Below are 142577 nucleotides of genomic sequence, written 5' to 3'. Positions count from 1 at the left end.
CCACCAGTATAGAGCCAGTGTTTTATAGATATGTAATCTATAAATTTGTCTAGAATATTGTTTGTCCACCAGTATAGAGCCAGTGTTTTTATAGATATGTAATCTATAAATCTGTCTAGAATATTGTTTGTCCACCAGTATAGAGCCAGTGTTTTTATAGATATGTAATCTATAAATTTGTCTAGAATATTGTTTGTCCACCAGTATAGAGCCAGTGATTTTATAGATATGTAATCTATAAATTTGTCTAGAATATTGTTTGTCCACTAGTATAGAGCCAGTGATTTTATAGATATGTAATCTACAAATCTGTCTAGAATATTGTTTGTCCACCAGTATAGAGCCAGTGATTTTATAGATATGTAATCTATAAATCTGTCTAGTATTGTTTGTCCACCAGTTTTTTTTATAGATATGTAATCTATAAATTTGTCTAGAATATTGTTTGTCCACCAGTATAGAGCCAGTGATTTTATAGATATGTAATCTACAAATTTGTCTAGAATATTGTTTGTCCACCAGTATAGAGCCAGTGTTTTCTATAGATATGTAATCTATAAATCTGTCTAGAATATTGTTTGTCCACCAGTATAGAGCCAGTGATTTTATAGATATGTAATCTATAAATTTGTCTAGAATATTGTTTGTCCACCAGTATAGAGCCAGTGATTTTATAGATATGTAATCTATAAATCTGTCTAGAATATTGTTTGTCCACCAGTATAGAGCCAGTGATTTTATAGATATGTAATCTATAAATTTGTCTAGAATATTGTTTGTCCACCAGTATAGAGCCAGTGATTTTATAGATATGTAATCTATAAATAATCTATGTCTAGAATATTGTTTGTCCACCAGTATAGAGCCAGTGATTTTATAGATATGTAATCTATAAATCTGTCTAGAATATTGTTTGTCCACCAGTATAGAGTAATCAGTGAATTTTTTGTCCACCAGTAGATATGTAATCTATAAATTTGTCTAGAATATTGTTTGTCCACCAGTATAGAGCCAGTGATTTTATAGATATGTAATCTATAAAGTTGTCTAGAATATTGTTTGTTCACCAGTATAGAGCCAGTGTTGTTATAGATATGTAATCTATAAATTTGTCTAGAATATTGTTTGTCCACCAGTATAGAGCCAGTGATTTTATAGATATGTAATCTATAAATATTGTTTGTCTGTCTAGAATATTGTTTGTCCACCAGTATAGAGCCAGTGATTTTATAGATATGTAATCTATAAATATGTGTCTAGAATATTGTTTGTCCACCAGTATAGAGCCAGTGTTTTATGTATAGATATGTAATCTATAAATATGTGTCTAGAATATTGTTTGTCCACCAGTATAGAGCCAGTGTTTTTATAGATATGTAATCTATAAATCTGTCTAGAATATTGTTTGTCCACCAGCATAGAGCCAGTGTTTTTATAGATATGTAATCTATAAATTTGTCTAGAATATTGTTTGTCCACCAGTATAGAGCCAGTGATTTTATAGATATGTAATCTATAAATTTGTCTAGAATATTGTTTGTCCACCAGTATAGAGCCAGTGTTTTTATAGATATGTAATCTATAAATTTGTCTAGAATATTGTTTGTCCACCAGTATAGAGCCAGTGATTTTATAGATATGTAATCTATAAATTTGTCTAGAATATTGTTTGTCCACCAGTATAGAGCCAGTGATTTTATAGATATGTAATCTATAAATAGATATGTAATCTGTCTAGAATATTGTTTGTCCACCAGTATAGAGCCAGTGATTTTATAGATATGTAATCTACAAATTTGTCTAGAATATTGTTTGTCCACCAGTATAGAGCCAGTGTTTTTATAGATATGTAATCTATAAATCTGTCTAGAATATTGTTTGTCCACCAGTATAGAGCCAGTGTTTTTTATAGATATGTAATCTATAAATCCACCAGTGTCTAGAATATTGTTTGTCCACCAGTATAGAGCCAGTGATTTTATAGATATGTAATCTATAAATTTGTCTAGAATATTGTTTGTCCACCAGTATAGAGCCAGTGATTTTATAGATATGTAATCTATAAATTTGTCTAGAATATTGTTTGTCCACCAGTATAGAGCCAGTGATTTTATAGATATGTAATCTATAAATTTGTCTAGAATATTGTTTGTCCACCAGTATAGAGCCAGTGATTTTATAGATCTATAAATCTGTCTAAATATTGTTTGTCCACCAGTATAGAGCCAGTGATTTTATAGATATGTAATCTATAAATCTGTCTAGAATATTGTTTGTCCACCAGTATAGAGCCAGTGTTTTTATAGATATGTAATCTATAAATTTGTCTAGAATATTGTTTGTCCACCAGTATAGAGCCAGTGTTTTTATAGATATGTAATCTATAAATTTGTCTAGAATATTGTTTGTCCACCAGTATAGAGCCAGTGTTTTATAGATATGTAATCTATAAATTTGTCTAGAATATTGTTTGTCCACCAGTATAGAGCCAGTGTTTTTATAGATATGTAATCTATAAATTTGTCTAGAATATTGTTTGTCCACCAGTATAGAGCCAGTGATTTTATAGATATGTAATCTATAAATCTGTCTAGAATATTGTTTGTCCACCAGTATAGAGCCAGTGATTTTATAGATATGTAATCTATAAATTTGTCTAGAATATTGTTTGTCCACCAGTATAGAGCCAGTGATTTTATAGATATGTAATCTATAAATTTGTCTAGAATATTGTTTGTCCACCAGTATAGAGCCAGTGTTTTATAGATATGTAATATAAATTTGTCTATATTGTTTGTCCACCAGTCCAGTATTTTATAGATATGTAATCTATAAATTTGTCTAGAATATTGTTTGTCCACCAGTATAGAGCCAGTGATTTTATAGATATGTAATCTATAAATTTGTCTAGAATATTGTTTGTCCACCAGTATAGAGCCAGTGTTTTTATAGATATGTAATCTATAAATTTGTCTAGAATATTGTGTATCCACCAGTATAGAGCCAGTGATTTTATAGATGTGTAATCTATAAATCTGTCTAGAATATTGTTTGTCCACCAGTATAGAGCCAGTGATTTTATAGATATGTAATCTATAAATTTGTCTAGAATATTGTTTGTCCACCAGTATAGAGCCAGTGATTTTATAGATATGTAATCTATAAATATTGTCTAGAATATTGTTTGTCCACCAGTATAGAGCCAGTGATTTTATAGATATGTAATCTATAAATTGTCTAGAATATTGTTTGTCCACCAGTATAGAGCCAGTGATTTTATAGATATGTAATCTATAAATTTGTCTAGAATATTGTTTGTCCACCAGTATAGAGCCAGTGTTTTTATAGATATGTAATCTATAAATTTGTCTAGAATATTGTTTGTCCACCAGTATAGAGCCAGTGATTTTATAGATATGTAATCTATAAATTTGTCTAGAATATTGTTTGTCCACCAGTATAGAGCCAGTGTTTTTATAGATATGTAATCTATAAATTTGTCTAGAATATTGTTTGTCCACCAGTATAGAGCCAGTGATTTTATAGATATGTAATCTACAAATTTGTCTAGAATATTGTTTGTCCACCAGTATAGAGCCAGTGTTTTATAGATATGTAATCTATAAATTTGTCTAGAATATTGTTTGTCCACCAGTATAGAGCCAGTGTTTTTATAGATATGTAATCTATAAATTTGTCTAGAATATTGTTTGTCCACCAGTATAGAGCCAGTGATTTTATAGATATGTAATCTACAAATTTGTCTAGAATATTGTTTGTCCACCAGTATAGAGCGAGTGTTTTCTATAGATATGTAATCTATAAATGTAATCTATGTCTAGAATATTGTTTGTCCACCAGTATAGAGCCAGTGATTTTATAGATATGTAATCTATAAATCTGTCTAGAATATTGTTTGTCCACCAGTATAGAGCCAGTGATTTTATAGATATGTAATCTATAAATCTGTCTAGAATATTGTTTGTCCACCAGTATAGAGCCAGTGATTTTATAGATATGTAATCTATAAATTTGTCTAGAATATTGTTTGTCCACCAGTATAGAGCCAGTGATTTTATAGATATGTAATCTATAAATTTGTCTAGAATATTGTTTGTCCACCAGTATAGAGCCAGTGATTTTATAGATATGTAATCTATAAATTTGTCTAGAATATTGTTTGTCCACCAGTATAGAGCCAGTGTTTTTATAGATATGTAATCTATAAATTTGTCTAGAATATTGTTTGTCCACCAGTATAGAGCCAGTGATTTTATAGATATGTAATCTATAAATTTGTCTAGAATATTGTTTGTCCACCAGTATAGAGCCAGTGTTTTTATAGATATGTAATCTATAAATTTGTCTAGAATATTGTTTGTCCACCAGTATAGAGCCAGTGTTTTTATAGATATGTAATCTATAAATTTGTCTAGAATATTGTTTGTCCACCAGTATAGAGCCAGTGATTTTATAGATATGTAATCTATAAATTTGTCTAGAATATTGTTTGTCCACCAGTATAGAGCCAGTGAATTTTATAGATATGTAATCTATAAATTTGTCTAGAATATTGTTTGTCCACCAGTATAGAGCCAGTGATTTTATAGATATGTAATCTATAAATTTGTCTAGAATATTGTTTGTCCACCAGTATAGAGCCAGTGTTTTTATAGATATGTAATCTATAAATTTGTCTAGAATATTGTTTGTCCACCAGTATAGAGCCAGTGCTATAAATCTGTCAATATTGTTTGTCCACCAGTATAGTGTTTTATATTTTATAGATATGTAATCTATAAATTTGTCTAGATTGTTTGTCCACCAGTATTGTTTGTCCACCAGTATAGAGCCAGTTTTTATAGATATGTAATCTATAAATTTGTCTAGAATATTGTTTGTCCACCAGTATAGAGCCAGTGATTTTATAGATATGTAATCTATAAATTTGTCTAGAATATTGTTTGTCCACCAGTATAGAGCCAGTGATTTTATAGATATGTAATCTATAAATCTGTCTAGAATATTGTTTGTCCACCAGTATAGAGCCAGTGATTTTATAGATATGTAATCTATAAATTTGTCTAGAATATTGTTTGTCCACCAGTATAGAGCCAGTGATTTTATAGATATGTAATCTATAAATTTGTCTAGAATATTGTTTGTCCACCAGTATAGAGCCAGTGATTTTATAGATATGTAATCTATAAATTTGTCTAGAATATTGTTTGTCCACCAGTATAGAGCCAGTGATTTTATAGATATGTAATCTATAAATTTGTCTAGAATATTGTTTGTCCACCAGTATAGAGCCAGTGATATTTTATAGATATGTAATCTATAAATCTGTCTAGAATATTGTTTGTCCACCAGTATAGAGCCAGTGTTTTTATAGATATGTAATCTATAAATTTGTCTAGAATATTGTTTGTCCACCAGTATAGAGCCAGTGATTTTATAGATATGTAATCTATAAATTTGTCTAGAATATTGTTTGTCCACCAGTATAGAGCCAGTGTTTTTATAGATATGTAATCTATAAATTTGTCTAGAATATTGTTTGTCCACCAGTATAGAGCCAGTGTTTTTATAGATATGTAATCTATAAATTTGTCTAGAATATTGTTTGTCCACCAGTATAGAGCCAGTGTTTTTATAGATATGTAATCTATAAATTTGTCTAGAATATTGTTTGTCCACCAGTATAGAGCCAGTGTTTTTATAGATATGTAATCTATAAATTTGTCTAGAATATTGTTTGTCCACCAGTATAGAGCCAGTGATTTTATAGATATGTAATCTATAAATTTGTCTAGAATATTGTTTGTCCACCAGTATAGAGCCAGTGATTTTATAGATATGTAATCTATAAATTTGTCTAGAATATTGTTTGTCCACCAGTATAGAGCCAGTGATTTTATAGATATGTAATCTATAAATTTGTCTAGAATATTGTTTGTCCACCAGTATAGAGCCAGTGATTTTATAGATATGTAATCTATAAATCTGTCTAGAATATTGTTTGTCCACCAGTATAGAGCCAGTGATTTTATAGATATGTAATCTATAAATTTGTCTAGAATATTGTTTGTCCACCAGTATAGAGCCAGTGATTTTATAGATATGTAATCTATAAATCTGTCTAGAATATTGTTTGTCCACCAGTATAGAGCCAGTGATTTTATAGATATGTAATCTATAAATTTGTCTAGAATATTGTTTGTCCACCAGTATAGAGCCAGTGATTTTATAGATATGTAATCTATAAATTTGTCTAGAATATTGTTTGTCCACCAGTATAGAGCCAGTGATTTTATAGATATGTAATCTATAAATTTGTCTAGAATATTGTTTGTCCACCAGTATAGAGCCAGTGTTTTTATAGATATGTAATCTATAAATTTGTCTAGAATATTGTTTGTCCACCAGTATAGAGCCAGTGATTTTATAGATATGTAATCTATAAATTTGTCTAGAATATTGTTTGTCCACCAGTATAGAGCCAGTGTTTTTATAGATATGTAATCTATAAATTTGTCTAGAATATTGTTTGTCCACCAGTATAGAGCCAGTGATTTTATAGATATGTAATCTATAAATCTGTCTAGAATATTGTTTGTCCACCAGTATAGAGCCAGTGATATTTTATAGATATGTAATCTATAAATTTGTCTAGAATATTGTTTGTCCACCAGTATAGAGCCAGTGATTTTATAGATATGTAATCTATAAATTTGTCTAGAATATTGTTTGTCCACCAGTATAGAGCCAGTTTGTCCACCAGTTTTATAGATATGTAATCTATAAATCTGTCTAGAATATTGTTTGTCCACCAGTATAGAGCCAGTGTATAGAGCCAGTTTTTATAGATATGTAATCTATAAATTTCTAGAATATTGTTTGTCCTAGATATGTAATCTATAAATTTGTCTTATTGTTTGTCCACCAGTATAGAGCCAGTTTGTCCACCAGTTTTATAGATATGTAATCTATAAATCTGTCTAGAATATTGTTTGTCCACCAGTATAGAGCCAGTGATTTTATAGATATGTAATCTATAAATTTGTCTAGAATATTGTCTAGAATATTGTAATCTATAAATTTGTCCACCAGTATAGAGCCAGTGATTTTATAGATATGTAATCTATAAATTTGTCTAGAATATTGTTTGTCCACCAGTATAGAGCCAGTGTTTTTATAGATATGTAATCTATAAATTTGTCTAGAATATTGTTTGTCCACCAGTATAGAGCCAGTGTTTTTATAGATATGTAATCTATAAATTTGTCTATAGAGCCAGTGATTTTAATATTGTTTATTGTTTGTCCACCAGTATAGAGCCAGTGATTTTATAGATATGTAATCTATAAATTTGTCTAGAATATTGTTTGTCCACCAGTATAGAGCCAGTGATTTTATAGATATGTAATCTATAAATTTGTCTAGAATATTGTTTGTCCACCAGTATAGAGCCAGTGATTTTATAGATATGTAATCTATAAATCTGTCTAGAATATTGTTTGTCCACCAGTATAGAGCCAGTGATTTTATAGATATGTAATCTATAAATTTGTCTAGAATATTGTTTGTCCACCAGTATAGAGCCAGTGATTTTATAGATATGTAATCTATAAATTTGTCTAGAATATTGTTTGTCCACCAGTATAGAGCCAGTGATTTTATAGATATGTAATCTATAAATTGTCTAGAATATTGTTTGTCCACCAGTATAGAGCCAGTGTTTTTATAGATATGTAATCTATAAATTTGTCTAGAATATTGTTTGTCCACCAGTATAGAGCCAGTGTTTTTATAGATATGTAATCTATAAATTTGTCTAGAATATTGTTTGTCCACCAGTATAGAGCCAGTGATTTTATAGATATGTAATCTACAAATTTGTCTAGAATATTGTTTGTCCACCAGTATAGAGCCAGTGTTTTTTGTAGATATGTAATCTATAAATTTGTCTAGAATATTGTTTGTCCACCAGTATAGAGCCAGTGATTTTATAGATATGTAATCTATAAATTTGTCTAGAATATTGTTTGTCCACCAGTATAGAGCCAGTGATTTTATAGATATGTAATCTATAAATTTGTCTAGAATATTGTTTGTCCACCAGTATAGAGCCAGTGATTTTATAGATGTGTAATCTATAAATCTGTCTAGAATATTGTTTGTCCACCAGTATAGAGCCAGTGATTTTATAGATATGTAATCTATAAATCTGTCTAGAATATTGTTTGTCCACCAGTATAGAGCCAGTGTTTTATAGATATGTAATCTATAAATTTGTCTAGAATATTGTTTGTCCACCAGTATAGAGCCAGTGATTTTATAGATATGTAATCTATAAATTTGTCTAGAATATTGTTTGTCCACCAGTATAGAGCCAGTGTTTTTATAGATATGTAATCTATAAATTTGTCTAGAATATTGTTTGTCCACCAGTATAGAGCCAGTGTTTTTATAGATATGTAATCTATAAATTTGTCTAGAATATTGTTTGTCCACCAGTATAGAGCCAGTGTTTTTATAGATATGTAATCTATAAATTTGTCTAGAATATTGTTTGTCCACCAGTATAGAGCCAGTGATTTTATAGATATGTAATCTATAAATTTGTCTAGAATATTGTTTGTCCACCAGTATAGAGCCAGTGATTTTATAGATATGTAATCTATAAATCTGTCTAGAATATTGTTTGTCCACCAGTATAGAGCCAGAATATTGTTTGTCCACCAGTTTTTTATAGATATGTAATCTATAAATTTGTCTAGAATATTGTTTGTCCACCAGTATAGAGCCAGTGATTTTATAGATATGTAATCTATAAATCTGTCTAGAATATTGTTTGTCCACCAGTATAGAGCCAGTGTTTTTATAGATATGTAATCTATAAATTTGTCTAGAATATTGTTTGTCCACCAGTATAGAGCCAGTGATTTTATAGATATGTAATCTATAAATGTAATGTCTAGAATATTGTTTGTCCACCAGTATAGAGCCAGTGTTTTTATAGATATGTAATCTATAAATTTGTCTAGAATATTGTTTGTCCACCAGTATAGAGCCAGTGATTTTATAGATATGTAATCTATAAATTTGTCTAGAATATTGTTTGTCCACCAGTATAGAGCCAGTGATTTTATAGATATGTAATCTATAAATCTGTCTAGAATATTGTGTGTCCACCAGTATAGAGCCAGTGATTTTATAGATATGTAATCTATAAATTTGTCTAGAATATTGTTTGTCCACCAGTATAGAGCCAGTGATTTTATAGATGTGTAATCTACAAATCTGTCTAGAATATTGTTTGTCCACCAGTATAGAGCCAGTGATTTTATAGATATGTAATCTACAAATCTGTCTAGAATATTGTTTGTCCACCAGTATAGAACCAGTATTTTTATAGATATGTAATCTATAAATTTGTCTAGAATATTGTTTGTCCACCAGTATAGAGCCAGTGATTTTATAGATATGTAATCTATAAATTTGTCTAGAATATTGTTTGTCCACCAGTATAGAGCCAGTGATTTTATAGATATGTAATCTATAAATTTGTCTAGAATATTGTTTGTCCACCAGTATAGAGCCAGTGATTTTATAGATATGTAATCTACAAATTTGTCTAGAATATTGTTTGACCACCAGTATAGAGCGAGTGTTTTTATAGATATGTAATCTATAAATTTGTCTAGAATATTGTTTGTCCACCAGTATAGAGCCAGTGTTTTTATAGATATGTAATCTATAAATTTGTCTAGAATATTGTTTGTCCACCAGTATAGAGCCAGTGATTTTATAGATATGTAATCTACAAATTTGTCTAGAATATTGTTTGTCCACCAGTATAGAGCCAGTGATTTTATAGATATGTAATCTATAAATCTGTCTAGAATATTGTTTGTCCACCAGTATAGAGCCAGTGATTTTATAGATATGTAATCTATAAATTTGTCTAGAATATTGTTTGTCCACCAGTATAGAGCCAGTGATTTTATAGATATGTAATCTATAAATCTGTCTAGAATATTGTTTGTCCACCAGTATAGAGCCAGTGATTTTATAGATATGTAATCTATAAATTTGTCTAGAATATTGTTTGTCCACCAGTATAGAGCCAGTGATTTTATAGATATGTAATCTATAAATTTGTCTAGAATATTGTTTGTCCACCAGTATAGAGCCAGTGTTTTATAGATATGTAATCTATAAATTTGTCTAGAATATTGTTTGTCCACCAGTATAGAGCCAGTGATTTTATAGATATGTAATCTATAAATTTGTCTAGAATATTGTTTGTCCACCAGTATAGAGCCAGTGATTTTATAGATATGTAATCTATAAATTTGTCTAGAATATTGTTTGTCCACCAGTTTAGAGCCAGTGATTTTATAGATATGTAATCTATAAATTTGTCTAGAATATTGTTTGTTCACAAGTATAGAGCCAGTTTTTATAGATATGTGATCTATAAATCTGTCTAGAATATTGTGTGTCCACCAGTATAGAGCCAGTGATTTTATAGATATGTAATCTATAAATTTGTCTAGAATATTGTTTGTCCACCAGTATAGAGCCAGTGATTTTATAGATATGTAATCTATAAATCTGTCTAGAATATTGTTTGTCCACCAGTATAGAGCCAGTGATTTTATAGATATGTAATCTATAAATTTGTCTAGAATATTGTTTGTCCACCAGTATAGAGCCAGTGATTTTATAGATAGATATGTAATCTATAAATTTGTCTAGAATATTGTTTGTCCACCAGTATAGAGCCAGTGAATATTTTATAGATATGTAATCTATAAATTTGTCTAGAATATTGTTTGTCCACCAGTATAGAGCCAGTGATTTTATAGATATGTAATCTATAAATTTGTCTAGAATATTGTTTGTCCACCAGTATAGAGCCAGTGATTTTATAGATATGTAATCTATAAATCTGTCTAGAATATTGTTTGTCCACCAGTATAGAGCCAGTGATTTTATAGATATGTAATCTATAAATTTGTCTAGAATATTGTTTGTCCACCAGTATAGAGCCAGTGATTTTATAGATATGTAATCTATAAATTTGTCTAGAATATTGTTTGTCCACCAGTATAGAGCCAGTGTTTTATAGATATGTAATCTATAAATTTGTCTAGAATATTGTTTGTCCACCAGTATAGAGCCAGTGATTTTATAGATATGTAATCTATAAATCTGTCTAGAATATTGTTTGTCCACCAGTATAGAGCCAGTGATTTTTTATAGATATGTAATCTATAAATCTGTCTAGAATATTGTTTGTCCACCAGTATAGAGCCAGTGATTTTTATAGATATGTAATCTATAAATTTGTCTAGAATATTGTTTGTCCACCAGTATAGAGCCAGTGTTTTTATAGATATGTAATCTATAAATTTGTCTAGAATATTGTTTGTCCACCAGTATAGAGCCAGTGTTTTTATAGATATGTAATCTATAAATTTGTCTAGAATATTGTTTGTCCACCAGTATAGAGCCAGTGATTTTATAGATATGTAATCTATAAATTTGTCTAGAATATTGTTTGTCCACCAGTATAGAGCCAGTGATTTTATAGATATGTAATCTATAAATCTGTCTAGAATATTGTTTGTCCACCAGTATAGAGCCAGTGTTTTTATAGATATGTAATCTATAAATTTGTCTAGAATATTGTTTGTCCACCAGTATAGAGCCAGTGATTTTATAGATATGTAATCTATAAATTTGTCTAGAATATTGTTTGTCCACCAGTATAGAGCCAGTGATTTTATAGATATGTAATCTATAAATCTGTCTAGAATATTGTTTGTCCACCAGTATAGAGCCAGTGATTTTATAGATATGTAATCTATAAATTTGTCTAGAATATTGTTTGTCCACCAGTATAGAGCCAGTGATTTTATAGATATGTAATCTATAAATTTGTCTAGAATATTGTTTGTCCACCAGTATAGAGCCAGTGATTTTATAGATATGTAATCTATAAATTTGTCTAGAATATTGTTTGTCCACCAGTATAGAGCCAGTGATTTTATAGATATGTAATCTATAAATTTGTCTAGAATATTGTTTGTCCACCAGTATAGAGCCAGTGATTTTATAGATATGTAATCTATAAATTTGTCTAGAATATTGTTTGTCCACCAGTATAGAGCCAGTGTTTTATAGATATGTAATCTATAAATTTGTCTAGAATATTGTTTGTCCACCAGTATAGAGCCAGTGTTTTTATAGATATGTAATCTATAAATTTGTCTAGAATATTGTTTGTCCACCAGTATAGAGCCAGTGATTTTATAGATATGTAATCTATAAATTTGTCTAGAATATTGTTTGTCCACCAGTATAGAGCCAGTGATTTTATAGATATGTAATCTATAAATTTGTCTAGAATATTGTTTGTCCACCAGTATAGAGCCAGTGATTTTATAGATATGTAATCTATAAATTTGTCTAGAATATTGTTTGTCCACCAGTATAGAGCCAGTGATTTTATAGATATGTAATCTATAAATCTGTCTAGAATATTGTTTGTCCACCAGTATAGAGCCAGTGATTTTATAGATATGTAATCTATAAATTTGTCTAGAATATTGTTTGTCCACCAGTATAGAGCCAGTGATTTTATAGATATGTAATCTATAAATTTGTCTAGAATATTGTTTGTCCACCAGTATAGAGCCAGTGTTTTTATAGATATGTAATCTATAAATTTGTCTAGAATATTGTTTGTCCACCAGTATAGAGCCAGTGATTTTATAGATATGTAATCTATAAATTTGTCTAGAATATTGTTTGTCCACCAGTATAGAGCCAGTGATTTTATAGATATGTAATCTATAAATCTGTCTAGAATATTGTTTGTCCACCAGTATAGAGCCAGTGATTTTATAGATATGTAATCTATAAATTTGTCTAGAATATTGTTTGTCCACCAGTATAGAGCCAGTGATTTTATAGATATGTAATCTATAAATTTGTCTAGAATATTGTTTGTCCACCAGTATAGAGCCAGTGTTTTATAGATATGTAATCTATAAATTTGTCTAGAATATTGTTTGTCCACCAGTATAGAGCCAGTGATTTTATAGATAGATATGTAATCTATAAATTTGTCTAGAATATTGTTTGTCCACCAGTATAGAGCCAGTGATTTTATAGATATGTAATCTATAAATTTGTCTAGAATATTGTTTGTCCACCAGTATAGAGCCAGTGATTTTATAGATATGTAATCTATAAATCTGTCTAGAATATTGTTTGTCCACCAGTATAGAGCCAGTATTGTTTTTATAGAGATATGTAATCTATAAATATGTCTAGAATATTGTTTGTCCACCAGTATAGAGCCAGTGATTTTATAGATATGTAATCTATAAATTTGTCTAGAATATTGTTTGTCCACCAGTATAGAGCCAGTGATTTTATAGATATGTAATCTATAAATTTGTCTAGAATATTGTTTGTCCACCAGTATAGAGCCAGTGATTTTATAGATATGTAATCTATAAATTTGTCTAGAATATTGTTTGTCCACCAGTATAGAGCCAGTGATTTTATAGATATGTAATCTATAAATTTGTCTAGAATATTGTTTGTCCACCAGTATAGAGCCAGTGATTTTATAGATATGTAATCTATAAATTTGTCTAGAATATTGTTTGTCCACCAGTATAGAGCCAGTGATTTTATAGATATGTAATCTATAAATTTGTCTAGAATATTGTTTGTCCACCAGTATAGAGCCAGTGATTTTGTTTGTCCAGATATGTAATCTATAAATCTGTCTAGAATATTGTGTATCCACCAGTATAGAGCCAGTGATTTTATAGATATGTAATCTATAAATCTGTCTAGAATATTGTTTGTCCACCAGTATAGAGCCAGTTTTTATAGATATGTAATCTACAAATTTGTCTAGAATATTGTTTGTCCACCAGTATAGAGCCAGTGATTTTATAGATATGTAATCTATAAATTTGTCTAGAATATTGTTTGTCCACCAGTATAGAGCCAGTGATTTTATAGATATGTAATCTATAAATTTGTCTAGAATATTGTTTGTCCACCAGTATAGAGCCAGTGATTTTATAGATATGTAATCTATAAATCTGTCTAGAATATTGTTTGTCCACCAGTATAGAGCCAGTGTTTTTATAGATATGTAATCTATAAATTTGTCTAGAATATTGTTTGTCCACCAGTATAGAGCCAGTGATTTTATAGATATGTAATCTATAAATTTGTCTAGAATATTGTTTGTCCACCAGTATAGAGCCAGTGATTTTATAGATATGTAATCTATAAATCTGTCTAGAATATTGTTTGTCCACCAGTATAGAGCCAGTGATTTTATAGATATGTAATCTATAAATTTGTCTAGAATATTGTTTGTCCACCAGTATAGAGCCAGTGATTTTATAGATATGTAATCTATAAATCTGTCTAGAATATTGTTTGTCCACCAGTATAGAGCCAGTGATTTTATAGATATGTAATCTATAAATCTGTCTAGAATATTGTTTGTCCACCAGTATAGAGCCAGTGATTTTATAGATATGTAATCTATAAATTTGTCTAGAATATTGTTTGTCCACCAGTATAGAGCCAGTGATTTTATAGATATGTAATCTATAAATTTGTCTAGAATATTGTTTGTCCACCAGTATAGAGCCAGTGATTTTATAGATGTGTAATCTATAAATTTGTCTAGAATATTGTTTGTCCACCAGTATAGAGCCAGTGATTTTATAGATATGTAATCTATAAATCTGTCTAGAATATTGTTTGTCCACCAGTATAGAGCCAGTGATTTTATAGATATGTAATCTATAAATCTGTCTAGAATATTGTTTGTCCACCAGTATAGAGCCAGTGATTTTATAGATATGTAATCTATAAATTTGTCTAGAATATTGTTTGTCCACCAGTATAGAGCCAGTATTTTTGTCCACCAGTATAGAGCCAGTATAGATATGTAATCTATAAATTTGTCTAGAATATTGTTTGTCCACCAGTATAGAGCCAGTGATTTTATAGATATGTAATCTATAAATTTGTCTAGAATATTGTTTGTCCACCAGTATAGAGCCAGTGATTTTATAGATATGTAATCTATAAATTTGTCTAGAATATTGTTTGTCCACCAGTATAGAGCCAGTGATTTTATAGATATGTAATCTATAAATTTGTCTAGAATATTGTTTGTCCACCAGTATAGAGCCAGTGATTTTATAGATATGTAATCTATAAATCTGTCTAGAATATTGTTTGTCCACCAGTATAGAGCCAGTGTTTTTATAGATATGTAATCTATAAATTTGTCTGGAATATTGTTTTTCCACCAGTATAGAGCCAGTGTTTTTATAGATATGTAATCTATAAATATGTCTAGAATATTGTTTGTTCACCAGTATAGAGCCAGTGTTTTTATAGATATGTAATCTATAAATTTGTCTACAATATTGTTTGTTTACCAGTATAGAGCCAGTGATTTTATAGATATGTAATCTATAAATTGTGTCTAGAATATTGTTTGTCCACCAGTATAGAGCCAGTGATTTTATAGATATGTAATCTATAAATTTGTCTAGAATATTGTTTGTCCACCAGTATAGAGCCAGTGATTTTATAGATATGTAATCTATAAATTTGTCTAGAATATTGTTTGTCCACCAGTATAGATATGTAATCTATAAATCTGTCTAGAATATTGTTTGTCCACCAGTAGAGCCAGTGTTTTTATAGATATGTAATCTATAAATTTGTCTAGAATATTGTTTGTCCACCAGTATAGAGCCAGTGATTTTATAGATATGTAATCTATAAATTTGTCTAGAATATTGTTTGTCCACCAGTATAGAGCCAGTGATTTTATAGATATGTAATCTATAAATTGTGTCTAGAATATTGTTTGTCCACCAGTATAGAGCCAGTGATTTTATAGATATGTAATCTATAAATCTGTCTAGAATATTGTTTGTCCACCAGTATAGAGCCAGTGATTTTATAGATATGTAATCTATAAATCTGTCTAGAATATTGTTTGTCCACCAGTATAGAGCCAGTGATTTTATATAGATATGTAATCTATAAATTTGTCTAGAATATTGTTTGTCCACCAGTATAGAGCCAGTGATTTTATAGATATGTAATCTATAAATTTGTCTAGAATATTGTTTGTCCACCAGTATAGAGCCAGTGTTTTTATAGATATGTAATCTATAAATTTGTCTAGAATATTGTTTGTCCACCAGTATAGAGCCAGTGATTTTATAGATATGTAATCTATAAATTTGTCTAGAATATTGTTTGTCCACCAGTATAGAGCCAGTGATTTAATCTATAGATATGTAATCTATAAATTTGTCTAGAATATTGTTTGTCCACCAGTATAGAGCCAGTGATTTTATAGATATGTAATCTATAAATCTGTCTAGAATATTGTTTGTCCACCAGTATAGAGCCAGTGATTTTATAGATATGTAATCTATAAATCTGTCTAGAATATTGTTTGTCCACCAGTATAGAGCCAGTGTTTTATAGATATGTAATCTATAAATTTGTCTAGAATATTGTTTGTCCACCAGTATAGAGCCAGTGTTTTTATAGATATGTAATCTATAAATTTGTCTAGAATATTGTTTGTCCACCAGTATAGAGCCAGTGATTTTATAGATATGTAATCTATAAATCTGTCTAGAATATTGTTTGTCCACCAGTATAGAGCCAGTGATTTTATAGATATGTAATCTATAAATCTGTCTAGAATATTGTTTGTCCACCAGTATAGAGCCAGTGATTTTATAGATATGTAATCTATAAATTTGTCTAGAATATTGTTTGTCCACCAGTATAGAGCCAGTGATTTTATAGATATGTAATCTATAAATTTGTCTAGAATATTGTTTGTCCACCAGTATAGAGCCAGTGATTTTATAGATATGTAATCTATAAATTTGTCTAGAATATTGTTTGTCCACCAGTATAGAGCCAGTGATTTTATAGATATGTAATCTATAAATCATTGTTTGTCCACCAGTATAGAGCCAGTGATTTTATAGATATGTAATCTATAAATCTGTCTAGAATATTGTTTGTCCACCAGTATAGAGCCAGTGATTTTTATAGATATGTAATCTATAAATTTGTCTAGAATATTGTTTGTCCACCAGTATAGAGCCAGTGATTTTATAGATATGTAATCTATAAATTTGTCTAGAATATTGTTTGTCCACCAGTATAGAGCCAGTGATTTTATAGATATGTAATCTATAAATCTGTCTAGAATATTGTTTGTCCACCAGTATAGAGCCAGTGATTTTATAGATATGTAATCTATAAATTTGTCTAGAATATTGTTTGTCCACCAGTATAGAGCCAGTGTCCACCAGTTTTATAGATATGTAATCTATAAATTTGTCTAGAATATTGTTTGTCCACCAGTATAGAGCCAGTGATTTTATAGATATGTAATCTATAAATCTGTCTAGAATATTGTTTGTCCACCAGTATAGAGCCAGTGATTTTATAGATATGTAATCTATAAATCTGTCTAGAATATTGTTTGTCCACCAGTATAGAGCCAGTGATTTTATAGATATGTAATCTATAAATTTGTCTAGAATATTGTTTGTCCACCAGTATAGAGCCAGTGATTTTATAGATATGTAATCTATAAATTTGTCTAGAATATTGTTTGTCCACCAGTATAGAGCCAGTGATTTTATAGATATGTAATCTATAAATCTGTCTAGAATATTGTTTGTCCACCAGTATAGAGCCAGTGATTTTATAGATATGTAATCTATAAATTTGTCTAGAATATTGTTTGTCCACCAGTATAGAGCCAGTGATTTTATAGATATGTAATCTATAAATTTGTCTAGAATATTGTTTGTCCACCAGTATAGAGCCAGTGATTTTATAGATATGTAATCTATAAATATTGTTTGTCCACCATAAATTGTGTCTATGAATATTGTTTGTCCACCAGTATAGAGCCAGTGATTTTATAGATATGTAATCTATAAATTTGTCTAGAATATTGTTTGTCCACCAGTATAGAGCCAGTGATTTTATAGATATGTAATCTATAAATTTGTCTAGAATATTGTTTGTCCACCAGTATAGAGCCAGTGATTTTAAAGATGTGTAATCTATAAATTTGTCTAGAATATTGTTTGTCCACTAGTATAGAGCCAGTGATTTTATAGATGTGTAATCTACAAATCTGTCTAGAATATTGTTTGTCCACCAGTATAGAGCCAGTGATTTTATAGATATGTAATCTATAAATTTGTCTAGAATATTGTTTGTCCACCAGTATAGAGCCAGTGATTTTATAGATATGTAATCTATAAATTTGTCTAGAATATTGTTTGTCCACCAGTATAGAGCCAGTGATTTTATAGATATGTAATCTATAAATTTGTCTAGAATATTGTTTGTCCACCAGTATAGAGCCAGTGATTTTATAGATATGTAATCTATAAATTTGTCTAGAATATTGTTTGTCCACCAGTATAGAGCGAGTGTTTTCTATAGATATGTAATCTATAAATCTGTCTAGAATATTGTTTGTCCACCAGTATAGAGCCAGTGTTTTTATAGATATGTAATCTATAAATCTGTCTAGAATATTGTTTGTCCACCAGTATAGAGCCAGTGATTTTATAGATATGTAATCTATAAATCTGTCTAGAATATTGTTTGTCCACCAGTATAGAGCCAGTGTTTTTTGTCCATAGATATGTAATCTATAAATTTGTCTAGAATATTGTTTGTCCACCAGTATAGAGCCAGTGATTTTATAGATGTGTAATCTATAAATCTGTCTAGAATATTGTTTGTCCACCAGTATAGAGCCAGTGATTTTATAGATATGTAATCTATAAATCTGTCTAGAATATTGTTTGTCCACCAGTATAGAGCCAGTGTTTTTATAGATATGTAATCTATAAATTTGTCTAGAATATTGTTTGTCCACCAGTATAGAGCCAGTGATTTTATAGATATGTAATCTATAAATCTGTCTAGAATATTGTTTGTCCACCAGTATAGAGCCAGTGTTTTATAGATATGTAATCTATACCAGTATAGAGAGCCAGTGTTTTATAGATATGTAATCTATAAATTTGTCTAGAATATTGTTTGTCCACCAGTATAGAGCCAGTGTTTTTATAGATATGTAATCTATAAATTTGTCTAGAATATTGTTTGTCCACCAGTATAGAGCCAGTGATTTTATAGATATGTAATCTATAAATCTGTCTAGAATATTGTTTGTCCACCAGTATAGAGCCAGTGATTTTATAGATATGTAATCTATAAATTTGTCTAGAATATTGTTTGTCCACCAGTATAGAGCCAGTGATTTTATAGATATGTAATCTATAAATTTGTCTAGAATATTGTTTGTCCACCAGTATAGAGCCAGTGATTTTATAGATATGTAATCTATAAATCTGTCTAGAATATTGTTTGTCCACCAGTATAGAGCCAGTGATTTTATAGATATGTAATCTATAAATCTGTCTAGAATATTGTTTGTCCACCAGTATAGAGCCAGTGTTTTTATAGATATGTAATCTATAAATTTGTCTAGAATATTGTTTGTCCACCAGTATAGAGCCAGTGATTTTATAGATATGTAATCTATAAATCTGTCTAGAATATTGTTTGTCCACCAGTATAGAGCCAGTGATTTTATAGATATGTAATCTATAAATTTGTCTAGAATATTGTTTGTCCACCAGTATAGAGCCAGTGATTTTATAGATATGTAATCTATAAATCTGTCTAGAATATTGTTTGTCCACCAGTATAGATATGTAATCTATAAATTTGTCCAGTGAGCCAGTTTTTATAGATATGTAATCTATAAATTTGTCTAGAATATTGTTTGTCCACCAGTATAGAGCCAGTGATTTTATAGATATGTAATCTATAAATTTGTCTAGAATATTGTTTGTCCACCAGTATAGAGCCAGTGATTTTATAGATATGTAATCTATAAATATTGTTTGTCCACCAGTATAGAGCCAGTGTCTAGAATATTGTTTGTCCACCAGTATAGAGCCAGTGATTTTATAGATATGTAATCTATAAATTTGTCTAGAATATTGTTTGTCCACCAGTATAGAGCCAGTGATTTTATAGATATGTAATCTATAAATCTGTCTAGAATATTGTTTGTCCACCAGTATAGAGCCAGTGATTTTATAGATATGTAATCTATAAATCTGTCTAGAATATTGTTTGTCCACCAGTATAGAGCCAGTGATTTTATAGATATGTAATCTATAAATTTGTCTAGAATATTGTTTGTCCACCAGTATAGAGCCAGTGATTTTATAGATATGTAATCTATAAATCTGTCTAGAATATTGTTTGTCCACCAGTATAGAGCCAGTGATTTTATAGATATGTAATCTATAAATCTGTCTAGAATATTGTTTGTCCACCAGTATAGAGCCAGTGTTTTTATAGATATGTAATCTATAAATTGTCTAGAATATTGTTTGTCCACCAGTATAGAGCCAGTGATTTTATAGATATGTAATCTATAAATTTGTCTAGAATATTGTTTGTCCACCAGTATAGAGCCAGTGATTTTATAGATATGTAATCTATAAATTTGTCTAGAATATTGTTTGTCCACCAGTATAGAGCCAGTGATTTTATAGATATGTAATCTATAAATTTGTCTAGAATATTGTTTGTCCACCAGTATAGAGCCAGTGATTTTATAGATGTGTAATCTATAAATCTGTCTAGAATATTGTTTGTCCACCAGTATAGAGCCAGTGTTTTTATAGATATGTAATCTATAAATCTGTCTAGAATATTGTTTGTCCACCAGTATAGAGCCAGTGATTTTATAGATATGTAATCTATAAATTTGTCTAGAATATTGTTTGTCCACCAGTATAGAGCCAGTGTTTTTATAGATATGTAATCTATAAATTTGTCTAGAATATTGTTTGTCCACCAGTATAGAGCCAGTGATTTTATAGATATGTAATCTATAAATAGAATATTGTTTGTCCACCAGTATAGAGCCAGTGATTTTATAGATATGTAATCTATAGAATATTGTTTGTCCACCAGTATAGAGCCAGTGTTTTATAGATATGTAATCTATAAATTTGTCTAGAATATTGTTTGTCCACCAGTATAGAGCCAGTGATTTTATAGATATGTAATCTACAAATTTGTCTAGAATATTGTTTGTCCACCAGTATAGAGCCAGTGTTTTTATAGATATGTAATCTATAAATCTGTCTAGAATATTGTTTGTCCACCAGTATAGAGCCAGTGTTTTTATAGATATGTAATCTATAAATTTGTCTAGAATATTGTTTGTCCACCAGTATAGAGCCAGTGTTTTTATAGATATGTAATCTATAAATCTGTATTGTTTGTCCACCAGTATAGAGAGTGTTTTATAGATATGTAATCTATAAATCTGTCTAGAATATTGTTTGTCCACCAGTAGAGCCAGTGATTTTATAGATATGTAATCTATAAATTTGTCTAGAATATTGTTTGTCCACCAGTATAGAGCCAGTGATTTTATAGATATGTAATCTATAAATTTGTCTAGAATATTGTTTGTCCACCAGTATAGAGCCAGTGATTTTATAGATATGTAATCTATAAATTTGTCTAGAATATTGTTTGTCCACCAGTATAGAGCCAGTGTTTGTTTTATAGATATGTAATCTATAAATCTGTCTAGAATATTGTTTGTCCACCAGTATAGAGCCAGTGATTTTATAGATATGTAATCTATAAATTTGTCTAGAATATTGTTTGTCCACCAGTATAGAGCCAGTGATTTTATAGATATGTAATCTATAAATCTGTCTAGAATATTGTTTGTCCACCAGTATAGAGCCAGTGATTTTATAGATATGTAATCTATAAATTTGTCTAGAATATTGTTTGTCCACCAGTATAGAGCCAGTGATTTTATAGATATGTAATCTATAAATTTGTCTAGAATATTGTTTGTCCACCAGTATAGAGCCAGTGATTTTATAGATATGTAATCTATAAATCTGTCTAGAATATTGTTTGTCCACCAGTATAGAGCCAGTGTTTTATAGATATGTAATCTATAAATTTGTCTAGAATATTGTTTGTCCACCAGTATAGAGCCAGTGATTTTATAGATATGTAATCTATAAATCTGTCTAGAATATTGTTTGTCCACCAGTATAGAGCCAGTTTTTTATAGATATGTAATCTATAAATTTGTCTAGAATATTGTTTGTCCACCAGTATAGAGCCAGTGATTTTATAGATATGTAATCTATAAATTTGTCTAGAATATTGTTTGTCCACCAGTATAGAGCCAGTGATTTTATAGATATGTAATCTATAAATCTGTCTAGAATATTGTTTGTCCACCAGTATAGAGCCAGTGATTTTATAGATATGTAATCTATAAATCTGTCTAGAATATTGTTTGTCCACCAGTATAGAGCCAGAGTTTTTATAGATTTTATAGATATGTAATCTATAAATTTGTCTAGAATATTGTTTGTCCACCAGTATAGAGCCAGTGATTTTATAGATATGTAATCTATAAATTTGTCTAGAATATTGTTTGTCCACCAGTATAGAGCCAGTGATTTTATAGATATGTAATCTATAAATCTGTCTAGAATATTGTTTGTCCACCAGTATAGAGCCAGTGATTTTATAGATATGTAATCTATAAATCTGTCTAGAATATTGTTTGTCCACCAGTATAGAGCCAGTGTTTTTATAGATATGTAATCTATAAATTTGTCTAGAATATTGTTTGTCCACCAGTATAGAGCCAGTGATTTTATAGATATGTAATCTATAAATTTGTCTGGAATATTGTGTGTCCACCAGTATAGAGCCAGTGATTTTATAGATATGTAATCTATAAATTTGTCTAGAATATTGTTTGTCCACCAGTATAGAGCCAGTGATTTTATAGATATGTAATCTATAAATCTGTCTAGAATATTGTTTGTCCACCAGTATAGAGCCAGTGTTTTTATAGATATGTAATCTATAAATTTGTCTAGAATATTGTTTGTCCACCAGTATAGAGCCAGTGATTTTATAGATATGTAATCTATAAATCTGTCTAGAATATTGTTTGTCCACCAGTATAGAGCCAGTGTTTTATAGATATGTAATCTATAAATTTGTCTAGAATATTGTTTGTCCACCAGTATAGAGCCAGTGTTTTTATAGATATGTAATGTATAAATCTGTCTAGAATATTGTTTGTCCACCAGTATAGAGCCAGTGTTTTTATAGATATGTAATCTATAAAATTGTCTGGAATATTGTTTGTCCACCAGTTTTTATAGATATGTAATCTACAAATCTGTCTAGAATATTGTCTATCCACCAGTATAGAACCAGTATTTTTATAGATATGTAATCTATAAATTCGTCTAGAATATTGTTTGTCCACCAGTTTCGAGCCAGTGATTTTATAGATATGTAATCTATAAATTTGTCTGGAATATTGTTTGTCCACCAGTATAGAGCCAGTGATTTTATAGATGTGTAATCTATAAATCTGTCTGGATTATTGTTTGCCCACCAGTATAGAGCCAGTGATTTTATAGATGTGTAATGTATAAATCTGTCTGGAATATTGTTTGTCCACCAGTATAGAGCCAGTGTTTTATAGATATGTAATCTATAAATTTGTCTAGAATATTGTTTGTCCACCAGTATAGAGCCAGTTTTTTTATAGATATGTAATCTATAAATCTGTCTAGAATATTGTTTGTCCACCAGTATAGAGCCAGTGATTTTATAGATATGTAATCTATAAATTTGTCTAGAATATTGTTTGTCCACCAGTATAGAGCCAGTGATTTTATAGATATGTAATCTACAAATCTGTCTAGAATATTGTGTATCCACCAGTATAGAACCAGTATTTTTAGAGATATGTAATCTATAAATTCGTCTAGAATATTGTTTGTCCACCAGTATAGAGCCAGTGTTTTTATAGATATGTAATCTATAAATTTGTCTAGAATATTGTTTGTCCACCAGTATAGAGCCAGTGATTTTATAGATATGTAATCTATAAATTTGTCTGGAATATTGTTTGTCCACCAGTATAGAGCCAGTGTTTTTATAGATATGTAATCTATAAATTTGTCTAGAATATTGTTTGTCCACCAGTATAGAGCCAGTTTTTATAGATATGTAATCTATAAATCTGTCTAGAATATTGTTTGTCCACCAGTATAGAGCCAGTGATTTTATAGATATGTAATCTATAAATCTGTCTAGAATATTGTGTATCCACCAGTATAGAGCCAGTGATTTTATAGATGTGTAATCTATAAATCTGTCTAGAATATTGTTTGTCCACCAGTATAGAGCCAGTGATTTTATAGATATGTAATCTATAAATCTGTCTAGAATATTGTTTGTCCACCAGTATAGAGCCAGTGATTTTATAGATATGTAATCTATAAATTTGTCTAGAATATTGTTTGTCCACCAGTATAGAGCCAGTGATTTTATAGATATGTAATCTATAAATTTGTCTAGAATATTGTTTGTCCACCAGTATAGAGCCAGTGATTTTATAGATATGTAATCTATAAATTTGTCTAGAATATTGTTTGTCCACCAGTATAGAGCCAGTGATTTTATAGATATGTAATCTATAAATTTGTCTAGAATATTGTTTGTCCACCAGTATAGAGCCAGTGTTTTTATTATTATAGATAAAATGTAATATTGTTTGTCCACCAGTAAGATATGTCTCTAATATTGTTATTGTTTGTCCACCAGTATAGAGCCAGTGTTTTTATAGATATGTAATCTATACATTTGTCTGGAATATTGTTTGTCCACCAGTTTTTATAGATATGTAATCTACAAATCTGTCTAGAATATTGTGTATCCACCAGTATAGAACCAGTATTTTTATAGATATGTAATCTATAAATTCGTCTAGAATATTGTTTGTCCACCAGTTTCGAGCCAGTGATTTTATAGATATGTAATCTATAAATCTGTCTAGAATATTGTTTGTCCACCAGTATAGAGCCAGTGATTTTATAGATATGTAATCTATAAATTTGTCTAGAATATTGTTTGTCCACCAGTATAGAGCCAGTGATTTTATAGATATGTAATCTATAAATCTGTCTAGAATATTGTTTGTCCACCAGTATAGAGCCAGTGATTTTATAGATATGTAATCTATAAATCTGTCTAGAATATTGTTTGTCCACCAGTATAGAGCCAGTGATTTTATAGATATGTAATCTATAAATTTGTCTAGAATATTGTTTGTCCACCAGTATAGAGCCAGTGATTTTATAGATATGTAATCTATAAATCTGTCTGGAATATTGTTTGTCCACCAGTATAGAGCCAGTGATTTTATAGATATGTAATCTATAAATTTGTCTGGAATATTGTTTGTCCACCAGTATAGAGCCAGTGTTTTTATAGATATGTAATCTATAAATTTGTCTAGAATATTGTTTGTCCACAAGTATAGAACCAGTATTTTTATAGATATGTAATCTATAAATTTGTCTAGAATATTGTTTGTCCACCAGTATAGAGCCAGTGATTTTATAGATATGTAATCTATAAATTTGTCTGGAATATTGTTTGTCCACCAGTATAGAGCCAGTGATTTTATAGATGTGTAATCTATAAATCTGTCTAGAATATTGTTTGTCCACCAGTATAGAGCCAGTGATTTTATAGATATGTAATCTATAAATCTGTCTAGAATATTGTTTGTCCACCAGTATAGAGCCAGTGTTTTTATAGATATGTAATCTATAAATTTGTCTAGAATATTGTTTGTTCACCAGTATAGAGCCAGTGATTTTATAGATATGTAATCTATAAATCTGTCTAGAATATTGTGTTTCCACCAGTATAGAGCCAGTGATTTTATAGATGTGTAATCTATAAATTTGTCTAGAATATTGTTTGTCCACCAGTATAGAGCCAGTGATTTTATAGATATGTAATCTACAAATCTGTCTAGAATATTGTGTATCCACCAGTATAGAACCAGTATTTTTATAGATATGTAATCTATAAATTCGTCTAGAATATTGTTTGTCCACCAGTTTCGAGCCAGTGATTTTATAGATATGTAATCTATAAATTTGTCTGGAATATTGTTTGTCCACCAGTATAGAGCCAGTGATTTTATAGATATGTAATCTATAAATCTGTCTGGAATATTGTTTGTCCACCAGTATAGAGCCAGTGATTTTATAGATGTGTAATGTATAAATCTGTCTGGAATATTGTTTGTCCACCAGTATAGAGCCAGTGTTTTTATAGATATGTAATCTATAAATTTGTCTAGAATATTATTTGTTCACAAGTATAGAGCCAGTTTTTATAGATATGTGATCTATAAATCTGTCTAGAATATTGTGTGTCCACCAGTATAGAGCCAGTTTTTATAGATATGTAATCTACAAATCTGTCTAGAATATTGTTTGTCCACCAGTATAGAGCCAATTTTTGTAGATATGTAATCTATAAATGTCTAGAATATTGTTTGTCCACCAGTATAGAGCCAGTGATTTTATAGATGTGTAATCTATAAATCTGTCTAGAATATTGTTTGTCCACCAGTATAGAGCCAGTGTTTTTATAGATATGTAATCTATAAATTTGTCTATAATATTGTTTGTCCACCAGTTTCGAGCCAGTGATTTTAATGTTCTTGTTTGTTTTTAATTATTTCTTATATTCAAATGTTCTTGCACCATTATTTGCTATTACAAAGTAACATCAGGTTGACTTTTGGTATTAACTTTTTATAAAGCACCTTGCAATAGTTGTATGTTACTGTTATATTAGCTTTTACTTAATTCTTATGAAGCAATTTAAGAAGAGTTGTGTATTTACTGTTATCACTTGTTTTGTTGATACTTTTATCCAAGTGTATAGTACACATATCACTAAAACTATTTTAATATTTTCGTACATAGTTTGATGTTTACCTTTTTTTTTTAATATGTGATTATAACATTAGAAGGCCATGGGTCACGATGGGGCCAAGCCCTCAAGAATGGGATTTTCTAGGATGAGTGAATGACAGTACCCTCTGAGGAATGAGGTGAGGAAGAGGCTGGCATTAGCTAAATTTCTAGTGTTTTAATGACAACATTAGTCAACAGATGGTAGCAGCAGACCAAATTTAAATCATTTAGATGTAAGTGGGAGTGACAGAAGGACCTAAAGAAACTCCTTTATCTTAAAAACAAAAGGTAGACAATACTTACTGAAACAGTTGGTGAATGAAAATTAACGGTAATTCGTTTTCTTGAGTTTTTAACATAGCTTTAAAACAAATATAATAACATAGGCCATACTATGTGTGCTGTGCTACTTTTTGGAAAATATACAGTGAATGTTTTCATTTTATTTTATTGAAATGTATGGTCACATTGGGGTCATCCCATGTCAACTCACCTAGGGTTTCTTTAGGATTTTGCTGGTGAATCAATCACAATGAAATTTTTTTGATTGATTTTTTTCAAAGAATATTATGGTATGAACTGGATGGTACTGTATAGTTTGAGCTTTGTTTATGTGGTAATAGGAACTGTAAGGAAAGATTGTTTGTTTACTGAATAAAGCAAAATTCAAACATTAATTAAATTTGACAAGTGTGTCTTTGTTAAAGTAGTTTGAAATTGGCTAAAAAATGTCAGTAATAAAAAAGAATGGTTCTATCATCAGATTATTAATATGTTGTTTTAGTTACTTTTGTTATCCATTTTTATCAGTTCTCCAGTGGCTTGACGGTAGTTTGTGGGTTTTGATATCTATGGTGGGATTAACACATATAGCTCATTGTGTAATTTTGTGCTTAACTATAAACAAATGAGCATTGGTTATTTGAAACTCCTCCATATTAATTACCATGTTTTTTCAAGCATTGTATCCTAATGATAAGCTGTTTTTCATTCTAAATAATTTGCATTTGTTTGTAATTCAATTTTATCACTTCTGTTAGATTTTAATTGGAATATTTCTTATTAATTGATAGCTTTATCAAGAACCAGCACATGAAGCAAGAACAAAGCAGAAGTACTTTAAAATTTACCCTAAAAGTGGTAATATTAAAACAGATGGAAATTTCCCCATTTATGTAAGCTAAGCCTAAATGAATCTAATTTTGTTTAGTAGTATAGTACGAAATGCACTTTTTTATGCCTGATGTGAGAAATTAATCACATAACAACATTTTGTTTTCTTTTGAGAAATTCGTATTTTCATTAAGCTTTGTAAGATATTTCAAATAAAACTCGTGGGTATCAGGTTGTCATGAGAACTGAGATCAAACCCCGAAATGTTTTGTTGTGCACACAATTGGAGTCCAGTGTTAGAACATGGTTCAGGTGTCTTATATTTCAGTACAATTCTGTATTATTATCAGAAGAATATTAAACAGTGTTTTCAGTCTGGTGTAGCATGTTATATTTATTATATAATGTTTAAACTAGCTATGAAAATGGAGACATTCATTTTGTTTATATCTTACTTTCAAATATTGTGTTACTTTATATGAAGTTTGCATTCTGTAAAGAAACATTTATCTGATATTGTAATACTGATAATTTGATGGTTATCTCTTCTACAGTTGGAGGATTAACATCTGTGGGGCTGACAGGATTTTGATGTTGTTTTGTTTGTACAACATCAAAAGCTCAACACCAGAAACAACTAAGCTTGGCTATGGCTGTTTGTGTACTGTATGCGTTCTTTAATAGGCCCGGCATGGCCAGGTAAGTTAAGGTGTTCAACTCGTAATCTGAGGGTCACAGATTTGAATCCTGGTCGCACCAAACATGCTCTCCCTTTCAGCCGTGGGGACGTTATAATATGATGGTCAATCCCACTATTCGTTGGTAAAAGAGTAGCCCAAGAGTTGGCGGTGGGTGGTGATGACTAGCTGCCTTCCATCTAGTCATACACTGCTAAATTAGGGATGGCTAGTGCAGATAGCCCTCGAGTAGCTTTGCACAAAATTAAAAAAACAAACAAACGTTCTTTGGTTGATGGAGAACTGTTTATAATACTAGGATTTCTTTTTAATTCTGTTGTATAGCTTGGGTAAACTTTTTTGCTTAGAAGAGATGTATGTGAACAGTGGTGTTATGGAAGTTTGTGTCTTTCATGGTTTTTTTAAGGTTTAAAATAAAGGTTTCTTGGGGATTTCAGATACATAGTTATGATTTCTACTTATATACTAAACAGTTAAACCCATGTAAATCCATTTAAAAAAAAATTTTCTGTATTAGTTAGTAAGTGTTTATAAAGTTTTACAGAATGAAATTGTTATTAATTTTCAAATAGATAAGTTTGTTAAGAAAGGTTCGTATGTAAGTAGAAAGTACGACAGTTTACTTTGGAACAATATACTTAAGAATCTTGTAAAGTTAACCCTAAAACTGCAATGTTTGGGTAATGATTATGAAACTTGAAGTTTGGCTGCATTTTAGTGGACTAGTATTTTTTAAAATACAGTCACATTTCAGTTATATATACTTATACATTATTGCTATATAGAAATAAACACTTAAACATATTTTTCTTGAAATGTGGAACAGTAAATAAAGAAGTAAAGCAAACAGCTATCTCTTCTAGTTACAAACTTTATACTGACTGCTGCTTGCCATAGGTTAGCTTAGCCTTATCAAATTTTCCACATATGGAAAAGGTGAAATGAAGTGATTTTTTAGGTTTTATATGTATGTTTGAAATAATCAAATATCATAAATGACTATATCAGTACCACAGAATTCCACTGTAATTTATCAAACTTAGTAACTAAGTTGTATGTGGGACTAAAAAATTAAATTTCGAGTTTACTAAAGTGTGTCTTTAAATCCAGAGTGAAAAGAAAGTATTTTCCATGCAAGTAATTTGCAAAGGCTCAGAGAACCAAGTTGGAAACATTCTGAACTTTAGATTGATTATTTACACATTACAGACAGAAGTAAGTTTGCAAAACCAAGTGCCTTGCAAAATAGAAAGTGATGTGCAAGGCCATTGTGTTTGATTCAGTACATAAGCCAAATCTGAGCAAAATAAAAAGATGAGGTTCTTATTTTGTATTCTAGTTTGTCAATATTATTAATTTGAGTTCATAATTCATACAAAACTATAGACTTATTATTTTGACATCACAATCTTCTAATTTGAACCAGTGCTGCATTCAACATACCATGTTAAACAAAATTGTGTTCTTTTAATTTAAGAAATTAACTATTGTATAATACTAAAATTTGAATATACTCCACAGTTTGATTCCAGACTTATTGACATAAATTCATAAAATAGTAATTCAATAAAATTTTGAATGCAAGTCAGGTGATGACATGGCCTTTGACTTGTGACCCGTGGAGATAGGGTTAACAGCTATTACTGCTTTTGGTTTTTAATTATAAATTATAATCAAAGTAGTACTTGTAAATATTTAAAATTAGTAGAGAACGTTTATTGAATTTGTTATTAATGATTCAATAAAAATAATTGTTTTAATAGTTAAACCCTGCATATTTTGAAGCTTAAATATATGACAAACATTATTATCAACATAAATTAGAGAACCAGTCACATGATGTATATTCTGGGATGCTGTTAAAAGCTTGCATTCCTTATTTTAGGTTCTATCAGCTGCACTCGAGTGGTTTTTCTGAAGTCCTTTCTTTTACTTTGCCAAGAAAGGTTTGTTTTTATGACAGTCTTCAATATTTAAATTAAAATAACTTTGGAAAAAAAAAAAAGTAGAATTATGTTGTATGGAATGTGAAATAATTTATCCAGGACTAATAATAAGCTATACTAAACAAACTTAAGTATATGATTTTTTAAAAGATTAAAAGTATTTTTGTGTGAAAGATCCAAATGTTTTGTTACACAATTTGCTTCAACCTTTTGCCCAAAAATACTTTTGACCTTTTTAAAGGTCATATACTCAAGTTTGTTTAGTATAGCTTATCATTACTCCTAGACAAATTCTCCTGGCTGTTTTTTAATCAGTACTTTACAAATGAAATATTTTATCATACATGATTGATTTAAGTATGCTAGATGACAAAGATGTTATTTTCAAGAAACTTAAAAGATAAACACTGAACATTTCCATCTTGTATCTGTTTGGTTTGTACTTTATGTTCTGTGCAAAAAAAAAAACTTTAAACAGACAAATTTTTATATATTATATAAATGTTTAACTAAATAAATTGTTTGGCATCATAATTTTTAAAAATTTAAAGTTTATTTCTCTGTCAGCATCATGAAATGTCACTTTTTTTTTTAATGAACTGCAAACTCTACTGACAGTAAACGATTAGAGTAGGGTGGATATAGTCTTAAACATAACTTCCACATTACTATGATTACTTTAGCACCAATCCAGTTTTAAACTTTCTACCTTGACATTTAGAAATGTGGCTCATCCTTGCAGTTATTTTCAGACTGTTTTAAGCCTAATTTACAAAAAGTGGAGGGGATTTAGCCACATTAGCATACTGGGCTGCACTTCTTAAGGTTTGAGAAATGGTGCTGCTGAACAGTTTGCACTTTCACTGATGAGTATAAAATGTTGATTCCGTGTTCAATTATAGGGGTGGTTATACATCTTGTGGCTCATTTAATCTGTGTGTGCATGAAATGAACTTTCAATTTAACCCTTCCACTGCCTTACATTTAAAGCTGTTACTGAATTTATTTTTCACTACAGGACTGTTTAAAAGTTTTTAAAAATGCACACATGTGTATAAACATACTTTTCAAAAATACTTTAGTGCTGGTGATTATGTCTTAATTATGTATCATCTCAGTACTGTTCATCTATCATCAAAATTTGGGCCTCTAGTTGGCTGAGCAGTAGACACAAGGGTGAATAATGTTAAAAACTGGGTTTTGATGCCTATGGTTGTTAGAGCATAAATAGTCCATTGTGTAGCTTTGTGCTTACCAACACCTCATTAAAATAGGTGTGTTTTTATTACATACTAAAACAGATGGGACTCTACATGACAAAAAGTGAAGCTGACAGCATGAACATATTATGATTCAAGTATATCACTTATTGTTGCTCTTGAAGACACTATATACTGTGCACGTTTACGAGCATAATAACTTATTTTTATTTAGCAGCTGGATTGATAAAGTAGATGGCTGCAGTATTTATTTTCTGTAAGAAAATAAATTATTATTTATTTTCTGTAAGAAACAAAAAAAGGAGGAACTTGGTGAAAGTTGACATCAGAGTCTTTTAGGTTTTTCATATTTTGTGCAGGAACTTTGGTTTTTAGGGTACCTGCTGTGACACCACAGGTAACTTCCACACAGTCTGACCAGTTCCGAAATGACTTATATCTACTAACAGCTGCTTACCTCCACACAGTCTGACCAGTTCCAAGATTACCCATATCCATGAACAGCTGTTTACATCCACGCAGTCTGACCAGTTCAATAATGACCTATATCTACTGACAGCTGTTTACACCACACAGTCTGGCCCATATTCACTAACAGCTGTTAACCTCCACACAGTCTAACCAGTTCCAAGATGACCTGTATCTACTAACAGCTGTTTACACACACAGATTGACCTGTATCCATGAACAGCTGTTTACCTCCACACAGTCTGACTAGTTCTCAGATGACGTATATCTACTAACAGCTGTTTACACCACACAGTCTGACCTGTATCCACAAACAGCTGTTGACCTCCATACAGTCTGACCAGTTCCATGATGACCTATATCCATTAATGCAGCTGATGTGGCAGCCATTTTTGCCGAGGAAGGGACAGAAGGAAAGGATGTTGTCCCAGTTCTGGTATAATAATTGGTTTTGTTAATATATACACACACTTCTTTTTGGTTAACATAATAGACCTTTTTATAGACACCATAAAGGAAGCATTTCTTTTTTATATAGAATACTCTTTGTTTCTTATTTGTACACATTAATTAGAAATATTATTATACAATCAGTTACTTTAGAAATATTAACTGTAAAAAATGTATAAATAAAATTAATAATAAACACTTTACATTCTGATGTAAAATTCTGTTGTACAATTATCAAACTGTTGTTGTTTTTTTTAACCAATGTTAAGTACAAATTTGTCCCTTTGATGACATGTTGTTGAAATATATTATAAAGAAGAAACTGTCTACTCAAGATCCCATCTTATGCATTTCTAAATTTCACTAAAAGAAGGATATGCACCTAGCCAGAAACAAGAGTCGAAAATTTCAAAGAAATCAAACATTCTAAACAAAGCGGCATCTAAATATAATGAACCAAAACTAGCCTTCCCCAAACGTATAAGTGGTGCATTCTAAAGGTTTCTGTCATATTTATAATCCTATTGTTGACACACTGTATATTTGTTGTTTGCTTTGAAATTTCTGTAAACTTCTAGTGATATGCATGATAAGTGGAATGGTTTGGATTTAACCTGTGAGAAAGTGAAGAATTACACTAAGTGGTTTAACTGAAATTATTCAAAGTTGACATACCTTTCATAATAACCTTTCAATGTATTGATTATGTTGTATAAATTAATAAAAATTGTTTTTCTTCCCATTTCTGCTTTTTAAAAACATATACCAAAAATGTGTGTGTGTTCTACAATGCCATGTTTTATAATTTTGTGTAAACTGACTGTCAAGTTTTGGAAAAGTTTCAATTTCCTTTGTAATATCTATGTAAACAAAAACTTTATACCATTAGAAATCTGTATTTAGCCATGGATGTTTAGGTACCAAAGTATAATTGCAGGTGTTTTGTCTTTTCATTTTTTCACATCTACAGTACACATTTTACCTTATGTGAATAACTGATATTTATTATATAAATTTCTCAACAAGTGGGTATCTCGACATCACTGATTTTTATTAGCACAGAGAGCCCTAATTAGGGATGTTATTGTCCCAGTTTTGTCAGGAATAAAACAAAAAAAGGTGAACACAAAAATTACCACGTAATTTTTACAACATAAATTTTACCAATTTAAAATTGTGCAATGGGATAACTTGTTTTGTTTGTTTGTTTTGGAATTTCGCACAAAGCTACTCAAGGGCTATCTGTGCTATCCGCTCCTAATTTAGTAGTGTAAGACTAGAGGGAAGGCAGCTAGTCAGCACCACCCACCGCCAACTCTTGGGCTACTCTTTTACCAACGAAAAGTGGATTGACCGTCACATTATAACGACCCCACGGCTGGGAGGGCGAGCATGTTTTGGCGCGACTCGGGCGCGAACCCACGACCCTCAGATTACGAAGTGCACGCCTTAACGCGCTAGGCCATTCCAGGCCCAGCAATGGGATAACAGGATAAAACTGAGCATAAATTTTAGGTTTTTCGTCACTTGTTTATTTGTATATGAAATGTTTACATTTTCCTGTATTTTCAAGGAAGTTCTGTATGCAAGTCACGTATATGTGCCAGAAAAGCAAGTTTGTTTGAAACGATTTTAGATCTTTTAAAACGAAACTGTAAGAAATGTAAATATTAAATTAACCTAAATATTTCTTGTTATTTTATACATTACCAGTGATTTTTAAGATAATATTTTAGTAACTTGTGACTGTGAACTTCATGAAAGGTCTTAAAAAACTGATTAGTGACTTAAACTTGTCAATAATGGATTATATTCATGAAAAACTGCATTTCTTTATAGTAATATTCACTGTCTTCCAATATCTTTACCTCTTCGTTGATAGAGGCAACACTCGCAGTTCTGAAAAAGTATTAAAAATGTTAGGAAAAAAACTCATCATAAGCCTACTTATTTATCTTTAAATCACCTAACCGCTTGATGCAAAGGTGAAACTTCTGTTAAAATTAATCCTAAGTGAAATTTGTAAAAAAATAATTTTAAATTATGTCACGTTAACTACGTTACATATTACAATAAAACATAAGATTCTAGTCAAGAATAGGCTAAAGTTTGACCTACATATATGTGAATAATCACGCTATTTAACATCAACAAAAAGTAGTTCGAATACAATTTTTATGCAGGTGCACGCAAAAAGTATTTAGGAAACGTTAATGATAACAATAATTAAAAAAATAAACTCAATTTTCTTACAATTACTTAAATTTTCCACACAGCAACCATCTAATTATTTTAATTTATGCCAGATTTAATTAATTTTACTTTTATGTAATAAATAAACACTTGCCAGAAGTGATTATTTATTACTTCTACTTCAAGTTGTAGTGAATCATTAGTACGTTGTTTTTTCCTAATATTATTACAAAACTACACAATGATGGTTATGGCCATGGGTTCGAATCTCCATAACACCAAACATCCTCGCCCTTCCAGCCGTGAGGACGTTATAACGTAACGTTTAATCTCAATATTCGTTTGTAAAAGATTAACCCTAGAGTTGGTGGTGGGTGGTGATGACTAGCTCCCTTCCCTGTAGCCTTACACTGCTAAATTAAAGATGGCTAACGCAGACAGCTTTTGTGTAGCTTTGCGCGAAATTCAACAAATTACGCGATAGGCTATATGCGCTCTGTCCACCGCGAAAAATCGAAACCTGCATTTATCTCTATTAGTTTGTTTGTTTTTGAATTTCGCACAAAGCTACTCGAGAGCTATCTGTGCTAGCCGTCCCTAATTTAGCAGTGTAAGACTAGAGGGAAGGCAGCTAGTCATCACCACTCACCGCCAACTTTTGGGCTACTCTTTTACCAACGAATAGTGGGATTGACCATAACTTTATAACGCCCCCACGGCTGAAATGGCGAGCATGTTTGGCGCGACTGGGATGCGAACCCGCGACCCTCGGATTGCGAGTCGCAAGCCTTAACACGCTTGGCCATGCCGGGCCCCTCTCTATTAGTAGTAAATCACCAGTACATCATGTGGAACAATGTATATTAGTTCTACTGACACCCGATTTAGCAGCAAGATGTGTTGAAAATATTAATTCTAACACTTAAGGTGTTTCCAGATGCACATCTCAAGTGTTTTGTAAGTTAGCAGTAAATTTATGCCAAATATAGATTAATTATATAATCTTCAACAACATTTTAATGACTATATGATTAAATAATGTAATAAAAATAGTCTGAGAATAATAAAATGTTGGTCATTTTCCAAATCTGTAAGAAAACAAGTATAAACTTGAATAGGGTTCACGCCTTTTGATATTTAAGTTCGTAACCTTTCAAAGTGATTGTTTTTTAAGCAGGAAGTATTTCAAAAAAGATATTTTTAGTATTTCCAATACTAAAAACGATTAAACAAGATATAATAATAATTGATATCATGATTGATGTTTCCACAATATATATATATTTAAGAAGTCCCGAAGTGTTTGGCGACAGGTTTAACACGAGTGTAAAAGCGAACAATATAAAAATTAAAATACGGTTGGTCAAAACTGGAATTGTAGTTTAAATGAAGTTGCTTAGAGGACTAAATTGTGTATTTTGAAACAAAAAACATGCACATGGTTTTCAAATTATGTAAACTTGTGCAAAATGTTTTATCATATACTAAATAATAATATCTAAAAAAAATACAAGTTAATAAAACAATCAAATAAATAAAACTTAACTCACCGACATCTTTAAGGAAACACCTTTAACATGTAAGAAAAATACGACAATCATCTCGCACAGTTGAACGGTAGAACCTTTGTGATTCATGGTGATAGAACGTCTGGTTACTAGTATCCCTGTCGAACCACCTTAAACAGGTAACATATATTCATGGTTTCACAGGTAAAGCTCCCAGAGCGAGCTTCGAAGTGGTAGAGTTTACACGAGGTTATCACAGGAAGCTGATTAATGACAGAAAACTTTTGTTATTCAAACATATTTACAAGTTATATCCTTCCAACGTCTACGTGATAAGAAAGTTATAGTTGAACTTTTTCTTTTTTTTCTAGCTATTAAAAATCGAAATGCACGTGACTTAGTAACGCATCGAGATAGTGAAAAAACATTGTTTAGCGACACTCAGCTGCTCGACGCAAACCGCTGTTTTAACTTTCGTTTTCGGACAGAGGTGCAAGAGGCAGCCATTTTGTAAATTTTAAGTTTCAATAGCTTAAAAAATCCGTAAAACGACAACAACTATTAAATTCTAGATATTTTTTTTATAATTGTGCCTGTCACCATCAGCTCCACCTAGACTTTTTAAGTTATGTTTGTTTGGGAACTACAATGTGTGCTTCTCGCATGGAAGGAATGCAGGAGACGTCACCAGATTACCAAACGCTCCATGACGACCTGGAGGATTATATAAGAGAAATGGAAAATAGAACACAAAATAGTAGTGATTGCGATGACGTAATTGCACAACTTGCTCAGAAAGAACAAGATTTAATTTTGGCTGCTCAGTTAGGGAAGGCCCTTCTTGAGAAAAATGAAGAACTCAGTTTGATTAATGAGAAACTAACAGAAAATTATTCAAACAAACTTGAGGTAAAACACTGATATGGATAAGTTATTGTTTTAAAAAGTGCTTAGTTTAGCTGTGTAACTTAATAAAGTAATCACGTCTTATTTTTAAAGTATCCATCAATATAAGATCATACTTTTAACACTAGTATTCTTATGCATTTCAGATCCTTAACATGGAACTATAAATTTTCGAATTATTTATATAACGTTTAAAGATGTATATTTTAACCAAAACGTATTATTCATCTTAATATTTTGATACTAAAACTGATTTTTTTGGATACATAATATTTTTATGAATATTTCAATATGCCTTTTATTTTTCTTATGCAAAGCCACATTGGGCTATATGTTGTGTCTGCCGCAGGGAATCAAACGCCGGATTTTTGTGTTGTAAGTCCGTAAACTTACCGCTGACATCCTGGGTGGGCTATTCTACAAGATGCTCCAACTTGGTAAACAGGGGCACATAACTAAACAAGTTGGTTCACCAGTAGCTGCGATGTGGAGCTTAAGACCTTAAATTGCACATTTGTAACACGAAGTTATTAATGTGTAATTATGGAACGTTGTTAAATTTACCTTTTTGACTCAAAAATGATCAACTTTAAAATACGATGGAGACAAGTCCACTTGTCAAAAACTTGGTCACTTTGATGGAATTTGAAGTCATTTTGATATTACTTCGTTTCTACTTTTATGATAATAGACATCAGTAGTGTACTCGATGTGATCTCTGGACTCTTTGCATTATCTTTACTCGCAGTCCAATAAATCTATTTAATATTTAACTTTCAAAGATTCTTTAGTGCCCATAAAACCACAGCCTACATATTTTAAATAACAAATCATAGAAAAAAACTGTTAGAACATTGAGTTTATTTTCAGCCTAGACCTTGAAATTACTTTGGAAATATAAATGTTATATACCATTTGTTCCATCGAAGAAGTCAGTGAATTTGAAAACGTTACATAGATGTATATTTCAGTTGTTTTTTTAATTTCGTGCAAAGCTACACCAGGGCTATCTGCGCCAGCCGTCCCTAATTTAGCAATGTAAGACTAGAGGGAAAGCAGCTAGTCATCACCACCCACCGCTAACTTTTACCAACGAATAGTGGGACTGTAATAGTTGTAACTTTATAATACCTCCATGGCTGAAAGGGCGAACATGTTTGGTGTGACGGTGATTCGAACCCGCGACCCTCATATTACGACTCTAGTGTCTTAACCCACCTGGTCATACCGGGCTATTTCAGATCTTATCACAGTATTTGGATTTTAGTATTGCGTAAACATAAACTACTAGTTGTGGTTGCAATATTTTTCACTGTTGTGTTGTACAAATTATCATTATAAGAATTGTATTTAAAATTACACATGTTCTTAAAAGCAGGAAAACTCGTTATAAAATCTTTTATAGGTGTAACAAATCATCGATATTTTCACACTTGGCCTTGGGCGAAACTTCCCACGATCTACATCAAGTTCAACCTGAAAGTGCCCCACCTAGCTGTCTACTCAATAACTTCTGGGAATCTTTCTTCCACATCTCAATTTATCTTCTGAGAAACTTGTTTGAAAGCTGTTATATAACGATTGGCTTTTCTAACGTCACGATATATGTGATAGACTTTTCAAAATTAATTGGTATATATGGTACGCAAAGTGGCCACCAGTTACAAAATTAAAATAAAGAAAAGAAGGTACTGTTTTAGAGCGAAACCACATCTGGCTGTCTGCTGTTTCCACGACGAGGAATCGAACCCCGTATATTAACGTTGTAAGTACGTAAGTTTACATAGTCATAAAATGAAACCATGGTGCATATACATATATATTAATGATTATCTGACAACAGTTTGTGTCCGCTTATAACTGGTGAACTGCTGGATCGATTATCACCAAACCTAACCAGTGCTTCTAGAAAGTCCAGGAAAAGTTTATGGGGAAGGGCGTTCTGGTATAACCCGTATGTCACCTCTTGTGGGCTTCTATGTCTTCCTCGTGCGTTGAACGTGTACGTCAGCTAATATTATGTGATTGTTCTTCTTTTTTTTTCATCCAACTTAAGGTCAAAATAAAATTTATTAATTGGAGTTAGTGGACTTTCATAAAATTATTTTAAACGTGTTTGTAAAACAACAAGAAAGACCTGATGAAGGACCCGACATAGAACCCGAAGCATAAAACGTTAATTAACAATACCGTATGGCTATTGTAGGTGGAGGTCTGGGGGCGTGTCCCTCATAAAATGTTTGAAAAGTTAATGCTGTTCGTTGTCTATCTGAATGGGTATTTGGGTATTGATGTTTGTCTACCCAGGAGGGTTTTTGTTTTGTTGTTTTGAATTAAGCACAAAGCTACACAATAGGCTATCTGTGCTCTGCCCACCACGGGTATCGAAACCCGGTTTTTAGCGTTGTAAGTCCGCAGACATACAGCTGAGTCACTGGGGGGCTACCCAGGAGGGTCAGGTGTTCTTAACCTCTTCCTCCTTCCTTCAAATTTTGTTTTTTTTCAACTGTCAAGTGTATTTATATGTGGTACACGAGCGCCAGAGTAACCCGCACTTACTCAGGCCCCTTTAAGGGCAATGTCCACACACAATATATACATACACGTGGTGCAAATAAAACATTTCTCTTATAATTCCATAGATTATTTTCACTTTCATCAATTAGATATTAATTAGAAAACGTATTGTAATTAATCTCTAAACTAATATGGAGTCTAGTTAATAGATGGCTTATTATTATTATTTTTATTTAGAAAATATATATTCACTGGGGAAAGCTGCTTAGGTCTATCATCATCATGTAAACAATACTTGTCAAGTTCGCTCACTAGTTCATTTTTTCTCCAATTTTTATTAAAATAATTTATTGTTTGTTTTTTTTAATTTCGCGCAAAGCTACTCTAGGGCTATCTGCGCTAGCCGTCCCTAATTTAGCAGTGTAAGAGTAGAGGGAAGACAGCTTGTCATCACCACCCACCGCCAACACTTAGGCTACGCTTTTATCAACGAATAGTGGGATTGACCGTAATATATAACGCTCCCATGGCTGAAAGGGCGAGCATGCTTGGTGTAACGGGAACTCGAACCTACGATCCTCTGATTACGAGTGCAGACCTATGTTATTAGTGTAAAATACACAAAATATTAGTACAGGTACTGGAAAACTAATTTTTAAATTTTCTTGTGACTTTTTCAATTCTATACAGTCTTCTGGAGAAGAAAGAAAAACCCATACTGTTTACATGAATCCTGATTTCTTTAGTACACATGTGATTAGAAATCAGTTTAACTGGAAGTAATCTTTAGGGTTAATATAAAACTCGGTTCTCTTTTATTTTTTTACAGCTTTCAGATATTCTTGTTTTTTTATTTTCGATTTCATAATTCCATTTGACTGATGTCCAGCTCATATGATGGTCAAAGCCTTTTATATGGTGAAATCTTGCATTATTGGCAGTCCAGATTTGGATGTACCTTTTAAGTTCTAATATTATTCTGTTTTAATTAATTTCTGTTTCATTAACAAAGGCTTTTTCACGTGATTACGTGGATTTTATCTTCTTGTATAGTTTCGTTTGAAGCTAAGTTATTTTGAATAGTATTGGGCTAAGGTTTCTTACACACAAGACAGAAGGGGCACGTGCTCCTTACATCTTTCAGTCAATTGACGGACACACACAATTATTAACAACTATGTTAAATTGGCTTAGCTTCCCTACCCTTCCTTAGTAATTTGCAATAACGTCATGTCATCATGGCCCTGAGAACTTGAAGAACGCCATTTTCCTCTAGGATTCTTCCCACTCCCCAAGTGTGTAAGTTTACGGTCTCTTAAAGATATGATTCGTGGTGGTAGACCGCAGATAGTTTATTACATAGTTTTGTGCTTGAACAAATAAATCCTCTGCTTTATGATACTTTTTATAGGTTCATATTTTGCATTTTGGTTCAAGCAAAGTTCTTCGTGTTTTTAAAAAGTGATATTCTGGTTTTTAGATTTTGCATTTTCGACAATTAAATTGGATATTACCGATTCTTCAAAATTGAAATGATGCTTTGATTTTCTTAATTTAATGTCGAAGAAGAGCATATTCTGTAGGTCTTCCTGAGGGAAATTCAAATAATAATTAAAGTGGTACTAAATATGGTATTTTTTTAAATGGCGTTTATTTTTAAGCACAATTAATACGAATTAGGTGGAGCCTATTTTACCCAATCTTAGGGGATCGTTTTATACATTTTTTTTTCAGTATCTGGAAAACATTGATGTCCAATCTTTATATTAAGTATAAATTACATTTATAACAAAGCATGGCTCATTTAAAAACCTTTTGCTTGTTTGTGAGGTACACTCTAACTGATGAATACTATATTCAAATTTCAGGTAACCGGCCGTGTTACCCCACCACCTCTTATTGAAAATACAACTTAACTTTCGAAAGCGCTCGAGTTACATTTTTACTGATTTTTGATTTACCTACTTTTAAGTCATGTACTTGCTATCTTAGAATCCTTCTTTATTTGTAGTTACGCGCAAATCTACACAATGCACTTATTGTTTTAGGATCATCACTAAGTATTACATAGTAATACATCTAGTTAAAAAAACTCACATTGAGTTCCTTGTTTTTGTTTGCATAAAGTTTCTAAATTTTGTTTTGGCCCCCCTAGTTCAGCCCTAAGTTTGAGGGCTTATGACGCTGAAACTCAGGATTGGAATCATGCGATGAGCACACTGTAGATAAATTATTGTGTGGCTATATTGCTTAGTAAAAAACAATCACATTTATTCCCGTAATTCGATGTAAATATAAAAATCTAGATTAAGTGCGTTAGGTTTGTTTCAGAATTTCCACGCGAAGCCACTACACAAGGGTTTATTTGTGCACACGTTCCTAAATTAGTTTGTTATGAATTTAGCTATCTGCACTAGCAGTCAAATAAAGTCATTACCACCCACCGTCAACTCTGGAGCTACTCTTTTACCAAAGAATAATGTGGTTGACCGTCAGTCACATTATTACGTTCCTACAGGTATGTTTGGTGTGACGAGGATTCTAACCAGCCAGCTGCAGATTGCAAGTCGAGCGCCCAAGCCACCTGGTTCTGCCAGGCCTTCTAAATGACGGCTGATAGACTAGACGAAGGTGACTAGTCAACAGAATCTGCCGTCAACTTTTGGGCTACTTGTCTGATCACATAATCGAATTTCACTGACACTTTTATAGCCAGTTTACGACTACAGAATGGGGAGTAAACCCTGAAACTTGCAGTTCCAGTACACCAACCAGTAAATAACATTTGATCCGGTAATATACTAGATTCATATATGTATCCATGATATCTAAAAGCTCAAGAGGACTTAGCTCTATGATAAATGTTAGGGTTAACTATTTGTATTTATTGCAAAAGTACTGAGGCTATCTACCACCGCCTCTAATTCTGAACTATAGATCTCTCTAGAAGGAAGGCAGCCAATAAGCAACACCCTGCTACCCCCACCCATGCTAAGGGATTGACTGTCACTTTTACAACGCATTCACAGCTTAAAGTGCAGGGAATATTCTGTGATATCGCACAGATTCCAAAGCAGGGCCATTGCTGTTACCATAGTAATAGTTTTTACAGTGGCCAGGTCTCAGCATTAACCCTTTTTTGGACTTCACACACACACACACACACAAACGTTTCAGTTTGAATTTTACTTGCTATTAAGTAAACCATTTGCAAATGGAAAAATTATTATACACTTTATGTTCTCTTCAAACGAGCTATTCGTTTCTATGTATCATTATTTTGTGATATTATGCAACGTCTTGAAACTAAATAGTACGTATTGTAATATTGAAGTTTGCAAGGATATTTTAAGCCACATTCCAGGAATCTTGTCGACTACACCTATTTGGGGGGGTCAATAAATGAACTGTTCTGTGGTGGAATGTCGTGTGTAAGTAAAACCGTGTGGATATAATTATATCTGGTTACAAGAGAACTGAATGTTTGCAGTTTAACATTTACCAACACGGACTATAACTCACAACTTATCAGGTATATAATAATGTGAAGTTCACGTTTACATCCGTCACGTTATTTTTACACGAACTCTCATACAACGTCATTATACCACAACAAAATTGCCCCCTCTCTCCGGTGGCACAGCACTACGTATGCGAACTTACACTGTTAAGAACCTGGTTTCGATACCCGTGATGGGCGTAGCACATATAACCCTTTGTGTTGCTTTGTGCTTACTATCACACAACAACCACCTAATAAAATTGTTCAGAGAATATAAACCCTCTCATTTAGAGTTCGAAGAAGTATATGAAATAGAAAATGAAAAATATATCTTCTTTGAAAAGCTGAAAACAGCTCTAAAAAAGGAAGATATGTAGAGTAGACAAATTTTCTGTTTTTATTTTAAAACAATATGTTTGTATCATAGTCATTAGTCTTAATTCAATCTATTGCTATCAACAGCTGAACAAAAATAATAATTAATTAAATAACGTAATGATACTGGAATCTGAGCATTTAACCTGAAACCTGATTTAGAGTGAAAGAATTTGTGATAATTAATATCCGTAAAATATACTTAGGACATACTGTATTACAGTTGTAGATCTAAGGGCTTAGAAAATAAAAAAAATCAGATTTCAATATCCGCGGTAAGCAGTGCACAGACTGTCCATCATGTACCTTTGCTCTTAACAACAAACAAACTGATAACGGTGGTATAAGGAACTGTTTACCGACAATGGTTAGTTAGTCTATTTGTTTGTTTTTGAATTTCGCGTAAAGCTACATGAGAGCTATCTACACTAGCCGTCCTTAATTTAGCAGTGTAAGCCTAGAGGGAAGGCAGCTGGTCATCACTACCTACCGCCAACTCTTGGGGTACTTTTTTACCAACGAATAGTGGGATTGACCGTCACGGCTGAAAAGGCGAGCATTTTGCTGTGACTCTCAGATTACGAGTCATGTGCCTTAACCACCTGGCCAAATTGGGCCTTTTTTTTTTTTTTGAGTGAACCAAGAGATTTGCCATATACCAGGTGAATAATTTACTACTTACGCTAAAGAGTTGACGCATTTGCAACTGCTATTAAAGTTTATATTTAACAATTAAAACTACCCCATTCTTCCCCTCTCACATTTAAGGTTTGTCTTCGAGCATTTTTTTTTTCAATAAAGATTGGTCTCAATCTTAATGCTGGCACTCAGTACCCGGACCTATTTGATCTCTAGTGCCCCGCTGGTACAGCAGTAAGTCCACAGATTTACAACGCTAAAATCAGGGGTTCGATTCCCCTCGTTAGACACAGCAGATAGCCCGATGTGGCTTTGTTATAAGAAAACACACTATTTGATCTGCTTTTCGTTCAATCTGAATACCTACATATAAATATCTGGCTTCTAATATTGCTTAAAGGAGGCAAAAACTAAATAATTAACAATAATAATAATAAATGAGTCTTTAACAAAGAGGCTCGGCTGAGAGCTTGTGGTCAACAAAAATACATTAAACTACGTTAGGTTGGCCATGCTAAATTGTTCAGTTTTTAGATTTTTTTTAATTGACATTGGTCTCAACTCTATTTGTTTGTTTAGAATTAAGCACAAAGCTACACAATGGACTATCTGTGCTCTGCCCATCACGGATATCGAAACTATATTTCTAACGGTGTGAGTCCGCAGACATCCCTCTATGCCACTGGGGATCCTCAATTATATAACTGCTTATACATTTCGCACACTCATACTTGATCACGCAGAATTTGTTTACTGACACAGATGTAGACTTGGTTCGGCAAAAAAATTATTTTAATAATTTTATTGTTAGTAAAATCCTCACAAGTGTGTTTTAAACGTAATAGTTTAATGAGACGAGTTGCTTCAGCCGAAGTGAGAAGCTTTACGTGGTGATTTTTTTAAACAGATCAAAATTTTCTGAAATTCCGTTGCTGTATTTAGTGCTCGTGACACCTACCTATCATGATTACAATTTACAGAAACCTTGCAAAGACACGTGCAAACAGAGTTCTTACATCGTTCCGCACATCAGAACAGTGGGTGCGCTGAAAGTGTGACGGCCATTTCTCATCATTCGTTCAGACAAGAGTTAACAATGGGTATTGATGGCGAGCTTCCATACCTTTTGTCTATTCAGCTAGAAATTAGGTATCGTCACGTGCAGAAAGCTCCTTGTATGGCTTTGTCTGAAAATTATGATAATCGTTTGGCATTTGATGATTGGTCAGTTTATAATGTAATGTAAATTGAAAATGTGTAATTATGTGTTTAATAATATCTTAATTTTTGGTTTAACAAATGCGTATTTTTTTTCTTTTTATGGTTATTTAACCTTCATGTCCCCCAATGGCATAGCGGTATGTATGAGAACTTACGACGCTAGAAACCGGGTTTTGATACCTGTAATGGGCAGAGCACAGATAGCCCATTGTTTAGCTTTTTGCTTAATTCTAAACAAACAAATTAACCTTCATGACTATAACTTTATCATTTAATTAAAAAAACAATAAAACATACACTTTATTTTTAATAAATGGCCCGGCATGGCCAAGCGTGTTAAGGCGTGCGACTCGTAATCTGAGGGTCGCGGGTTCGCATCCCCGTCGCGCCAAACATGCTCGCCCTTTCAGCCGTGAGGGCGTTATAATGTTACGGTCAATCCCACTATTTGTTGGTAAAAGAGTAGCCTAAGAGTTGGTGGTGAGTGGTGATGACTAGCTGCCTTCTCTCTAGTCTAACACTGCTAAATTAGGGAGGGCTAGCACAGATAGCCTTCGAGTAGCTTTGTGCAAAATTCAAAAACAAACAAAACATTTTAAATAAATACATGTATGAGTGAATGTTCCTATTATATACGGTTAGGTGGTTAAGGCGCTCGACTCTAATCCGAGGGTCGCAGGTTCGAATCCCTGTCACACCAAACATGTTTGACCTTTCAGTCGTGGGGGTGTTATAATATAATGATCAATCCCATTATTCGTTGTTTTAAGAGTAGCCCAAGAGTCGGCGATGGGTGTTGATGACTAGCTGTCTTCCCTTTAGTTTTATACTGCTAAATTAGGGATGGCTAGTGCAGATAGCCTTTGAGTAGCTTTGTGCGAAATTCAAAACAAACCAAACCAAACTATTATATACATAGGTATGTGACTGTACGTGCATTTCAAGTGACAAAACATTTCGAGGCATCTTACAGCGTTTTACAAATAAAATAATTACCATTTATTGTTTATTTTTATATAGAATGGTGAATGTTCCTTACTGCGCAGGTCACATTTCTCTCGCGTGAAGGTGCACAAAACGATAGTTTATTGTTGATAAACGCATCTGTTAGTCAAATCGACAATTTTATTGTTAACATATACTTTACACGAATAAATTCTACGCAGACTTGACGCGTTTTGGTAAGTTTGAGTTAACATTTAATTTAGAATATAGCGTTGTAGTCCTGTATAGTTATAGATGATTCACTAGACATCTGGCCCGGCATGGCCTAGCGCGTAAGGCGTGCGACTCGTAATCCGAGGGTCGCGGGTTCGCGCCCCCGTCGCGCTAAACATGCTCGCCCTCCCAGCCGTGGGGGTGTATAATGTGACGGTCAATCCCACTATTCGTTGGTAAAAGAGTAGCCCAAGAGTTGGCGGTGGGTGGTGATGACTAGCTGCCTTCCCTCTAGTCTTACACTGCTAAATTAGGGACGGCTAGCACAGATAGCCCTCGAGTAGCTTTGTGCGAAATTCCAAAACAAACAAACAAACACTAGACATCTAATAAATACAATGTATATTTAACCTCACATATAAAAGAAATGTATGCAAAATCAGAATGTCTTGTGTGGAAAAACAAACAGTAGGCCTAGCCTATAAAATGAAATTATGTCGTTTGCCATAAAATATACTACTTGAAAAGAGTAAGCCTTAAATTATAATACTTCTGTGAAATGACATTAAAGTCAAATCAGCGTAACTGGTATTATAGTTCATGATCGACAACTAACTGTGCCTATATTGCTATATTCTAAATTAAATGATAATTCAGACTTAACAAAAATCTCCAGTTTGCCTTTAATTAATTTGTGTAATATATATGCTAATGAAACATTATCGGTCCGGCTAGCAGACGATAGACGCGTATATCAATGGAAATTTATTATTTTGCTCACTTTCACGTGAGGGAAGCTGCGCAGCGAACCTGGCGGACAAACAAGCAAGCAAGCAGAGACATTTTGAGTTTTATATATAGATATATCATTATGATCAAATATAATTTTCTTTCAAAAATGTGTAGTGTGAGGTGAAATCGTTTTAGGGGCACATGTGAATAAATTCTTGGATATACATTGTTTTAATTTTTTATATTTATATTTCTGAGGTTCGTACCCACGCATAACGATACATTTATATGTTTACGGATATAAATATTTATTTGTACATCCATTTCACTTGAATAATTTGTGGTTCATAATAACAAAATGAACTCAACTTGCTGAGACTAAAGGTTTAATACTAACCAACTTAAGTTAACTGACTAAATTGGTAAGCTGGCTTTCATCCTTCTAGACCAATCTCTTAACACTACAGTAACTTATGAGCTTTAAAGAACATTTCTCTAAACTGTTTATGCACTAAGTTACATGTTGGTCCATGACTTTGTTGGTTACAGATTTCCTAATAACACGAGTCACATATAAAAATTGTAAACAAATGTAAGATAAATATCATAACTAATCCAACTAATTACTGCTGGTTCCCATATTTACTTTACCAAATAAACAAGTGTTTTACCGAACGTTTTTTTTTAAACCAGTTCTTTACATAAAGTGTTGTAATATGCCAAACATACGACGACATTAATTAGAATAACAAATATATATGTATGTATTTTTAACACTCTCAGACTTAGCCCTACACGCATATCTGTTTATTAATTGTATTAGCAACGTTATTCCAAGATGAATTAAGAACTTGCATAGCTTTACAGTTCATGTGAAATGAAGTATGCTTTAATACAGTTTACTACAGAAATCCAATACGTGGTCCACTTCACTGTAACAAATCCCAGAAATCTGTACGAATATAAAAAAATAAACGACGAATGATACACAGCACTTGACTCATCTAATTGTTGTAAATCTTATAAAACAGGTTGCAACACGTAAGCATGCGTAAATAACTGAGTAAACAAAAATGTTTGCTAAATTTCAGAGTACAGTCATAATACTTGATTTTCGTAAGCCTAACAAGGACCAGATCATGATGCTTGTACGCATAATCTAGCAACTTTCAACTTTGATACGATTATTTAAAGTTTTCCACCCTGTTAAAATCTTGTATCACTTCTATAGCTTTGCTTTGCTTCATAACAACATTTTAAAATATTGTTGTAGGCTGTGTTTTTAATATTGTAATTTCTGAAGTTCGATACAAGAGTTTTAACGTCATGTAAATAGCTCTTAACTGGATGATTAGAATTCGTGAGGTGAGAAGCAGGCCTAGTAAAAAGTTGATTGAGTAGTGAGACTGTACTAGCTTGTTTGGGACCTCAAATTTTTACTTACTGTTTCATCGATAGTACTAAAGAATTAGATGCACGGGATAAGTCAACACGTAACTGACTAGACTGTTTATTTGTGAAGTTTATGTTTTCGTCGATTCTCGTTAGTTACGTTAAAGACTGTGAAATTTGTATAACTTTAAGTTGAAGAAATAAAGGCCTGGCATGACCAAGCGCGTAAGGCGTGCGACTCGTAATCCGAAGGGCGCGGGTTCGCGCCCGCGTCGCGCTAAACATGCTCGCCCTCCCAGCCGTGGTAGCGTATAATGTGACGGTCAATCCCACTATTCGTTGGTACAAGAGCAGCCCAAGAGTTGGCGGTGGGTGGTGATGACTAGCTGCCTTCCCTCTAGTCTTACACTGCTAAATTAGGGACAGCTAGCACAGATAGCCCTCGAACAGCTTTGTGCGAAATTCCAAAAAACAAAACAAACGAAGAAATAAAACGCGTTGCTTTGCTTTCGTTTAGTGAACTGGACTTTTCATTGCTTTTACCGAGTAATCAAAAAGTTTATTATAATATAGCTAGCATCCCGTTCAGTAGCGTGACTGAAGAAAAGGATCTTGCAGAGTTGTAAAAAAGTCACTCAAACCATCGAGGCAACACTTTGTTGCTAATAGTAAAACTAATATAATTTTAGGATGTACTTCTAGACTTGGTAATTAAAACTCATCTCTATTAACAAATCAGTACTCAGGCCACACTTTATATTGATTTATTAAAAATGGCCCAAAGGAGGACTCAAGAGAAAGAAGGGCTTATCTTATCGGAATAGTTAAAGGTCTCCAACTTATTGTCACTTGATTGTTGTTTTTGGAAACAAAGCAACTCGAGGGCTATCTGTGGTAGCCGTCCCTAATTTAGCAAACTCTTGGCTGCTCTTGTACCAACGAATAGTGGGATTGACCGTCACATTATAACGCCCCACGGTAGTATGTGATGTTATTAAAGTCCACAAGCTATTCAAGTGATTGGTAGGATGAAGAGTTTAATATCTGGATAATAACTTATTTGTGACCTGAACCAGGTACGAGTTTAATAAATCGTGGTTATTTTTTATTAGCCGCGACATAGCGGCTCGTAGATTACCACTGAGTTTGTTTTTTTCTCACACACAAAGTTTTAGCTCATATCTCAGTTACCTTTTGCCCAATTAGAGATCCAATAACAGTTTTGAACTCAGGAAGTCAAATCCTTTCGCTTGATGTATTTGACTCAAAGTCTTATAGATTAACGTCATGCCTAAAATAATTTCAATCTGAGGGTAGGTAGGTAGAGATCTTGATGAGTAATAAAATCGAATCGGGTATACGAGTGCCCCACATTTGATATTGCTGGTGCACAGAAATATATCTGATAAGGAAAAAAAATCTCATAGATTAATCTACTCTAGTTCTCCTTAGAATAATTTCAAGTGGCACGACTATTGAGGATTTCACTATTGTTAAAACATCTATAGACTCAATGGATATAGTTTAATTCATAGCTCTTTCACGAAAAGTGTGAGAAAGCATAATGTGAAAGAACCTGTTAGGCTAGAATGAAATGGGAAAATGTGTTTATAACCCTCACACGCAGTTTCTGAACATGGCAGATTTATAGTAGTACAGATAAGACAGATAACACTTTAGAGTCAGTATTATTGTACACATCAAAAATAAATTCGTACTTGTTTGTTTTTTTAATTTTACGCAGGGCTATTTACGCTAGCCGTCCCTAATTTAGCAGTGTAAGAATAAAGGGAAAGCAGCTAGTCATCACCGCCCACCGCTAACTTTTGGGCTACAATTTTACCAACGAATAATGGGATTGATCGTTATGTTATAACGCCCCTACGGCTGAAAGGACGAGCATGTTTGGTGTGACGGGGATTTGAACCTGAGACCCTCGGATTACGTATTAAGCGCCCTAACTACCTGGCCATGCCGGTCTAATTCATACTTACTAGTAATAATGTGTTGTTATATGCACTTTTATTTATTTACTTGTCCCTATCAGTTGGCTCAGCAACACGTCTGAGGGCTTATCACGCTAGAGTTCGAATCAGGTTTCGATTCCAGCAATAACCTATTGTGTAGACTTTGCACATAACGACGACAAAAATATATTTGCATTAATTCTTTTAAAATAATCTATATCGATTAAATGGTATATTTATCAAATAGGTGTACATAATAAATATATTAATATTGCTTATTTGTTATTAAGTACAAAATTGCACAATGGGGGTAGCTGTATTTGAGTCCACCACGAGTATCGAAATGTGATGCCTGTAGTCTTACCGCTTACCTACTGGAAGGCTAAAAAAACAGAAAAACGTTTTTGTTGGTTTGTTTTGAATTTCGCACAAAGCTACTCGAAGGCTGTCTGTGCTTGCCATCCCTAATTTAGCAATGTAAGACTAGAGGGAAGGCAGCTAGTCATCACCACCCACTACCAACTCTTGGGCTACTCTTTTACCAACGAATAGTGGGATTTACTGTAACATTATAACGCCCACACGGCTGAAAGAGCGAGCATGTTTGGCGCAACGGGGATGTGAACCCGCGATCTTCAGATTACGAGCCGCACGCCTTAACACGCTTGGCCATGCCGGGCCAAAGAAAAAAAAGTCTAATATCCCAATTCTATCTCCATTTCTAGCCTTAAGGGCTACGTAAATCTTTTTGCGACCCACCCCCAATATGATAGCGTCATAACTTTACGTTTACCTTATCTTGAGCGATCTAGTTAACTAAAGAAACATACAGTGTGACCACATACTTAAAGGATTATCGGCAGCCACGCATTTACTCCCCTCCCGCCTGTAACATTTTACTCTGTTTTTCTTCTTTCTTTTTTTATCAGAAGTGGGTTCACTAATTACCAATTTCAAAACGCGTTAGTTCCGCTAGCCCAGGGGGATCGCTTAGCCTTGTTAGAATTAGCTTGGAATAACATTAATTTTATTTCATCAATTACATTTTCAAGTCGCGAGTGCCAAAAGGTTGGGAACTCCTGCGCTTGCCCGTTTGTCGTTCGTTAATTCTCGTGAGAGAACGAGACCCGTTCGCCAATTCTCGGTTTAAATTCGTAACGAGTTGTTTGATAAAACCATCCAAAACAATACATAAAACACTCTTCAAAATAACGCATATACTCCACATTAATGCGTAAAAACAAGAAGATATACACTGACACACACACACAAATTTCAAATAAATAACAAAAGGAAAAAAAACTTTTCAAACATCAAACGAATATGAGCTTTTTCAAAAAAAATGAAAGTTTCATAAACTAAAAATAATAAAAATAATTTTCACTTCTCTTCCCTACTATTACGCCACCTGTTGTAGAAAAAATACCGATGAATAGGTTACTTTCACACATCTGTTGTTGTTTTGAATTAAGCACAAAGCTACACAATGGGCTATCTGTTCTCTGCCCACCACGGTTTTTTGCGTTGTAAGTCCACAAACATACCGCTGAGCCACTGGGGGGCCCACACACTTGTTCACTGAACAAATTCCCATGTCAGAAATACAACATAGTATGTAAAAGGTCCAAAACAAATCCACAAAATAGACAAATCAATATTTATCATTAATTGTATTTTATCCAAAAATTTTTTTTTCGTGTAAAAATAAGATTAATAGTGTACTTTTATGTTCAACCGTGGAATTATTTGTAAAAAAAAAAAAAATCAAACAGATGTAATAACTTATGTTGTTGTAACATAAATAGGAAAGCGCTGATTTCCATTCATGGACATGGCCTAAAAAATGACGAACTGTGTGTACTACAAACTATTGACGTTCGTGGCGCTCATATAGTAACTGTATGTTTATAGATCGGATCTCCATAACAGTTGATGTCATCGATATTGGTACTGGCTGATGCCTCAGTTACACACATGCACAAAAGGAACACTTAAAATCAATGCTCATCGAGAGAGGGGAGGTCCAGTGGGGACCTGACCCTCTCAGGTCTAACAAGCGAAGTCACCATCATGCAGCTCTAACAAATTACTAATGCTTGAGGGTTGTGTGACGTCATTGGTCGCACACCGACAATACTAAAAGTAAAGGTTCTTACCATGTCTCAATGGTATGAGACATCTTGCACAGATGGAGTCGGTTAGTTGCGATATCTGCGTTATACATTTACGGTTTTAGTCAAGTTTAGCTACCTTTAGTAACTTTGCCATAAATACAAATTATAAGTGTAGGTTGAAGAGAAAGAGTAAATGCCAGAAAGGTTTTATCCACTAAGATCAACGCTACTTTTACGAAGTTCAACGTTATTGGTCACATTGGATGTAAGACTGATTATAAAAGATACGTCACTTTCAAATCGAAACTTTTTAACGTTTCTCCAAGTTTTTTTTAAAAAGATTCTGCATTAGATATACGTTATTTCATTCACGTGTTTTTTTTCATTTTTAAGAAATTAAAATTGTCAATTTTAACGGGGGGAACAAACGCATTCGAATGTTCTCGTTCCTAAAATTAAAACAAAAAAAACGTCGAATTTTTAACTAAAAAAACAACAAGGTAATACAAGGTATATGCAAAGTATTTTTGTTGTGAATTTCAATATTTACATCAATTCCATATAAATCAACGTGTCGAAATGTATCCCCTTCTTAAAAAAATGAAAAAATGGCGTGCTGATCTGATTAGGGTTAACGATTAGGGCAGTGATTCATAAGGCTTAGGTTCTAATTTTGAACTGTTGATATGAGTGGGAAGGCAGCCTGTCTGTATGTAGATCCCATTGCCACAAGGGCTGTGACTTACTTTTTGAAAAAGGTAGTGGAATTGACTAACTTTTATAGATCAACTACAGCTGAAAGTTAGGAGCATGTTCAATGACATTGCGTCTCGAACCTTCAAACTTCTGATTGCTAACCAGATACTCCTCCATTTTCCTCCATTAAGCAATATTGAAGGCTGGATATTACCACATAGGCATTAAAATTGAACGAAAAACAGATCAAATAGTGTGTTTTCTTATAGCTAAGCTACATCAGGCATTCAGCTGTGTCCAGTGAAGGGAATCGAACCCCTGTTTTTAGCGTTGTAAATTCGTGGAGTTACTGCTGTACCAGCGGGGCACTAGAGATCAAATAGGTCCGGGTACTGAGTGCCAGCGTTAAGATTAAGATCAATCTTTATCTTCAAAAAGAAATAAGACTCTAGGACAAACCTTAAATGTGAGAGGGGGAAGAATGTGGTAGTTTGAATTGTTTGTTTTGAATTTCGCGCAAAGCTACATGAGGGCTATCTCCGCTACCGTCCTTATTTAGCAGTGAAAGACCACCCACAGCTAACTCTTGGGCTACTCTTTTACGAACGAATATTGGGATTGGTTTTCACTTTATAACGCTCCCACGGCTGAAAAGGTGAGTACGTTTGGTGTGACGGTGAATCGAATCCGCGACCATCAGATTACGAAAGCCTAACAACCTTCTAATAAGTTTGTTTAAAAACAAAGCTGCATTGGGCAGCTGTACACAGCTGGAATCGAATATTAGTTTTTAACTTTGTAATTCCGTAGACTAAACGCTGTTACATCGAGGAACTTTCTAATAAGATGTGTGATTTTAAAACTATTTTATTGAACAGCCTTTTATTGCCACACTAGTTGTTCAAAATTAAGTTTTGGAATTCATTGTTATAACACCTAAAATATTATTTGTATCGAATATACTTTACAGCAAACTAAAATTGCTAACATCAAATCCATCTTATAAATTTTACGCATGCTTTATTGTGTTATATTTACGATTAAAAACAGAAAGACATATTCGCTGATATAAATTATTAAAATATTTTAAGTACATGGTGTTGCATTAATCAACACTTTAAGTGTTTGTTGCCTTGGTGACCGTACAACATGTAAAGTTCAGTCACGTGCGGGTAGTGAGTCATTTCTTTCGTGAAATCGTTAACAATGTACAGGTGGTAAAGCGAAGATATTGAGATTAGCGAAGTGTGTACCTATCTTTGATAAATAAAAAACAAAACATACTGAGAGGACTAGAGTAATGGAAAACACTAACAAATTTAAGGAGGAGGTTGAAATTTATATATGAAATTAAATCGAAATGATACTGCGTTCATTAGTCCTATAGCTAACATTATTGGTTTGAAAAGTATCAGTAATAAATCAGCGAAACGACATACTTAAGCTTTGGCTTGTTTCGTTGTTTTTTTTTAATTTCGCGCGAAGCTACACGAGGGCTATCTGCGCTAGCCGTCCCTAATTTAGCAGCGTAAGACTAGAGGGAAGGCAACTAGTCATCACCATCCGCCGCCAACTCTTGGGCCACTCTTTTACCAACGAATAGTGGGATTGATCGTAACATTATACGCCCCTACGACTGAAAAGGCGAACATGTTTGGTGTGACGGGAATTCGAACCTGCGACCCTCAGATTACGAGTCGAACGCCTTAACCCACCTGGTCATGTTGGGCCCCTTAAGCTTTGGAATGAAATTAGTAAATTCGTGCCAGATGGTGCCATACTAGTGCTCACGCGCTTACTTTGTGGTTTTAAAGACAATTTAATCACACTCTGTAATCAATGAAATATTTCTGGTAAAACCAATTAAAAAGAAAAAAGGTCTAACGTAATATCGTCTGTAGAGAGTTAAGGAAAAGATTCGAATTATAAAGTTTTTATTAAAACCTACGTAGTTTTCCACCCTTTAAAGAGTTTTCGTCTGCTGAAATTACCTCTTTAATTGAAAAAAAGTGCATACATATATGGTTTATTTTGAATTTTTGCGCAAAGCTACACGAGGGCTATCTGTGCTAGTCGTCCGTAATTTAGCAGTGTAAGGCTATATGAAAAGCAACTAGTCATCACCACCCCCACCGCAAACTCTTGGGCTACTCTTAAACCAACGAATAGCGGGATTGACCGTAACGTTATAACGCCCCCCACGGCTGAAAGGGCGAGCATGTTTTAGTGCAACGGGGATTCGAACCTATAACTATTATAACCACACAATTTTCAACACATGTTAATATGTTGTGGTTTATGGCTTGAAAATTGTATGGTTGTAATATAATTAATCAGAGATTAGGATTTGCTGTTTTTAACGCAGTCTTTCCTCATGATGTTGTTTATTCATTTAACTTCATTTAGATATAATTATTCAATTTCACATATATATGTATGTATCTATAGAGAGAATATTAATAGTGAAATGTTAAGTAAAAGTCGAAAGGAAGGACTGCATTAAAACAGTAAAACTAAACCTCTGACTAGTGTTAGTTTGTTATAAACAAAATCGAAACAAAAATCATAAACGCTGCACCAACTAAAAGGATCACCAGGGTACAGGATATAGTGTAGGATATGAAATGTATCCTTTGTTTTGGAGGTGATTTGGTAAGTTGGACCCACGCACAGAAACTAATCGTGTGAGTATACTAAGCGGTCACAAAACATATTGTTATTATTGTAAAGACCTAATTATCCCTAGACAAAACCTTCATGATTAAACGTAATATATCATTTTCTAAGTTTCCTTTTTATGCTAATACATACAACATTTATAAAATTATACTCTTTAGATACTTAAAAAGAAAGATTGAAATAAACTATAGTAATTTGTAACATAACAATTAAAGGGTCTCATTACAACAACCAATAACCATGTACATAAAAACAGTGAAGTTTTTCTAAACTGAGTTTTGACTTCGATATTTTTTATCAAATCACACAAGGCTAAATTGAAGGTTAAAAATGTAAACAAATTCAAATATTCAGTATATTATCAATGAACTAATTATTGATTAAACTGGGGGAAGGGGGGAAAGAAACTGTTGGCACTAAATAGCATGTTGTACCCACTGTTGGTATCGAAGGTCGGTTATCAAACATCAATGCAAAACTAACCCTACTTACTGGTAGGCCTAGAAAGGAATATTCTATCAAAACAGTAAACATTCATACGTAAAGATTTTAAAATAAAAAGGAAATTTTGAGAAAGAAAAAACAAACCACCAAAAAACATTAAATTGTACACTGATGTTAAAATGATTTCAAATGAAATTTTAATTATGATATCTCTAATAATGTTACAAAAGTTGGATAGCTCACGTCATGAGGTCATAAAAGAGGGTAGAAATAACTACTGAGTTATGGCGAACTAAAAATACTACATTAAGGTGTTTCAATAGATCAGCACATATTTGAAAAAATGTGCTTATATCTAATGTATCTAATATATAAAGCTTAGTTTCTATCTGTCTGTTCGCAGCTTTCAATCATCTGTTCTTTATACGTTTTCACATTTCTTGAGCCATCAACACCAAACTTGACACCGTGATACAGGAGACATGAGGAAGGTCATTAAGTATCTGGAACCCCCATCTTCTCTATAAATAAACGTCAGCATGTGCGTATGTTCCTTATACGTTTCCACATTTCTTGATAAATCAGCACCAAACTTGATTTAGTGATACGGGATGACATAAGGGATTAGGAACATTCCTCCCATCTGATTTCATATTGATATATTTTTTTAAAACAGTGTTACTTTCTTTTCAGTATTGGTACCTTTATATATTTTTATTTCATTTTTAATGTTTATAACGTTGAGAAAAAAAAGCAAAAACTACAGTTTCCTATCCTCTTTGTCAAACGAGTTTTTATTTCAACGGACCAACGAATGGGTACTTCAGCTGGTATATATATCTATATATTTACAGTGCGATGTTAAAGTATACCTCCATCGAATGGGAAAAACAGAGACTTGCTAGTATGGTTTATAACGACCTTTATGTTTAGATACTGTCACAGCTGCCGATCGACTAACTGTCCTTCACAGTCAACGTCACATAATGTCAATATCCTTCTGAAACTGTCGAGTGTTGAACAAACTGACGCTTTTCCTGTTAATTTTCGATCACTGTCCGGAAGTAGGCCTCACGACACATACTAACACCCTCGTGTGAGAACCGAGGAGTAGAAACTGATCACTATAACCATTGTCTAAGTATTGAAATAAAATAATGTCACCAGGTGTCGTATGGTATTTATTCTGTGGCGGATATCAATGTTCCCGCGTTAGTTGTCGTAATACAATAGTAAAAAACGAGTATTGTTAATAAAATGTATCACACTGTAGTAACACCATGTCTTTATTATATATATTTAAATACATATTAATAGTAGAAGTGATTCATTGTGATAAATAGTAAAGCTATTAATTAATGAAACGTGTTTATCAATAGGTCTTCACAAGTCTCCTACAAACCTACACAAAGGGCTATGTGAGCTCCGTCCACCATGAGTATCGAAACCCGGATTCTAGCAGTATAAGCCTGTAGACATACCACTACCTCACTCGCTTACACTGTTAGGGGTGTATACTCTGTTAAAACTGATCTTATTGTAGGCTATATTTTTGTGTTATTGCTTGCAATCTAGATTAATTATTTACGTTGACATTGTTTGAAATATAATTATTATTATTAGCATTATTTAACATTTTGTTGTAATTTAAATTGTTTAAAATATTGTTTTTGCTTATTTTGTACTTACAATGTTATGGTATGGACGCCTTTTCTTGGCTGGCGAAGCGTGATTATGCTTAATTATACTTGCAATGAGATATTAATATATATTAGAACCACTGTATTTTTAACACAACATTCTTTATTAAGTTCCTTTGTTTGTTTGTTGTTGTTGTTTTTAAAATAAATATTTTAAGTACAACCAAGATATGGCTGTCATATCCAAAATTGTTTTTGTAACAAGTGACATATATATTTATTGCTTTTTAATTCATTCTGACCACTATAATTTTTGTTGTGTTTAATAAGCTGTGTATTGCCCATTGTCAGCGATGTATGTAGCGGACATAGTGTTGTTGAGATACTATTATACACTCTTCTTATTCTTAATTCCAATGTATTATGTAAATTGTTATTATTATTTATTATCCCTATTGTATTATTCTGTAATAGGAATTTCTCACCTTTAACAGTACCTTATATACACTTAGGTTAAATTACCAGGTCAAAAACTTATATTTGTGAACTATTATCAAATATATGACAGCCAGTCAACATTATCTGCCATCACAAGGGATTTGTTAGGATATATGAACCGAATAACGGGACTGACTGTCACTAATGTAACGCTGTCATTTCTGAAAGTACGGACAATGTGTCTAACCCTGAATTATTTGATCCACTGCCCTACACGCTACCTACCTGGTGATGTGTATCCTGTTACTGTTTAGTAGACCATCAAATAAATTAATTAATTGGGATAAAGCTAGTGCATCCATTCTTTAAGCATTATTGTGGTGCTATTAAATTTCATCTTTTTAGTTTGAAGACCTTTTTTTCATTTCAATATTTTGATAAAAATTTAGGGAATAAACAACCTTAATACTCCAAGTATTTATAAAATAACAATTTTTATTTTAACCAACGTTTCGGCGTCATCAGGGTTTGTTGTTTTTTTATATTTCGCGCAAAGCTACAGGAGGACTATCTGTGCTAGTCATCCCTAATTTAGGAGTGTAAGGCAACTAGTCACCACCATCCACCGCCAACTCTTTTACCAACGAATAGTGGGATTGACCGTAACATCTTATTTTAAACCGATTTGTTTATTTGCTGAATTTGCACAGAGCTACACGGTCAAATCTTATTATTTTAACTCATCGCCCCAAAGTGCAGAGAACGATTCTGTGTGCGTTTGTGCGAGCAAACGGGCACAAACCACGAAACCTGGGTTCCACATTAAGGCACACTAACCTCTGGGCTACGCTCGGTTCGGTCAAAGAGCATTGTTTTTTCACCTCGATAATATAGTAAATGTAAAGGTGTTTTCATGCCATGACTAGTAACAAGGAGTCTGGTCAGGAGTTATTGGAATGCAGTCTGCTCATCGCTCAAACGTCATTGAAGAAAAATTAAAGTACTTTTTAAAATCTTGTACACGTACGCATGTCAATAGACTTTTGATGGGATTATTTGGGTATCTAAAAGTAAGAATGTAGGCGTTCCAACAGTATATGCGTCAAACACTCGCGTGTTATCGTTTGATGACGTCAAAATGAGACAACTGTTCTGTGTAATAAGTCGAGGGTCTGTTCCAGTAAAACAATAACTTCCACAGTAGAACCAATGATACAGCCAGAGTGACTACAAAATTACAATAAGATTTGTTTTTGTTGACAGAAAGGCGATGGATTGTAAGAATGTCTTTAACTGAATTCGCAGTAGAACGCTCGGATTTGTAGCGTCTCGAATTCACCCCCACCCAGTAACAGAGCTGTATGTCTGCGGACTTCTAACGCTACAAACCGGGTTTCGATACACATTTTGTACCTTCATGCTTACAACAAACAAATAAAGAGTTAGATTCCACTGATTTCAAACTTTGACAAAACTTTAATATTTGGATGTATTTCAATGAAATACTAACCTTAATATTAATTTACTGCCATTGATCTTGCCAACGCTACTTCAAGTTGTTATAATTTTTTACATGAATACCAAAGTTCTATTTTAAAACACCATTATGAGATTTCTGTGAAACGTAAAAACCTAACTGATGAATGTTGTGTATTATCCTGAACGTGGTGACATATATTTTGTTATTTTTTATCCCCCCTCCTTAAAATCCACTATACTAATATACAGAAAAAGGCTTAATCTATTATTTTATCTTTCCCTTCCTTCGACTCTTAGCAGGCCCGGCATGGCCAAGCGTGTTAAGGAGTGCGACTCGTAATCTGAAGGTCGCGGATTCGCATCCAAACATGCTCGCCCTTTCAGCCGCGGGGGCGTTATAATGTGACGGTCAATCCCACTATTCGTTGTTAAAAGAGTAGCCCAAGAGTTGGGGATGATGATTAGCTGCCTTCCCTCTAGTCTCACTGCTAAATTAGGGACGGCTAGCATAGACAGCCCTCGTGTAGCTTTGCGCGAAATTCAAAAAACAAACAAACAATCAACTCTTAGCGCTGAACAGAGTTCCAAGAACTATATCATCTCAGTTCATTCACAAATACTCGAACATACCAACCATACCAGATAGACTCCTACATAGTACAATAATGTACTTTAATAAGAATTGTATGAAAAAACGAATTACTATGCGAACTAGACAGGCACCTCATACATGATGAAGCTAGTCCTAAATATCTCTCTCCAGTTTGTTTGTTTGTTTGTTTTGGAATTTCGCACAAAGCTACTCGAGGGCTATCTGTGCTAGCCGTCCCTAATTTAGCAGTGTAAGACTAGAGGGAAGGCAGCTAGTCATCACCACCCACCGCCAACTCTTGGGCTACTCTTTTACCAACGAAAAGTAGGATTGACCGTCACATTATAACGCCCCCACGGCTGGGAGGGCGAGCATGCTTGGCGCGACTCGGGCGCGAACCCGCGACCCTCAGATTACGAAGCACACACCTTAACGCGCTTGGCCATGCCAGGCCCACTCTCTCCAGTTAACTTATATTTTAAATATAAAAATATATATATGTATTAAGTAATAATAATAATAAAAAATGCCACCAACAAACTTGACATTCTGCTGATAGAATAAAATAATCACTATATATGAGCCACAATACATGGAAATTGCCCTGAAAAGAATCAAAATAATATTCAGTTCTACAATTATAAATACCAATCCGTCAAGAACATAAGTACGGGGAGGAGGAAGAGGTCATAGAGAACCTGACTCTCCAGGGTATGAACATTTCTTACCCAAACACCGACAGACATTCAATTCTTAGCGCTGATGTCTCTGTAACTTTTAAGGATTGGCTACCTTAGTTCTGCACATTTCAGGTCTTGTATCTTTCTTTTAACACTATTCAATAGCAGGTAAGGTCTGCTTCCAATTATGTTTCTTTGTTTATTCAATTTTGGATTAAGAGTTTCCATAAAAACAACCTACAACCCCATTTACCGATTTAAGGCGAGCCAAGAGCTCGCGTATCACTCGAGACCGTGAGCAATGACAGCGCTTTCAGACGATTCCAGTACCTTTCTGTGCAGTAGAGCGAACACCAGCTGGCCGATATTTTGTGTCGCAGTAACTGTAGGGCTTTTTAAACCTTAGCTTACACTCCAAATATTGTTCTAGGTAAATAGACTTGTATAGTATGTGTGAATCAGTACAATAATATATAATAACTTCTATGTGTGATTTGTAACTGTACATACTTGTACCTGTTTTTGTGAATCATAAATAAATGTTTGCAAATCATTAATACTTTCAATAAATTGTAGTGAAATTAACACAAAATTTAATCTCGGACACTTATTTTTAGTTTCTGGTGGTATACCCCTAGTCTCCCCCAGCACTGGCATGCTTTGTACACTATTCTGAGTTGTTTGATCAATAAAATGCTTCATCCATCTCCTGTCTTTTACTGTACTATTTTAGAGCGATATTCCACATTGTGGAAGTACAACAATCCCTAATATAGACTTCCCCACATCTATGTACACTACATACATATAATCGTTGCGCATACATCTCCTCAGGCCTACGTGTGAAAACAACACAAATCTTTATTTCACTATCGGTATCCCCGTTTTGTTTTCGTCTTAATCTTAGGCCATCGTTACTGACACACGCACACACATAATCTCCTCGTGGGGCAGCTGCAAGTCAGGTTTCAATGCCCGCAGTTGGTACAGCACAGATTGCCCATTCTTTAGCTTTGTGCTTAGCTATAAACAAAAGAGAAAGCCACCATTATTATGTTGTTACTGTTTTACATTTATTATACTAGCTGTAGAAAACACTTAGGGAGGTATTAATTATTCCATATGTTCCGTATATATTCTGTAGTATCACAAATACTCCTATAATAATTAATAAAGAAAAGGCTGACTAATTTGGGTTAATCATAAACTTCCTTTACTATAGCCTGGTGTTAAAGTCCCGGATGTGTAAGAACACTTACGTCATCATCGATATTTCTGTCACTGACTGAAATCAAAACATACCGCGCGGAGAATCTGTTGTGATGCAGAACCAGATTGTGCATGAGTGCCTCTCCCCACATTGTCCAACTGTAACTTTCGGGGCTTATAACGCTAAAAATCCCGGTTAAATTCCTGCAGATGGTCCATTTATTGTCTAGCTTTGTGCCTAAAGTTTATACTAGCGCACCCCCTCTTTACCCCTCCCTTCCTCAGTGTCAAGTCTGACGGCTTATAACGGTAAGAGTTGCATCACTGTGATGGGCACATTACAGGTGGCTCGTTGTGAAGGTTTGTGCCTAAACAGAAAATAGTTTGTACACTAATATATATATATATATATATAACACTTTAACGTTACGATCATTAATGGGATATTATTATATATGCATATAAAATATTTATTTATTTTTCATCAAGGTGACAGTGAAAAAAGAATTTGTGATGTAGGGACCTAATACATTCTTTGATTGGACTACCCTCCACTGTTGATTACAGTTAAGTCAGCACAGCTTGGGTCAACAAACCACAGAAATACAGTCAGGCCTCTTAAACTAGCTGAGTACCTGGCTTTGCTTGAAGGAAAATGGTTTTAATTGTGTTTGTTTAGACGATAATTTACTGATCTACTGTAAATATCTTTGTACAAAATATTCTTCTGTCAGAAGCAAAGAAGGAGAGACTGTCCTGTTTGCCAAAAATGGCCTCTGAGGCCACGACCACAAGGTCTATGTTTACATCCCACATAAAGTTGTATTATTTAAGTTGTTCAAATTAAATAATAGTCGTAGCCATAACTGAATATGACGTCATTGATTCTAACCACGTATCTTATCCTACACATATTATAAACATTAGAGCATCATCAGAACAGTATCCGTGACGTACAACACGGATATATGCGATCTTTATCAGCCAATCAGATTCTCTTCTTGGTAACACGTATACAATCTTCTCAAACTTTCTACAAATTCTGTTTTATGCTGTCTTTGAATCATATGAAATATTAGTCAACGTTAAATTTAGTGTAAAGGCTTCTTGGTCATATTTTATGGAATTTGTGCTCTGGTCCACAGTAGCGTAAGTTTATCCTCGCAATTTAAAAGGGGGATCGAACCAGAAGGTGACAAGAAGCAGTCAGAATCATAACTACAATTATAAGGAAGTAAATTTAGGGGTCTCAATTACTACTTATGTATCTTTCGTAGTTACGCCACTGTTTGCCCACCACGGGTATCGAAACCTGAGTTTTAGCGTTGCAAGCTTACTGACTTATCGCTGAACAACTTATGGGAGGGTTGTTTCTTATTGATTTTACTTTATATCATCTCTTCTGTAAATAAAATCCAAAATATTTACCTATAGTATAATCTGAAGACCTTTCGTGGATTACCACAAGTTTCGATAATAATATGTGGAAGAAAAACATCTTACAGAAGTTATACTTTTTATTGTTGTAACGTGAATAAAATGTTTTATCTGATTTTTCAATCTCATGATAAAGGAAACGCTTTGAACAGCTAAGTTTACCCCTATAATTTTAAGTTGATTTTTTTTACCAACATTGTGAAATGGTGGTTTTCTTCTCACTCGTGTGACCTACTTTTATGGGTTACATTAAGTTACCCGAGTTTGTTCCTTAAATAAACAAGTAAAAACAGCGTAGAAACACTATCAAAGTTTCGCTCTAATTCCTCGATGGTTTATACAGTTGCATTTGATTAGATAGATTTGTCAGCCACTCTATTGTGTTAAAATATTATATGGGTTGTTCATCATATAAACGTGTAAACGAACTCTGCAATGATTCTGTGTCTACTCTCGTAGTCTGACTCATTTGTAATCTACTGAACCAACTCAAAACCCAATTCTTTTTTCTAGTCCATTTTGTGCGTTACATGTAGGTAAGTGTAGTCAGAAACAAGTTTTACATATCACACACAAACACATACAGACACGTTTGTTGATGTCAAAGGTCAAATGCTTGAATCGCACACAGGAGCCGGTGCTGAACTCCGGCATAATTGGATAAGAATGGAGACAAATTTCATCTGTACTTTGGGCCATCCCATCGCAAGTCAGCTCCTAGGAAGCAGCAGGTACCATTCGTGCTAGGTGTAGGTTTACTGCTCAAATGGTCAGTAAGTTGTTAGTATACACACATAGCTTGTCTAATATCAGAAGCCGACACCATTTATAGGACTTTTTATATCTGATACGCTGAACATTGGTCATCGGGAATGACGAATCTCCTTGAAATGCACCAAACGGTTAATAGCACATACAACACATGCAGGTGTCTTGTCATTTTGTTACTGATATAGTAAATAATTCCCTCAGTTGCAAACCTTTGAAACAGTAAATGTAGATATGAACACACACTTATACCAAACACAAATTAATTATCCATGAATGTTGTATCGATAGTACACTCAAATAAAATCTTTTTTTTTTTTTTTACAATTTTCGATGATAAATTTGGAACCAGTATGCATATATATAGTACATCAGATAGTGCTGTCTACAAAACAACTACATCACCGAAACACTTACTTGTTGATGTCAACGAACATAATTTATCTATCTATCCATCCACAATTTTTATCCTCTCTAGAGCCTATGACGACTGGCATTAAATGGAATAACTAAGGTACGTATAAATATTATGTACTTCATAAATAAAAACTGACTTTGTTTTAAGGTTCAAATATATCCTTGATTCTAACCCTATTTTTATTAGTACTTCTTCACGACGCCATGATTTACAAACATGGAAACAACTACCGTGTATGCTGGTAATTGAACATATCTAATTTTACAATAGTAACAGTAAAAGATTGACTTATGTTGTAAAAGTAAAAAACAGACTCACGGAGACCGAACGTCTTCAAGTTAGAATAGACGTTAGTTGTAGAGAAAAAAAATCAGTAAAATGAAAGAGAAATCACTTGAAAAACAAACGATGGAAAAAAGGATCATATTGTAAACCTATGGGCAGAAAACCGCATAAGTCGCGAATCCCTGTATAATTCAGCTTGTAGTATAGTACCCTGTCTTTAAGAAATTTACCTTTAATAACAGAGTTCAGGACGAATGTCAGATCATTTTACACACATCTGTGTTTACATGCCATGAGAAAAATTCTCTCTTCCACGTTTGGTGCAGCCCAAATATCAACGTAATAACAAGACAGTGCAATTATTCATTAAATTTAAATATCATTTCTAAGATTTCTCTGAATGTTTAATATATTCCAGTTTAAGTATGAAACTAGCTTTTGTCCTTTTATTTCATAAGAACTAGGCCCGGCATAGCCAGGTGGTTAAGGCACTAGACTCGTAATCTGAGGGTCACGGGTTCGAATCCCCGTCACACCAAATATGCTCGCCCTTTCAGCCGTGGGAGCATTATAATGTGACGGTCAATCCCACCATTCACTGGTAAAATAGTCCAAGAGTTGGCGGTGAGTGGTGATGACTAGCTGCTTTCCCTCTAGTCTTACACTGCTAAATTAGGGACGACTAGCGCAGATAGCCCTCGTGTAGCTTTGCACAAAATTCGAAACAAACCAATCATAAGAACTAAAAAAATGGAGAGGGGGAAATTAGGATGAAAGTGGACTTAACTAACGTCTTTTTTCATAATTTCACGCACAGGCATAAGTTCTTGTGGGATGCGGAAGATATGCCCCCCGCAATTTTCAACGATACCATACCCACATGCATATACTAGCTACAGAATTGCCATCCATTCACCTTCAACTTTTGAAACCAAACTAGGTCACTGATTTTATGTTTGTGTAATAATTTTTTCTTTTGTTATTTATTTGTTTGTTTTTGAATTTCGCGCAAAGCTACACGAGGGCTATCTGCGCTAGCCGTCCCTAATTTTGTAGTGTAAGACTAGAGGGAAGACACCCAGTCATCACCACCCAACTCTTGGGCTACTCTTTTACCAACGAATAGTGGGATTAACCGTCACGTTATAACGCCCCCACGGCTGAAATGGCAAGCATGTTTGGTGTGACGGGGATTCGAACCCGCGACCCTCAGATTACGAGTCGAGTGTCTTAATCACCTGGTCATGCCGGGCCTCGCTGAATAGTTTCGCCACTTTATTATTATTTTGGTCAGATTAGATACTGATATCACTTTAGTATAGAAAGTTAAAAACTTACATCGTACCAGCACCCTGGTGTTACTGTTTGGATGTACCTATTTTAAGAAGATTTATTTATATTTAATTTTCTTTTAATTATTATGTATATAATTGTGCGATAGAGCAGCCATTTTGGGCTGTTGTAGCTGTTAGACATGGCGTAATGCTTTCAAGCCTACAGTGTGTAACGTTAGGATAATTAACGAAAAAAAGATAACACGATCTAACTTATCTTAACAGACAGTCAAGAGCGAAAAGTGTTACATTTTACCTATAATAAAAAAGTTCCCAATAGCAGAGGGGAAAAAACTTGTCATTATTATTGTCGTAGGCTCATAACCATAGAAGGGACAGAAAAGTCACTGTCATTCCGCTTTGAATATTTGTAAACAAAATATATTCTCGCCTTTTTCTTTAGCCAGTTGTCCTTAACCCCTCCCCTTTTTTTTCTCCCAATTTTAACAAAGTTTGGTACACTTGGCTATCCTTTTATTAGACGATATGAGTTTGCTTACTGCAATAATAGAACGGTTTGGGTTACATTTAACACTGAAAATGTTTGTTTTATTAGGTTGAGGAATAATTCGTGAGCGTTTTTAAATAATTTCATTCAAGCATTACATGCAAGACTATATAATACTTCAATGCATGAACACATTACACCCAAAACATTTATTATGATACGTTATTTCATGTAATACCTAGGTATATAGTATGTATTGTTTTAAACGAAATTGCCAGAAATTAAATGCGAAAAGCAGATGGTGTCGAAAATGCTCGATTTTGTCCACTTGACATTCCATTTAATGAGCTGAAAATGAAAGCAAAAATTAAAGACATATGAAAATCAAACACACCATCTATTAGAGCAAAAAATTATCTACCAAATGACATGAAATATTTTGCAAAAGCGTTTCATTTATGAATATATTTTTTTAACTTGAAAAAACGCTCACGAATTATTCCTCAACCCAATAGTAGATTGACTGCTAGTGTTAGGGTTAACTTAACTATCTGAAATTGTATTATATTGAATTGTCTACTAGAGATAGGGTTAATTTAACCGTCTGAAAGTGTTTATAAAAGTAATTTGACTGCTAGAGTTAGGGTTAACTTAATTAACTATCTGAAATTGTTTATAATAAATTGACTGCTAGAATTAGGGTTAACCATCTGAAAGTAATTATCGTAGTAAATTGACTACTAGGATTAACTTAACTCTCTTACGAACTGTACTATTATTCACAAAGTTTATATTAACTCGTTGCGTACTCTAAACTTTATTACAAGTTATGACTTTAACAGAAATGAAGAATATTAAAAAACGTGCGTTTTATTGTTCATAATCAAAAAACAAAGCTACACAATGAGCTACTTGTGTTATACTCACTACAGGTATCTAAACACCGTTTCTAGTGTTCTAAGTGCGCAAACATACTAATTTGCCACTAGGGAAGTGGGTGAGAGCAAAGCACGTACGTTATTTCCATCAGTGTTGCGAAGTAAATATTTTTGTTTATGTTGATTTAATTTAATTTAAAAAACGTTACAGTTAAAATTTGTGTACTTGAGAAGAATCGCATCAGTCGTAGAAATTTACTTGTTTTAAAAATATTTTCCATTACTATAGAAGCTGGGACTTTTTATAAAATAATAATTAGTTTCGTATCTAGGTTTTATTCCGATATTATTAAGCAATCGTGTACTTAATAGATGTTGAATATTAAGTAACTTAAGAAATAATGAAAGTTTAAAAGGATGATAAGTATTTTAAAAGATTATAGATGAGGGCGTGAGAGGTAACTTCGACAAGAAAAATAAATGCGGGGATAAATATATTTCCTTTTTACACACGCCCTAAATAGAAACTGTTTTATCGATTTATCAGAATAAAAAAAACTTATAGGTGAAGCAAATATTAAGGATATGAAATATGGTTTAAAAATTACATATTGCAGACTATTAACAAAATTTCGTCTGCCTTTTGTGTCAAATATGACGAAGTGTAATCAGAGCAACTTATTAAAAAATGAAGTTTTATTTAGTGTATGATTCAGATATTATAAATTCTAGTTTTATGATTATATTTTCCTGTCAAACAGCGGTTAGAAGATTTGTTGTACAACGTTTGGACAGTTCTCAACTTAAAGATTGTCCAACTAAAGTAAACCAACTGAACTGTGATCGTTGTTATCTTATTATAATTCGATGCATGGCAAAGACACTCTCATTACTTAAGTGGCTATGTAAGATTATTTTTATACTGCTTAATTTCTGTCTTAATGTACGTTCACTTCTTGCTTCCATCCTTCTTGGGTCGGGCGTGGTCTGGTAGTTAGCGTGCCTGGACTACAAGTCCATTGGTTCACAAACGCACTTCTTACTTTAGTACTGTGGACGTACGAAAAGAGTAGCAGTCAAATCCCACTATTTGATTCGACATAAGTAACTCAAGAAGTGGCGGATAATGTTAATTAACTGATTTTTCCTTTCTTCTCTCGTTTCAAAATTAGGGATAACTACACGCGGGTAGCCCTAGTGTTGTTTTGCGCGAAATTATAAAAGACTGTAACACCACTAGTAGTGTCCTATTATTGACTTATGATGTGTATAATAACACTCTGTGTATTGTTGTATGTTACTGTAGGTATAATATTCTTTGTACATTGTTGAGCAATATAATATACACGATTTTTGTGTATTGTTGAACGATTATGTCAGGCTTTAATGTATAAAGTTTCATCAAAAATAATTTACAAGCACTGCATAACGTAGAAACAGATATAATGTAGTTCTTGAAAAACGTCTATAATTTCTATTATATGACAATAAATATCTTATAAAAATGTTTATGTTATGTATCTATCTATATATATATATATATACTTTAATGAAATTACTAACGTTATTTCGTTTGAAAGAAAGCGTCCCGTGATAATTAATTAAGTGACTTTATCCTAATGGTTATTTTTTATGAAAAGAAGTTTCTTTTTCCTTGTGCATCCATAAACAAAAATGCTATTTAGTGAAATCGTACTGCGGAAAGCAATGAGGACTAAACGATTGTAATGATTTATTATTTATGTTGGTCAGTATGTGTGTGTGTGTGTTTTATTATAGCAAAGCTACATCGGGCTATCTGCTGAGCCCACCGAAGGGAATCGAACCCCTGATTTTAGTGTTGTAAATCTGTAGAGTTATCGTTGTACTAGCGGGGAATGTGTATGTATGTATCTGCCAGTCCTCGTGCAGCTCGTGCAGTCAAGTAATTCATCATCCCTTGTTTGATAACCTTATATTCTAAGTTCAGATAGGATAGATACATATATTTTTACATGGCCAAGCGCGTAAGGCGCGCAACTCGTAATCCGAGGGTCGCGGGTTCGCGCCCGCGTCGCGCTAAACATGCTCGCCCTCCCAGCCGTGGGAGCGTTATAATGTGACGGTCAATCCCACTTTTCGTTGGTAAAAGAGTAGTCCAAGAGTTGGCGGTGGGTGGTGATGACTAACTGCCTTCCCTCTAGTCTTACACTGCTAAATTAGGGACGGCTAGCACAGATAGCCCTCGAGTAGCTTTGTGCAAAATTCCAAAAAAAACACACAAAAAAACATATATTTTTAATATATATATATTACCTGTCATGAACACTAAATGTATTAAAGTATCTGTTTATAAGCTTATAAACATATTTGTTTTAAAGATACTTCACACTTGTTTGTCACTCAAAGGTATCTTTAATATTCCTTCCTCGCGTTTCAAATGAGTAGATTTAGGATGCTTTTATAATACAGGGTTAAATTGATTTTATTTTTCTGAATCTGTTTTATGATTGAAGTAATCTATAGTTTGTTTGTTTGTAATTAAATACAAATATACACAACGGGCTATCTGTGAAGTACCTACCATGGATATCAAAACCGGATTTTTAAGAGGTATAAATCACAGACTTACTGCTAGGTCTGAACTAACCTTACAGTGTTCATTCGTAAAGTGCCCAGCATGGCCAAGCGTGTTAAGGCGTTCGACTCGTAATCCGAGGGTCGCGGGTTCGAATCCCCGTCACACCAAACATGCTCGCCCTTTCAACCGTGGGGGTGTTATAATGTACGGTCAATTCCACTATTCGTTGGTAAAAAAAATTGTCCAAGAGTTGGCGGTGGGTGGTGATGACTAGCTGCTTTCCCTCTAGTATTACACTGCTAAATTAGGGACGGCTAGCGCAGATAGTCCTCAAGTAGCTTTGCGCGAAATTCAAAACAAACCAATCATTATTAAATCTTGCTTTCTGTTAGCTTGTATCATTTGGCCTATCTTTATTTTCTCTCCCTTCACTGTGGGATAGCGGTAAGTCTTCGTACGTACAACGCTAAAATAAGTGGTTCGATTCCTCTCGGTGGACAGATCAGATAGCTCAGTGTGGCTTTGTTATAAAAAACACACTGTTGTTCTTTTTGTTGCAGTTTGTATAGTGAGGAAGGACGAGTCATTTTGATACATTTATTCATGGACCCTGATCGCCTTTATGATTTAACTTTTGTGGTGATCACCTCCACAATGGTCGATCAGACAGACGTACTTGTGTAAATTTTTAATATAGACATTCTTGACGTTAATACATACAAACGGGAAGTGACGTTTAACTGAATATAGTTAATATACTTTAAAGACGTTTTAATGTAACACTATGAACAGTTGTATTCACAAGGGAGGAAAAAGAACATATAACAGTTTTAAAAGTGCTCAAATTCTTAATATATATACTTCGTTTTGTATGCCGGTGTTTTCACAGAATATATATATAATTAAACTTAGGAAGGCGATGTGTATGTATATTAAAGGTTTGACAATACAGTGATACGATACGATTTACGTACCTTCGTGAAGTCTGACAAGTTTTCAGTAAACGTAAATCTTTTGTAGAGAAAAATCAGAATTTCCTGTAAATTATTATTTATTAAAAATAATTGATTCAATAAAGGAAGATGAGTATAGGGAACTATATGTTGTCTTCATCTCTAAATGCACAGATAGCCCTTGAGTAGCTTTGCGCGAAATAAAAAAAACCCAACAAAAATATAAATCATCTCTAAATATTACACGTAAAGTAACATCACAAATTAACAATAACAAAATATTTGGATATCAATTTTATTTTACTTATGTTGCAACCTATCGTTTAGTTGATTAAACCTGAGAAAGAAAAAAAAACTGTAAAGTGTGAAGTACTTAAATACTACAATGTTAGTAATACAGACAGTAAATTATAGACAAGACTGTCAAACTTTGTAACAACGTTAGTAATATAGACAATAAATTATAGACAAGACTGTCAAACTTTGTAACAACGTTAGTAATACATATAATAAATAATAGACAAGACTGTAACAAACTTTGTAATAATGTTAGTAATATAGACAACAAATTACAGACAAGACTGTCAAACTTTGTAACAACGTTAGTAATATAGATAATAAATAATAGACAAGACTGTAACAAACTTTGTAATAACGTTAGTAATATAGACAATAAATTATAGACAAGACTGTAACAAACTTTGTAATAATGTTAGTAATATAGACAATAAATTATAGACAAGACTGTCAAACTTTGTAACAACGTTAGTAATATAGATAATAAATAATAGACAAGACTGTAACAAACTTTGTAATAATGTTAGTAATATAGATAATAAATTATAGACAAGACTGCAACAAACTTTGTGACACTGTTAGTAACATAGATAATAAATTATAGACAAAACTAATAAACTTTGTAACAATGTTAGTAATATAGATAATAAATTATACATCAGACTGTCAAACTTTGTACAATGTCACTAATATAGATAATAAATAATAGACAAGACTGTAACAAACTTTGACACAATGTTAGTAATATAGATAATAAATTACGGACAAGACTGTCAAACTTTGTAACAATGTTAGTAATACATATAATAAATTATAGACAAGACTGTAACAAACCGTTCGTAAAACTTCTGTATCTAGATTTTATCGTATCGACTACTGTGATGAGATACGCACCCATTGTATATATATATATATTTTGTAGGTAATGAGTAATCCTTTCCCTAAAGTTATTACGTGGCGTTGTTGTCGGATTGTACAACAGTGAGTCACCAGAGGTCAGGACAGTACAGCTTTGTCTTTATTAGCAGTTTCCATAGCAACAGCTAACCAGCACGAAAACACGCAACAAGAGTTGTTTATTTTATTTGAAAAGAATACAAAGTCTATGTTGAGTGATCCATGTGAGAACTATATGTGGATGTCAAGGTTACAACTAGAACCGATTGCAGTGATGAATCTGGTTCAGTGGAATTCATCAAAAAGGTCATAAGACCTGAATTTATGTATTTTTTCTTATTCCTTCTTGTTTGTTCATTATAGGTAGGTGTGATGACAGTTTTTTAAAACGGTGACAAAATTGATTATGCTCTAGCAGAGCTAAAAGGGAAAAGTAGGACAATTAGCCGATACAATTCTTAGGGAAAGTTTCTTTCTTTATGTGTAGTTTTTTGTTGTTTCACAGTCTAAAGCTACAACTGATTACAAAATCCAAAGGCAAAACCAAACATCAACTTGTGAAACAATGAAGCTTGAGATAATTTTGTAATACTAGCCTTTTTCTAAACCTAATTAGTAAATTACCATAACTAAAGTAAAAAATCAAAAGGTGTTCACTAGACTCACCGCATGTGAATTATTTTAGTGCTACATAATTTCAAACCTCCATGTTGTTATTGTCACCTTCCTTCTACTTTTAACTATTGCCATCTGTTGGAATTTTGTATTAATATTGTAGTAATTGGGAGCACATTATCTTCCAAAAGTTATTTTATTTTGTAAGATCTGCTCAGAAGCAATTTTAAACGTTTAAAAACGGATAGCTATTACGATCATATGTGATTATTTTATTGTAGAAAGTTAATTTATTTGGTTTGGCTAAAAATAACAACAACGACAAATTAGAGAAAACTATCCAGTCAAGTTTCAGAGCTATAAAATAGCTAAAATGTTTGAATTCCTGTCTCATCAAACATGCTCGATATGGGGCATTATAATGTGACAGTCAGTTCCACTATTCGTTGGTAAAAAAGCAGTTTAAGAGTTGGCTGTGGGTGGTGATTACTAACTGCCTTTCTCTAGTTTTCGCCCCCCAGTGGCATGTCTGCGGACTTACGCCACTAAAAACCGGGTTTCGATATCGGTGGTGGGCAGAGCATAGCTAGCCCATTGTGTAGCTTTGCGCTTAATTCTGAACAAACAAACAAACCCTCTAGTTTTACACTGCCAAATTAGTGACGACTGGCGCATATAACCCTCGTTTGGCTTTGTGCGAAATTCAAAACAAACATTTCAGTGGGGTGGTATTTTAATCACGGCCTTTATACTAGTAATTCACTATGGATTGATTTCAAATATCAACAGCGGCTTTTGATTGTAGTTATATGGTCGTGCGTCGCTGTAACACTAAATATTCACTTCATCAAGCCAGTGGTAGAAAAAAAACAACAAACGATTTTCCGAAATGGCAAAAGTAGTGGAATAATTTTCGAGAAAGTACCGTCGAATTCTTAGAACAAATTGTTTGTTGTTATTGCAAATGCAACTTTAAACTAAGCCAGTATGTTTAACGTAAATAAAATTAGTCAATACGTTTTGCTGTTTTTTGTTGTTGTTTTTCTGTTTGATTTTACCAACCGCATTTTTCCTTCACTGCTACATACCATATGTTCCCGATATCAGCAAAGAAATAACCATCATTTGGAAAAAAACCTATAACAAAACACAAAATTCCAGCAAACACCAAATTTATTCAAACACCAGGCACAAAACGTAGGTCTATACCATGCAAAAACTACACTGACAAACACAACACCAATATAATTTATAAAATACAATGCAACAACTGCCACAACTTCTATATTGGAGAAAGAAGAAAAAATGGAAAACACTTTCAAAGAAAAAAAACATCTTCACACGTTTTTAATCACTGCAAGTCAAATAAATACAACAAAACCATAGAAAACACACAGATAATAAGTAGGAAAACAAATATATATAAACGCAAAATCAAAGAAACTCTACTTATACAACAACTAAAACCAAAATTAAACCAACATAAAAGAACCTCTTTATACTAATTAATAGCCTAACATCTCGGCCTTTACAAACTCTCTCATTGTTAATTTGAAGATGACTTAAGAAGGTCGATATGTTATTCTCTGCTTTATTACGGGGCGTATATTGTTACGGTCAATCCCACTATTCGTTGGTAAAAGAGTAGCCCAAGAGTTGGCAGTGGGTGGTGATGACTAGCTGCCTTCCCTCTAGTCTTACACTGCTAAATTAGGGACAGATAGCCCTCGAGTAGCTTTGTGCGAAATTCCAAAAAACAAACAAACTGCTTTATTGGTGAAAGTGTTAATACCCATACCAGCTACCCTGAGATACATTTTTATTTCGAGTGGGTTTCTCATCATCAAGTATTAGGTCATAGTTCCTTGCCTTCTTTACCTGAAGGCACTGTGGCTTAAAATGAACGTGTGATTGACGTGCACTCGTAATAGACACATTTAACATTGACGTAAGCGCTATTAATGGCATATAAATACTAAACCCCATCTCTTATGTACTTGTTATATTATTGACTGTTTAGTTTTCATCAAATATGAATGAGAAAGCATACACTTTCAATTGAGAATGAAACAGTATGAAGCGGAATGTCATATATCTTGTGTTATATATTTATATTTTGTGAGGAAGGGACCAGGTAACCTTGATTTTTTTCTAATCAGCAAGGTTAGGGTATTAAATGACCAGAGGGCATACAATATTCCTTCACATCACCACACTGCTCTGGGGAACGGAAGGTCGACGTTACATGTACGACGTAGAAAAAGGGTTGAGCTAATATCTACATTCGGAATCAAATATTGCTACTGAAGTCTGTCAGCGAACTGCAAAGACGGATATGTGAAAGAATGCGTCATAATACGTATTCTAGGCTTCACTGTTCAAAATTTTCGTCTGAATCCTTGTTGAATTTTCATTTATGAATCATCTATTGTTTTAGGTTTTTGTTGTTCTGTTTGTCCTCCTCACGTCCTAGATTTGTTGTTAGTGTATTTTGGGTGATATATTTATTTACCTCTATTTTACTCTATAACTTATTTTTCATTACTGCTATTTCAATACTCTTTATGGCGTATATTATATATGCATATTTTTCACATCTCGCATAACATATGGTCTAGACAGAGGCATCGCGAGGTGCTTAAAAAATTAAGGACTCGTCCTGTAGGCACGATAATTTTCGCCGTTTCAGTATGTTATCGATCATGGTTTTCAATTATGATTTTTCAATACACCAATTAGGGATTCGAGGCACGGACACCGCGTCCCAGTGTCTAGTGCTGCCTCCGGGGCTTGGCTTAGACTGTTCTATATATAACCAAACGGAAATGATTGCTTGACTGTACAATTAAAACTTCCGCCTCTTTCCTACAGAGTGAAAAATATTTTTTATGGAACTTGAAAAAAATAAATGACTGTACCAATAAGGCTTTTTACGGACTTAAAAAAACAGTGTGTATGTATGTGTTTATACAGATCATTGGTGTAAATATAAGACAATAAATGATAATCTATAACTTGATATAAACATTTTGAAGACAGAGACAATATTGACATATGAAACAATATTGACTGATTGCGGCCCATTGGTTAGCGTACTATGGATCCGAGATTTCGTGGTTCGTGCTAAAACAAACAAACAAAAACTTACAGTAGCATCAATGTGTCTTTGTCATAGCAATTGGCAATCTTAAACTACTTCTTATTTGAAATTATTTATTTGTTTGTAAGATTTATTTCTAGTTTTTCATTATTTCTCTAAAAAACATAAAATTCAATTTGTGTTTATAAAAGTACTGATATGAGTATTGATTAAACAATGTGATATTTATAAATTTATTTATTTTATGTTTTATTTTTTCACAGCTCCTGGAACAGGAAAAACATGCGTTGCGGAGGAAATTGGATTCTGTGGAAAGAGAGTATGACAGCCGCGTGGGAGAGCTGCAGGCAGATATAACCGAGCTGAGGAAGGAACTCGAAGGCCACGAGGTGTCGTTAAAATCAACAGAGAAGGAAAAGAGTAAAATGGTCCTGGAGCTTCAAGAACAGAATCATAGGTTGACTCTTGCTCTAAAACAGGTGGATGACACGTCTTAAAGTTTTCATTATTGTATATATATATATAAATCTGAACGTTTGTGTCATTTTACCGAGCACACGAAACTGTGATTTCTAATGGTTTAGCAACCACTAAGAACTTCTTTCTGGAACAAGCATTTATTATAACCTCTAATATTGTTATGTGTTTTCAACGTTAAGACAACCAATTTGGTACGTGTTTTCTTATGGCAAAACCAGATCGGGCTATCTATCGATTCCACCGAGGGAAATCGAACTTCTGATTTTAGCGTTGTAAATTCGTAGACTTACCGCTATACCAGCGGGGGACATTTGGTATGGTCTGTTATAATATAGTAACTTGTCTTCTACGTTTACTCTAAAGCGATGACCCTACTCCTGTTATGCTGTAGGTTTTTCGTAGCTAAAATAAAAAATCAAACTTAGTACATGTGGTTCAGTAAGGTGTATATAACCTTAGTAATAGAAATGGACTTTTAATGAATATGTTCATCATAACATATTTATTTATTGCCATCATTATGAAATTGTATTTTATAAAAACAATTACCGATTTTCAATGGTATTTCACGTTTTTATTATTTAACTCAAAATTATTACTAGATTTGTAAGTAGCAAATAATCTCTGTTAAATGTTAAAATTCATGAAAAAAAAAAAGAAAGAAAGACTCCTAGGATCAGTGGTAGCCTTCCTCTTTGCTTATCTTTGCTTTTAAAAAAATACCTAATAATCTAATAAACTAAATCTATTAGTGTTGAAAAACTTAAAGAATTAAAGAGGGAAAACAACTGATTTGTTGTGATTATTTTATTATACACTTCACATTTTATTTTTTATTATTTATTACACCCGCAAAGTTTGTCGACTCCCTGACGACGGTGGGCCCTTTTGTCCATTAAATAAAACAGTCAGTTTATTAAACTTTATCTATTTTCAAACTTAACTTTGAAATAACACACTTATCTTCTTTAGTTTTTGTGATCCCTTGGTAAGTTTATGGACTTACAACGCTAGAATCCAGGATTCGTAGACACAGAAGACAACCCAATGTGGCTTTGCTCTCATATAAACAAATAAACAAATTACTGTTTGTATATTTCTGTGACTAATTAGGCACGAGAGAACATTTCTAACAAATAGAAACAAATTTGTGTCAACAGAAATGATAAAACGAAAAACAAAACAGAAACATTCTTGACAAGAAAAGAATAAATGAGACTGTATTCTATTATCTTTTTCACTAACATTTGAAAGTACACATTTTGTTCTAGGCCAACAAGTCAGAAGGGCAGCTAAGAAACCAATTGAAATCATTACGTCAACAATTCACCGTCCGTAGCTCCAATTTCTCCGATCACATTTCCCAACTCGAAGGACTTAGGGAAGAGGTGAGCGTTTTCAAAAAGGAAATAAATAAACTGCTTTTCACTTTAAGTATTAAGTGTTATTATTTACGATTTTAATAGTCTCTGCTTTAAATTATTTTAGTTACACTAGCAGAATTAATAATCATAATATTTATACAATGCTGGCCAAAATCTTAAGGCCAATGAACATAAAGAAAAAATATGCGTTTTGCGTTGTTAGACTTAATCACTTATATGATTAGAGCTTTAAAAGATGACAATAATAAAAGGGAAAATAAAAATAAAAAACTTTTTTTAGCATTTAATAGGGAAAATGTGAACACTGTGAAATTTGGCTAAATACTAACTGGTCAAAAGTTTAAGACCATACCAAAAAGAAGTCCTAAACAGGGTAGGAAATGCCCAACAAGAGGTCTCAGTAATGAGTTGCACGGCCGTCATTGCGAATAACTGCAAACATTTGTTTTGGTATGGTCATTATAAGCGCTTGCAGAAGGCTGGCTGGAATGTTAATCCGAGTATTGAAGATGACTTCACGAAGATCATGCACTGTTTGGAATTGACGTCCATTTCTATAGACTTCCCTTGCCATCCACCCCCAAACATTTTCAATGGGGGTCAGTTCGGGCGAACACGCTGGATGGTCCAAAAGAATCACGTTATTCGCCATGAAAAGGTCCTTTGTCCTGCGGGCATTGTTGACTGCAGTGTTGTTCTGCTGAAAGATCCAGTCATTTCCACACAAGCGAGGGCCTTCAGTCAATAAGGATGCTCTCTCCAACATACCAATGTAGCAAGCTACTGTTTGACGCCCCTATATAACCTGAAGCTCCATTGTTCCATGAAAGGAGAAAGCATCCCAGATCATGATGGAATCTCCTCCACTGTGTCGTGTAGAAAATGTCTCTGGTGGGATATCCTTATCGTGGCAGTAATATTGGAAACCATCTGAACCATCCAGGTTAAAGTTTTTCTCATCAGAGAACAAAACCTTCTCCCACTTTTTTAAGTCCCATGTTTGGTGCTTCTCAGCAAAGTTTAACTGAGTTGTTTCGTGGTGTGGAAGGAGGCATGGTCTTTGAAGACGTTTACGGTTTTTAAAGCCTTTCTCTCGTAGATGCCGTCTTATTGTTCTTGAGCTGCATTCTGCGTCCGTAAGGGCCTTAATCTGGTTCGACGATCGGCTGGTGTCTTGCCGGACTACTCGTCGAATACTCCTGCTCAACGCCGTCGAAATTTTCTTAGACCGACCAGGGTCTTTTAAGAAATTTGCAACAGCAGTTTTACTACGCCCAATCTCACCAGCGATGGTACGTTGAGAGAGACTTTGCTTTTGCAGCTCGACAATTTTGTTACGTTCAAACTCTGTCAACTTTTTAGCCTTTGCCATGTTTTTACCCAATGTAACACAGGAGATGTCAGTGGGAGATGTTGACAACGCTAACACTTGAATACAAATGATTAAATTTCGTTACGTGTTTACCGATTAACGCTTCGTTTCAGTATGGTCTTAAACTTTTGACAAGCTAGTATTTAGACTAATTTCATAGTGTTCACATTTTCTCTATTAAAAGCTGAAAAAGTTTTTTTATTTTTATTTTCCCTTCTATTATTGTCATCTTTCGAAGCTCTACTCATATAAGTGATTGAGTCTAACAACGCAAAACGCATATTTTTTTTATGTTTATTGGCTTTAAAATTTTGGCCAGCAGTGTACCAGTGTACTTGTAAAAAGTGAACAGTTTTTTTAAAAAAATTCTTGACCAGAAAATACTGCACAGGAAAGTGTTCTTTAGCCATACGCAACTCATTACGTCATAATTATTCAATGTACATAGCTCAGACTTTTCATAAATTGTACGGATATAAACTGTAATGTTGTGAAGATAGTACTCTTCTTTAAAATTATTTTCTGCGACAAACAAGTGGTTGTTGTACATACCGTACTTACTTTCCTAATTATCTGAATCTTGACGATCCACAGTGAAAATTCTGTATGGATTTTTGTTAGTGTTTTCATTCAATAGATAATGCCACATTTCATGAACAACAATCACTAATTTTGGCATTGAGATCTTGTTGTAGTTCAACACAGCAAATGGCACCACTGTATTTATTATTTCGGTCACATACATAGATAAATAGATGTATAGAAGGCCACGCTATTACACCAGTCTAGTAAGATGTGTATTTAAATAACTGTTTACTTCGTTCTTCATAACATTTTTATATACATCAGTTGGCATGATCGAACAGAAACAGTCTTAAACGTTTTAATATATTTTCTTGAAGTAGTGTGATTAGTAGCTAATTATTACCAAATAATATTTTTCAAGTTTCGTTCCATAATAGAATGGTTAATTTGCAATTTTACCTATCACGTATAAATTAGTTTCGTTGGGTCTGTAAAATATATTAATCAACTAAATTGCCATTTTATCTGTCCTTAATATGGTTTATCTAAATTATATCTTTGCTGGTTTTCTCTTGGGCAATAAAACAACAATAAATATATCACACACAAAAACCATCATGAACATAATTTCTATTTGTTTGAGCTTTCCCACAGAAATGATTTAGTTTTGTGCATTCCTCATCCAATCTGTTACGGTTTTTATTCTTGACTTTTCTAATATGATCAGTTCAACGCTAAAATTAAAGGTTCAATTCACTTTGGTAGACAGAGCAGACAGTCCGATGTGGCTTTGCTATAAGAAAAACACACATGATATGGTTAGTTAACTGGTTTTAACTTAAATTTGTATGTATTCAGTTAAAGCTATGTTTATAGTGTTGAATTAATTAAACAATTACCAAACATCTTTTAATATCAGGGAAAAAAAAAGACTCTAATGCCAAACTTTCGAATATATATCAAATTACTTATTTCTTCTAATTTTGTTACATAGTGGCGTATGAATTATAATATTACATGATAACGTAAGCGATGTGTGTTAAGTAGAAATACTTCTGATTTTCAAAAAAATATTTTTTGGGGTTTATTTTACTACTGTGTGTGTTTTCTTATAACAAAGCCACATTGCTGAGCCTTCCGAGGGGAATCGAATCCTGATTGTAGCATTGTAAATCCGGAGACATACCGCTGTACCAGCGGGGAGTGTATTTTAGTATTGACTAGATCAAATGTAGTATTTGCATCACTGCGTTAATATGTTCAAAATGAAATTTCGTTGAATAAGAAATTTAACTTACCACTGTCGATTGTCTTTAAAATATAAAATATATATTAGTAATTTTAACCGATAAGCAATGATTTATAATTTATTAATATAAATAATTATTACTATATTATTATAATTTATTACCTCATTTCAAACGTATAATATTTCTCTAGATTGATATTTTGACGGAAAGAAAATATGATCTCGAACGTAGAATTGAACATCTCGATGAAGAACGTGAGAGCCTTAGTATGTCTTTAGAAGAATCTAGTGATCAGATAGTCATGTTAGATCATAAGAACAAAGAGCATGAACAACATGTGAGTGTTTCACAAGTTCCTTAACAACTAAGAAAAAAAAAAGTTAAACAGGTTTACAAACAACTGAACTATCTTTGGTTAGGCGAAACAGGACCGTTTTATCCAATAGGAAAAGAAACAGCTTCCCATGGCCTACTGCTGTCAGGGGTCCACTTCGCGTTGCGATAATAATAATAATGAACTGTAAAATATAAATTGAAAAAATACTAATAAATTAGTTTTATAAATATAGTTTTCCTTTTATTTAGGTCTTTATTTCTTATCACAAATAAATTTAGTTTATCAAATTATATAGTATTTTCTTTAAAGCAAAGGAGGCCCACCAATGTCTAAGCGCGGCATTGTTGCTAAAATTATCATAAATTGGTAGTTATTGGGCATAAATCTTTCCAATGGCTACCTGTATTGTGCCCACTGTAGAACTAGAACCACAAATATTAGCTTTATAATCTCTCAAGCTTACCGCTAAATCATCAGTAAGAAATTATATTTAAAAAAAAACTATCAGAGAGATATCAGTGATTGAGTATTGGTCAAATGTTCCCAGATCGAAAATTGAAAGAAATATTTTTTGTTGGTTTTATTGCAAAACTACAAATAGGCTATCTACAGTGGGCACCAAATCCCACATTTTAGCATTATAAGCATTTCATTGCTGATAAAATCTTTAAAATATTCTAAGTTCATGTCGAACATTTCTGATTGTAATAATAGAAATTGTCTCTTGACTTTACAGAAAAGTTTGTTTATGTAAATAAAATAACTCTCAGCGTCAAACCTCAGAGCTTCTTATTTTTGTCTATTTTAAACTGCTTACTAATAGTTAATTACTGATATTAGATAATTTACACAACCAAGTCAGATGCCTTCTTTACTTGTATTTCCTGTGTAATGATGTGTTTCACACTTCATTTATTTAAAATATGTGTAAGAACAGTCAGAGGATATTTTAAAAACGCACAATTTTACCTTAAATTGTTTTTCTGATTAGTCCACTTTATAAATGGATCGTTTTTAAAACCTCTCGCATTTATAATGACTCCTAAACCTTTTGTCAATTGGTTAAGAACCAATGATTACACACGCATGTGTAATTTTTATTTTAGTGTTAGTGGTAACGACGTTATCTAGCTACTGCTAGCCAACGAAAAATGTTTGGACTAGTTAAATACCAGTCATTATCTTTGTTTAGCAGGAAGACAAATATTTTCATTTGGAAATGAGCTTCGTAGAACTATTATTCACGTTGCTAATTACCTTTGATTTTCTAATAAATTATATTAATAATTTTTGTTAGATTCGAAACCAGAAGAGAGAAATGGAAGAGCTCAGATACGTTAATACTCAGCTCCAAGCTAAAATAGATGCTGTCCTTCAGAGATGCAGTTCTCCAAGCTTCGAACAGACTTCCATTCACAACGAAATCGAGATGTCGTCGCACACGTCCATAGAAGACGAATTAAAACCACTAAATGGAGATCAGGTACTAAAACTGTGTCTATGTTTTATCCTCGGAGCATTTTTTCGTTTGGATCAAATAATAATATTTGGGAATTCTATATATTTTGTGGCAATTCAATATAAAAGCTCACAAATCGACCAAAACACTTACTGGGCTTAGTAAAGCACACGTAGCTTATAATTTTCTAAACAATTTATGCAACATTCTGCTAAAGAATTAATTTTTATAGGATATGAAGTAACCCACGAGTCACATTCACGTTTATTGTAGAACAAAACTACATGTATTTACCACGGGAATTCGAATCCTGAAATTTAAAGTTGTGAGCTCGTAGATTTACCGTTATCTGATTAGGGGATCACACACATAAAATCAAACGAAAATACAATCAGGTTTATAATTAATTCCTTTAACTGATGTTGGGAGTCGTTATGAATTGTACTTAAAAGATGAGCAATTACACTGATTAATTGCAAACAGTTATTATATTAAATTTTAAGAAAAATCAACGTAAAATGACTTAATATTATGCAATATGTGAACCCTTACTAATTAAAAATTTAAAAACGAGTCTGTAGTTTAAAGGTTTTTAAATATTTAGATTCTATAAGGCAACATTTGCTTGTTATTTCGACCTAAAATTCAACGGACCATTCAGTGTTTTAAAATCTACGTACTGTGTTTTTTATGATATGGTTATATTTTTTAAACGACTTCTTGTTTAATTTTTAACTGTTATTCAACCTACAGAATGGTAGAATTAGACCTCAGGCCCAACCAGAATCGAGTGTTGGTTTCCATGTGGAGCTTGGAGATGTAGACATTGCAAGCGAAAGCTGTGAAATGTTTCCATTTATGGAACTTCCAGTTCCAGACGCTAAAGATGGTTGGAAGGTAAAGTGCGTCACTAGATGACACTAGTTACTTTTGTCATACACTTTATTTTCAGTCCGAGATAAGAATAAATTTGACGATTTGTTTAATACATTATAATAAAATCATTGAAACAAAAATAACAGAACTATTCAAATATTATAAAATTATCCGAGTTACAATTTTAACTTATGCTAAATATTTTTCAACATCGCAAAGAAACAAACGCCAGCAACAAAAGTAACACAAACCAACTCCACAGAATAGTTGAAGCTGATATTCGCTAATGTTTGTTGTTAACGATAATTTTCCATCGTTTCATCCGTAGTTTAAACAAGAGCTAGTTGAGATTTACGACCAGATTAAACTGTTGTGTGAAGACCTGAGAAGGAAACGAGATTGTCTGTCAGCGGATAGTGGCTTTACGTCATCACCAGATGTCGTGCAGGCACAACACATGCGCGTTGGAGTGATAACAGTGGTACTCAAGGAATTGAGAGGTCTCATCAATGATCTAATAACCAATTATAGCGAAATAGTACGTAAACATATCCGTATTTAAATACGTATCTGATAACTTCGCAATTAATATAATTATGTTCTACATAAGAAACAACTCTTTAATGTGATAGTTATAAGTTTTCCTTATAAGTCATTGCTGTCGTAAAATGGCGTAACAATTAATATGAAAGCACAATATTTTTCTTGTTTACGTGAAAATACATTAAATATTGCATAGTTGTAAAAACATAATATAAGTTAACATTAGACGTGTCATGAGTTATATTTTCAACTGGTGAAATTACCTGGCTTTGCTTAGGTTATTAGGTTGATTAATTCCAGATGACTGCGTCAGTGTGTAAATTTTGAACCCATTTTAGCATAAAAGTATAATCTAAATATTTTTGTTTCTTCTTTATGGGATGTGGCTTGTTAATAAAGGTAATCTTCACTCTGAGCTGTCCTCTGATCTTAAACATAAGTAATAAAAACAAATAATAATTAAAAATAAACCTGTTTAATTAATGAAGCCTCTAAATTAGGAATTTTTTTTTTTTTTTCAGTTTTGTAGTTTATACATTTCGTTTTATACTCTCAACATTGCCCCATAACAATATTATGCTATAATTTTAATGCTAAGCAAAATAATATAAAAACCATTATTTGAATGTATTGTTACCAAAACGTACTGACTCTTCTATGTATTAAAAGTTGTCATAAAAGTGACGTCACCTGACTATGTCGGTTAAATGGAATTATAATATTATGATCAATTCCACTATTTGGTGGTAAAAGAGTATCCCAAAAATTGGCGATGGGTGGTAATGACTAGCTGCTTTCTCTCTATCCTTACACTGCTAAATTAGGGATGGCTAGTGCAGATAGTCACGTGTAGCTTTGTGCAAAAAAAAAATTATCATTCTGCAGGTTTTTTGACTTCTTAGTTTAAAAGTAATCCATTTAATGGTCATCTTACGTGAATTTCAGTTTTTGTTTTACTGTGATCTTCTTATTTTTCACAACTCTTTATCTCATGCTATAAAATTAATTTTATAGTCTGTTTGTTTACATAATTAAGTATTTTTTGTTTGTTGTTTTTTGAATTTCGTGCAAAGCTGCACAAAGGCTGTCTCCGCTAGCCGTCCCTAATATAGCAGTGGAAGACTAAAGGGAAGGCAGCTAGTCATCACCACACACCACCAACTCTTGGGCTACTCTTTTACCAATGAATAGTGGGATTGACCATAACATTATAACCCCCCACGGCAAAAAGGGCGAGCATGTTTGGTGCGATGGGGATTCGAATCCGCGACCCTCAGATTACGAGTTAAACGCCTTAACCCACCTGGCCATACCGGGCCAAATTAAGTATTATTTTGAAATAAAAATTTAATTTAAGTTTAGGAAAATTTAAACTTATCAAAAGTGAGGGGGCTGCTCTATACTGTATTCGAAAAAGAATGTTTGCTCCTGGTCTTAATATTTATGTTGTTTTTAAACACTTCATGCGCTGTATAAAGTGACTGTTTTTAACATCAAATCTTTTTGTAATGGTACGATAGTTTAATAATGTAATTTCTGTTAGATATGTTGATCTTTTCTGAAATAAAAACAAATATTATTTTACATCTTCAGCCATGTGCAGCTTGTCAGACAGTTTCTCAGGAGAAGGGTCTGTTGGAAAAAGCCCAGAAAGAACTTAAAGAAAAAACGAAGGAACTGAAAAAGAAAGAAGAAAAAGTGACTGAACTGACTAAAAAAGTAAAACTTTTTAGTATGAGTTAAATGTATTTTTACATTTTTCAGAAATATATATAAGTATTTCTTTCATATAACCAAAACAAAAATAAGCCATTTCTTTGTTTTTAAGGGCAAAGTGACACGTTGGGCTGTCTGGTCTCTGCCCACCATAGGTATTAAAGCCTGATTTGTAGCATAATGAATCCTGTGGTACTGCTTAGCTTTTGGAGAGCACACAGTTATAAAGATATTATTTCTATAGTTCTAATTCTGGCATGTATTCATTTTGTTACCTAAATGAACACATTATTTTATGGTAAATTAACATTTATTCATAAAAATGCCCCTTATGTGCTAACATATGCTGTTTTTAGAAAATTATACTTCATTGTGCTGTGTTTATGTTTCACTATTTTAAAGAGATAATACAGAAGCTGGTGAAAAATGAATTCTATTTGGATGAGAAAGTCTGGTGAAACATCTTAAAAAACTAACGATTTTTCAACCTCGTTTTTATAGACATTTACTGATGACGTTTTCACTCGTTACTGGAAGTTTTCCTGCTATATGTACCATGTTTTCCTGGAAATTAATTTAGATAGTAACATTTACAAGATATTAAACTGTAAATAAATACTTATCATTTATGGGTCAGTTGCCCTTGGTGGAAAAGTGGTAAATTTATAGACTTGTAATGCTACAATCTGGGGTTTGATTCTCTGTGGTGGAAACAGCAAATAGCCCAATGCAGTTTTGCTTTAAAGCAAACAAACAATGGGGCAGTTCAAACGTAAATTTTATATTCAATAAGCACTGCCACTTAGATGTTTTATCAACAACTTTATAATTGTTCAAAACTGTCTTAGTAATTTTTTCTTTAAGATAAGAAAAGCCACAGCTTGTAGACTGGTACATCTTTATTGGAAGAAACTGTTAAAATTAGAAAATGTCAACAGTGTCTGTACATCTAGACCAAAAGTAAACATGATCTCTTCATTTGATTTCTTTAGGTAGCCATTCAAGAAATGGATGTAGCCCTTCTAAACGAAGAAAGAAATAAGCTTCGTGATGATATTAGTAATAGTAAAATTGCTAAAGATGAAATTGTTAAAAAGGCCTGGGATGTACGTGATGGAGCAGTTGCTAGGTAATATTAGTCAGAAGTTTACTGAAAACATCAATGCACAAATTTGGTAAAAAAAAAAAACCTGTCTTGTTTACAGACTTTATTTTACTTTACTGTCAGTAAAATTTGAAGTGAATTTGAAAATAAATTTGTTTTTAATGGATGTGTTTCCATATATATATATACTGATTTGTGGATTTTACTGTAGGAAGTTTAGCAAGATGTATTTAATGTGTAATAGATTCATTCAATGATACAAAAATATCAAATCTGCCAGCTTACACAGTTCACTGACTGTCTTCGTCTTGATTATGAATTTCAAAGTCATCTCATCTGGGTCATCAAATACTAAACTTTTAATTGAAGAAACTTTATGTATTTTTAAATGAACTCCCAAATTTAAATTATAACACAACTTTAATACAGTTAAGTCAGTTGTAATTACCTGTACAATACAGTTCATTATTCTATTCTTTGTTTATTTGATTGTCTTTAAATTTATTTCATATTTTCATGGTGTATTTTAATTATTTTTATAGAATGTTTAAATTTTATAAAATGTCTGCACCTAATAATGTACCATGGTCAATATAGCTTGCTGAAAATGTCTGTAGCTAATGTATCATGTTCAATACAGCTTACTGAAAATGTCTGTACCTAATAATGCACCATGTTCAATACAACTTGCTGAAAATGTCTGTACCTAATAATGTACCATGTTCAATACAACTTGCTGAAAATGTCTGTATCTAATAATGTACCATGTTCAATATAGCTTGTTGAAGATGTCTCTACTTAATAATGTACCATGTTCAACACAGCTTGCTGAAGATGTCTCTACTTAATACATAATGCACCATGTTCAATACAGCTTGCTGAAGATGTCTCTACTTAATAATGCACCATGTTCAACACAGCTTGCTGAAAATGGAATATGTGTATTCTGAAACGTCCAGGAATTAAATGTTTGTTACTGTACATACATGTGTATAAGTGTTTGTTGTTGCTACTGTTGTCCTGTTGTTCATCATTAAACATTTATCTCAAATTCTCCTCAGTATAGCTTTGCTTCTACAGGAAAAATAGATTTAATAATGATTTTGTATCACAACACTTCAAACTTTTAAATTTTGTTGCATTGTTTACCTGTTGGATTTTTTGTGCAGGAAAAATGCAGTAGAGATTGAACTTGCCAAAACAAAGACTGACATGATGCATATCAACAGTCAGCTGATGGAAGCCATTCACCAAAAAGTGGAGCTATCTCAACAGTTAGAACAGTGGCAGGTAATTAAATTTTCACAACAAAACTTGGTTTAAATATTCTCATACCACAGTGGTAATAAGAAATGCACACACAATATTTATGCCAACATGTTCCTTGGTTTGGAAACTGTATGTGTGTTTCCTGAGTAAATGGAAAACATTTAATGTAAACCACAAGAGTGAAACTTTATCATTTCTTTAATCACTCAGCTGTATTTTTGGACATAACACAATAGTAGCAGCACCATCAAGTTTGATTTGTTAATCACAGTCAGATTTTAGCATGGTATTAATCATTTAACAAACGTCACAACACCAGCACTAATAGATTTTGTCTTTTTTCTGTAAATACCTAAATTTTTCTGAATTAACACATTGGCTACAGTGTAACCTACTGGAGGGTCATATGGCACTATTAGTAATGTGACACTCTGTTGGCTCACAGTCCATAATATTACAAATATAAAGTTCCTTTGTGGCATAGGATATTGTGACTGCTTCTTGGTACTTTAGGAATGTTATCTTTTGAGCAATAACACTGTGAATTTACTGCCGTTCATTTAACACAATAAATTTGGCAATGAAAACAAAATAACATTATATTTTAATTTTATACAATTACTAACAAAATAGCAAATAACACATTTTTCAAAGAGAAAATTATACAATACTTTGAAATTGGCAAAAAAAACATTTTTTGAAAAACATTTGCACATTGTAAAGAAACAAAAAATGAAGTTTATGACAGGAGCATTTCTTAGAGATTCATATTGTAATTAACACCAGAATGTGGATTAATATATTATAAGTCGACAGCCATGTTAACTCCTTCCATATGAATTATCACTGCATTTTAAAATAGTAAACCATACTTATTGTGAGTTCTGAAGATGCATTTATGACCTAATAATTTGCAGTTCTTCAAACCAGGGGGCCATTAATATTTCCATAAAATGTCAACATCACAACTAATTCATGGGACTGCTTCTCACATGATAAACTGACTTGAAAGTCACTAGCTATCACAGTAAAGTGAGTAGATGTTACCTTAACTATTACATCAAAATGGTCATCAGGTTCAAACTGAAAGTGTCCAATTACATTAATTGAATATATATAGATTTAGTCCACTAGAAAAAAAACTGTTTTTCATTCTTCAGAAAGTAATTACAAGATATACATGATCAATTATAGAGGATTGAAAACTAAAGAACTGTGACTGTAATGTAGAAGAAAACAGTTGTATGTAACTAAAAAAATGAAGAAATTTACATTAAATTTTTTCTTGTATGCTACGTAGAGCACTATTTAGTGAAACATACAGCTAATCACAAATTTCATGTAAAATAATTTAAAACTGAAAATATTTATAATAAATTGACAAAAATTGATGTACAAACTTAACGAACATTCACGTTCCCCAAAATGAAACCATTTTATAATGCTAGTGAATCATTGTTTGTCTGTTTATTATTATATCAGCATATTGTACTTCCACATACAAGTAACGAAATATTCAGTACTGTTTCTTCCTACCACTAGGTGGACATGCAAGCTCTTCTAGATGAACAGCTGAAAGTTAAGCTGAAGAATCAAGAGCAAGAAGATAAGAAAAGAATACATGCTTGTCCTCGTAAGTCAACAAAGAACAGCAAAATGTTTAAACTCTGGAGGTGACCATCTTCTGTTCATTAAGAGAGATTTGGGTATCCTGCTGATGTGTTTTCAGTTTGTTTCGTCTGGGGTATAATAAAAAGTTGACATTCATTATGTATATAATGTATAGTTAAGAAGTAAACAATGTAATATCAAAAAGGCAGGGTTTATTTTTCATTTCAAAACTTTATTATTTATTCCTGCTATTTCTGAAGATAGAAGCTGTTGTTTAGAAATAAAATAATTTGCTTATTTTTATATAAATATCAGTGAAACTATTGTGTAAAATTATGTTTTAACAATGAAATAAGCCTAAAATATATTTTCTTTGTAATTAACAATTATTGTGTGAATAATATTTTGAAGTTGTCAGTTTTTAATTACTGTCTCATGATAATAAAGGCAGGACAAAGTAACGTCAGTTGGATTTACTGAATCTCTTTTTAAGATTCATGGCCTAAGTTTTAAGGCTTAGTATAATATGTTTTCAGGTTTTCTCTACAGCATGCACTGCCCAAGGCTATATGTAACAAATGTTTGTACAATAACACTATGTAACACAAATTTTGTACCTGGATAGTATATGTTATTTCTTAAGTGCTCATGTTGTAACAGTACAGAAAATGGCCATTATTCCTTTCAAACTTTGCTTTTGTGACCTGGATAATGAAATTTAGAAATTAGCCTATTTTCTTTTCTATGTAACAACGGGCTAATTTGCACATTTTCATTTACGTAAGATCTGAATAAAACAATACATTAATCAAGATTTACATGTATTTATACCAAAGTTATACAAAAATGAACAAAAATGTTTAGAACTGAGTAGTTTTTTGAGAGTTGCAACTGTAATGTAAATCACTTTCACGTATCAGCCCCTAATATAGTCTCCCATCATGTTTTTGTTATACACACCCAGGTCACACAAGCAAAGTTTGAGGAGAAAAATAGGTCTTCTCCATTTACTTTTGGCATAAGCAATTGGGAAATAACACTTTCTGCCCAGGAATAAGAAAAAGTAAAAATTTTGTTAAATAGTGTAATTTGTTTATCAAAGAGATTGAATGGTATATCATAAATACCACAGGGACCAATATATATATTGTTATTCACTATTTGACAAAATATTTTCTTAGCAAATTGTATTGGCTTTTATTCAACACAAAACCATATTAGTGATTGTTTTTCTTAACAAGTTGTGTTTCAGAAGTTTAAGGCTTGTTTTAATGCTCAACATTGATGGACATTTGTGTTAGCAATGTTCAAGAATTCCATTGTCACCATACCATGATAGCTTTTTATGGCATCAAACAGTTGTGAAATAAATCTGATGGTGAAGTTAGATGAAAGCAAATAATTAAGACGTCATTGTATCGGTGAATAAATAGTGATAGCGCACGGCAAAAATGAAACGGAAGTTTCTTATAGTTAAATAATACATTTGTACTTATTATACTTCATTATCATCAACTATAAGTACTTTTTCAGTCCTTCTCTAAACTAATGCATAAGATGTGCACTATTACATAGTATCACACTATTAATGACCAATTTGTTTGGACAATCCTAGTCAAAAGGTTACTACCTAAAAATAGCATATTATGCTATCTCTTAATTCTAGTTAACTTGTGAGGGAGGCCCAGCATGGCCACATGGTTAAAGCACTTGACTCCTAATCTGAGAGTCACAGCTTCGAATACCCATCACACCAAACACGCTCGTCCTTTCAACTGGGGGATGTTATAATATAACGGTCAATCCCACTATTTGTTGGTAAAAAAGTAGCCCAAGCGTTGATGGTGGGTGGAGATGACTACCTGCCTTCCCTCTAGTCTTACACTGATAAATTAGAGATGGCTAGCACAGATAACCCTTGAATACCTTTGTGCAAAATTAAAAAAAAAGAATATTTATAATAATTTTTTTTTAAATAACAGAAAAGGCCAATATTTCTCACACAGTGTGTACATTTTCAGCTACAGTAGGTTTTCCAATACTACTGGATATATGCATAATAATGTATTATCAAAATCTTGTGATAACTTAAATGTTAATTAACGTAAGTATAGTTATTGTTGTGGTGAAAATCTCGTATTGCTGTACAATCTGCCAATTAGGTTTAAACTGTTCTTGTACATTAACAAATAAATTATTTAAAAAAAAATTCTAATTCACATGTTGATTTGTTTAACTAAAGCAATTATTAGGAATTTCTGTTCTAATAATAATCATAAGAATTAAATACAAAAGGTTTTTCATATAAGACATTTTTTTGTTTTGAAGATTTATATAAAACAACTGTGAACTCAGTAGGTAATGTTGCTCTGTAATAAACTTGTGTCCATATTATGAATAAAAACCTATATCATGGAGATCTGGTTTTTGTTTTTCTTCAATGTGGATTCTGTCAGGATACTTTTTGAAACAAACACCTTTTAACAAGAGAAGACAAACTAATAGATTTGTAATTTCATAGCTGGGTCTTCTATAAATATTGTTTGCAACAGATATTATTACAGTTCAGTAACTATCAATGATAATTGTAAAAACATTACTGTTTCCTTACCTCCTCCTTTCAAGTTTTTATTACAAGTTTTGTCATGGATAGTGACTTTGCCCTCTCTAAGTTTTCAAAGCAACTTTTCTACAATGATAAGATTTAAAAATCAGTATAGTATGCAGATATACCAAAGATTTTGTTTCCTTCTTTACTTAGTAAAGCAAATTGTTGAAGTTTCCAAACAGATGTTCATTAATATTCACAGGCTTGAAGTTCCATTGAAGATGTTGTCTGTATGCCATTTATATTTTTATTGTTTTATAAATTGAATAAAGATTGTTTTCATTGTGTTTGATATTTTATCCAGTGCCTTTCTATCTCACAATTTGGTCAAAGTCATATTACAAACCTGTGTTCTAGTAGATCCTAAATGATTACAAATCTGTCATCTAGTAGGTCCTACATGATTACAAACCTATTGTTTAGAGGATCCTACATGATTACAAACCTGCTATCTAGAAGATCCTACATGACTACAAGTCTGTTATCTAGTAGACCCTGCATAATTACAAACCTGTGATCTGGTCGATCCTACATGATTACAAACCTGTTATCCAGTAGATCCCATATGATTACTAATTGAATAATTAGTGAACATGAGAATTCCACAACAGCTTCTCTCTTCATTATATTTTTATTTATATTTTTACTTTTAAGTATCACATTTGTTGTCCCTTCTCTTATTTTACTGGTAAAAAAAGCACTTTAGCAAAGATTCTTTCCTCTATAAAAGGTGCCAGGTAGGATATTTTGAAGGTCTATTATCCTCCTTTGTTTCTGTAAGACATTTTTGTAACATTAGTTTTCAGAATTTTATCTCTGTATAGAGCTACTCCCTACCAGTGGCTTGTTGAGTTGTTTTGTAGCTTCTGTACTGTTACTGACTCTAGGAATAAAATAACCAATCATGACATGCGTGATAAACTTTAGAAAATATAGTGCCATAAGAAACACACATAAAACTTAATTGAGTCTTTCTCCTGTACTAACTGTGAGATATTTTACATAAAATTTCACTTCTAAGGAACTATTTGGCCCATCTAGGCTGTCTCATTTTTTGTTATCACCAGGGCTGGATTATGTTGTTGACCTAAACTAAAACAAAGTAAGGGCTCTTATCTAGGTATACCAGTTATCTTTGCATGTTGATCATTCCAAGTTAGAAAAACATCATAGCTGCAGCACAAAATATTCTTTTATATATAATATGTATATTTTAAAAAAGCAAACTTCTGCTTTAAGAAAATTATAAATTATGTCAAATAAGTTTAAAAAAAAAGATTATTTTATCTCCTCAAAGGTCCCCCACTGGAATAGCAATAAGTCTATGGATTCACAAAGCTAAAATCATGGGTTCAATTCTCCTCGGTGGATTCAGCAGATAGCCTTATGTGGCTTTGCTATAAAAAAAACACATCTCCTTAAGGGGTCAATGACCATGTGATTTACAAGAGCTTCAAAATGGACATTAAGATGACATTTGCAAGCAGGAAAACATTTTATGAGTTCTGGTACAAGAATACACCCACAACAGTGTGGTCAAATAAAAGTTATTTGTTCACTTTACATTCAGTTGAAAGAGAAGCGAAAGCATTGAATCTGTCTTGTTTCATATTTGATCTGAAACAGTTTTGAAAACGAACACTGAGGTTCACATAAAGTTGCAAAGAATGTTAAATAGATTCCAAAAATAATAAGATATTTGAAACAAGTGGGTTTGCTTTAAGTTATTTCACAGTTTCATGAGAATTTCATTCACATATTCTTGCAGTAGTGGGTACAGTGAAAGACTAGAGAGAAGGCAGCTAGTCATCATCACCTATAGTCAACTTTTGGGCTACTCTTTTACCAACAAAGAGTGGGATTGACTGTCACATTATAATGTTTTCATGGCAGAAATGTCAAACATGACTGGTGGGACAGGGATTCAAACCTGCAGATTGCAAGTTGAATGCCTCAACCACCTGCATGACCATGTGAGACCCATCATGAAAGGATTAAAAAATAATATTATGAATTATGAACAGTAGTCATAGATATTGGCTACTAGAAGAGTTTTTGCTGACACGCTTGGAGGCCCCAAGTTACAACTTGGTTATATTGTGCATTAATCATGCCCTCATTACTACCCTACTATATATATATTCATATAGAAATATAAGTTCAGGAGTATATGAAAATTTATTCAGGAGACATGTAAAAACAGAGCCTTCTTTGAAATATAAGGAAGATATGGTAGGTATGTATTGTGAAGAAAATTAAAATAAGCTTGAAACACACTATTAATAAAAAAAAATTAATGAAATATCGGTGAAGTTGTTGATTAATATCCCAGTAGACTCCTAGTTAACGACGGATTTGAGAAGTACAACCTATACAAAATGGGGAATTATTATTATAGCGGATAGTTTTATAATATTATGTAAGGCAAATTTCAACTGTGTTATCAGCATTTTATACTATTATTAAGATGTTACATTTTTCTCCTTGAAATATAAATATCGCATCACCTATTATTCACAGTAGTAACACGTGTACAGTGGTTTAATTTGCGAATTAGAGGAGAAAGAAAATGTTAATAAATGTATAATTGAAATTCAATTAACTTCGTTATAACTTGTGTGGTTCATAGTTTTTTATAATATTACTTTTAATACAAGAAGTATTAAAGTGTGTCGTTGCTCTAAAGCTATAAATGCCTTTGGGATGACAAATTCATCAATCTGTTACTGATAGAGCAGGACTTGGATTACTCAGTATCACGCAATCATGATGGTTGGAAACCACGTGAGGTAATAAAAACTAATTCGTACGTTAAATATTTAATATAATATAAATTCTTTCCTCGTGAAAAGAACTGGGACCTAGGTTTTTCGATCGAGAAATTCAAGTATTCTTTCAATTTAGCAGTTTTCACGTTACTCTTTACTTGTATGCACACACACACACACATATATATATATAAATACATATACAGGGGAGCCCGTAAGTCCCTACCCATCCATATATTATAGTGTTATATTCAATTACGCGTGTATTATAAATTTGTTTCTTTTTTTTTTTCTCAAAGAAATATGGCCGACGTAAGCCCATTTACACTTGAAGAGCGTATTGTGACAAGTACGTGAGTACACGAGCGCAGCGAGGATGAGGGACAGCACACAGATACACTGGATACATAAGATATATAGATGGGTAGAGACTTACAGGCCACCCTATACATCGAAGGGGGGAGAAGAGTTCGTTGTTTACCGGTAGAGAGATGAATTGAATGTGCTAAAACAGTAAAGAGTAATTTAATGTAATATACGTTCAAGACTCTCTAAGATGGTATATAATTATAAAAATGAAAAACAAATTAGTCATACTGCATGCTTTAAAACTGCTGCAAATTATAATAAATATATCATATACATTTAAAAACGGAAATCGTCATTCAAATTTGTAACCAATGGACGGAAACGCAAATTTATGAATCAAACTAACGCCTCACTTACTGTTGTTGATAGTGTTCGTTGTTGTAAACGATGGCAAGGGAATATGACCATTTATTTAAACTTCTTATTATTGGGGACAGTGGTAAGTCTTTAACTATTTCATCGTTTCTATCATATTCACATAATAATAAATAGATCAGTAAACGTTATTATGACTGTTATAAATTATTACCACCTATATTAGGACTGGTAGTACAAATAGTACAGTACGATTTGAAGTTATTTTAGTAATTAAGCTGTAGGCCTACTGAGTACTAGTATTATATTATTATTATTAGCACTAACTTGGTACTACGGCTATACTTTAAACTAAAGTAGTTCATATGGTATAGTCTAATAAGTAAATGAAGTAATAGTAATTGTAACGTTACTTTACGACAGTTATTATTAATAATTATATTATTTGCCAGTAGTAGTAATAAAAATTAGTGCTACTTGTTAAGTTTAAGAAATACAAATTGAATTACTAGTAATCCCCACAGTACTATTAAATACTATGATTTTTATAGTAGTACCATTGTTACTTAGTACTGATTTTAACACCATAGTTATTATTATTAATAATAATTGTTTAACTAATGTAGATATTGTAAGGATTAAATTATCCACTTTCAGTGTCTTATATTTATTTAATTATTTTAGAATAAATTAAATTTTGCTTTTTAGTTTTCATATTTTGATAAAAACAAGAAAAGTGATGTTTGAAGAAGACAGACCAATGGTCTGTTAAAATGTAGCATGTTTATTTTGCTTATAAACCAGTGTTTGTTAATTAATGGATGTCTTGAATACAACCCATTTAACAATGTACTGCAAAACAAAAAATTTTGTAAGTAATAAATGTGGATAGAGGACTTGCATATAATGTTTAGTTGTTTATGACTATTGTAAATGGAGAGGCTTAATATTCAGAGCTTGCAGACACAAAGCTGTGACACTTTTTTCTTTCTTAATTATTCTTGAACTATGTACTAAGTGAAACTTGTTTTTGTAGGTGTTGGAAAGAGCAGTCTACTTCTTAGGTTTGCTGACAACACGTTTTCGGGTGAGTCTTGTATCGCCTCCAAGTGGTTCAGCAGTACTTTTGCTGGCTTATAATACTACAAATTGGGTGTCAATATTCTTGGTAGGAACAACACTGATAGCTCATTTTGTAGCTTTGTGCTTGACAATAAACAAACAAGTGTTACATCTTGGAAATTTTTGTATATTTTTCTAATAGTGTCTTATATTTAAATTATTAACTATTACTATGTAGCGCAGCTGTAGTTTTGCTTATAAAGTACTGCATTTGACTTATTACCAAAAATATCATAAAAGTTTCAAATGACAAATGCAAGTAGTAGAAGTAAATTTGTATAGAGCATTAATGTGCCATGCTGTCTTACTGACAGACATGGGAAGTTGCTATTGTTAATACATATCTATATGTGATAAAAACTGCCTTAAAAATTATAGGTCAATTAGTTGCAATTCTGTAGAAAGGAAATTTTAAGGTATGATAAAAGCTACCAGGTGAAATACACTATCATAAAAGAAAGTCTATATAAACTCACCGAAAGAAAACCTTGGCTTACTAATCTTGTAACATATTTCTTTCAAGGATGTTTCTGTACTTTTTATCTGGACAATGCATTCCTGAAGAACCTGTAAAGCAAGATTGTAAGTGTCCAGTTGCAGAAAAAATAATTTAGTGACATAAGGTCATTTATTACTGGTATAAAAAAAATTTCTTGCATGAAAATGTCCACTACAGAAATTACATTGGGAGACACAGCTTGTTGATGGGGTTTTGTTCCAGACATCATATGAAATACATTTCAGAAAATCTCACAAGAAAGGCAGCTCACATATGGAATACCTTATGAAATAGAAGGATTAGAAATAGTTGATAATAAAATCTGGAATAGTTATGTACTATTACATAACAGGCATGTGTAATAGGAAAAGTGTAATAATTATCTATTTACAAGAGGAAATTAAACTTATTACAGATGTACTGATAAGTTAATCATCCAACAGAAGAATGTTTTAAGTCATTAATGAGTTTATATAGATGTTATCAAAAGATGGCGTTAGTGTAGTTGTGCTGTCTTTTACTATGAATTGATGTACTATTATGAAGCTCATACTGTAAGTGTTGTGAAATCCAAGGAATGGAAATAAATGTTGAAGGCAGTTTGATGTCTTTCATTATAATTGAGGAGGTCACAGACTCACCTTCAACAGTGATCATTATTAGAAAGTTTCAACAATGTGAAATGTATATTTGTTGAATACCGGGAAGGTTAGGGTATGAACTGTATAGATATTTGAGGCCAATGAAAGTTTATGTAATCGAAGCTGATGAAATTAAGAAGGTGATGTTTTTGTATTTCTTCCATTTATTTAACTTTTTGACCAATTAGAAGGCCACTTCTGCTTCATGCAGAATGAGTCTTAAAAACTTGTATTATCCAATAGCAAGCCCCTGCTTCCTGGTGAGTACCAAATAGATACATCAGTAAAATGTTTTATATTACTGATGAGTAATTACGTACAGAATTACTGTACTAATATTATATAATTAAAGAGAACCTTCAAGTTGCTACTTATGAAGTTAATATCAGTGAATTAGTAGTGTACCTATCTGTAATGTTCCAGATTGAGAACAGCTAAATTATGTATGTTGGATTTGCCACATCCACATAATTTCCTCAAGATGTCACCTTGGAAACGTAAAAGATGTAAATTTGTAACAGTAACTATGTTGAATATCCAAGCAACTAGTAAAACAGTGATAACACAATCCTGTACCATAAACTAAATATAATTATTCCATCTCAGTGATAGTGTCTACTATATAAAAAAAAACTTTCAAGTGTGTCCCCTTAATATTTCCACTGCATCCCCTTAGTTTTGATACAAAGGACATCCCCTAAGTGGCATATCAATGTGTCTGTAGACTTACAGCACTGCAAACCAGAATTCAGCACCTGTAGTGAGGAGAGCCGAGATAGTCTATTCTCTAGCTGTGTGTGTAAAGTGTAAACACAAGTTCCTTATACTGTAGATCATATGAACATGTGTAAGACATCATAAAGTTAGATCATATGTTCAAATTGATTCAGAGTCAAGCTACAATTCTCTTTGAGAAATTTGATGCACCACTTTATTTACAAAAACATCTTAGCAGCAGTCTATTTAGACATGGGTGCATTTCTTACAGGTTGAGAGGAGTTTTAAAATTTAAGAGTTCACAGTGGTTCAAACTTTATCTGAGATCATCCATGTTGCAGGGTTGGCCATGCTACAAGAAACTTGTCAAAGAATTTGTAATGAGCAATTAAAAAATAAATTGTCACAGTTTATTAACTGTATAAAGACAGTTATAATTCTAAAATTTGTATCTCTTATTAGGTGAGTGAAATTTTCCATTTTTGTGCCTAAATTATGTATCAATAGCAACTTGCAATAAAGTACCTTGCTGGTGATTCATTATTATGTCATGAGGGCTCTGCTGGTGGGTTCTAGATTACACATACAAAATGAAACACAAAGTGTAACAGAGAAAAACTACACGTGTTAATTTAGAGATATCAGTGTAATTGTAACACGTAATTTTTACTGTTGCATTGTGGGTTGTATTGTTAACATTTTATTCCTTATGTGAATAGATAAAATTTAGAAAACAAATAACCAAAGTTAGTGTTTGTACTTATCATTGATGTTAATTCTATATTGAGTTTTAAAAAATATTCAATTTTACTTTTCAGGAAATTATATCACAACCATTGGAGTAGATTTCAAAATTAGAACAATTGAAGTGGACAGAGAGCGAGTCAAGCTCCAGATCTGGGACACTGCAGGACAAGAACGTTTTAGAACCATTACATCTACGTGAGTATTGGGTACTTGAATATGAAAGTTAAAAAGTAGGCTTGTGTTGTTTCATATAAAACCTGCCAAGTACAGAAACTTCTGGTTATGTTTTGATGTCTCATAGTAAATGTTATTTTGAAACACCTTATTTGAAACAGATGTGGTTTAATTAAGTGAAAATACCGTGTACTGCTTCAAAGCTTTGTATTTTTAGTATGTTTTTCATTATTTAATATTATTTTGCTTTCTTACCATGCACAAAAAAAGACTCTTCTTGATCTACATAAAACAAACAAACATATGTTTAAAATCCTACTTTCATAATGAATTTATTAAAACTATGAAATAACTTCAGAACTCTGGTAGTTTGAGTAACGATTTCTTGGAGCTTTGTTTTTATGAAATGTAATAGTGTTAAAACTATGTAGGGTTCATAAGTTGTTACCATATCTGTAATGGCATATAATGTTAAACATAAAATATTAGTTCTGTTACAGGTTTGCTGCTGTGATATGTGTCTAAAAATTTATTCAAGTTTAAAAAAATGTGTAAACATTCTGTTACATTTTTTATCCTAATACTGTTTGTTGTTAATGTAGCATGTGATCTACACAGATGTTTGTTGTTAATGTAGCATGTGGTCTACACAGATGTTTGGTGTCAACATAGCACGTGATCTACACAGATGTTTGGTGTCAGTATAGCACGTGATCTATACAGATGCTATCATTGTCACCATTTATTATAAATAATTATTTTACAATCTTAAATACCTCAGTCAGATCCCTTTTAACTGTTCTGTTTTCAAGAGCAGACAGTTTGTGAGATTTCAATCTCTCCTTTTATTACAACTCCTCCATCCAAAGTACTGTTTGAGTAACCTTCCTATGAACCCTTTCCAACAATTCAGTGTTTTTTTCCATAAGGTAAGGAGCCCAACACTGAACACAATACTCTGAATGTGGCCTAACCAGTGACCTGTACAATGTAATTATAACCCCTTTAGACTTGTATTTAATATTTATTTAGATACAATCTAAAATTCTATTTACCCTACCACTGACAACAGCACACTGCTTGGATGGCTTGTAGTGATTCTGTGGTAAAATCTTGATGAGAAAACTGGTATAAATACATTTGTATCATGTAAGAAAACAGCTAGGAAATAAAGAATAGCATATTGCTCTTTTGAAAGTGTAACAAAATTAGATTTAGTTGTAAAGATTTAAATGTTTCAGTATCCCAGATGCATAGTTGATTTGAGTTTACATATGTAATAAAACATAATGTCTTGACACTCACATAATGTGTTTATTTTATTTAGTCTGTGGTGACTGGTTTCTAATAAGCCTTCTATGTATTAAAACTATAAACCAAATATATTTATTTATTTTATAAATTATGGACATTTTGGTTCATCAAGGATGTTCTAACTTTCATATTTCTTTAGTACACAGAAACTACCTCTTAATCCACCATCAATCTGCACCCCCAGTATTCATCATCCACTCTTAAACTTCTGTAAAACTGCTTACAGGTTTAGAAGGTTTCTAGAATTACTGTTTCTTTCTGTGTAATTCATGGTTAGGGCTGGGTAATTAGTGGAATATGTTATTCAGTTAATCATTGGGCTCTAACTGATTACATTCAGCAAATTGATTCTCACATAAGATGTGATTGGTTTATTAATTTTGTGAGTCATGACACTACCCAATTAAATTTAACTAAAGAAAACTAATAGTGAGAATCAGTAACAGCAACATGTTTATTAATTGGATATTTAAAATAACTAAAAACAGTAATGATTAGAAATAGTAATTTTTAGCTCATTAATTTATGACATCCAACTAATTGATTATTCTCATGTAAGAGTTGTGTAGTTGGAATAACTAAAAATGGTAATAATTTCATTACATTAAACAATTGTAATTTTGATTACTTGATGTAATTCATGCTTATAAGTAGTCAAGTTAATCACTATTGTATCTGTGATGTGTGTGTGTATACTTTCCATATCATTATTAATTGGATCAGGTTATTTTATTAGCACTTCAGGATAATAAGACTTTTGAATAACTAGAAACTTTGAGTAATATAAACTTAGAACCTTCCACCTTAGAATGTAACTTTAGTTATTTAAATATAAATTTTGTGGAATAATTTAATGTAGACATATTTTTTATGCTGCTCTGCTTGTCATTGTAATTCATTAGATATAATGCTACATTCTATTATGGTAAAATAAGTGCCATAATGTTTTCCACTCAGAAAGCTCATCTAAATCTATTCCACTAAAGTTGTGACAAACCTTTGTCATTCAACTGTGTTAGTATTATTTATTATTTAAAACCATCATACTTTCTCAACAAGTTTTGTTGTGATTTCTTTTTAAAAATGTCTTCTTTTGCCACACTTAGTGAATCTGATTTACATTGAGTATTGTGAGTGAAGTTTTTCAAACACCCTGGAAGTTTTAATTCTATAACGACTGTTCCAGATACTATCGAGGGACCCACGGAGTTATAGTTGTTTATGATGTTACAAATGGAGAGTCATTTGCTAATGTAAAAAGGTGGCTGCATGAAATTGATCAAAACTGTGATGTAATTAACAGAATATTAGGTAAGCCTATACACTGTTTTTATGGCCTAACTAAAGATGTCTTAAAACTCAAGTACCATACATTTTTGTCAGTCATTCATGTGGAGTAATTTTGTTTTTTTTTATTGTCCTTAAGATATAATGAAAGTCTTGTATGTTCTTATCAGACATGGATAATGAACTAGTTGTGATTTCCAACAAATGTTCCTTGAGAATTAAAACTGTTAAGAAATATGTCAAATCTATGGTAAGAGATTGCAAAATAAACAGTTTCTTTACTAGATCAGATGCTAGTGAACTTTGTTCTAATATTGCTAGATTGGTAGCAGAAATTTCTTATTTTCATTTTTGGAAGCAGTGATTTTTATTGGTTGAATTCAATATGTTAAATTAATTATTTTAAGGTTTGAGAGGATATTGGTTAAAACATACATATGTGTATATATAACACATTGATTAATTTTTATTTTGAGATGTATGTTTATTTCTAGTCTTTGTGTGAAGTGCTGTTGCAAAATGTTCTAATCAGAAGGATGGTTCATGGCTACATCAGATAATTTCATATATGTGTGTTTAAGTCCAGTGTGCTGTAATCAGATAATTGGAAAATATCCTGTTAAATCTTAAACATTATTCTAAACTGGTCACTTCATATACAAAGCAATATTTGTTTTTGGAAACTTTGAGTAATAAAGACTTATTGGTAATCAGTTACATCGGTAACTTGTTTTCTCTGTTCCATAAAACAGTGGTAACAGTAGGTTGTATTAAAAACTGCAGTAGTTAAAGAGCTAGGTTTCATTAAAGACTGCAGTAGTGAGAAATTCTAGGTAATATTAAACTGTGGTGTTTGGATATATTACTTAGTACTAAAGCCTATAGATAAGTTAGATGTGCCTGGGATCTCTCCAGTTTGACATGGAACTCCTAATAATTCCTCTACCTTGCAGAGCTTCCAGTTTCTTGTTTATGATCTTTGTGTGAAGCCATTGTTGCTAGAGTGAGCATGGTGCTTATGCAGATGTTTGTGTTGTTGTTATATTTTGTTAAAATCTTATTCAGTGTTCTGATTTGTTTAGCTCACCCCATGTGAAAACTTTGTGGATGATTCATCCAATACCAGTTAATTAAAATGTGATTCTATAGTTTCTTATGACAAACAGTAGACAATGATTTTGACACTTACCATCATGCTGTCTTATTCAACTTGTTTATATACAAACATTATTATATTCCAGTATTGCTAGAGAAATGAAGCCAGTGGTTATTTCTAGAATTATTAAGGACTTTATGATTGATGATAATTGGGCAGCAGTGTAAATATAATCTTTTAAAATCTCTGAGATCACCAAATCCAAAAGTTCCCAAGTACAGTCCATAAAGATTTTAGTAGCTGCCTGATTGTTTTTGGCATTGGTATTTGAAAGTTAAATTAATCATTTGATATATGGAAGATAGATGTTTGTGATTGGAAAGTGATGTGTGTGTTGATTTCAGAATGAAAATGGCTACTGAAATCTTGTTTGATTTTCATGTTGGTATCTGAAACTGTTAACTGACTTTGCAGTTGGCAACAAGAATGATAATGCTGACAATAAGGTCGTGTTGAAAGAAGATGCCCAGCGGTTTACAAACCACATGGGAATCATGCTGTTTGAAACAAGTGCAAAAGACAATATCAATGTTGAGGAAGTAAGGACTTGAACTGTAACACAGATTTGAACATTAAAAAAGTTCATATCTAGTCTACAGTTGAAGGAATTTTGAATTATAAATTTATTAGTGTAAACTGATATTATTAATATCTTTTATCTGATTTGATATTAAATGCTTTTGTGACATTTTAAAAGTATAAAATTCCTTATTATGATAAACACAAGATATAGAAATAAGTAACTCTTGCTTCCAAATGTATTGAAGACTTGCATAATTTCTTTTTAACATGTCAGGTGATATTCTTCATTACTAAACTGGTATGTTCTAAAATTGTGATTTGTTTCTCTATCAACTGTAAGAATTGTGAACTCACAGTTTTCAGAAACCCTAAACATTTGAAATAAAAACTTTGATTTTCACATTACTCTTTGTTATTTTTATGTGCTAATATTTTCCAAAGTAAAGTGAAAAATATTTTATTATGATGTTAACCCTTAAATGGCAGCTATCATCAATTCATGCTGTCACCTACAACATTCCTGCTGTTTAAGGGTTAGTGATATCATCTTTAGATGTTTCTCAAACTTTGAAGGATGATAAATAAACATTTTACTAAAGTTTTAATAAATACTTTACTATAATTTATTGAATACATTGAGTAGTAGTAAAACAAAGATACCTAAGCCTATAATAACTTTTTTACTCCAATTGTATACTTAAATTACTGCTAATATTGTAAAGCTTTGTTTTGTGGTTAGAATTATCTAAAAGTCGCAGACCATGTACAGAATGTACATCATGATGCCTGTTAGTGCATTAAGTCACACCCCTCGGTGTGGATTCCTGTACATGGTGAGGGGACCTCCCAGGGATGGTTCTGTTCTTTCAGGTTACCTTCTCTTGGATCTAAACATCCACCCACATGTTTGCTGTGCGTGGCAACCCATGAAGGGGAGGAGAGGATCCTGGTGGTTGAGGGGTCCAACCCTAACACACCACTTTGGCCTTGAAGTTCTGTAGACGGGTGGTCTTGAGGTGGCCCTCTTGGGTCATTTGGGTGGTCCACTTGGGGTAGGGTCAACCAAGTACTAGTGTTGAATGTTCTCAACAGGTGTTGTGGACATTGTATCTGATGCTGGTTTTTGGGTATAGTGCTCATGAAAACCCTGGCATTGTCCTGCAGTGTCCTTGTTTGACATTGTAGTGCATCCCCTTGTAGGGCTTCATGGTGGGGTGGGATAAGTGGGCATCGAAATTTTCTTTTTTTCCTATGGATCCTCCTAATAAAAATTTAAATAAGATAGTGAAAAAATAGTCAATAGGTAAATGACCACATCTTGAAGACTCTGATCAGCAATCATCAACGTCTGTACCACCAGTTGTACCTCATTCTACATTCTCTTTGAGAAAAACCTTTAGGGCAGATGTCCTCCTTTTTTATTCAGAAGGGACTGGAGGGACTTGCTGGCTCTCAAAGTCAGTAAAGAAGCTTCTATCTGGAGACATAATGATTGAAACATCCACATCCCAACACAGTGAATTCTTCTTGAATTCAAAGGCAATTGGGGATGTACCTATTGAGGTTACCCCTCATGCTACCTTGAATTCATCATGAGGAGTTATTGTTAAGATGGATTTGAAGAACGTCCCCAAGTTAGAGATTCTCGCTGGTTTCTCCACTTAAGGAGTTTCTGCAGTGAGGCGCATTTCCACTCGCAAAGATGGAGTAACACTGTCAACAAATATCCCCGTTTTAACATTTGCATCACCACGTGCACCTGCCACCATCAAGACAGGTTATCTAAATTGCAGGGTACGGCCGTAAATTCCAAACCCTCCGATGTTTCCAATGTCAGAGGTTCGGCCATTCAAAGACGTCATGTCGTGGTTCCCTGACATGTGCTCATTGTGGTGGCAAGGACCATGATGCCTATGAGTGTGAAATGGACCCACATTGTGTCAACTGCAATGATTCTCACTCTTCCTACTTTCGTTCTTGCCCTAAATGTTTGGAGGAAAAAGAGGTGCAGCATTTGAAAACGACTCATAACATTACTTATCCTGAGGCTCGGAAATTGCTGTCCACCACTTCATCTTGGACACGTGCTGCTGCACTTTGTTCCACAACTACAGTGGGAGTGCAGACAGATCTCTCTGTGCCTTCAAGAGAATCGTTCTTAAAACAAATGAAAAGCCTTTTGACCTCCATGGTTAAAAAAGTTGATAAATCAACTTTTACACTCATCTCTGTTCCTCCCATACATTCCAACAAACCCCAAGGTCCACATCCTTTGGTTCCAGGTATAGGCATTTCATCAGATACATCTTTTTCTCCCACCCCAAAATGCAAAACAATCGTTCGTTCACGTCCTCAGTCACTGGACTCCGCTTCTAATAACAAAGACCTGCCCAATCAACCCAGGGTAGGATTTATGGAGGTTGATAGACCTCCCCTGAATAAGGACAGTAAAGAAAAAAGACGTAGTCATAAACAGAAGGGTTCTCCAGCCACTTTGCCTGTGCATTATTAAAAATGGCCGCCTTGATACAATGGAACTGTCGAGGTTTACATTCTAATCTGGTTGACATCAAAACACTGATTGCTTCCTACCATCCTGTATGTCTTTCCTTACAAGAAATATTTCTGAATCCTGCCGATACAGTCACCTTTTGGCAGTTTTCTCTGTACAGAAATGACAGGCTGTGTGATGGATGAGTGCATGGAGGGGTGGCACTGTTGGTTGATCAGCATGTACCCACTCTGTCTTTGTCACTCAACACACCCTTGGTGGCCGTAGCCATTCGTGTTTCCTTGGGTCATACCATCACTGTTTGTTCTTTCTACCTGTCACCTGGAGAGACATATGATCAATCAGACTTTGATGCTCTCGTTGGGCAGTTGCTGTCTCCCTTTCTAATCCTGGGGACTTTAATGGACATCATCCCCTCTGGGAAGTGCTGTTATTGATAGGAGGGGTTGGTCTGTAGAGCGTATGCTCTCTGATCACAACCTTTCTCTTTCATGCACCTAGTCAGTCTTTTACTGCTATTGATCTCTCAGTTTGCTTACCTTCATTGTTCTCCTATTTTTCATGGAGGGTTGACAATAATTCACTAGGCAGTGATCATTTTCCTGTAATTTTGAGAGAGCCTGGCCGTGGTCGATGCCACCCTACCTGTGTGCCCCGGTGGAAGCTGGATCAGGCAGACTGGTCCACTTTCACTGCTCTCGTAGAACTTGATCCTGCCATTGTCTGCCAGCCATCAATAGATGACTCTGTGGCTGCAGTAACTGACTGTATTATACAAGCAGCTGCTCAATGTATTCCTAAAACCTTGAGGCATTTTCCACTATATCCTCCTGCCTGCCACATGGCACGGAAGGCTCAAAAACGGGCCTGGGGTACTTACCATAGATATCCCTCACTTTCAAACCGCATCGCTTTCCAGCGGGCCCGTGGACATTCTTGGTGGGTAAGATGTCAAAGCCAGAAGGAATCTTGGATTAAGTTCACAACTAGCATATCTTCTACCACTAGTTCCAAGGTCATATGGAACAGGGTTCGAAAGGTCAGTGGGCACTACAATTCTGTCCCCCTCTCGATCTTACATTCTGATGGCCAAGAGGTAGCTGATGTCCTGAGCATCACCGATACTCTAGGTGAAAGCTTTTGCTGGGTATCTAGCACTTCTGCTTGTTCCTCCACCTTGTTGGCTATCAAGACTTGGGTGGAACATTCACCTCTTTCCTTTTGAACTGACTGTCTCTTTGACTATAATCATCCTTTTACACTGGTGGAGCTGAAAATGGCCCTTCATTGGTCTGGCAATACATTTGTTGGACCAGATGATGTACACTATGACATGCTGCACCATCTATTTCCTTCTTCTCTTGATATTCTTCTAATTGTTTTTAACCAGATCTGGCAGGAGAATGTTTTTCCTAATGCCCTGGTGCCAGGCTATTGTCTTACCTTTCTCTGAGCCTGTGAAAGATCCTGAGATTCCTTCAAACTACTGTCTAATTGCTTTGACGAGCTGTTTCTGTAAGACCTAAGATAGGATAGTTAATGCTCGTCCAGTTTGGTTCCTCAAATCAGACCACCTCCTCTCGCCCACCCAGTGTGGGTTCTGATGACAGCACTCCACCATGGACCATCTAATTCGACTTGAAACGTCAATCGGAGAAGCCTTTCTCGAACGACACCATCTTCTATCAATATTCTCTGACATTGAGAAGGCTTATGACACAACATGGAGGTGTGGCATTTTGTGAAACCTCCATATATATGGGTTATATATATGGCCATTTACCCATGTTTATGAAAATTTTTTTAACAGACAGGAAAATCCAAGTTCGTGTGGGTTCGATGCTTTCCCATTCTTTTCTACAGGAACTTGGGATCCCTCAGGGCTGTGTTTTGAGTGTCACACTGTTTAGTATAAAGATTAATGCCACCACTGAACAACACCCTCTCATTGTTGCAAACGGGCTCTATGTTGATGACTTTCACATCTCGTGTCAGTTGTCGAACATGAGATATATTGAGCGGCAACTACAAACTGTCCTCGATCGTGTACTGAAGTGGACCACAGCGAATGACTCTAATTTCTCTCTCTCTAAAACCCTTTGCATGCACTTTTGCCACCAACAGGGTATTCACCCTGATCCTGAACTTCGTGTCGGTGAAGTTTCACTGCATGTGGTCACTGAGACCAAGTTCTTGGGGCTTATCTTTGACTATAAGCTGACCTTTATACCACACTTAAAGCAGCTACGGGTCAAATGCACAAGAGCACTGAACATCCTCCATGTCTTCTCTACCACCAGTTTGGGAGCGAGCCGATGTTCTATGTTAAGATATATCGTGCTCTTATTCAATCGAAACTCGACTATGGATCAGTGGTCTTTGGCTCTGCCAGACCCTCGGCCTTAAAGATGCTGGACCCTATTCATCATCAAGGACTTTGACTCTGCACTGGGGCTTTCCGCACCTCCCCAGTTCAGAGCTTATACGTAGAATCTCATGAACCTTCTTTGCACCTTCGCTGTTTGCAACTGTCTTTACTATATTTTTTGAAGCTTCGTTCCTTACCACAGCATCCAACTTGGGGTTGTGTTTTCCTTCCTCGGTGGGCCATACTTTTTCAGAACAGACGATCTGCCATTGCTCCTTTTGGCCTTTGTGTCCAGGTGCAATTGGATGAATTGGGTCTGTCCTTGGATAACATTGCAGAATCCACTGGTCAGCACATCCTACCATGGCTTATTACAGTCCTCAAATGTGACCTTTCTTTAAGTCATCTGAGAAAAGCAGATATTCCTGATTGGAAGTACCATCTTTTATTTACTGAACATCTTTCGAACAATCTTTCCATTCCAATTTATACGGATGGTTCCAAATCAGGTGACTCTGTGGGCTCTGTCATGGTTTGTTGCAGTTTGGTGGTTGAGTGCAGAATCCCCTCTACAGCTTCTGTGTTCACTGCTGAACCATATGCTATTTCTCTTGCCCTGGATCATATTGAACCTAATCAGTACTCCAACTACACTATTTATACTGACTTGCTTAGTTCTCTACTTTCCCTGTTCTCGCTTCACGCTGGTTCACACCCTGTTCTCGCTGATATTCAAAACCGACTGGCCCATTTCTCATTAACATCTACTTCTGTCCAGTTTTTCTGGATACCAGGCCATGTTGGTATTTACGGGAACAAGCTTGCAGACACGGCAGCTAAATCCATCTGCTCTGGTACTATCACCACTGTGCCTATTCCATACATGGACTATGGTCCTGTATTCAAGGCTTGGCTCCGTGCCAGTTGGCAGTCAACTTGGAGTGAGATATGCGAAAACAAGCTTTTCCAAATAACACCTTATATTGGACTTTGGCCGTCTTGCTTCCGTAAGGATTGGAAGAAGAAAGTTGTTCTGACTAGACTACGCATTGGTGACAGTTTTTTAACTCATCGTTTTCTTTTATCTGGAACTGATGTACTAATGTGTAGTTTGTGTAACACTCAGATCACTATAAGCCACATTTTACTTTCCTGCCATCATTACGAATCTCAAAGACGGCACTATTTTAATGATGATCTGTCCCAAGGTTTGTCCATTACTTTAGACAGTGTTATTGGTAACGGTGACACTGTCCACCTTGATAAAGTTTTTTAGTTTTTTAATGGCCATTAATCTTTTTAATCTCATTTAAGTGTTGCATATTTATTCATTAAACCTTTTTTATTGTGGTTCCCTTTTAAGAGTCACAATCTCTCTAGTTCGATTTGAAATTAGAAAATGGCCGTAACATTAAATAACTCGACACCAAGACTGGAAAGGCCAACTTCAGGTGACTAACACTACTGTTTGAACTACACGTTAGTCATCCTGGCGAGTTATTTTTACAATTTTGCTACATGTCTTGTAACACTTTTATTACTTTACTTTTTGATAATGGCTTTAATGACACGTAACCCAGAACCAGGACTGGAAAGGTCAACTTTAGGTGACTGACGGTGGTTCTTGTACTTACCTGGCAGGTTATGATAATTTCCATTATGCTACAGAAAGTCCTTTATAACTTCTCTTTCTGTAGTTTCTCTAACATTGTAGACTGGATGTCAATATTGGTTTTCTGCCATTTATGTTTTTAATTGCTGTTTTGTTTTATCTTCATTTCCTTTTATGAATTTTACAACATTTACTCTACTTTTCCCTTTTTACCAGATGCTTGGCAAGTTGGTATTACAATTTTGCTACATGTCTTTTAAAACCTTAATTACTTTGCCTTTTGATAATGGTTGTAATGACACGTAACCCAGAACCAGGACTGGAAAGGTCAACTTTAGGTGACTGACGGTGGTTCTTGTACTTACCTGGCAGGTTATGATAATTTCCATTATGCTACAGAAAGTCCTTTATAACTTCTCTTTCTGTAGTTTCTCTAACATTGTAGACTGGATGTCAACATTGGTTTTATGCTATTTGTGTTTTTCAATGCTGTTTTGTTTTACCTTCATTTCCTTTAATGAATTTTACTACATTTACTTTATTTTTACCTTTTTACTGGACGTTTAGCACAGATAGCCTTGCTGCTTTGTGCCATAAAACACTAAATCAACCAACCAACCAGCATTAAGTCGCAGATCACATACAAAATGTACATCACAGTGCTTGTCAGTACATCACGTCACAGACCAGATACAAAATGCACATCACAGTGCTTGTCAGTACATCAAGTCACAGAGCAGATACAAAATGCACATCACAGTGCTTGTCAGTACATCAAGTCACAGAGCAGATACAAAATGCACATCACAGTGCTTGTCAGTACATCAAATCACAGACCAGATACAAAATGCACATCACAGTGCTTGTCAGTACATCAAGTCACAGAGCAGATACAAAATGCACATCACAGTGCTTGTCAGTACATCAAGTCACAGAGCAGATACAAAATGCACATCACAGTGCTTGTCAGTACATCAAGTCACAGACCAGATACAAAATGCACATCACAGTGCTTGTCAGTACATCAAGTCACAGAGCAGATACAAAATGCACATCACAGTGCTTGTCAGTACATCAAGTCACAGAGCAGATACAAAATGCACATCACAGTGCTTGTCAGTACATCAAGTCACAGAGCAGATACAAAATGCACATCACAGTGCTTGTCAGTACATCAAATCACAGACCAGATACAAAATGCACATCACAGTGCTTGTCAGTACATCAAATCACAGACCAGATACAAAATGCACATCACAGTGCTTGTCAGTACATCAAGTCACAGACCAGATACAAAATGTACATCACAGTGCTTGTCAGTACATCAAGTCACAGAGCAGATACAAAATGTACATCACATTGCATGTTTTCTTATTACAGTAATAATGAACCATTGATGATACCAGTGTCTTTTTTTGGTTATAAAAATGAAAGTTTTACTTTATACTTGAGTTTAATAATGGTAGCAAGACATAATTAGTTTTTAAAAATACTTTTGTGTTTTGAATTATAATTAAATTAGAAATTATTTGAACTGTTTTTTGATAGGTTAGTGAATTAAAAGTTTGTTATACAACTGAATGTATAACAGTACTTGACAATCTTTGATGTACATAATGCTCATCCAACAAAGAGGTGCATGCACTGCTGAAAAAATATTCTTAATTTCAGATAATGAAGGAAATGCTCGCTTTTTGTTTTGGGGCTGTTGTAGGTTGACAAGGAGTTTTGTAAAGTGGAGATGTTGAAAGTTCTTAATTGTTTATTCACATCATTAGGCTTACATGTAACTACAACTAGTGAGAAAAGTAAAATTACGAGTAGATTGTAAAAGAAATGGCTAGAAGTAAGGGTAGATAAAAATGTTTGTTAGTAAATATAAATAATAACTGAAACCATGAGTGAAAAAACAAAATGAAAAGACTGAGTAGATAAAAAAATGAAATTAGAATAATGAGTACATAAAGATAAATTGCACTTATTAATAGATTAAAACAATGGAAACTAGAAGAATGAGTGATAAAAAGGAAGCTATAACTATGGGTGGTTAGTAAAAAATGTTGGTTGTTGTAATAGTTTTATTTTCAGTTGGATTTATGTAAAAATGTTTTTAATATTAATGTATTGTTAAAGTTTTTCTTTCTCTGTGTCTAATCTGATTTAACCGTAAACAGTGGGAACATTACAGGTAGCAGCGTCAACTAATGATGACTGCCTTTTAAGGGTTAAGGAAAATATGCCATTGAAATTAGCAGATTTTCATTTGATGTTTCAGATGTTCATTGCCATCACAAAGATGGTTTTAAAGACAAAAAAAGAACAGAAAGAACGTCAACAACAGAATAAAGAAAGCACTGTTAGACTTCAACGAGGAACACAAAGAGGGAAGAAAAAATGTTGTTAATATTTTATTAAAGGTAATTATAAAAAAAATGAAAACTGTAGTATCCACTTGGCATGTCTTATATGTGACTCAGATAATTTTGTCAGACTGGATTAATTTCAGAAGTAGTGATGGAGTCTTTGGACCCTCTCTATCTTTTTATACAACTTTTCTACAGTACTGTACCACCATGTTGTTTGTGGTTCCATGAATATTTGTTTAATTTCAGGGTTCTTGATAATGTATATGTTGTACAAAATAAGTTAAAGAATGCTGTCAATATAAGCAGTAAACCCCACTAATTACTGTTTGGGCTTGCTGTGTTACTCAAAATGAGTGATTTTACCCTAATTTTTAGGGTTAGTTATTTACACTTAGTATTGTATTGGGTGTGATGTAGTGCATGGTTCCCACTGATAGTGAATAGATTAGAAGCAAATCTGTAAGTTTAGGGCTATTTTCTTATTGATGAGAAGGTAATAAAAGACCTTAGTTGTATGAGTGGTGTTTAACTACAAGGTTAATGTTTTTAAGACTTTTTCTTTTAAATATTTGGTGGACTGGTCAAACTTATGATTTTCAATAATTTATATGGGCCAAAACTACATCACTCTAAATTTTGTGCTTGGTCGAGCGACCAGACTGACTGAAAGGGAATCGGGTTAATATTCCTGGACACAGAAAGAGACTTTCGGCCTAAGAGTTTCTGACCGCTTTCGGTTATTTTCTGTACCCCTTCAGGGGAACGAAGTAATAATTTAACCCAAATACCTACTAAGAAATAACAAACTCTAAATTTTTAGCAGATAATTTCTTTTTTATTAAATCTTTCTACTGATTTAGTTAGTTTTTGTATGAACGGTGACGACAGTTCGTTCTGATAGTGGGGCTTAGAATATCATACAAAACACCTTCTCATTCTGGAAGACAGGTTTAAAATAGTGTCTACACTGGCTATTTGTACATTTGATCTCATATGATGAGTAGAAATAAACTTCCATTTGATACCAGTCAACATTGGATTATAAAAAGGTCATTTTATAAAAAAATTTGAAGATTTATTGAGCATTTGCTCGAATTATGAATTTTTTTATTTTTTTACAAAAACCAATAATTTGTCATTCTTTTATACTTGCCTGTTCAATTTTTTATTTTTATTTGTACTTTTATGTATTCACAATTGTTTATAAAGCTTGTTTGTTGAATTAATTTCTTTTTCCAATTAAAAATCACTTTTTTTCTTTTATACACATGCAGACTTTTGATGTGTTTGTTGGTAATATCTAAAACAGATCTTTAAATAGCAACTTTATTTGTTTTCAGGATAATAGAAGAAAATTAAACTACCAACAAGTGCATGCAGTTCGTTGAACACCTTGGAAGTGTTTGTTTTCAGGAACTTTAGTGATGAAGAAATGAAACTAGGCCCACGCTTCCAAGGAAAATACTGAATGTGTTTTAGTGGTTGGTTGAATAACTTCTTGTTTCAACTCATTAAATTGACAGAGACGTAGCCAGCACTATGGAGTTGGGGGGGAGAGATGGGGTCAGAAGAAGTTAACACTTCTTCTACACAAATAATTTAAATGACTGACAAAAGAGCCATGGATTTATTTAAAAATCAGAAGGTGAGAACCTTATTGACTTGGACTTCCATCTATGCCTCTGTAATACTGTAGGATGTTAAAACTAAGTCTGTTAAATAATTTGATTCATGTTCATAATGAACTAACTTTAGATGGTCAAACAGACACAAGTCACTTTACTTTGCTCAACCAATCACTTCAGCAGGATGATGTGTGTTTATATAGATTTTTAAATATCTCTTATTCAAAGAGGCAGACCAGTGAGAGTATTTATTTACAGGTGAATACACCCCTCCTTGTAGTTTATAAGAATGTAACTGTGAGACATACACATCAAATTACTCTATCATACTGATTTTTTTATTTTTTGCTAATTTTGAAATTCAAATGGTTTTGGTTTTTTTGTCCTTTTAATATACAACTTTTGTATTTATTTAGTGTGTTTTATTCTTTTGGTTTAACAAGAATCATAATTTGTCGATGAATTGATAATAGAAGTTTGTCTAGTGAAATAATTAATTATTTTTAATTATACAAAATTATAAGATTTGTCAGTTCAGTCACTTCAGTCAAATGTTCTAGAAAAAACATAAACATGTTGAGTTTTTGAGGTAATATTTTACTATTTGTATAGAATATTCTAGAAAGGCCTAAAAATGTTTCTAATGACTTTTCAGGTTATGTTTTATATCTGAATTAGAGCTGCAAAAATTATGATTTTCAAGTGTACTGAACTAGAAAATTATGGTGAAGATAAGAAATTATTTACTGTAAATAAAACAATGTTGGACTTTTCAGCATACTGAATAGAGTAGTTAGTTCTATTAGCTGATTTTATGAGATGCCAAGGTTACTCTTTGAATTGTGCATGGTACGTTTTGTGATTAGTAGTAATTTTAAAATCACAATTAATTGAATTTAACAAGTTGCTAGAACACAAGTAAAGAATTTTGTTAACACAAGTTTTATATATAAACACACACACACACATGTATACACTAGTTGTTTATGAAAAAAAAAATTTTTTTTCTGTGACTACCATGCACTTAGGCCTTTAACTAATGTTGAATATTTGTTTAGTTCTGTTTGGTGCTTAATGTAACGGTTTTTCAAATGTTAATAAATTTTAAAGTTTAGTTGTTTTTAATCTTATGTTTACTTTGTTTTTGGGTTCTTGTAATATTTAGCAGTCAGTTTGTGAGTCAGGAGGATGTATTTTGGTGGTTAATTTCCAAATAAAGATTTTCATTACACACAATTTTTAAGTTATTCAGTCGATTTAAACTTCCTATGATGTGTTGAATTTCAGATAGTTATCTTCTCAGATTGCAAGAAGTAAAATAATTTGATTGTTTTAGTCAATGAAGGAGAATGATTTGTCTTAGCCAGTAAGAGAGAGAATTAATTGTTTTAGCTGGTGAGAAATATACAGAATCATTATTTATAGATAAAGAGCTCCTTGGGAATTTTCATCATAGACTGTGTTTCATACACTGTGTTGACACTTTTTGTCTGGTGATTGCATGTTAACAGTGTGACAGACTGGTCAGTGCTGTACCACGTTTGCCACCAATGCCAAAAACTCCTAGGTAATTTCTGTTGATAACCATGTTATTTCTGTTCTAATAAGACTTAGTGAATTTTTCTTGTCGTTTTTTCAATCATTGATGTATTTCTCATTATTTTTACTGATTATTTAGCAAAATCAGACCAGCATATCTTAGCATGTACTGGTGATTCCATTATAAATGGAAGGTAAAGTGTCATTGTTACTGTGAAGTTTCCTGTATGTTTAAATATTAAAAAATGCAAACAACTGAGGGTTGGTGTGACAAACAGTAGATATTAATGTATCATCCAATCACAAAAACCTTCTCAAGCTTGTTTAAAAAAAGTAAATTTGACATGCTGTTGTAATAACACCAGTCTGATGTCTTAATTTTTTTAGTTAAAAGTCCATTTCAGAAAGAAAAGAAAAAGATGTATTTTGTAAATGAAATCAAGTTTTAATTTTAAGATGTGTTAAATATTGTAAAATAAGGCCCTTTGCAATTTACATTATAGCCAGTAATAAAATACAAGGTATTTTTCTCCACCGAGGATCTTTATGACTCAAACCAGTTGTATATAACATGTGGAATGTTTACATGTGTTCATTTTGTGTCTTGTGTCATGACCTTAGGTATTCAACTATCTTATTTAAAACAAAAGGCAAACTGTAAGACGTACATTGCATTTAAATTTCAGTTCCTCAATGTAAAAAATAGTACTTTCTGAGTACATTGTTTGTTTTGAGCTTTGATAAGGTTTATGTTGGGTTTAAGTACAGGTTTGTCTTTCTATTTTATCTGAAAAGACTTGAGAGAATTTAGAACATTATCCATTTACCTCCTCGCTGTATTAAATTCTTACTTGCTTTTTTTATGTGAGTTGATAACTAGATGTAATATTTTAGACCTTTTCTTTAATTATAATACATTAATTCATTTTGGCTTATATTATAGTCATATGGTGATTTTGAAATATATTTTTAATGTCTGTTTTGTTTTTCTCCGTGACTCTAAAATTGAAAGTAAGTAGTCTCAATGTTTGAAAATGTACTATTTTGGAATCTATGTGATGGATCACACATCATTCTATTTTATTCTAAAAATTTCAAGCTTATTTTTCACTCTGAAGTTTCTTTTTTTACTCAGTTTCATGTAGCACTTCAGATGTTGAAAGTCAGAAAAAGAAAAATATCATGTTTGTTTTATTTTTTTCAGAAGTAATTGAAGCACATGGTACTATGAAGTTAGTGATTTTTATATGATGTGTGTATATATATGCTTCCCCCTATTATTTCAGTAAGAAATTATGAGATGTACAACAAAAAGTTTCATGATATCATCTGTTCAGTGTGTCTGGTAGTTAGTAGGCTTGACTTCTTACCTATAGGTTCCAGGATTGAAACCTGTCACTTTACATGCTTGTTCTTTCAGCCATGGGGGACATTTTAATATGATGGTTAATCTCAGTGGTCATTTTGATTTGTAATTAATAGCCCAAGAGGAGGAAATTGGTGGGTTTGACTAGCCACATTCTTCCTGGTCCCTCATTTCAAAATTAGGGTCACTTAACACAGACAGCCCTTGAATAGCTTTGCTCAAACTTTCACAGGCAACTATATGGTATAGCAAGTATTTCATGGTGGTTAATCCATTAATTATCAGTCACTGATTGATTGAACAGTGTTTCTAAATACATTTGATAAGTGAAGTAAACAGGTTTTTTAGTAAGGTCATCCATTATGTTAACAGTATCATGGTTAAAGCTTTTCTTTTAAGTAACTTAAATTCGTGACATCAGGAAATGTAGGTTCAAAAAAGCAGTTTAAGAGAAAAATACAAAACCCTATAACACTTTAGAAAGGTGGGTATTTTTCATCAGGGGAAAACTGGGAAGGATAGATGATATGTAAATTAGTATCTGAACTGAATGACATTTATAAATATCAGCTTTCATATGTATACATGTACAAAAACGTTACCTTCTTGACACAAACCTACATAGATGAGAAATTTCTTGAGTTGCAACTGTCTGTTGAATGAAAAGGGGATGATATTTGGCTTTTACGTAAGACCTTTACTTGAAGAAGGACTTCACCATAGAAACCGAAACATTTCCTTTTCATTCAACAGACAACTTCAGTCCATTTAAGTTCTCAAACCTGATATGTATGCTCTGCTGAAAGTTCCAGTGAAACGAAAACTACTTGGCTGATTGACAGACTGCTCAGAAGGATATCAAAACTGGTGATATTAAATAGTATATTGTATAAACAACTTTTCAACTTTTACATATTCTTAAAAAAAAAAACCTTCAAGAGTTAAAAATTTTAACATAGTAATACACAGGTGCTGAGAAACCTTGGAACTAGTGTTCATGGTTTTCTTAACTGCATTAGATGCTACCTGTGACAGGCATTGTGTGTATTTTTAGCATTAATAGTTGGGTTAGTTTATTTAAAGTTTTAATATTTTGATACACTGACCACTTTTTTCCCATGACAATATCAGCATTCAAGTTGTGAAATAAAAAAAATTAACAATGGGGACTCCTGAAATCTACCCATAAGTGCATATTTTCACAGCCAGGCATTTGACAGTTTCAATTTTTTTCTCTCTCTTATATAAAGGAATCGTGTTACCTTTCAGTTGTAGCACTGCCCTTGCTGTAATAATATAAACAAATCAATTTATCTGTTTTAAGCAAATGTGTGATTTAAAAAAAAATGAAAAAATCAAAATTCCAATCGAGTTGTTTTTTAACGTGGTGATAGATACTTGAAATTTTTCTTCAAATATTACTAAAAAAGTATAAATCACATATTTTAAAGTAAAAATTTCCTTACATTTACATACTTTAATATTTGAGGATAAGTTATTTTTCTTATTACAGTGTTGAGAAGTAACGGTTACATTAAACTTATTTTAAGAAGTATTTTTTAGAAGTAATGTTCTTACGACATGGAAAATAGAGAAATAACCTTCTTTTTTTTATAACTTGTTTTTATAACAAATTTCATGTGTAACTTGAGGAATACCTATTTTGTTTTTCTAAATATAGAATGTGTTTCGTTATATGGCTATTGGTTACTACTTTCAGAAATCTATAAAACGTATGTACAGAAAATTAGCCTTAACCCTTTACACACTTATTAAATAGCTTACATTTGCTGATCCAATAACCATTCTCACGTAAGATTGTTTGTTTTTGAATTTCGCGCAAAACTACACGACGGTTATCTGCGCTAGCCGCCCCTAATTTTGCAGTGTAAGACTAGAGGGAAGGCAGCTAGTCATCACTACCCACCGACAACTCATGGGCTACTCTTTTACCAACGAACAGTGGGATTGACCTCACATTATAACGCCCCCACGGCTGAAAGGGCGAGCATGTTTGGTGCGACGGGGATTCGAACCCACTACCCTCGGATTACGAGTCGAACGCCTTAACCCACCTGGCCATGCCTGCCCGTCACGTAAGAACAGTCACAAAAAATATCATCTCGAAATTTAAGTAATACTGATAAACGATGTTGAAACACGTTAAGAAGCGCTAATCTTGTATTCGCAATTCCTTTATCACAAGGTTAAAAAACGGATAAAACATGAAACCGCCGTTAGAGAGAGTGTAACGAGTGAATGTAGCAATATTCTGTGATTTTGTTGTCTCTGTAACCAATTTGTTTTAATAAAATATGTAATGATTACAGAGACTTTGTACCTTTTGGTTTTCTTGTATGTCGTGAGTCATGCTGTTACCTAATGCTAGTAAACTATGCAGATTAAAGCTACAAAGTAACCGATAAAAATGTCACTAGTTCTATAAAACAGTATGTGTTTTCCGATCATGACTTTTTGTCTACCAATATGACCAGTTGTGGTTCGTGATAGGGTTCGCCTAGGAATTTCCCAAGATTTATAGTACAGCATAAATGCAAAAACCCACCTTACAAAGCAGGCTTGTTCTTGAAACAACGCTGGTTAAAGCTGCTGAAATAGTGCTGACAGCAAAAATTTGATTTTCCGATTCTGCGATAAAATTAATTCATTTGTTCTTCATGTTATTCTTGTTTCACAAGCCAACAAGAAAAATAACTTCATTATATTAAAACGTGAGCAAACCTGCTTTAAAAAAACAACAAAATAACTCCTGCACAGGTCAGAGGACTATTTTATGTTGATTTTGGAAAAAGAATGAGAGATTATATCAATTTTTTCATCGTTACTGGACAAATTTGTCTTTGAAGCCATATAAACACTAAAGCCTACAGCAAGAATGGCTGAGTATACTACCCCAAAATATATGCACGACTGCTAAACAAACCGCTACGAAGGTTGTAGGGCTATTTCTAAGTAGATTCTTCAAAGTAAAAATTTCTACTCTGAAATCCTGAGTTATCCTTCGCTACCACCAACATTACCTTGTCAAAGCCATTTAGCATCGCAAAAATGTAGAACCCATTTAAGCACTGTTATACCAGTCAGAAACGTTTGGTTTTGTTGGAGTAAACAATATGTATATTTCTAACAGTATATCCAACTTTTATTATTACTTATTATAATCTTACAAGCCGATACAGAAAAAAACAAACGGTTACGAATATTTTAATGAAACCTGGACAATAGTAATAAATGCAGTATCGAGAATGTCATAGTAGTTTTAAAATTAATTGAAAAGCATTCACTTTTTCGCCTTAAAGGATTTGTACGAGCCTTTCGCTTTCCTCCATGGAAATAATCCATTGTTTTACTAATGTGCATTAATTGGAAAATAATTTGTGCAATTTATAGCGCAGTAACTGGAAATTACCACGTTGAGGGTTCATCATTTCTCGAGTTCACTGACCTTCATTGTTTCTCATGTTCTCTGTTCCACTTTGTCTATACGTGTTTTTTCTGCGACTATTTCAAGTGATTTATTCCGGTAATTTTCATATTTCACTTGTTAAACGAGTGTTTACAGGAAACAGACAAAACTGCCACGCTTAGTAAATAATAATTGATGGGGGGGGGGGTAGAAAGCCATATAAGTAAACTATTGAAAAACATTCAACAGAATGAGTATGCAGGTATGTAGTTTAAAATTTATTTTCCGTAAATGGACATAAAAAATTAGATACAAAATAATTAATACTTTCAGTTTGAAAAGAGGAGCTATGGATCGTTTAAAATAAACAGAAACAAGATGAATCAAAATGCAAAGATTATATTTTCAATGCTACAACTTGGGACTCTACAAAAGTAAACAAACATGGCTGGAACTAATGTGGACACCATTTCCAGCCTAGTTTTTGAATCTCTAGTTGTAACTTTGAAAATATAACCTTTGCATTTTGATTTAACTTGCTTCTGTTCTTTTTAAACGATCCCTATTCCCATTTTTAAAGGAACAGTTTTTATTTATCATTTTATAATAATATTCAGTTTTTGTCTGTCCTGAATAAGCGCTAGAATCTTATCTGAATACGCACGCACGAAATTGATATAATTTTACTTTAGCAGACATTTTGTGCAACACATTGAAAAATTAGTATTTAAAAAAGGTATAACGGTAGGTCGTAGAATAACATTATAAAATTGAATTATTGATAGTATTAAGTACAGTAAAGCTTCGCCCTAACTAAAATAAAGCAAAAAACGTACACAAGTTAGTGTTACTGTTAATCTATTCTTGTCGAATATAATAAAGGCTTAACTAGAATTAGGCCTAAGACGAATAGACTTATGATTTCAGTGCTTACAATTAAAGTTATTGTATTGTTCTACAAATTCTCTATTTAAAGAAAGAATAGTAATGTTAAAATAAATATAATAATTGGACTACAAATGTTTTGCATGTCTCTGCTACTGCAAATCGCATAATATAACTGACCTTTTCTGACTTCACAGTCGAATGTTTATATTAAGCTTATTTCACATTTTATTTTTAATACGTTTTTAAAAAATAATTAAATTACTTTGAAAGGTGTTTAATTGGCGTAAGTTAAACTGTTAAATAAAGCACATATTATTTGGACATAATGGACATGTTTTAATATGTTTTAACTGACCATTTCTGACTTCACAGTCGAATGTTTATATTAAGCTTATTTCACATTTTATTTTTAATACGTTTTTAAAAAATAATTAAATTACTTTGAAAGGTGTTTAATTGGCGTAAGTTAAACTGTTAAATAAAGCACATATTATTTGGACATAATGGACATGTTTTTATAGTTTAAACACATTTCTCTATGCTTGTTTGAAATGTGAAGCGTGAAAACAAGGTTTTGTATATAAGAGCAGTTAAGATGTATCCTCACCATGTCCGTGATCATAAATCCAACGACGAATGAAGGCCTAAACACGAAAGTTGACACCACCCAAACTTTTAATTAAAAGTATTGGAGTATTACAGGTTTCAAATTTATACTTATTAAACATCGATTTAAACTTGAAGCTGTAAAAAAAAATAAAACTGGTGAAGAAGAGATATTATTATTCCAATGTTCCACTGTTTTAACTAACCCTAAAGGTATCAAAATTCACGAATTAACGTAACTCGATGAATAAAGGTCAAGTATAACAGGCACAAAAACAGCACAAGTCGAGACAATGTCAACTCTTCATCAAGTAAGGGCCCGGCATGGCCAGGTGGGTTAAGGCATTCGGCTCGTAATACGAGGGTCGCGGGTTCGAAATCAGGTCGCACCAAACATGCTCGCCCTTTCAGGCGTGATGGCGTAATGATGTTACGGTCAATCCCACTATTCGTTGGTAAAAGAGAAGCGCAAGAGTTGGCGGTGGATGGTGATGACTAGCTGCTTTCCCTCTAGTCTTACACTGCTAAATTAGCTCTCGTGTAGCTTTGCGCGAAATTCAAAAATAAACAAACAATCATCAAGTAAAAGCAACCTCCAACCAGTCCTGAATAATTTAGAAGAATACTGCCAGAAATGTAGAGTAAAAATAAATATTCCGAAAAACTACGTAATACTATAGAACTAGTATAATATTCATAGCTTTTTTTCTTTCTTTCTCTTTTTCAAATATATATAAATAGATTTTAAAAAATAAAAAAATAATAATGTAAAATATTGAAGAAGAAAATAAACTTAAAAAAAAGAGGTAACCCAAGATAATATATGGACATTGCCCTGAAAAGGGCGTAAGTACTGTGGGTTACTCTGGCTCTAAAGCACTACAACGTAGTAGTAGTCGACTTGAAAATTAGGGACGGAGGAATAGGTCTTGTGCACCTGACCTTCCTGGGTATCCAAAATCCAACACACCTAAATAACCTCAAAGAAGAATCGAGCGAGCGTAAGTAAAAGCCTTCTCCAGACATAAATCACGTGGACGGTCACATTTCATCAGGCAAACACAGTAACGAAGTTGTAAATATTCTCAACTGTTTACCAACTGGTCAAAATAGTTGGATGTCACAAAGAGGAAAATTGTCTTTATAAAATTCATTAGCCCGGCATGGCCAAGCGTGTTAAGGCGTGCGACTCGTAACTGAAGGTCGCGGGTTCGCATTCCCGTCGCGCCAAACATGCTCGCCCTTTCAGCCGTGATGGCGTAATGATGTTACGGTCAATCCCACTTTTCGTTGGTAAAAGAGTAGCCCAAGAGTTGGCGGTGGGTGGTGATGACTAGCTGCCTTCCCTCTAGTCTTACACTGCTAAATTAGGAACGGCTAGCACAGATAGCCCTCGAGTAGCTTTGTGCGAAATTCCAAAACAACAAACAACTACACTTCTAAATAAGGGACGGCTTGCACAGATAGCCCTCGAGTAGCTTTGTGCGAAATTCAAAATAAAATAAAGTTCATTATTATATTGAATTGTTGACGTAGAAATGATACTGCTTAAATTCGTTATAACGTACGAACAGCATTATTCTTATTTATAAAATAGTACTTCAACGGAAACACTTCAAATTATTATTTAATGCTTGTATAGTGGCTAAACCTTAATTTGATGGAATACAATAAATATAAGTACTGAAGGCCCACTACAAGTAATGAAGTCCAAAATTTGTCGTAAAGCCCCCAAATAGTTCAGCGGTATGTCTGCGGACCGGGTTTTGATACTCGTGGCGGGCAGAGCACAGATAACCTATTGTAGCTTTGTGCTTAATCCAAAACAACGACAACAATTTGGCGTAAAATATTATAGGGTGTAACAAATTATTGATAACTCAAAATAAGTGTAAAGGTCTATAGTTTCTTGATAATTAATTTTTCAATATAAATTTACAAATTAAAATGTATTAATTAGCGGATTTCACGGATTTTAAAGGTAATAATTTGTTACGAGCACCAGCAAAGAAAAATTCCATCATCTCGATTATGGTTTGTATGTTTGGAAATTTCGCACAAAGCTACTCGAGGGCTATCTGTGCTAGCCGTCCCTAATTTAGCAGTGTAAGACTAGAGGGAAGGCAGCTAGTCATCACCACCCACCGCCAACTCTTGGGCTACTCTTTACCAACGAATAGTGGGATTGACCGTAACATTATACACCCCCACGGCTGGGAGGGCGAGCATGTTTAGCTGTAATTTTAATAAATGAGACGAGCTGCTCTCGCCAGCTGCGAGTAAAATATACAAAAACCATTTTGCTGTTGTATGTTGCTGATTATTTCAGCTTTAACGTCGACTTTAATTAAACCTGATTTGTTATTTTTAGAATATCATGACATTCAGGATATGTCTTTTCAAAATTGGCAAATTACATTAAAGCAGTGTTTCCAACCGTTTTCGTCGCAAGGAACACTTCAGAGAACAATGAGCGCTTTTGTCTATTCTAATACATTTTAGACCATTAAAATATTTTACAAAAATGAAAATTTTAAGACAATAACGGTCATTTCTTATGGTTTGCTTTTAGCAAACATAACTTTGAAACCCTTAAAATATTTTGTCCGCTTCCTCAAAATTTATTATCCCCTGAGTTTAAAAAATACACACCAGGGGCAGTATCGCCTAGATCGAGAAAGTGCATTAAAACCTGTGTGATTTATAACGTTACAAAATATAATACTTTCCCTTTAAACGTGGTAATTTACATTAAAACCTCAGATGGCTTAGTAGGAAGTTTGAGGACTTGTAAAGCCAAATTTTAGTAATCGATCCCTGCAATCGACACATCTCAAGTAGTTATTGCGCTTCGTAGTAAACAAGTATATTTTTTCGATGTTTTAAAATGTGCAACCTCAGTGATTTACTAGGAGTAAAAACTGGTTGAGATTTATATTATTTTTGTTTCACAATTTCACTTACTGTTTCAGTAGGAAACAGTTGTCAATCGGTGAAATTGAAATAGCCTGCTAGAACAGTAATTTTAAAAATAAAATATTTATATTTCTGAAATATTTGTTGTACTTTGGAAAATTAGTAATGTATTAAACTGTATCTCCAGTTTGTGTTATTATGAAACCCTGAGACATCATGGTTTATGGAAAGAGAGATTTTCACAATAAATTAAATTAATAAATGTTTTTACAGTGATGGTAGTTTAAATCCACTCACCAAACAAGTAAAACCTCCAAGACATAACACATACCGTATTTTCCGGTTAATAAGCCGAATCGCCGAATAAGCCGAGGCCAATTTTCAGCTCTGAAAATGAGGGTTTTTTCTTATTACCGCTCAATAAGCCGAAGCCATTTTTAAGAAGTGATAAGTTTCTTCAAAATGATTTCTTAGTCTCGTTTCAGCGTCAGCATGCATGTTGTGTGTGATCATTGGCGTTCTGTAGTAAAGCAGAACGTGTCGTATTGAAACAGAGATGGAATCAATATGTCATTCGTTATTGGCTCCACTCACTATAATTAGGTAACCAATGAAATTCCAGAAACAACGTTTCACTGTAGTCTTAACGTGCTTTGCTGATGGGACAAAATTACCGCCTATGGTAATTTTCAAAAGAAAAACATTTGCTAAGAAGAAGAAATTTCCGAAAGGAGTGATTGGCCAATAAGCCGACCCCCAAAAATCAGGTCCAAAATTTAGGGCCAGAAATTCGGCTTATTAGGCGGAAAATACGGTATATACATGAGCGCCTCAATTCTGTTGTGACCTTTTTTGAAACTATTACATACGACGGAAGGAAAGTTTGACAAGACATTCGTCTACATCAGGGGTCACCAAACTACGGCCCGCTAGGTCTTGCAAAGGTCGAGGTCATTTTGTCCAGCCCGCCAGCAGCTATCCGCTCGGAAATAAAAAGTAACATTTCATCAAATGTCCAACTGTCATAACAAAATAAACCACACTTATGGTCGCTTTAAGCTGGCAAACACAAGACGTTATGATAAAAAAAAAAAAACAAGGCTGTCACGCGCATTTTTAACCAATAGAAAAATTCTTCTTTCGTCCTTGCTGCCCGTTTATTCATATCGAGGCACGTATCAATGAAAGCATTAGGATTTTGAAAACAAGTACAGACTTAACCCTCGTCCTATCGACTCGTCTTGTAAATTCAGTGGCCTAGGGTTACCGCTTCAGCAAGCTCATTTCTCTTAGTAGTCGGGTTATGCGTTTTTCGTAACTCGTTTTTAGGTAAGTGTCGTGTACGTTTAGGTAAGAAACGTACGTTTCAATATATTTTGTTTGTGCGTTCTTGGACCAATATAATACTTTTCTCACAGCGTTCTGTGTTTTTCATTTTCAGATCCTGTTTTTTTTTTTCACCCATCGTTATGGCTGCTTTTAAAAGAAGAAAAGTGAACTCTGAGTGTCGTGCTTTCAATGAAGAATGGGGAGAAAAGTACTTCTTTGTGGAAACAAAAAACTAGAAAGCTACTTCTGTGATATGCACCGAAAGTGTTGCCGTTTTGAAAGAATATAATCTTCGGCGTCACTATGAAACAAAACATTTATCAACATATTTGAAATTTTCAGTAAAGTTCCGTTCTGAGAAATTTGAATCCATGAAACGTGTTTTTAAATCTCAAAAGAATCTCTTCACGAGAAAGTTTGCTGAAAATGAATCTGTCACTCGTACAAGTTACAAAATAGTGCATAGGATGGCAGAGCGAGGAAAATTTTTTACTGATGGCAACTTCATCAAAGTGTATGATGGAAGCAGCAAATAAGCTGTGTCCTGAAAAAGACAATTTATTGAAAGTATCAGTCTTTCAGCAACTTTAGTTGTACGGAGAGCATAAGAACTTGGAGAGAACATCACATTACAGATACGCCAAAAAGCTAGGAACTTCCTATGGTATTCTCTGGCACTGGATGAGTCTTTTGATCTCTTGAGTACGTCACAACTTTTCGTGTTCATTCGTGGAGTTAATTGGACTTTTAAATCACGAAAGAGTTGGCATCAGTTTGCAGCATGCACGGAAGAACAACTGGAGAAGACATTTTCATGGAAGGGCATAAAACTTTACAAGACTATAACCTTCAGTAGAATCAACTTAGAGGTGCAACAGTTGATGGAGGAAAAAACATGGCTGGAGTAAAGAAGGGTCTGGTGGGGCTGAACAGGAAACAGTTGGAAGATCTTCAACTCCCAAGCGCTCTGTTCATACACTGCATCATACATCAGCAAGCACTCTGTGGAAAAGACTTAGATATTTCTTGCGTACTGAAACCAGTAATTTCTGCAGTGAACTTCATTCGGCGTCATGCACTTAATCATCGCCAGTTCAAGGCGTTTCTTGAAGAAATTGATTCGGATTTCTGTGACTTGCCTAATCACACGGCGGTGAGGTGGCTCAGCTGCGGTAAAGTCTTGTCTCGTTTTTATAAGCTGAGAAGAGAAATAGATATATTTCATATCGAGAAATATAGAGCCGATCCACTTCTGTCGGATCCAACCTGGTTGTCAAAGTTGTCATTTTTGGTTGACATCACATCCCACATGAATTAATTTAACTTGAAACTTCAGGGGAAGAATAACCTCGTCTGTGATCTCTATAGAATCATTAAAGGATTTCGGAGAAAGCTGTCATTGTTTGAAGCACATTTGGAAGGAGGAAACCTCTCTCATTTTCAGTATTTCAATGAGTTTCACGCTGGAATAACAGAAGATGTCAACCTGGAGTTTCAGAAAAGATTATTGGTGATTTAAATAAGCATTTTTTAGGGAGATTTTCGGATCTCGACAGAATCGAAAATGATATTCTCCTTTTTCAGAATCCTTTTGATTGTGTCATTGATGACGTGCCAGTGGAACTTCAGTTGGAGGTCATCGATTTGCAAAGAAATGACTTGTCGAAAGTAAAACACAGAGAGGGGCAACTTACTGAATTTTACAGCTGCATACCTGAAGATGATTTTCCAAAGCTGAAGCAGTTCGCATCTGGTATGGCATCAATGTTCGGAACAACTTATGTCTGTGAACAAGCATTTTCAAAAAATTAAGTATGTGAAGTCGGTACATCAATCAGGGTTGACTGATGAATATTTGAAAGGAATTCTAATGATTGGATGCAGCAACTCAAAACCGAACATTGAAGATATTTTGAAAACCAAATACCAATTTCATAAATCTCACTAACTTGTTTGCGGCTTAGTGAAATTCAGATATGTACTCACTATATGCGATGTGACAATTGTTTTTGCTAATGTCATATTCTTTGATAACTTTTTGGTAAATAAAAATGTTGGTTGTATTTCTGTTTGTTTTTTATTATATGTGTGTGTTGCATGCTACTCCCACATGGCTAATGTGGCATCCTAAACTTAGTGTTAAGTCTTTTAATGATCATGCGGCCCGCGCTTCTTATTCCCCAAGTAATCTGGTCCCCTGTGAAAAAAAAAAAATGGTGACCCCTGGTCTACATGACCTGGAATATTTTGGATGCCACGAAAAATGTGGTGTTTGTACATACAGTATTAATCTGTAATAAGTAAATCAATAATCTATAAGTGAACTATTCATTTTTAAATACCTGTGAATGATTTATTTGTATCAGCTGCTAATGATGTATGGAAGTGAATATAGTTTATAAATGTTCGTGAATGCAACCACGGATAATAAAAACTGGGAGTTTAGGGACATCTGAACTGTTTGTATTAACCGTATTCTATAGGTCATCCAACTTAGCGCCCTCGTGAGGCCGCGGGTTAAATAATCCTTGTTATTAAATAGAGTCTCAGAGGAAGTGCGTTGAGCTGAAATGGTTCGACAATCACTAACTGAAGCGGTGAGTTCAAGGAGAATATTCCAGGCTTTTACTTTAAATTTTGGGGCTCCGTCGATCAAAGGCTTTCGTGTCCTTTATGTCGTCTTCCCATGAAAGATCCTATTAAAATTATCACGTGCGGACATCGCTTTTTTGACACGTGCTTGCAGGAATATCTCAGGTAAGCCGACCTTTCAAGTTACTTTAAATATAATTTATTGATCAATCCATATTAACATATCGTCACGTATAATTTTGTTTCTCAACATATAGAAAACAATTTAATTAAGATTTCTTTTTTCTTCATAATTATGTTGTTGTTGTTTTAAATTAAACAGAAAGCTACACAATGGGCTATCTGTGCTGTGCCCGCCACGTGTATCGAAACCCGGTTTTTAGCGTTGTAAGACCGCAGACATACCGCTGAGCCACTGGAGGACTCTTAGTTATGTAAATAAATTACTAATAATGTATATTACATGTACATACGTAACCAGACTAGTCATTTATAATTGTAAACCATGATTATATCGAGGCTCCAAAATCTCTGTCAAGCCCTTTATTTCCATTGGCCAGGCCCGGCATGGCCAGGTGGTTAAAGCACTCGATTCGTAATCCGAGAGTTGTGGGTTCGAATCCCCGTCACACCAAACATGCTCGCCCTTTTAGCCGTGGGGGCGTATGTAACGGTGAATCCTACTATTCGTTGGTAGAATAGTAGCCCAAGATTTGTCGGTGGGTGGTGATGACTAGCTGCCTTCCCTCTAGTCTTACAATGCTAAATTAGGGATGAATAGCGCAGATAGCCCTCGTGTAGCTTTGCGCGAAATTCAAAACAAACCATCGGCTAGGAATGATATGATATTTGGGGCGCTTGCGTTGAGGGATCGAAGCGTATCACCAAACATTCTCACCGCAGTGGGGAACGTTATGACATAACGATCAATGCCACCGCTCGTTGGTATAAGAGTTGGCGGTGTGTGATGTTCAACAAGTGTCTTTTCTCTAGTCTCTCACATCAAAATTAGGAGCAGCTAGCACAGATAGGCTTTGCACAAAATTCAACAAACAAAAAAGCATCGTTAGAACAGTATATCTTCGGTTGGCTGGATTGCACACGCGTTCAATGTATAAAATATGTACGGATTTCAATTCAAAATAAGTTCAGAAAACTTTGAAAATTCTCCCTCTGTGTGTTTTTCTTTCTTTGTTGTTTAAAAAAAACTGTTAAGATTTTCGTAAATATTTTCACTGATGAAACTTGTCAGAGAATTATCAAGCATGGATCGTTTCAAGCAGTTTTTTTAAATATTTCAATCATGTTTTTTGTCACCATTTTCACCAACTCGGGTACCAAATTGAGCTCATGTTTACGGTAACGAATATTGCATCTTTTGGATTGAGTTGCATTATAAAACTAAAGTAAACCAACACAAGGGTAGCTTCATTTGCTCCCCGCTAGTACAACGGTAAGTCTACGGATTTACAACGCTAAAATCATGGTTTCAATTCCCCTTGGTGTGCTCAACAGATAACCCGATGTGGCTTTGCTATAAGAAAACACACACATACATAACTTCATTCTTTGAAATTTATGTGCCAGTTATAAAATGTATATAAATAAGGAAAAACGATACACAACAACAATAAACTAGAATGCCAAATATATATAAAAAATAGTATGCGGTCGTACAGATGTTCAGTGCAATAGCAGAAAGAAATAGTACCAGAGCGCCATCCACGTCCTGACTAATTTACCGAATATAAGCTGCATTTCAGACATTTACTTTATTATTATCACCAGACACTTAAAAAAACGTTTAAATAACTAAGTGACATATCTTAGTCGTAAAAATATAACTGATATATTACCTATAGTTCATATACCTTCTCCAAATCGTAAAATATTATTCACACAATATTTTATTTTCTAAGTAAAAAAAAAAAAAAAGTTACAGGAGAGGCGCTTCGCTTCTCACAGGCCTCACTGCACATCAGTAGAGTTAAGTGATTGAAAAACTGTGATTAAAAAGTCATTTTGAATAATAAGTATGTTGGTTCATTAATATGTGTAATAACATTTAATATTATGTGTATCGATTTTTTCAGTTTTTTACATCATATATAAAATAAGGGTTGGCTCCCTAAAGACATCAGTTGTATTGTGTACAAAGTATTGCATGTATACATGGTAATGTTTATGTATTTATGGCTGGTAATCCCTGTTTCACCCTGTACTTAAGCTTCTTGTAAGAAAACTAACATTAAGGGTTACAATGATATCATCGTTTACACTAGAAATAAGATGGTTTTAGTTTTATATAAAATTTAGAAGAATTAAATTGATATTTAAATTATTTAATATTCTACAAAAGGTTTGGGTGCGATATACTAAGCTGTTTTTGTTGTAGCCTGGGAATATAAGAATACTAATAATAACCAACTACAAATGAGTAATTTTGAGCAGAGTTTCTTTTCCTTGTAAGTTTAATATGTGCGTTGTTTCATATGTGTACAACCTTAGTGCTCATTAATAAAGGTTTAAAAGTGTTCTTTGAACTGAATCTTTATTCTTCAAAGTGTTTATTGCCCGAATTTTCTATTAAGAGTTTGTTGTGCAATGTTTTTGCGATCCCTATTATAAACTTTTTTTTTTTTTTAATTTCGCACAAAGCTACTCGAGAGCTATCTGCGCTAGCCGTCCCTAATTTAGCAGTAAAACTAGAGGGAAGGCAGCTAGTCATCACCACCCACCGCCATCTGTTGGGCTACTCTTTTACCCACGAATAGTGGGATTGACCGTTACATTATAACGCTCCCACGACTGAAAGGGCAAGCATGTTTGGTGCGATGGGGGATTCGAACCCGCAACCCTCAAATTACGAGTCGATGCCTTAACCACGGGCCATTTATAAAGAAAGGAGACAAAAAATATTTTTTCCCCTTATTTTGATATTCTTTAACCCTATGAAGAAGAACGAACGTGTACATATTAACCACTTGGTTTAAACTTCTAAATCTGGTAGGCCTAACACCTGGATGTTTTATTTTGGGGTGTTTTCTTTACAAAAATGAATCACCTAAACCTAAAAGGTGCGTAATTATGTCTTTTTACGTAAATACATGTTTCAGTTTTGTTTTAACGCCCAAACTGTAGGCTTATCTGTGTGGTAAAGCTTGAAAATATTTGTATTGAAATAACAACTACATAGGTCTTGACGTTTTTTATCTTAGGAAACTAGTCATTTTTGTATAAAATTGTATACAAGAATAAAATAAAACAAAGTAAAAGTTAATTGGAGATGTAATTTTTTTTTTTTCCCGTACGTCGTATGAACTTTTTTCCCGTTATTGACTTTCGTTGCTTTAATATTTTTTTTATTTATTCATAACTTTTGGTAACATAAAATGTATGAAAAACATTAGTTTTAGAATACGGTCTACACTTTTATAACGTTACATCGTCACTTCCAAATACTTACAACAAGTAAGTGAAAGTCTTATAAAGAACATTTTTTATTAAAATAAATAAACTTAAGAAAGCCGTTATGGTTATCAATGTTTTTATCTTTTTATGAATCATAGTTTTCAGGTTTTATGGCCATGTTGCGGCAAAATCGAAGGCTGTGTCCACATTTTTGAAGAATGAGAGAACGGTTAATTTCCTCTTGGTCATAATCTGGGTCAGTGTTTCTCACCCGGATTTTCCAGATGACCTCGCGTCCAGGCTTTTGTCGTCACGATCGCATGATATCTATAAGGATGGAAATATTTTATAATTTTCTTGGCGCAGTTCGTCATAGTTCATAACGAAAATGATAAGTACACCTCGAGAACTCAAAAAAGTTGACTCATCGCAGACAGCTCGTGACTCTCACCCCATCCATCCCCTTGGGAAATAGCTCGCGATCTACCGTATGAGAAACACTGCTTTAGTGCCTCATATTTGTAGGGTTAACTCATATGGACCTTCCAAAGAATGATTTTGCCCAGTGGTGCCATTTCAACAAAATCGGGAAAGAGGGCAAAGTTGAATCCCATTTTCTACAAATTAAATGAACTGTTGATAACATAACTCAAACATCAAACGTAATAACTACGTGAGAGCTAGTGTTGTGAGAAGAACAAAATAGAAAAAGAAATTGTAACTTTGTACTTTGAAATTTCCTGTAACTACTGCCCATTAACAAGAAGTTTTATAGTTTTAAAAGAAAAAGAAATCTTTCATTCCCACCATTCCTAGACCTAGTCTCAGTAACGTTGCCTAAACTTTGATGTAAGTGTCATTTGGTTTATGTTTTAACTTCACAACACTTACGATTTAAATACTGTAAGTTACTAAAGGTTTAGAAAACAGTAAGCCTAAAACCTGCCATAAAGAATATGTAAACAGCAATTTTATTCCTTCTAATTTTTCTATTTTGAATTCCAAATCAAGGGTTTGTAAAAAAAAATAGCATTTTTAACCTGTCCTTTGTCTCTCATAAATCACTGCCAAGAACTATTTAGTACCAGAACTCGTCAGCTGCAGTAGATTATGGAAGGTAAAAGTTTATTTGAGATTCATGTATAGTATTAAAGCTTTCAAGCCACGATATTAATCTTAAAAGCCAGCGAAGTATTGAAAACCAATATTCTTAAAATTTGTGATTACAGTTGCGTTAAATATATACAGTGAGTCAGAAAATGAATACACCGAAAATTATTGTTTCAAGTAACAACAAAGATAGAATATAAGTACAAGTAGTAGGTTTGTTAAGTTTTTTGTTCTTGTTTATTTGACGAACAAACTGTTTCTGTAAATTTGTACCACACGTACTACAAAAGTTCTGTATTCCATAACTCCAAGAAACTTGTGGCTTGTTACAAAAACTGCCTTCCAGCGGTAAGTCTACGGGTTTAAACGCTAAAATCAGAGGTTCAATTCCCTTCGGTCGATTCAGTAGCTAGTCCGATGTGGCTTTGTTATAAGAAAACATACACACATTTCCAAGTGGAATGTTTTGGTTTGAATTTCGCGTACAGTCACACGAGGGTTATCTGTACTAGCCCTCCCTAATTTAGCAGTGAAAGAATAGAAGGAGGGCAGCTAGTCATCACCGCGCACCTCCAATTCTTGGATTACTCTTTTACTAACGAACGGTGGGATTGACCCTCACTTAATAAGAACCCCATGGCTGAAAGGGCGATCATGTCCAGTGATGAGTATTCAAATCCGTGTGTTCCCAGAATGCGATTCGAGCGCGCTTTAACCCCAGGCCATGCCAGGCAAAAGTAAGTTCCCAGTTATAGCTAGAGCTCACAACCCCAGCATTTTTCACCAATATTGCCGAATAAGTACAGTGCGCTAACCAATTTCGCACTAAAGATTCTAGTAAGGGATTTAAATGAGTTAAAGATGGATTTGAAATGCTGATTTTAGATAATTCTGATTTGGTATCAGCAGCGAACAAGTTAATTTTTTTTTTTTTTTTTTAAGGGAACGACGTTTTCGGTTTTCGTGGTTTTTCTAACAAACTGTATAAACTTATTATATATTAGTTAATTGTTGATAAGTTTGTTTTCTTAATGTATAAGCGTAAACCTTTGCCAGAAAGTGTCTTTGGCTCCGAAACATATCTTAGTACAATTTAAAACATAATATAGTTATACATTTTGTGCAAACTAGTTTAGATACAATCACCATACTAAGTGTCTGTAACCATTTCTACTTCATTCTATTACTTGGTTGAAGATAGTGTCCGAAAAATAAGTTAATGAAGTTATTCAAACATTCAAAGTATTAGTTTGTTTTGAATTTTGCGCAAAACTACACAAGCCCTATCTGTGCTAGCCGTCCCTCATTTAGCAATGTAACACTAGAGGGAAGGCAGCTGGTCATCACTACCCACCACCAATTCTTGGGCTACTCTTTTACCAACAACTAGTGGGATTGAACGTCACATGATAACGCCCCCACGACTGAAAGGGCGAGCATGTTTGGTGTGACGGGGATTCGAACCCGCGACCCTCGGAGTACGAGTCAAGTACCTTAATCACTTGGCCATGCCGAACCTTCGAAGTATTAACTACATATAAACAATATCATGTTGTTTTGTTTTTATTCCTAAATCCTTTCTTAGAAATCTTCAAACAATTATTTTGTTGTTCGTTGCTCAAGTAGCAACTTCAGTTTTTTTGTTATTATTTTAGTTTTTAATAATAGTTACAGCTCTAAGATATGAATGACGTCATTTCGAACACGTTTGTACTTTGCAAGGTTGTCAATTGGGTTTCCTATACGTCACATTAGATCACTGCCACAGCATTTGATTCTATTAATTTTTAATAACTAACTCTTACAATTTTTTTTTTTTTTGTTTTGTTTGTTTGTTTTTCTCGAAAAATATTGCTAATAATTTGCGATTTAGTTTTGTATTTGGACATATACAAAATGGTGAATTTAATTATACTGAGGTATGAATACCTAAAGTCCTCAGCGGAAACACAAGGATATGTTGAAAATACTTTTTGTTTGGGAATTTCGCACAAAGCTACTCGAGGGCTATCTGTGCTAGCCGTCCCTAATTTAGCAGTGTAAGACTAGAGAGAAGGCAGCTAGTCATCACCACCCACCGCCAACTCTTGGGCTACTCTTTTACCAACGAATAGTGGGATTGACCGTAACATTATACACCCCCACGGCTGGGAGGGCGAGCATGTTTAGCGCGACGCGGGCGCGAACCCGCGACCCTCGAATTACGAGTCGCACTACTACCGTTGCGTAGCTCCTACACATGCTAAGTTACGACATTATGTAAAATAGGCCTAGCATATCATTCAGTATATTGATATACTACAAGTGAGGTTTTCAATGAATGTTTATTTTTTAAAGTTGAATAGTTATTTTTAACCTACTTTTGTTCTAAAGACTTTTTCAACTAATTTTTTTTTAAACTTTCAATCCTTTAATTAAAAAAATGTTTTAAATCCTGTTACACACGAACTTAGGTTGTCGAATACAAGGCGGACTAAAAACTTGAAGTTAAAATAATTCATAATACTATTGTTGGTGGTTTTCTTCCTGTATATTAATTTTTGTTAGGTTACTGAAAACTGGCATCTCACTGTTCCCTATGCCTAATAATTTATAAATTTATCTTAATTTAAGTATTTCTCTGTCTATGCGTATGTGTCTACACAATGTTATTTATATTTCTTAAGCCTAATATCGTATCTAATTTAATTAATATGAAAGTTAAAAATTTCTCTCTGTATTGTGTGTATACATATGTTATAGCAATATTAAAGTCACTTGACTTTAATACTACAGGTTGATTCCAACAGTTCTTCAGTTGATAGTAACCACTTTCAGGTAGAATGAGATAATAACTATTCCCATATAACATTATAAGTACAATGAAGAAAGGTTGTTGGAGCAGAGATAATTTGGCCTTATTTGCTGGTTTTCAGGTCTTAATACACTAAAGTATAATTCACTTACATCTACTTATGTGAACAGGTTTTCTTACTTATTCGGGCACGTCCTTGGGGCAAGGTTGTAGGCTCACGTGACCGCCCCCTATTGAAGACTGAGAAAGAATACGTGGATGAATAGACTGAAGTGGTTAGGTAACTTTTCACCATAGGTTAAGAATCTGAAACAAAGTTGAATGGCGGTCAGATAAGATCTACAGACGTCGTGGGATAAATTTTTTAGAGAAGAAACATTACTGATTCGTGATTTTATTTTTATGCCAATGGTCAATTCATTCGTGCATACCCTAAACCGTGACCTGAGCTATACGTACGTTGCACGGTGTGTTAACTGCTTTTCTTACTTAGGTATTATTTATTATAACCCTCCGCCAACCAAGCACATTTCTGCTTTTTACCCGTGAGTGTATTATTGTAAGCTATATTTTAATGCCGCAATTTTGATGTTAAGTAGAGGGGACTACGAGTCTTAATGATGACTTTAAGATCAGAAGGTTCTATAAAATAGGCCTAGAAAGTTCTAAGGATGTAATGGCAAGTTTTTTCAAGTATATTCGAAGCTATGTCATAAATATGAGAAGGTGTGGAGTGTGTTTTTAAGACGGGGTGTGAATCAGTTAGGGTGTTGTCTATCTTGAGTTACTTTGTACAACTAAGTTGATTTTGTTTTACGTTAGTTAACGTCATTTGTAGCATAGGCCTACAGCGATTTACGGCAGCGTACAAGTTAGTAGAAACGTTGAAGAAGGAAATGGAGTGCTTTATTATCGTTACGTGCACTGAGCGTTGAATTGTTTTCACTATATAATTTATATGAACGCATTATAAAAGTTAAATAAAGCTCAACAGAAGAATATCTTAATTTTAGTGAATAGAATCCTGGAACAAAATATTGAGTAATGCGACAAAATTAATGTGTGTCGAATTGTAAATTATCAGTAAAATATGTAGGCTCGTAGATTTCTACTTTTCAAAACACCTACTTGCAAGTTATGCTCACGTGTACATTTTTAATATTGTTTCCCAAAACCATTCCATACTGTTCAAGTTAATAAACACAACAATGTAACCTTTGTCAGATTATGTGTTGCAATAAACATTTAATGTTCAAAGAAAAAACAAAAGAAACAAACAAACAAAAAACAGCTTAACGTCTCATCAGACATTCTTGTTGGTTGAAAGTTGTAGAAGTGGAAACTCCTTTACAAAGAAAACAACATTAGTAACAGAAGAAAATGGAATATTTTCTCCTTTTTTCAGTTTGTAGTTGAATATTAATATATATGTTTAAATAGACTTGAGTCTCGCTGATTTTACTACGATGCAACTGCGAGAAAACCTGTTCTCCACAGGAAATCACCACAACTACTGTACAGTGTTGTATTCTATATTCAAAATGCCACTGTTGTAATTGCATATTGTTTGTACGACCAGCCAACATGAGTTACAAATAAAAGAAAGAAAATAAAACTTTAGTGGAGTCGTTTACTGTGTATTTTTGTGTTTATCAAGAAGATGGAACAATAAAAGAACTGGTGTAACTGGTACAGGAGGATTATAATTCCATGAAGAGGGTTAGCCGGAAATTAAATATTAAACAGCTCCCAGTATAGCCAATCCACTGTTAGTTTCGTGTTCTTGTATGTCGAAAGAAGTGGGAACAACTTGGTTGGCCCGGCATGGTCAAGTGGTTAAGGCACTCAACTCGTCATCCGAAGGTCGCGGGTTCGAATCCCCGTTACATCAAACATGCTTGCCCTTTCAGCCGTGGGGGCGTTATAATGTGATGTTCAATCCTACTAGTTGTTGGTAAAAGAGTAGCCCAAGAATTGGTGGTAGGTAGTGATTACCAGCTGCCTTCCCTCTAGTGTTACGTTGCTAAATTAGGGACGGCTAGCGAAGATAGCCCTTGTGTAGCTTTGCGCGAAATTCAAAACAAACCAAACAGTTTTGTTACTAGTAAAGTAATTTTGTAGATTAAACAACTAAGCTCTCTTCCCCCCAATTTTTTTTAACTTCAGAGCTGTACTATGTTTTTAAGAGGCACCCACTTAAATACAGAATAAACGTATAATGTTGACACATTTATTTGTGGGACGAGACTATGCGATGTTGTTTTTGACTTTATCTCAGTGTGAGAGACGAAACGTTGTACTGAAATAAATGTCTGTTAGTACTGTTCTTCAAATAGCTATTTCGAAACTTTGTATAGAAAGTAGTCTTTCTTGAACGTGGTAAACGACTTACTAGCAAATAACGTAAGTCCGACCGCTTCATATTGATAGGTTCATCAAGGGGTGGACAGAGTAATGGATAAATATCCATTTCGTCATGATGCAGATAAATGTACCATACGCTGCTTTGTAGAAGCCTACGTTTACTGGCTAATGTAAGGCTTGTGGCTGTGCCTTAAATTCTACGTGCTTGTGTATTGCATATTTTGCATTTTTGTTTTTTAAATACAAAATATATACGTTGTCATAATGGGTTGTTATAAATCGCAGTTTGTATTGTTTTTTGTTCAATTGAATGAATCACAATAAAGGACCTGGCTCGTGACATTGATATATATATATAATCGATTATTTACCTCGCTACTTACACGTTCCTCAACAGTTATTTTGTGTAAACGCGATACAGATAACTAATCAAAGAAGTGGTATTCGTTCTTCTGGTTGACGTCACTCGTACATGCACGTGACAGTTTTCAAGAAACAGTTCTTTATGAAACATCTCAGAGCCATCAGATCAAAGCTCGAGAAAATGAAGTGTCACTGAACTAGTCATCCGAAGGAGTATTTTCCACCCAACATATCATTGTAATGTAATATTGTTTAGGTAAGATCAATTCCGGGCTTTGTGAAATATGGCAGGGGCCATTTGGGTCGGTGCCTAATGACATGCGTGTCTTCCATATCGCCAGTTAAGGGAACTTTATCCAAGTATTACTCTGCTTAGTAGTTGGAAAATTAGAATTTAAGTAGCTGCAGTAATGTGGTTTATGGGAATTAAAACTTTCCAGATATATATAGTATATATCACAGGTAAAAGTACATAAACTACACACTTTTAAAGTTAATTAACACTGACATTTGAGGTCACTTGTTTTAACCACTTGCACCATTATTCTCATATTACAGTTAAGTTTTGAAAAACAAAATGTGTAAATATATTTATAATATTACTGTTAAGGTTTGAGAAAATAAATGTGTAAATATATTTATAATATTACTGTTAAGGTTTGAGAAAATAAATGTGTAAATATTGTTCTGATATTACTGGTAAGTTTGAAAGAATATACGTGTAAATATTGTTCTGATATTACTGGTAAGTTTGAAAGAATATACGTGTAAATATTGTTCTGATATTACTGGTAAGTTTGAAAGAATATACGTGTAAATATTGTTCTGATATTACTGGTAAGTTTGAAAGAATATACGTGTAAATATTGTTCTGATATTACTGGTAAGTTTGAAAAATTTTGAAAAAATAAGGTGTAAATATTGTTCAGATATTATTGTTAAATTTTGAAAGAATATACGTGTAAATATTGTTCAGATATTATTGTTAAATTTTGAAAAAATATACGTGTAAATATTGTTAAGAATATACGTGTAAATAAAGAATATACGTGTAAATATTGTTAAATTATTATTGTTAAATTTTGAAAGAATATACGTGTAAATATTGTTAAATTATTATTGTTAAATTTTGAAAGAATATACGTGTAAATATTGTTAAGATATTATTGTTAAATTTTGAAAGAATATACGTGTAAATATTGTTAAGATACTATTGTTAAATTTTGAAAGAATATACGTGTAAATATTGTTAAGATACTATTGTTAAATTTTGAAAGAATATACGTGTAAATATTGTTAAGATATTACCGTTACATTTTGAAAAATTAACGTGTAAATATTGTTCAGATGTTACTCTTAAATTCTGAAAAACTAAATGTGCAAATATTGTTCTCATATTACTGTTAAATTTTGAAAAATAAATAATGCGTGAATATATTTCCACTCGTTCATCAAGTACGTACACAGCAACATGTCTGTGGACTTACAACACTAGAAATCCAGTTCCATTATCAGTGATGAACAAAGCACAGGTAGCCCATGTATGGTTTTCTGCTTAATTACAAACAAACACAAAGCATAAACAGTGGCTCAAGCGAAATGAAGTTTGGTTAGTTGAAGTTATTATAACGTTAACAAGGCAACGAATGTTTTTACCTATTAATGATTGATATTATGCAACGTAGTTGGTGTACACATATTAAAAGAAGTAATTTTGAATGAAAATTTCAGTTGTATATTTTAAAAACCGCGTGAAGTAATATAGTGAAGCTTCCTCACCCGTTTCCAGCACAAAACGAAGCAAACCGTCGAAAATATTAAGCGAAACGTGTATATGTCTGTTTCTGCAGTTTGACCACTCGATTCTGAGTGAGTGTGGAAATAAATTTTGCATCCTCGTGTTGCGCCAGACGGAATAAGAATAAATTGTTTGAGGGATAAAAGAACTGTGGATGTGAAACTTTAAATATCGGTACGATATGGTTTACACACATGCACGTGCGTGTGGATGGATAGAACAGATTTATTGATGTTTTTCATTACAACTTCATTTTTGTGTCCTTTCATTTAATTGGAGACACTGATCAAGGTCAACCATAACTAAAAATTATTGTAGTGGCTGAATGGAGAGCGATATAAACCACGAAATCGGTACAATAAATGTATGGTAGAAAAACTACGAAACCGCTATGACAAATGTGTGGTAAAAAACAAAGGAACTATAAAACCAGTA

General features: G+C 33.3%; 2 protein-coding genes and 2 long non-coding RNA genes across 19 annotated transcripts; 3 read left to right on the top strand and 1 right to left on the bottom strand.

Moving 5' to 3' along the window:
* The first annotated feature begins 27266 nt into the window (after nucleotides 1-27266).
* Nucleotides 27267-33660, top strand: LOC143244206 (uncharacterized). Of its 13 annotated transcripts, XR_013024950.1 has the most exons (5): nucleotides 27267-27354; nucleotides 28097-28198; nucleotides 28691-28835; nucleotides 30720-30780; nucleotides 32468-33660. It is a non-coding gene; the product is annotated as an uncharacterized LOC143244206 (long non-coding RNA). The 13 variants fall into 13 exon arrangements; XR_013024949.1 differs by lacking the exon at nucleotides 28097-28198; XR_013024952.1 differs by lacking the exon at nucleotides 28097-28198 and having other exon boundaries at nucleotides 32376-33660.
* On the bottom strand, nucleotides 31312-74039 carry LOC143244207 (uncharacterized). Of its 2 annotated transcripts, none has more exons than XR_013024963.1 (3): nucleotides 73941-74039; nucleotides 36662-36882; nucleotides 31312-32901 (listed from the first exon to the last, which is right to left on the bottom strand). It is a non-coding gene; the product is annotated as an uncharacterized LOC143244207 (long non-coding RNA). The 2 variants fall into 2 exon arrangements; XR_013024962.1 differs by lacking the exon at nucleotides 31312-32901 and adding an exon at nucleotides 34428-34817.
* On the top strand, nucleotides 36839-93334 carry LOC143244205 (bicaudal D-related protein homolog). Of its 2 annotated transcripts, XM_076488448.1 has the most exons (11): nucleotides 36839-37528; nucleotides 77253-77468; nucleotides 78741-78857; nucleotides 82192-82338; nucleotides 83636-83821; nucleotides 84551-84694; nucleotides 85002-85211; nucleotides 86810-86935; nucleotides 87925-88061; nucleotides 89207-89327; nucleotides 90849-93334. In XM_076488448.1, the coding sequence occupies exons 1-11, from the start codon at nucleotides 37268-37270 to the stop codon at nucleotides 90981-90983; spliced, it is 1800 nt and encodes a 599-aa protein (XP_076344563.1). In that variant the 5' UTR covers nucleotides 36839-37267; the 3' UTR covers nucleotides 90984-93334. The 2 variants fall into 2 exon arrangements, with proteins under 2 accessions (XP_076344563.1, XP_076344564.1); XM_076488449.1 differs by lacking the exons at nucleotides 89207-89327; nucleotides 90849-93334 and adding an exon at nucleotides 88816-89152 and having other exon boundaries at nucleotides 36840-37528.
* Nucleotides 93335-96586: 3252 nt separating this feature from the next.
* Nucleotides 96587-116875, top strand: LOC143244203 (ras-related protein Rab-35-like). 2 transcript variants are annotated; one of them, XM_076488447.1, is made up of 7 exons: nucleotides 96587-96642; nucleotides 98014-98064; nucleotides 100775-100898; nucleotides 103378-103502; nucleotides 105049-105173; nucleotides 113924-114065; nucleotides 115355-116875. In XM_076488447.1, exons 1-6 carry the CDS (start codon nucleotides 96597-96599, stop codon nucleotides 114050-114052), a joined length of 600 nt encoding a protein of 199 aa, XP_076344562.1. In that variant the 5' UTR covers nucleotides 96587-96596; the 3' UTR covers nucleotides 114053-114065; nucleotides 115355-116875. The 2 variants fall into 2 exon arrangements, with proteins under 2 accessions (XP_076344562.1, XP_076344561.1); XM_076488446.1 differs by lacking the exon at nucleotides 96587-96642 and adding an exon at nucleotides 96671-97101.
* Nucleotides 116876-142577: the final 25702 nt, after the last annotated feature.

This window comes from Tachypleus tridentatus, chromosome 2, assembly GCF_004210375.1.
Source record: "Tachypleus tridentatus isolate NWPU-2018 chromosome 2, ASM421037v1, whole genome shotgun sequence".
NCBI classification, from domain to species: domain Eukaryota; kingdom Metazoa; phylum Arthropoda; class Merostomata; order Xiphosura; family Limulidae; genus Tachypleus; species Tachypleus tridentatus.
The sequence above is the reverse complement of the archived record's forward strand: the minus strand, read 5'-3'. Positions and strand labels throughout refer to the sequence as shown.

What these genes read in the sequence shown, in the direction of transcription:
- LOC143244205 (XM_076488448.1), top strand. Translation starts at nt 37,268, where the DNA reads ATGTGTGCTTCTCGCATGGAAGGAATGCAGGAGACGTCACCAGATTAC. An exon ending in TGACTCTTGCTCTAAAACAG is followed by an intron (nt 77,469 to 78,740) that starts GTGGATGACACG and finishes ATTTTGTTCTAG; the next exon opens with GCCAACAAGTCAGAAGGGCA. An exon ending in ACGCTAAAGATGGTTGGAAG is followed by an intron (nt 84,695 to 85,001) that starts GTAAAGTGCGTC and finishes TTTCATCCGTAG; the next exon opens with TTTAAACAAGAGCTAGTTGA.
- LOC143244203 (XM_076488446.1), top strand. Translation starts at nt 97,050, where the DNA reads ATGGCAAGGGAATATGACCATTTATTTAAACTTCTTATTATTGGGGAC. An exon ending in TTTAGAACCATTACATCTAC is followed by an intron (nt 100,899 to 103,377) that starts GTGAGTATTGGG and finishes CGACTGTTCCAG; the next exon opens with ATACTATCGAGGGACCCACG. An exon ending in ACAATATCAATGTTGAGGAA is followed by an intron (nt 105,174 to 113,923) that starts GTAAGGACTTGA and finishes TTGATGTTTCAG; the next exon opens with ATGTTCATTGCCATCACAAA.